A 140,026-nucleotide genomic window follows, 5' to 3' on the forward strand; every position below is an offset into this window, starting at 1 on the left:
ACCAAGAAAATAAGGTTTAAAGTCAAAATTGGCAGGTAATTCACAAAGTGATATCGGACTTTTCCCGAGATTTCGATCCCGGGTTGTTATTATCGAGATTGATGTGGTCACTGATGCGATCGAACGCACAGAACAGTATCCAGTCCCATGGTGAGACAAAAGAAACTTCATTTACCAAAAATACATCGTATAGGATTTATGGTTCTTTTTTGTTTTCCCAACGAGGTTTTGGTGAAACATTATTCATGACCTCACGTTTCCATAAGTTCGTATTAATCAAAGGCCTGAAAATGATCGGAGGCATGTAGCAGATCAGAGGGTGACCGTTATGTCCACCGCTGAAATGGATCTACCAATTCCATTCTTAGTGACAACTGTCCCAAAAGTCCTCGTTTTTTCAAATTGCATGCAGTTTTTTCGCTTTATTTTTTTAACTACCTTAATGTGGTTGTTTCTAATTCGTTAACTTCATCGTTAAGCTTAGTTTACTTGTGAAACCAGATACTCTGCCTCTAATTTCCTTCCATAATTATTTTATGGGTTTTCTAAGTTATTTTAGTCAATTTCAGTTATTTTAATTTCCCAGTACTCGTTTGCTTTTACAGTGGGCACAAGGTTGCTGGAATCAGGTCTTACTCTTCATTCAAGTGCTTTTTCATGTCAGATTTTAGTCGGCCTTTAGCTTTTTCTTGGATTTTTCTCCTTCGTTTTCTCTCGTAAGCCCTTTCCGTTGTGTAGTCACCTTTTTCTTCTCATCCCACTTCTTTCGCCCACTTAGTTTTGATTCATGTTTTGAAAGTTTTTTTTTAAATTTAAGATGTGTTACACGACTATGCGCAATCTTTTCGGCAGAATTCCGCAAATAATAGATCTAGGAACTTCTCAGGATTCACAAAGAATCATTTAGTTAAGTTGGAATATTTGAACAATACAAATAATTTGCGTCAAAAGGTACCAACTTTAAGTTAAAACCCGTTGTAGTTGAAGATGAGATATGCAAACTCTTGGTGCTTTCTGTTTTTTTTTTCTAATATCTTGACTAAAAACTCGTAGCTGTAGAAGACAATAACCGTACTAAAGATTATACAGTGATGGAAATTTTCCTTTTACGTTTATGCTTCGCATGAGGGGAATTTTAATGTTCTGATCCTACCTTGATCGTCCCTCAATTTCCTTCGCTTCTTAACTACGATATATATGACTTTTCCATGAAATGTTTTTCGTTGTTGTTTCTCATCTCCGACCCAATCGCATTTTGTGCTTTTTTACAGAACACGATACAAATACTACCACCAAAGCGTTTAATGATCGACATTCGTCATTCTCGCCGGTCAATGATGAACGGATCGTTCTTGCAGTCTAGTATCCCTTGCTTTTGCAGACAACATCATGGTTTGGTCGTGAGCATTCACCAATTGTGGTCAGAGGGCGTACAAAGATACGAGACACCTGTGGTTGACCCTGTAAAAGTACGTGAAGATCGATTTATCTCTGGAACTGCTCTGAAAAAAAAAGAGAAATCACATCCGTTTCAATTACTATTGCGACAACTAATCTCCAATTATAAAGGATAAAATCACTGACGTATCGATCCACTTGGGATGCGGCACAACGTTCACTTCAATCCAGAATAGTTTGAGGTTTACGAACTTGTAACTGACCTATACAATGACTGGCGGGGGCTAGCCAATGCGTCAAGTCAGTGTTTTTATCCTCCCAGACAAGTCTGGTACGAATTTATTGACCCCGGAGAGATGAAGGGCTTGGTTGGCACTACGACGGTTTTGAACAGTCGATCGTACGGGCTCAGCGGGCCTCTTATCGACTGTGCTACACCCGCCCATTCTTCAGTTATAGCTCTAATAATTTGAAAGTGGTATTTAGATAAATCTCCTTGCACCTTGTTAGTGAATCATTCGCAGTTCATCCTTTTACGCGACCTGGTGCACATTCTTCTTTCTAATTTGACTAAGCCCTCTAAGAAGACTTCCAACAAGCATCAATACAACCTATCTTAGAGTTTAGTTGAGGAACTACGAGTACCGCAGGTATAGTAGGATCAAAACGACACCATGCACCGTGTATTTGCTCAAGCTGCTGCGCTCGAAGCGGTGAGGATCGAAGGAGGAGCCTTGTTAGAATCATTCTTCACGACGGTCCCACCTCGATTCTAACCTCCATCTTCACCGCGTCGCTTCCAACGCAGCCGCTCACTCAACTGCACTGTGCTTCATGTCGTTTTGACCCTACTATATACGAACTGTGCGTGGCTAACCTAAAATTGTATCTTTGGAGGTTCTTAAATCTACTACTCGTGCAGTGGTTCAGCTGTTTTTGGATTCTGATCAATCCGTAGGAGTTATTGTGACAAGGAAGATGTATGCATAAGAGCAACACCGACTCCCATAACATTGTCAAAAAAAAATTAAATTTAAAGGCATCACCGCACGAATCTAACGTAGTATGGAGTTCCGAGGGCCAAAGACTATACGGGGGCGTAGATTGCAAAAACGGGTGGGATCTCGCTCATCTCTCCTTGCATCACTGTAAACAGACGACTTCGTAATGCGGTTCCTTACGAAGTCCTCTATTGCAACGCGCCACCCTTGCCCCCGCCCCCGCCTGGGATTCGTGAAATGAAATGAATTCCCCAATTGGGACGTCCTAATGGATCCGAAATCCGTATCCCAGGCGGGGCGGAGAGCAAAGGTGGTGCGTTGCAGTAGAGTACTTCGTAAGGAACCCCATTCCGAAGCCGTCTGTTCACAGTGATGCAAGGAGAGATGAGCCCACCCGTTTTTGCAATCCTAAACCCCGTATAGTCTTTGGTCCTCGGCACTCCATACCACGTCAGATTCAGGGGGTGATGTCTTTCAGAAGATTTCGCGACCATTCAAAAAGTTTGGTTTCTGTCGTAAGTGTGAACGGTGCCACCACTGAAAAAATGCAAGGAAAGATCTGATCTCAAAATCTTTTATGATTAAATCGTTAGAAATGCTTTCGCAGGACAAAAATCCCCGTTTGGGTGTTGAATCATGTGCAAACTATAGTCGGGTCAAAACAACGCCTCGAACGGACAGCTGCCTAAGCGGCTGCGCTCGACGCGGTGCGGTGGAGACATCGGTTGGAATCGAGGTGGAACCATGGCGAACTGTAGAGATGAGTGGCGGTAGCGATGATCCCTACACGATCCAAAACCGCTACGCTTCTCCGTGCCGCTTTCAGCGCAGTCGCTTAAAGGCATCACCCCACGAATCTGAGGTGGTACGGATTTCAGGTGGAGTATTCGTATACGGGATGGGAGACTATGGAGAGTGGGTGATTCCGTCCATTTCTTCCTAATTGCCGTAAAACGGTCCGGAAGGTGCGCCGCGTGCATAAGGCTGGCGCGCTCCAATCGAACTCGCTGTTGAAGGGTAGCGCGCCGGATCGCTCGAAGCCGCATTATCCGGGCCGTTTTTTACGGCAATTAGGAAGAAATAGACGGAATCACCCTTTTCTCCATAATCTACTATGCCGTATACGAATACTCCACCTGAAATCCGTACCACCTCAGATTGGGGTGATGCCTTTGAGCAACTGTTCTGCTTCATGTCGATTTGACCCAACGATAGACTGTAGGCGCTGGACGAGTTGTACTGCCCTAACGCGTTACGTCCTCGATGAATCCCTTCGATTATTTGATTTTTCTATCAACAGGAAGGAGTTCATCAACGACCCAATAGGTCCTATTGATTGTATGACACTCTCCGTTCACTTCCACCAACACCACTCCTATTAGGGAGCAGCAGAAATGAAGTAGACGACGCAGGTTGCCAGACTCACACCAGACTCACAAGGTTCATACTTATCGTTGAGGCAAAGTTTACTTACACCATTACGGGAGGCTTGCGAACTAACAACTGCCGATGACATAGGAGGAAATGTCTTAGCAGCACTTGTGCGGCAATCCTGAATCAAAAAACAGTTTTCAAGTTTCATTATCATCACATTCCTGGAAAATTTGAAGAGTTGAGAGCATATCGTATTGTTTTTCCCCTAGAAATAAAAATAAAACAGAAAAGTGCCTTGCATTCCGTGCGCTTTGCGATGTCGTTACCAGCTAAAAGTTCCGAGAGTATTTTGACAGCGAAGGCGTCTGTTATGACGAGCACTGTAATGTAGATTGTAAATCAAATGAAAACGAAAAATAAAAAAGAGACTGTTTTGAATGAAGTTAATTGAATAAAATTAGATACGATAGCATTTCATGCAACACTAAAATGCAGTAGGCCTTTTGCACTGTAGCTAAAGAGGAATCAACTTCCAGAAACAGATACGGTAATACTTCATTCCGCATTGTGACCGCCATATGAATTCGAAACTAACTACAGGTTGTAGTACAAATAACACCCACACTTCGAAAAATCACTGTCTGGTCTTTAAAGCAGGTAGAAGATTAAGGTCCTTTCCGTTAGACAAAGTACATAATAACGGTCTCAGTCGTCACCACGCCGTGGTCGAGTGAGAATCGAACTTTGGTGGCTGAAGCATTTTTCAAAATTGGCAAATCTGTAACTGTGACGCAGAGGGCGTTTCGCACGCGGTTCAGTTCACATGCCAGTGAAAAAGTTCCAGACCATATGCTGTGAGTTCAAAGAGTAAGGGCAACAAGATCTGGATCGGAGAGAATACCACACGAACGCCCAAAAATTGTGAAAACATCCGGAAACATCGCGTCTCCGCTTACAGGAGCCACTTCCTTGGCCACCTCCCAAACATTTCGAAAAGATGACTCTGTCCAGCACATTGTCATGCTGTAATGCAACCTTGAGGGGAACATAGGATCCTTGGCAACAAACCAACGTATCGATACGTTGAACTGCGGGTCGCTGTCGAGTGAACTAAGACAAGACGCTCTGCTCATGGTACTGATGCCTGCATACACCCATTAGCTGTACTGCAGGTTACGCGCCCTAGAGATCACCTTATCGCGTGATTAAGCAAATGTTGCATGAGTCGGAAGAAAACTTCCAAAAAGTTTCGTTTCGCAAGCAAGCTGGATTCGCCGCAACAAATAGTTTTATTTTTGTCATTCTGTGCAAGTTTAGAGCTTTGTGATTTGAGATTTTGTCTCTAGAGAGCGTCAAATGGAAGATAACATGCTGTCCACTTATTCGTTACATTCAATTACGACGTTGTCATAATCTCGCCATCTACATCCACTGAATTCTACGGTTGAACATTAGGAGGATAGTGATGTAGTGGCTCCAGAGAAGCCGTAGCTTATTACGGTTAATCTCAATTTCACTATGCATAATATGTTTGAAGAGCTGTTTTGAAAAGACTTTTAAAGGCAGCATACCACAAATCTGACGTAGTGAAGGAATTTGGGGGAAAAACTAAAGATAGGGTTCCAGATTTCATGATCAGGGATTGCTCAAATGCGCTGAATGGAGGCAATTTCGGGGCCAAATCCTGTACGAGGGTGGAGCCTCAAAACAGCAGCCTCAAAACAGGGATTGCTCCGCTCATCTCCCCCTGATCGTCGTAAGAAACGTAAGAAACGACATGGGAATCACTTTGGTTATTACGAGGAACGTTAGAACGCTCATCTACGTATACGTTCTGGTCCGCTCATCCACATGTTCGTAGGTTTCACTTGAAGAGGCTGGTGAGAATGGATCCCTGGACTTCGACCGACCACTTGGACTACGGCGGAGTGCCGTCTTAAAAAAATCGAGAGGAAAAAACGTCCTCCACGCCTTTTTTTTACGACGATCAGGGAAAGATGAGCCGAACCACCTCTGATCCCGCAATCTAGAACCCTAACTCTAGATTTCTCATCGGATTCTTTCACCACGTCTGATCCGTGGTATACTGCCTTTAAGAGTTTGAGAGGAAGGAACCTCATATATTCACAACTTCACTTCCTATCATATGTATCAAGAATACTAAATTTGGTGTCTTTCACCCACCTATGCCGTTCTTTTTTAGCTTTGGCGCAAGCTTCTTCATACCTTCAACAATGTTCTTGAGACTTTTGTCATTACCCTGAAAAAATTAAAAGCACTTCTTTGAGAGAAAAATATCACCTCAGAGCAACTTATTTTGCAAATTTTCCTCAAAGTCATCAGACTGCTAAAGGGATGCGGAATAAGAGTTACTTGTTGAAAATCTGCTACCAGCCATTATCCTGACTGTGGTGACGCGCGTCTCCGGATAATTACAGCTGCAGCTTAAAGGTAACGTATCCCACTCAATTTTCCCTAATCGTGCTGAAAAGCGGCGTTTTGAACGGTGTTTTCTTTCCGTACAAAGTAAGTTAGATCCCACTCCACTCCCCTAGAACGCGCTCCTGCAGCGTGTTCATTCGTTTCACATGAATAGGGTGGTCAGGATCATCGACCGCGCTCGCGCGGATGCTACTCATGCACAAAGACGGGGATTTCCAGGACTACTAGGGAAAATTTAGCCCCATCACGCTCATTCTCGTGATCTACGATCTGAACTCCATATTTTCCATCAAGGTTCTTCACGACGTCAATTTCGTACCTGATGGAAATTTATTTATTTATTTATTTATTCAAACACCTTCAGGTGTGCCATAAAACAGAAAAAAAAGAACAAGATGGAACAGAGTTCACTAGAATTTCGTCTGGATTTTACACAGCAAAAGCAGAAATACGCTTGATAGGCGTTGATGTTGCCTTTAAATCTGTGATCAAGGACTATCAGAATATATAGTTCCGACTATATCTAGACTCACATCACTCTGCTCAGGAGTGTATCCGTCATCTACGTTGCATTTCAGTTGGGCAATCTCCTTGTCATTGAGCCAATGAGCAGCACCATTACGCTCCGTAGCAAGTGCAGCATCAACGCAAATGCGTCCGCAATCCTTTCTACAATGAAAAAAATGCAAAAATTTTAGTTCTCGGAACCTCTTGAAAAACTCACCCAACAAAGTTTTGGATGTCGACAGCCGTTTGTAGGCAGGCTAACGATGGTGCACAGAAGATCGCTTTAGGAATAGCATTACGAGTGACCAGCTCGCGAGCAAATAGTTGCGCCATAATCCGTCCCACCTGAATGTACTTTTAGAGCTTCCCAGGACACTCTACCATCAGATTGCAATTTTGAAGGTTACCAAAAAGATTGTGGATGATTGTGTTGTCTAAGAAAGAAATGCTCTTTGAAGATGCCATACCTCACTGACAGGTGGGTCGCTCTGGTACGCCTGTACCATGTTCATGCGGCGGGGGACTCGTACAGGTACGTTCTGGAATCGAGGAATAGGTCATATGGGAATGGGAAATTGGGATTGTGTTCATGAAAAGAAATAAAATGAAGGAAGGAATGAGATAAATTTTATGAAAGGTATCAGCTATGAATGGTAGTAGCGAATTCCTTGATGAAGCTTCGGATACCGTGCACCGTACTTACAGCTGGGAATATGTATAGTCGGGCCAAAACGACATGGCGCTCCGTGCAGTTGCGTATGCTGCACCTGCGATAGAAACGGCGCGGTGAAGCGTAGCGGTTATGGTCGAGGGGAGCCGTTGCGAGCACCACTCATAGCTGCAGTTTGCGGCGGTCCCACCTTGATCCAAGCGTAGCCGCTTCCTTACTGCACCGAGGTGTCGTTTTGACCTGACTATATAAATTTTTGACGATCACGACACGCGAAGTTCATCACATTTCTAGAACTATCACATAGAACGTGTATGCTGATTCTAGCAAAACTGTATCTTCTATACAGTTGAGGTTCCGGATTACCAGTTTAGGACTAAGACTGATAACTTGCATCCATTTAAATGATGGACGTATTTGAAAGGAAAAGAATAGAAAAAAAAACAAACATAAGAACAAACCAAATCAAACGGCTGATATAATGAAGGATCAAGTCTACATCGTTCAACCCAATCAGGGAAAACCTCCGCTATCGTTTCAGCATGACGTGCCAAGACTATCTCGTCCCCTTGGAAAGGAGTGGCTGGGCGGAGAGTCTGAAATTTTCGCTTTGTTTTATCCTTTTTACATTTACATGAGTATTGTGGGATTAACTCTGTTTCCATTTGTTGTGAAGAGGATCAGCGCTATGCAGGAATGCTATTCAAGCAAACTATGAGAAGATATTCGAAGTTTTAGGTTAGTTCGTTGTGCAATAATCTGTTCCGTTCATTTTAGTTTCCGTTTTGTTAAACAAATCTCATAAATCAAATGAGATCTTCAAGTTCCTTTATGTAAACTTTTTCCAAGCAGTTATAATTTAATTGTTCATAGATGTCAATCAATAAAATAATGACAATCATGATCCATTACGTATGTCCAACATTTCACTAGACTATCAATTCCAGAAGTCTGAATCTCTGGAGTCGACGAAGCGCAAAATCTCACTTTCCTACTCTTTCTGATCATTGAATGTAAATGCAGCTTCAGTGCCCAAAGCAAGTTTTATTCAGACGGGCGAAGTCATAAGAAAAATCAGGGTACGATAGAACTTCCCAAGCAAGTTCAGCAATTTTCTGGTAAGTTTTGCCATGTGAGGTTAGGCATTATCATGAAGTAGAGCAACATTACCAATTTTGTTAAGCTTCAACCGGGCTGTGTCTGCCAATTTCTGTAGTTGAGAGGAGTAGAACTGAGCGGTCACCGTGTACCCAGACGGGGGCAGTTCCTAGTACAGCATTTCCTTGTGATCCCACCAAAAACACAGCAAAATCTTCTTTTTGTGTGATTCTCCTTTCGACTCTTTTGGAGATGGTTTGGCACACGGGAGCCAACTTTTCTGCAGTACTTGCTTAACTTATACAACATCCAACTCTCATCACCTGTAAGGGTCCCGCAGAGAAGGTCCTGCCTGTATGGGCGCACAAGCAAGGACTGGCACACCCTCAGTCTTGTCGTCAGTCAGCGATGCACCCAATTCGTGGGGACCCAAATCGACGTAGTTGACCGCACCCATGTGTCATCGACTGTTCAAATGTAGCGGCATTGGGCTTGTCTCTGAGCTCGTCATGCAATGTTTCTTCGTTCCAGTCAGTCGGGTGACCAGACTGAGGTCGATTTTCAAGGGGAATGTCCGTTGACTCCAATTTCTGGGACAAACGGATGACAGTCCAAAGGACATTGAACTCTGTTGAACGCAGCACTGATATGAGCGGTGGAATCATCTTCGTCGTGGCCTTGCATTAATTCGTAGCAGAAGACGGTTCGAACTTGACTTTGGTTCATCGATGTCATGGTTGAATACCAGTGAAATGCGCGCCCTTATATACCCCTCTGGTGTAAACTTCTAGAACATTCCATCATATTCAATCCCCAGAAAAATCTAATTCAAGACCTCTAAAATTCCGGATCGAAAAATAAATTCTGGTGCAAGACTTTTGGACCAACGTAATAGTCTATCACTGCTATTCGTGTCGAAGAGATAATTTTTTGTAAATGGTTAGCGGAGTCTACGCCACTACCATATTACCGCCATAGCAGAATACTGGTTACATCGAAATCACGATGTTTTCTTTCCTTTCTTATTGAACATAAAAAATGTACGCTCATAAACTGGATATTTTGTGTGAACGTCTGTTGCTCCGTTGATCGATGTAGATGACAGTCGGTGCTGTGCTCCTGAACTGCAGCAGAGTCGTATTTTCTGCATGTAGTCGGGTCAAAGTGCCATGAAGCACGGTGCAGTTGCGTAACCCACTGGGCTTGAAGCTGCGTGGTGGAGAGTCACGGTTAGGATCGTGGGATCACTTCCACGTTGCCGCCATAGGAGAATCATCGCTACATAAAAATACTATCTTTTCTCTTCTTTGTACTTTAACATTTAACAATTTAATGAAAAGTATTGAACTCTTGCTAACACCACCCATCGCTGCAGTTCCCGATGGCCCAAACTCGATACCACCTGCTGTCTCCACCGCCCCGCTTCGAGCGCAGCCGCTTACGCAACGTGCTTCCTGTCGTTTTGACCCTGCTATACAAACAGCAACATTACTGAATGGCGTATACGGTTGGTACGAACAAAAACGTCCGAGATGCTCAACCGTCCACCTCGTGCATTTTTGACAGCACACATCGCGTTGTTCAGCGAAAATAAATTAGCCAAGCTTGGTTGACTAGTGGTTCCACATCTTCCTTATTTTCCTTCAGTCGCTACACTCGACTATCACCCTTTTCCAGACCTCGAAACACTTCTTGCGAGGAGAAACCTTTGTCAACTACGATTGAGTTCCTAATGTTGCAGCCCTACAGTATCTGAACGAAAGGCAGCAAAGAGCCTATCAGATGGAATGGGGTTATAAGTGTAGCGATAATGATTATATGTACTATGAACTGGCGCTAACTCTGAGAAAAATTAATATACTATACTAAGAGAGGATCTCCATAAGAAAAAGAAAATGAGAAAATGTGTAAATTTTCTTGCTACCATATTAGTTCAGTATTAACTCTAATAGATCAAATATATTCTACATGACGAATTTCGCCCACCTTGTAGCGTGCTCTAAGGACGAGACAATTACCGCTTTCACAAGACATCTGAATAACAGAGTTTAGGATATCTGTGAAATATCTGGACAGAGGCTTCAAACATTGAACACTTCACTTTTGCTTTCCTCTTTATTTCTTATATAAAATTGTTTGTATATTCATACGACATTTTTTGGTGTTGTTTAGAGAAATGTTCGGCTTATTCCTTTTAAGACTGCATTGTGTACAAGTTTGATTAGTATCATTGGGACTGCTTTTGTTCTTTCTCTTTTTTTTACTGACTACATAACTGCACGGTTCTGATAAAACCGACGATATCATTCTGATAAGATCAGACATTAGTGAGGCTGAATGAGTGTTAACCGATTGTGATGAGAGAAAGATTTGTCTTCTAAAAACTGTACCTGAATATGGAAATGTTTATGAAGAAAGGATGGTTTACGCTACTAATGCCTCATTTACGTTCAAGAGAGTGGATATATCCAAATGCTCCAGTTATGCATATCTAGATCAGGGAATAAACATGGTGAACGATCTGACTTTCGAACTGTCTGGGAGGAAACGAGTTGCTTGGAGAGCATGCAAGAGCATCGAGGATGTAGCGATGAAGTTGAAAGAGACCTGGTTCCATGCTCACCCCTTTAAAGGCATCACCCCACGGGATGATAGATTAAGGAGAGGGGGGGGGGGGGTGATTTCGTCCATTTCTTAGTGCGCCGGAACGCTCAAAGCCGTATCTTCCGGGCCGTTTTTACGGCAATTAAGAAGAAATGGACGGAATCACCCCCTCTCCATAATCTACTATGCCGTATACGAATAATCCACCTGAAATCCGTACCACCTCAGATTCGTGGAGCGACACCTTTAACAGATCAACCTGGAGGAAAATCCGATCAGCGTCATAGAACGCTGAGTTGAATGGGTGATGCTAGGAGTATCCCGCTTTATGCAAGCGAAAGAAGGAATTCGAAGTTCAGTCCTCCATCAACGATCGAAGATATCACACGCTACAAGGAGAAGTAAAATTAAGTGAACCGGACCGCTGAAGGTTAATAGTTGGACCAGGCCCATGCTATCAAATGCACTACACGAAAACCAGCGACAAATTGCCAGATCCTCTTACAAATTCCTTTCAGAAAGATGTGCTATTTGTATCTTCAGCGAGAAGGAAATCCCAAGGCACCCTTTGTGGAAACCCCTTCGTCGGAACGAATGGAAGTCCTTCTGAAGCCCGTTTCAGCTAATAGTGGTACAACGACAGTTGCAGGCGAAATGTGACATATAATAACTAAATTGTTGTCTTGGGACAATACTACCTGCAGACCTCATACCCTAACATACTAAGTGACTAAGAAGAACATGAAATCTTCTGCGGTCGCTGTCGAGTGAGCTTCAAGAAGACGCCCTGACGCAGACTACTACGATAGCTGTAGGGCGCATGTTTCCTGGAATGTATTGTTTGCTGCATAGCGGAAAACATGCATCAAATGATCCCTAATCATCAACGTCGAAAACTATACCACCTAAGGACTATGTGCTAAGGATCGTCATGACTACACAATACTTCATCATCTATTGCAGTAATGTTGCTGATGAGAGAAAGTAGAGGATTGTACAAATCCCTATAAGAATATAAGATGAAGAATGCCTATAAGAACTTGGCGCAGGAATTTTGCTCAATGCTCATCAAGGTACTGCCTTGTACCGCTACCACCAGGTCTGCAAAAGACTCAAACTCCGACATGTGTACTAATCTTTATCCGTATTGGACTATCTTTTAGACCTACGTGACCTAATCAGCTATTATGCTATTATGCCTGAAGCGGTTGTGCATGTGTCTTTGCCGAGGCCGGTCGTCCTCAAGCACAATCTCTCCTTATTTTCTCAATTCACAGCAAGAACTTGCACAGAATCTATCCATTTGTCCCTACTTCATAGCTTTTGAGACAGCGTCTCGCGTGTACTGCCTATCGAGACAAGGTGGCCCGAGTATCCAAAGACGGCAATGTCCGTCAATTCAACGATGAAACGATGCAAAACGGAATTGATACCGAAAATATCTTTCGCTCTTTCTAGCTATTTGACCTATTTGGGTTGGTTTTCGACAGTGTGCGGGAGAACAACACCTTTGCAATGTCTGAGTATCTTCCACCACATAACTTGCAAGTTATATAGGTCGTACGTGCTCAGAGCGTATACTCAAATGTTTGATTGCGTTTACTATAAACAGGTGCACTGCAAACAACTAACAATGAGACCTCTGTATCATATTATGACAAACAACAACTGAAAAACATGAACGTCTTGCACTGTCACCGAATGTGGGCGCGAGAAAACCGTCTTTGCCGCTCGGTCACATTACGACGAGATCAGCAGACTGCCTTGCTGAATATGATCTGAGTGGTCTCTTGGATCCAAGCTGGAAGAGGCCACCCGGTGTCAGACGGGAGCTCAGGACTGAGGTGGTAAAGGAAGATCTGAGGGCACTTAGCGTTCATAGATACTTAAAGTGGGACGAAATCTTTCACGAATTAAACGGTAGCGACGGTTGGGTAGATTCTATGCGTTCTCTGGTTGAAAATCGAACAGGATAGACTGGCATGTACCGAAGAGGACACACCTCGATGAAGATAGCCCCTTCCACCAAGCGTTTGAGTCAGTTCTGTAGTTTAACTGCTTCTCAGATGGTAGACTGCTTATCATGGTTTTGCGAAAAGAACAGGAGATTTGTTCCAGTTATTGGATTTATAATCTGATCTCATCGTTGGAATCTTCGTAAAGGTATATCGTGCAGAAGTGTTTAATGTACAAGTTTCACTTGAGCGAATATAGAAAACATTGAAGATCCACGTTGAAAATGAAGTTATAAAAAACGTAACTGTTTCAACTGCTCGTAGCAAAAACCACCAAGCCTGTTCGCCGTGAAGATGACAGTGAACCCATCCTAAACAGCCGCTTCCTAAAATCTTCTTTGATAAAGGTGATAGAAGAAGCTAAATGTGTTTGCAGCTTGTTTATGCAAGTCGTAAGAAGTGGGACGATTTATGCTTGAATGAGGATCAATATCATTGTAAATGAGGTAGTTGCTGCAGGTGGTGTCTCCTTCGGAGAGGATTTCTCAACGGAGAACAACGCGAACAACACTTTTTGCGCCGATCCACCTGATCCTGAGGGCTGATTCCACTGTGGGTGCATTTATCCGACTGGATAAACGAGTTTTCGCAGAAAAGTAAGACTGGACTGGGTATACTGTTGTCCAGGAAAGATTCGTTTGCAAATGAATCCATCACATAATGAGAATACATGCCCATTTATTCTACCACTGAAGATGCTTATCCGATGTGCGGCGGGTCAGCGGGCAACAAACCAAGTTTTTTTTGCGCTACCTTTTTTTTACGCCAAGTTTGAGTAAAGAAATCAACCGAGGGATATTTTGTAGCGTGGCTGGAAAAAATGCATTGGTAGTTTCTTGCACCCTTTTAAGGACAGACGTTTATTGAGGTCGCGGAGATTCTGAAAGGGATATTGCAGTTGCGGAGAAGTTCCATGGTGTTCAGCAACCAAGTGGGCTGGTAGAAGCACATTTCTGTTTCGTAGAAACGACGGTGAAAATGATTTTGGTACTAAGCTAAGTTTTCCTACTCTTGTGAAAGAGAGCCTATCCTGGATGGAAAATTGCCACAGGCTTCTCACAGTGAAACGGCACTCGTTCGTTTCGATAATGTTATAGTGACAATCCGAAGGAACTCAGGAGCATTCCTTTCAGACGACTAACAAGACAGTATGGAAGTTATCGAGATGAGGGACACTTAGGGCACTTACCGTCAAAAAGGAGGAGATTAACCCATCGACGTCAATGTTCGCCGATACTGTCGGACACTCTTTTGTCGCTTAGGGACAATGTCCGACGATGTTGGGGGACAGCATCAAAAAATACTTTATGAGGAGTTGTCAGATATTTAGGTATTCGTCATCCGTTTTTTGGGACATTGTCCGTCGATGCAATCGGACATTCGGCGCGCAAAAAAAAATACGCAAAAAAACATGCGGCGGATAAGCAAAACAACTGCGTCGTCAGTGTGTTAATCAAGGTGCTGTTCGATCGAAACACACATGTATACATACTCAGGACTCAGAGACTAGTGAAATCAGTGTCGAAGTGTATTTATCTACCTACTTTTTACCTACGATGATGGTGTAACATGGCAAAAAATGTGTGCAAAACCAAGTACAATGACAATGGCAGAAGGAAGACTGTTACTGTCAAAATTCTGTCATAATTGCACTTACTTTGAACGTTCACTAACTGAATAAAAGTGTTTTTTTCAAAGAATTGCCGGTGGAGAATCAATCTTTCTTATTCTTAGGTATTTATTTAGAAGCATTTCACGAAATGCAAGAGATCTGCAGCTTGAACTCTCCGTAGTAATCTTTCAACAGTTCTGTTCTTTACAGAACAGAGCTGGAATTCTTTAATATTACTGCTTTTTAGGAATTAGATTAGGTTTCATTAGTCAGTTTTTAAGTTTTTCAGGAATACTAATGTTAATGTTTGATGTAAAGTAAGGCTAATCTGAAGGAAAAGTTCACTTATTTGCTTAAATTACTTTAATTTTTTAAAATACTAATAAATATTGGAAATAAATGAAGTATTGATCTGAATCTGTTACAGTTTTATTTATTTAATACTTATCTAATTCATTGATATGCTAGATACGAAAAATAAAAACAAAAATACTTTTAAAAATTATTGAAAAAATAAAAAATAATTTAAAATAGTAAAAAATATTTAAAACATTTACTTCCGTCACCGTTTTGTGAATTCATTTCTGAACACATATGTATTTCTATATAATATTTTAGTTGAAGTTCAATTTCTAGAGTAAAACCAGATGTACATGTCATTGCTGTTAAAAAGTAAAAAATTCTAAGTTTTTCTTGAAATTTTCGTTCCCTTCTATGAATCCTGGACGGTTATTTAACGGTTATTTCCTCAAAGTCCGTTGTAGCCACACGGTCGAGGGTTCGAAACCGCCCTAGCGCAAACCAAGCCTTTCATCCCTCCGGGGTCGATAAATTGGTACCAGACTTGTCTGGAAGGATAAAAGCACTGACTTGACCAGCGGCTGGCACCCAAAAGTCATTGCATAGGCCAACACGCGTTCCAAAACCTCAACGATCACGAATTCCAGTAAAACGCGTTGGCGCATCCCGAGTGGATTGATACGCCAGTGACTTTATCCTTTATCCTTTTATTTCCTCAAAAATGTTTTTAGCACTATGATATTGTACACATTAAAAAATAGTCTTTCATGGATTAATGAAAGATGAGCTCAGCTTCCTTCTTTTTTGTTACAACAGCAGTCGACTTAGTTTTCCAGGACAAAGGTGAACAATGGCGCAGCATTTGGAACGCCGCGTTTCCATAGTAGTTTCAATTGTATTTGTAGCTGTGAAACTTCAATTGTGTATCGATAAGTTTATTGATCATGGTAAGTCTGTCTTAAGTAAAAATGGTTAATACAATGTAAATGATGATGTCTTGGTCCAGCAACAGCAATTTCGAGAAGATAAAAAGTGGGATTTCCTTCTAGAATATCTTAAATGCCCTAGTAAATAAAGTAGTATTGTTCTGAGAATAGAAAAGTTGATTTGATTCTTTTTTTGTAGGTTGATGAAACTCTTCGGAAACCAGAGGACAAAATTCATTTACTCTTTTTTTTAGAACAAAATCACAGAAGAGCAATCTCTGGCACGTTCCTGAATTTAAATCAGAAATCCACAGCATACAGACATAAAATAATCTGTATGCTAGGATAAAATAAATACTAACTGCTAATAAAATAAAATTTTCCCCAGGACTTCTTCTAGTGACCAGGTCAAGGTCTTAACTTCATAGCAAATGGTCTCGTTAGGGACGTTAAGCTGACTATGTTTGTGGATGAACGCAATGGCCATTCCGACTTACAGGCGGAGGGTTCTTTTTCCAAACGAGGAGATGACGACTTAAAGGTAGCATACCACGAATCTGGGATGGTACGGATTTCAGGTGGAGTATCCGTATACGGGGTCGTAGATTATGGAGGCGGGGGTAGTTCCGCTCATCTCTCCCTGCATCACTGCAAACAGCCGCCTCCAGAATGTTTTGTACGACGCCATCTACGGCAATGCTCCGCCCATTGCGCCGCCTCCGCCTGCGATTCGTCGAAAATCAATTCGCACTGCCCCGATAGGCAGTAAGGGACGCTTTGCGTGCAAGGGTGGCGCGCTGCAATAGAAGGCATCGTACAAAACAGCATTCAAGGGCCGGAAAGGAAGTTAGGAAACCTGTGAGAAAAAAAGGAGGAGGGTTAAGATTACGAGCATGTGCCTTGAAGTGATGAGTATCTCCCTTAGCAGACCCTTTAAACACCTATTAGCGCAAAGGTCGAGAATAATTCAAAAAGCAATTTATTTGAATTTTTAAATTTCAAACTCTTGGTTTAAATTATCGTAGTGGTTTAATTAATTTTTAATTTTTTAAAATTTTTAGTCTGATTGAACTTAATTGGCTTGAACAGCTCAAAAAATAGGTATAAGAAGTCCGCTTTAATTTCCTTTTCGGATTCTTAAGAATGGTAACCGAGTTATGCCCTAAAAAATGTATTGTTTTTCAAAGCTCCACTAGTGAAGGAGGTGGTGACTGCAATCTACATTACGCTAAAGTACAAAATATAATTTTTGCCTACATGTTGAATGACGTTTTCCAAAGCGTAGTCAGATAGTTATTTTTATTTATTTATTAAGATTTTATTGCGTGGTGTTGTGCAGCGCTGGACATAGTGAAGTTATCCAAGATGGGTTTGAAGAAGATTAATCCGTTAACGATCTCCTGCTTCGATTCTTTCGTATAGGCGTATGGGACAAGCCAGTCGACTTTTACAAGCTATATTAGTATTAAAAATTAGAAATTAGAATTAAAATTAAAATTAAACATTAGAATTAGAATTAAAATTAAAAATTAGAACTAAAAATTATTGGAAAATAGTGAACCCCGCAAAAAACGCACAAAACCACAATAACAACATAACAAACGACATTAAAAATAACAAAAAAAAACGCAACAATGGGAAGTGAACAACAATAGGAAGTGTAAAATAACAATTGAAAGTATTATTCTACTACCAATGAGCCGCGCTGTCGACAAACCGTTAATCTGTCTTGGTGCTTGAATGTCGATACCTAACTCTTTTTTCTGCGTTGTGGTGTCGTTTCGGTAGAAGCGCGATGAGGAAATTTGGACGTGGATCCTCATCGATGAAGTTCTTTAGTTGTCCTCTGTCTTACTCCGTTTTTTGGGGCGGTTCTCAGGTGGTTATGTCTATGCAGAGTCGTAGATTATGGAGAGGAAGGTGGTTCTGTTCATTTCTTCCTAATTGCCGCAAAAAAAACGGCCTGGACGATATGGCTTCCGGGGCGCAATTTTCCACAACGAGTTCGATTGGAGCGCGCCAGCCTTGTGCACGCGCCGCATTTTCTGGGGCCGTTTTTTTTTAGGGAAATTAGGTAGAAATGAGAACAGAATCACCCTCGCCTCCATAATCTACGACCAGGCCTAGGCATAACCTACCTGAAACTCGCAACACCCTTGATTCGTTGAGTGATGCCTTTAATATTCCCCATCTACTGATTCATTAGGCCTTGTTTGCTCACTAGACTTTAATCATTATAAATTACTAAAATACTAAATTAAATTAAATTACTTCAAGCTATATTTTAAAGAGGGCAAATTAACCTTTATAAATATAAACTTGTCTCCAATTTTACAATTTGTTCAACTATTTTCAAACTTCTTCCTGTTAGCTTGATTTTTTCTTTGTTTCAAGTTATTTTTGCGCAAAAATTCCCTTAATTTAAAGCTCTAAATCCATTCAGTTTTCTCGATCCGTGTGCTTAATAGTGCTTAATGGTCTAAGGGTCACGAAAGTTGCTAAACTACTCTTATTTGAGGTCCCACTAACAGACTCGCTCCGTGTTCTTACAGAGTTAATCTCGCCTTGGGTTGAGTTGTTCATCGAAGGTCCGGTAGAGATTCACTTGAGCGAAGAGTTCTGGATTTGAAGAACAGATCTGTAAAAGTACGTTTTGTGCGAGGCAAAAGATTGATTAATTCGTCGCGAAGGAAGTGCCGAACTGGATTGACTCAGTTTCTCTTGCCAGAAAAAAAAATTAGATGTGAAAGTGTTTATTTGATTTATTGGTAATACAGTTTTTCTACTGTAACACTAGTTTATGTGAATAGATAAGTTAATTATCGTTCCTTTATCGTGATAGAATGAGAACTCAGTAATTATTGAAACCTAACTCTAAGTGCACCGTGCTGAAAAATCGCAAAAGATGACAAAGAAAAACGAAATAGAAAGGTTAAAAAAATGAAAATTAAAAGGAAATAATGACTAAATAAAATAAAAAACAACAAAAAAAACAATAAATAAAAGTTAACAGAATTGATGTTACGTTTCTTTAAAGAGTCTTTTCACGATCATTACTAGTGTTTGCGAAAACGTAAGCTCATCTGGGACTCTGTGGGTGCGCAGAATATAGTAGAAATTCAGGCGTGGATGAAGGATAAGGTACACGGTTCTCATCAGCCCCTATAAGGACCTGTCTGTGTGTCGCAACTTCAATTCGGAATCGCTTGGAGGATTAGGAACGCGAGTGCAGCCCTACAATGACTTGTGGGTGCTAGCCTAGTGTTTCTATCCACCTAGACAAGTTTGGTACCATTTCGGCGATCTCGGAGTAATGATGGGCTTGGTTGGCTCTAGGGCGGTTTTGAACCATCCATCGATCGTTCAGTCACAGTCGAACTTCTTATCGACTGCACTACACCCGCTTGAATTCACGTCGGTCGTAACGTAAAGCACTACAAGTAGTACGGATCATATTTTCAATAATAGCTGAGAGGATACGATGCCGGAAACATTTTCCTACCGTGAAAAATTATGGACTTTCGAAAGGAACTTCTACATCATACTAATCTACTGATACGACTAAAAACTTCCTGGGAAGAAGGTTCAAGGACTACCTTCATCTCCAAATTTTAGCTTTCGGCTTCTATTCACTGCATACGATGCCACAGGTTACGGCATCGTGCGCAGTGAATGGGAAACAATTGGCTTCTCCTAAACCTTGAATCTGGAACCTTTTCAGGAAGTTTTCGTAAAGATTTCCACTACGTAAAATACGTATAGATGTTCAAGTGCAGAGAGAAACACATTCCATGAGAATTACAGCTCTTCACATAAACGAGCTCTGATCGGTTCCTACCTGCACTGCTCCTACACGACAGCAGATATCAATAATTTCAGGTATCGAGCTTAGTTCCTTTTTAGGAGAAAGCTCTTATGTAATTGTGTCGAGGTCAACCTACACTTAATCAGCCAGATTGCTACTATGCAGGCTTTACGTCCTTTCCGAGTAGCCTTAGGATACCTGCGTTACGATTTGACAAGTGTCTATGCGTATATGTTAGTGAAAAAAGTCAAATGATGGAGAAAAAGTTTACCCAGTGATCGCATTTGCTTGATTTAAAGGCATCACCCCACGAGCTCTGATCTGTTCCTACCTGCACTGCCCCTGCACGACAGCAGATATTAATAACTGGTAAGATTAAAAAACGGCCCGGAAGATTGCTATTGTAACTGTGTCAGGATCAAGCCTGGCTTGCGCTCCATTTCGAACCCACGGGAGAGTTTCCGTCCTTGCCGAGTAGCCTTAAAACCCATTCGTGCGTTTACGATTTGACGACATTCTAGGAAGTAAATGGACGGAATCCCCTCTACTCCAAATCGACAATCCATGATGAAGAAACAATTTTGCCCAGTGATAGCTTTGTGGGTTGCCTTTAATTCACTATAATTCATCATCTTGATCACCTTGCCTCTTATTCTTCTTCGAACTGGTCGAGCGGGTGCCAGTAATCCTTCCATTTGTCCCGATCGTATACCAGAGTTGGCCAGTGGTTCCTCCTTTTGCGTGGGACAAATGACGAAGAGTATCGAACTTTTTTGAAGGATTTTGTGAAGAAGTCTGAACCATCGGGTCGGCGGTCTTCCTGTAGTGCACTTAATATCGCGTGGAACGCAGTCGCTCACGGCTTTGGTCCAACGGCTGTCGTTAAAGCGCATCACTATGCCCACCCTATTTTAAATTATATGCAAGTTACACTATTGATTGCATTGGTATTAATATTAATTCATCAATTGGTATTAACTAATTTAATTTCTCCGCTTTTTTTATCTGTACTCGTAAACAAAAGTGTTTTCTTAAAAGCAATAATTTGAAATGAAGTCGAGCAGGCCAACAGTCGAGTCATATCCAGCTTGCTATTAAAGGCAGCATTCCACGAACCGTGGTGTGAGAATCTGCGGAAAAAGCTAGAGATGGAGCTGCAGAGTGTGGGATCAGGGCGGTTCCACTAACCTCTCCGTAATCATCCTAAAAAAAACAGCGTGGGAAACGCCTTAACTCAAACGAGGAACGTTAGAACGGTTCTCTATGTATACGTTCTGGCCCCTCAGCAACCTATTCGTTGTTTTCACTCGAATAGGCGGTTGGAGGGACCAGAACGTCGAGGAGATCTCACTGGCTTTCGACCGCTGTGCACCTGGATGCGACGCGTATTCAAGGGTGGTGCGTTGCAACTGAAATTGTCGTGAAAAACGGAGTCTTCCAGGCCCTTCCTTACGACGACCAGGTAATGATGAGGGAAACCACCCCTAATCCTGCAATCCGGAACCCTATCTCTAGCTTTCCAGCAGTTTCCCTCACTATGTCAGATTCGTGGTACGCTGCCTTTAGTCCTTTGACGACAGCGCGGCTCACCACTGAGCCGCACACCATTTCAACGGTTATTTTTCGCTTTCTTTTTCCCTACTTATTTAGCGTTTTATGTATTTATCGAGTTTTTTTTTTCGTTATTTATTACTATTTCCTTGTTCAATATTATAGCTCGTTAACGTTGAATGGCGTCAGATACGCAAAAAAAAGCGCACCGTCGTCAATGGGTTAAACTTAGCGTTCTGATGGAATACGAATTATTAGGGCACCAAACAACTCATTTCTGTTATATTGGTCTAAAACGTGACAAAATCTGAAGAATTAAATCAGCATGAGAAAATTTAAGAAAGCCATCTATCAGGGAAAGAAATGCTCTTTCAAATAACATGTTAAACATCGCTAAACTCCTTTTATTCTGTGTGCGAGTTTAAATTTTAGAAAAAAACGCCATTACTTATACATCAAACTAATAATTATGCTATTTTTGAGCCGTTTTTTTTTAGGAGTTCCGGATGCTGTAACGATGTTTTAATAATTAAATTTTTATTCGTATTTCGACTTCTTTATACTTTTTTTCCGACAAATGTTTTCAAAAAAAAAGTTTCCGAAAAAGATTAAAGGTAGACCTTGAAGAGATGTGGTGAAACAATGGAAGAGAGAAAAAATTATTCATTGTTATTGTCTTTTGACTCGATTTCACGGGGAGCCGCCAGAGTAATCAAGACCGCAACCAGAAAAACGCTCGGAAATTGTTAGATTGAGTTATAGGTGTGAAATTAACGATTTGCCCACAATTCAGGTGAAAAATTCGCGTCACAAAATGGACCAAGGACTAGATTTTTGTTATTTTCGTGATGTTCTTAGAAAAACGGGGGAAAAATGTAAAGTTGTTCACTTAATGTTATTGTTTACTTAATGTTGTTGTTTATTTAACGTTTAAGTTGTTTTTAATGTTGTTTAGAACACTTTTCATCATGGTTCAAACCATTTAAAAACAGCTTCATCCTGTGTCCTTACGAAGCGTTTTCATTCCAAAAAAAAAAGAAAAAACTGTTCTGATTCCGTTGATGTCCATGGAATGCATTAGAAAACGATCATAATTTGTGACCATTTTTTCTCAGGAAAAAAATCCAAGTTATCTGCTTTGAAAAAAAAAAACACATTCGCTAGACGTTGTTAGGTTGACGTCATTCTTAAGACATAGCGCTTGTTGGCATGGTGTGCGAGTGGCTGCCACCACCACACCTGCTCTCCGCAACTATGCCCGCCTTCCTCTCATAACGTATTTCTTGCCTGCTCCTGCCTTCTTTGGTAATTGAAATCGATTCCAACGGACTGCTTCTTGCTTCTGTATCCCTAGTTTGACAAGTAAACTAAGTAGAATTTAGCTGATTCATTTTATTTTCTCTTCCTTAATTTTTCCTTTCCTTTCTCTTCCTTCCTGTAGGTTCTTCCTTAAACATTGAGCTTGTCCACGGTTCTATTGTTGTATGATCAGTCTGTAGAAAAATGTGTTTTGTATGCTTTCTTCCATGATTACACGAAAGAAATTTCTCGAACTATGAGAATACGCGGGCGTGAGAAAAAGGAAGGAGGAACTACGCCAGTATTATTCGATCAAGCGTTTGTCGTCCAATATACGTTCTTGTGAAAAACTTAAGGATGAACATAGATAAAGTAACATCCATAACATATTAACAACTTGATGAAAATGACTGTACTACAGTAGTATTATACTGTAACAGCTCTGTTCTATGTATGGCTCAAGTTTCATCGAGTTATGTTTCCGGACAGTTACATATCATGCAAAAGTTAAATTCTTTTACTTTTTGCTGCAAAAGTTACTTTATTTTCTTTTTTACTGCGACAGTCATTTTTAAGTTTCCCAAAAAATGCATAAAATTCATATCTTTATATATTCCTATATTAGATATTTATATATTATATACTATTACCCTGTATTATGCAATGAAGCAATATTAATATTAATAAAAGGATATGTATTTATCCATTTATTTCTTCCATGAACCATAAAGTGCACCAGTTCATGTAGAAGAAAAATAATTGGAGACGTATATTTCATGTGTATAAGCACGTATATATGTATGCGCATATGTTCAGTATATACATACGTATGTATCCGTGTATGTCACATATATGTAATGTATTTATGTTCATATTTAACAGTGATCTAAAAATTAACAGGAATTAAATCAAAAAACCAAAAATACACTGTCCTATAGAAAAGGAGATTTTCTTTCGAATAACGTGCTACATAACGTTAAACTCTTTCTTTTCAGTGTGCGACTTAAAATTAAAAAAAAACATTACTTACTTAATCTAGTATTTATCCCAGCGAACAGATCAATTTTGACGAGGCGTTACACACAAACATCTAGGGAATCGGACATTTAGTCTAGACGAAGAAGAAATTCGCTTACAGGTGTTTCTGCGTACCGCTGAATACGAATATAATAATAATATAATAATTGCGTGAGAGTGTCGTTCTTATTGATTTGTATTCCGCAACCTGAAGCTTATTTTTAGCACAATATCTGAAAAAAAAAACCAAATTATTCCTGCTCCTTCGTAATCGAGAAATGCCTCTCTGGAAGATTGGCGCAGCAACAACAGCAAGATTTACAAAATTTTTCCAACACAGAGATATCTACAAGTTTTCAGTGTTCGTTTTTCAGAACGTTCTTCGCACTTTTGGAAAAAGACAAAACCTTGCCCGTGAAGGTTTTCATGCATCTCTCCTTTCTTGCAGTAGATTTCTTCATAAACTGCATCATTCTTCCTTTTTTGTTTGCAGTCCTACTCTCTTCTCCGCTTCTTTTAATTCTATGAGCATCGTTTCTGGTCTATTGCTAGATGACGAAGACGGAGTGATGGATGTCGTATGCGGAGAAAAAGTTTAAGAGGATTTTTTTTCTAAATCAAACCCTGTCATTTTCTTTGAGCAAGTGCTTTCAATATGTACAGTAATGTAGCCGTGAAAAGCTTCGGTAATATATATGGTTAGGTACTTTTTTTCTAGATACGCATATGTTAGCGGCGGGTGCAACGCAGTCGGTAAGAGGTTCCGTTTTCTACGCGATCGTTCGGAGGTTCCAATCCACCCTAGTGCTCACCAAGCCTTTTATCCCTCCGGGGTCGATAAATTGGTACCAGACTTGTCCGGGAGGGAATAAAAACACTGACTTGACACATCGGCTGGCCACGGCAAGTCATTGTGTAGGCCAGTTAGACGTTCGTGAACCTCAAACGATTCTGAATTGAAGTGAACGTGGGGGCGCATTCCAAGCGGATTGATTAACGCCAGAAACTTTATCCTTTCTTTATTCACACACATATCTCTTACAATTTTATAATTTATTGATCTGACATTGATGATCATCCGTCAATGTATTCACCATTGATGTCCACGACATCAGCGTTCCATCTTTCTGGGAGAGGACAATTCTCCGGGACTAGAATACGGAGGTTGGTCCCTTATCCTCCCTATTCCCCACACCTCGCTTCAACAGATTACCACTTGTTTCGAACCCTTAAGCAAAACCCTTTCGACTCTTTAGTGGATAAGGGAATAAAGTCACTAGCGTACCAATCACTTTGGATGTGCCGACGCGTTTTAGCAATTCGTTATAATTGATTTTTTTGGAACGCCTGTGGGACTAAACAATGACTTAGGGGCCCAGCCGATGAACAAGTCAGTGTTTTTGTCCTCCCTGACGAATCCTGTACCAATTTATCGACCACAGAGAGATGAAAGGCTTGATTTGCGGTCTGGAATCATCGACGGTTTGAAGCGGTCTCGACCCATCGACCGTGCAACTACAGCCAACCTCTAACCGACTGCGCCAAACTGGTCTCCAGACTGGTCTTTCCTTGGTTGCTTCCAGAATTTTTCCTAACTGTACTCCTGAACCCATTCTTTCTTGCACCAGTGTTTTCTTGCATTTACTGTTCGCTACCAACTTTCCAGTGTGTGTTGCATTCCTATCTTATTTCAAGTCTCCTATTTTGTTGTGGTTTTCAATACCTGATAAAAAAAAGTGGATGCATTATGCGTAGGGGAAACTCAACGAGGGTTCGTAGTCTTTTGTACCCTTACTTTGCGGTATAGGAGTGTGGCAATTAAAGACACCTCGCAGATGAAGACATCTATTCTGCTAATTTTGCATTAAAGGCATCATGGAGTCGTACGGATTTCCGGTGGAGTATTCGTACCCGGGATCGTAGATTATTGAGAGAAAGGTGATTCTGTCAATTTCTTCCTAATTGCCGTAGAAAACGGCCCGGAAGATACGGCTTTGGGCATTCTGGCCCAATATTTTCCACAAGGAGTTCGACTGGAGCGCGCCAGCCTTGTGCACGCGCCGCATCATCCGGGCTGTTTTTTACGGGAATTAGGAAGAAATGGACGAAATCACCCCCCCCCCCCTCCATAATCTACTGTCCCGTTTCCGAATACTTCACCTGAAATCCGTACCACCTCAGATTCGTGGGGTGATGCCTTTAATAGATGGTATACATGGTATTATTGCCTGACTTGACATGGTTTCCTGCATCTTCGCCGAGGCCTGTCGTCCTTGGACACTGCTCTGCCTGACCTTGATATATCTCAAAAAGTCACATAGAGTCCATCCATTCATCAATTTTTGATACTCTGCGAGACATGGGGTCTCGTGTGAACACACCTTGTCGATGCTGAGTGATCCGAGTACCTCAGGTCGACAATGTCCGCCAACTCAGAGTAACGAAATGGAGAGTTGTTACCAAGGATTCCACGCTTCCTTTAGGTATATGATCCATTCGGGTTGTGCATGGCAGTCTGCAGGACAACAACACCTTTTTGCAATATCTTGGTGTATTCCGCTGTCATGGTATGTAACTGTGCAAGTTATATAGCTCGTACGCTCCCAAGGCGCATACTGAAATGTCTGGTTGTATTCAGTATAACCAGAACCATTGCGAGCGGGTAGCAATCTGAATTGTGCATGCGGCCCCTCTGATAATTGTATACACTGCAGATAACATGTTTAGTACTAATTTTTATAGCCTACTTACACTTTTGCATTTTCCAATGGTCTTAACAGCTACTCCTTTGAGTTTATTCTTTTTTTTAATTACTAAGTCGTCCTTTGCCGTTACCGTTCGCGTGACTAAGCCCTGCTCATTCTCATTCTCTACTATTTTTGTTGTTGGATTTTCTATTGTTTATTTATATTCTTCCTGCCTTTTTTTCTTGGCACGCATTTGAGCGTAATAAATAAATAAATAGATAATCGCTAGGCTACTCGAAAGCTCTGTTTCATATGTTAGAAGCGTTCCTCTCAAATAGTTTTAACAAAAAGGACAATTTTCCAACTGTATCCTATGAAATGGGATGTGGACTATCGAGACAAGAAGAAATAGTGGCTGCACCACAAAAAAATGAAACTGATGCTCCACATCAACCCATTCCGCCCCAGGTTGTCACGACCGCGGTAGGTCAATTATTCTACCGTTATCCTGCTCGTTACAGATATTAAAACTTTCAGGCAGTAGAAAGTAAAGAGGAGAACGGAGTCGTTGCGACAACTATGGACGAGTTGAATGCAAACTACATGATTATACGATTGTTACTTCTAGGTATGTTTCTAAGGCAGTCCACTTAAGAACAGGAACATCTAATGAATCCCATTTTTTTTTCTGGAACAAACCTGATCCGTTTTCTCTACCTTCTTGGTGTTGCGATAAGAGTAAAACTATCACAGATTGAAGTATTTTATGCCTTCGGAAACATCCGAAGATTTGAACCGTGCGTACATTTTCTGTCATTGTTATCATAACAAGTCCAAGAAGTGTAAGAATGCTCCAAAAATTCTCATCCATACCCATTGAGGAAATCCCAGTGGTTTCTATAGGGTTGTACTAGTTTATATGAATAGACACGATGGACGTTGATGTCTTTTTCTCCGTATGCGCGTGTAAAAGGACAGACAGAGATTGTGTAAATACACGGGCATGCAAGAGTGACGGTCTTAGAATTTTTCCTGGGGACATTCATGAGAAAACATTGTAAAAAAAACGGCGTGGAAAACAGCATTAATCCCTACGAATTACTCCAAATCATTGATCACCTTGATCACCTTGACTCCCGTTGATATTCGAACTGGTCGAGTGGGCGCCAGTAATTCTTCCATTAGTCCCGATCGCGTGTCAGAGTGCGTGGGACACGAAGGTATATTTTTTTAAGGTTTTGACGTAAAGAAAACTACCTCGGGGTCGGCGGTCTTCCTGTAGTGCGCTAATTATCGCGGGGAACCCGTGCTCACGGCTCTGGTCCAACGGTTGTTTTAAGCGCATAGTCCGCCTTTTTTTTAAAAAAGCTAATTGCGTCCAAGTCACTTGAAAAAGGAAATCTAAGTCATTAAAAATTAAAATTTAATCATTAATTAATTAATTAATTCCTACGAAATCAGTTGCAGCGCGCCACCCTTGTGCACGCGCCGCGTCCACGAGCAAGCGATCGAAGATTGATGAACTCTCCTTTTCAGCCTGTTCAAATAAAACCCATGAGTAGGCCGCTGAGGGAACCGAAACGTGCACAAGTGTGCGTTCTAACGCACCTAGTAAGAACTAAAACGGTTCCCACGCCGTTTTTAACTGGATTACGGAGGCCCGAACACTACGTTTGCACTGGGCTTTCCTTGCCACGTCTATTTCGTGATATTTGCCTTTACAATAAGTGCACTACATCAACTGTATGTACTCGAACACTGTATCCGAAATACCACGCGGATAAACCTCAAACCTGAGTAACCAATCCAACCTGAGTAATAATATATATATATATATATATATCTTTGAATACCGGAATACGTGATGAGAACGGTAGATAACGAGGATTTGTCGAGTCTTTCCTATAATATTATATTGCCTCAGCACAATATTTCTAAGGTACAATAGAGTTTCATCTTTATACTGTATGTACCTCCTTGTACCGGTACTGTAGATTATCTACACAAGAATACCGCAGTTACACTTCTGAAAACACTTCAACTTCTGTGGAATCATGGGAAATATGAAGCGCCTGAAACCCTGAGTTCACACTATGGATTACAATCCCACATCTGATTTGAACTTATTTCTGATCAATGTTTTCGAAGATCCTGAAATTCATTTGTGAGTACTTTGCTTAAGGAGCTGCTGAATCTGGAAAAACGACACTACTTGAACAGATTCGACTACTATACAAACAAAATTATTCTGAAACTGAGTTTATGCATAGGAAAGCTTTTATATATAATAATATATTAATATCTATACGCAAACTCATTCAACGTATGAAGGACACCGATACAGCATATGAAAATCCTGATACAGCTGTAAGTCTTTTCTTTTTGATTATTTCCCATTGTTAATAGTGATATTTGAAAAATTAAAAAATGTTCAAGGCCACAATGGTGAGTTACTTAGATACTTAGATGACAGGTCTCTCTCGTGACTTCTTTTTTCTACAAGCACCAGTTCCACTGTTCTGGCAAATGCATTATGCATTGGTAACTACAAGTGCTCACATTGCTCCACGTACGACTTTCGATAATCCTCGGCGTGATGATGATTTAGTATTTGCCTTTTTAAGTAGAGCCGGACGCAAGGTTGTTGTAAGCTTTAATTCTTGGCTAAGGCTTTGCAGAGAAGCGATAAAAGAATACCCCAAAGAGAGAAGAGCAGAAGTGCAGGCTGAAGCTGCAGAGGTGGGAAAGGGAATTCGCTACGCGCGTCGGAACTTTGCCAATCCTATACCCCGAATGACTGCTCTCTGCGAGCTCTTCTTCTTCAGAGCCTTAGCATCGAAGGACTTTCTTGCCGGCGTTAGATAGTGGTCCTTGGTAGCCAAAAATAAGGGACTATAATAACCTCTTGTCCGGCTCAACTTAAGAACGCAAATGCTCACATTGCTATTAAAGGCATCATACCACGAATCTGAGGTGGTACGGATTTGAGGTGTAGTATTCGTATACAGAATCGTAGATTATCGAGAGTAGGGTGATTTCGTCCATTTCTTGCTAATTGCTGTAAAAAACGGCCCGGAACATACGGCTTCGAGCGCTCCGGCGCGCTATTTTCCACAACGAGTTCGATTGGAGCGCTCCAGCCTTGTGCGGCGCCGCATCTTCCAGGCTGTTTTTACGGCAATTAGGAAGAAATGGACGGAATCACTCCCCTCTCCATAATCTACTATCCCGCATAAGAATACTCAACTTGAAATCCGAACCGCCTCGGTTTCGTGGGGTGATGGCGTTAAGTGCTGCACGAGAGTGGCTCAAGGAAAATTTCAAACAAAGCGGACATGTTGTATTGATTTTTAGAACGCTGTACACGGGATCGTTAAATAAAGCGAACATGGTTCGAGCGTTAAACTTAATAGGCAAGGGGGATTGTGTATGTATGGCTCAATAGGGAAAGACGTATGTATGCAAATATGTCAAAATATAATTCTATTCATTGTTCATGGTTGGTATCTGTTCATCTATCCTCTGCTCCGGCTACAACATCAACAAAAATTATAATACCACCTTTTGAGCATTAACTTCCTAACGCACTTAGAAAATTGATGTCGCCACAAGGACGTATTTTGTAGTCTGCATCGAATAAATAACTCATTCCGTATGTGAGAGTAAATTCTTCCTGAGATTTGGTTTGCCTCGGTAAAAAAGGAACGACTAAAATCTGAAGATTCGTTGTTTTGCAAAAAATACTCGTTTCAATTCTTCGAGTTCCTCCTTTTTTCTGATAACTCCACCGTACATGGTTGAAGAAACCTATAATTTCATAGTGGAACAGGGAACATAGTGATTGCGCTTCTTCAATTCTTCTCTTTAGTTCCCTTTAGGACATTAGGGCTCTAATCGCATACCTAAGGCTGTTCACCTTTGTTAAAGCAGTGTAAGCAAAGGCTGTGCGGCCATTTCTAGTACGCGTACACATCTATTTCTTTCATTTCTTTCCTATAAAAACTCGACAAAAAAAAAAGTTCCATCGCCGTTTTCTTTTTCTCTTCAGTCCCGATATTTTATCAGTGACGTACTTTAGCGACAACGTGTTTAATTAAGCGTTATGCGGAAAAGATCATGGCAGAAGAGGAAACACAATTTTCGTGTTTCACTATGGATATTGCGGACGCTATCCAACGAGTTTGGAAAGATGGAGCCGTTCAGAAACTCTACGAAAGGAGGAGTGAGATCAATTTGAACGACAGTTCTAAATAGTGAGCTTTTTTTTTAATTCTTACTAACTGAGAATGAGTTATACAGCGTTTAATGATGCTGTTGTCATCAGAAATGTTCTCCTTTAGCAGTGTTGATGTCATAAGAAAGTGCATTAGTTGTAAATAACAAATTAAGGAGGAAAAAACGAGAAAATTCAAAATTTGAAGAAATTTTGAAGCTAATTAGGCCCAATCAGCGAAGCGCTTTTGAAGACTGAAATAAAAAGTATTCAGAAAAGTTCCTTTTCAAAAAAAAAATCCAGCGAGTGAGCTACGGTTACTCTTTCCACGCAGCAAGCTATTGTGACGCTGAACACGATTCTTCTCGAATTTCGTTGCATTCTTGAGGTGTACGTAGCGGGTGACACGAAATTCTTTCGAAAGAAATCAGAGGCCATAACTCTAGGGTCGACGGCGTACGTCTCGGATTTTTCACCTCGCTAAGATCGATAAAATCAAATTTGAGTGTAAGCAAGTGGAATTTCTCCTCGTAGCTCGTAGTTTCTTTTTCTCGTGAAAAGCTAATAAAGGATTTAAAAATCCCCGCATATGCGCCCTTCTCACAATTTTATTCCTCACAAAAATATCGTCTTTTAAATATTCCTTGAGCACAATATGACAAAAAAGCTTGGCCAAAAGATTAAAAAAAGAATTCTGTACTAGATTTGCCGTTTTCAGTTTCTTGGAAAATCTCTCCAGTATTAACCGACTGGATTTCACGCCATGTCCTCGTGACTTGATAATGAGCTACGTGCCAACTGTTGGAGTACAAAATGTGATTTTTTCCGTTGAGAACAGGGTATTTCAGTGAGTTTTTTTACTTCACTTTTATATTTTATATTATATATTTTGCTTTATATAATACATATATGTTACGTATATATTTATACTTTTTTCGCTCTACATTTGTTAGTTATTCAGTTAAAATAACGTCAAAAAAAACCGCAAAAAATTGAAGAAACTTAATTAAAGTATAATTAAAAGATTAACATGCTGTGAGGTCCCAGCAAGTAAAAAAAACTAAGATTTCATGTGTAGTAAGTGGTGAACGGCTCCTTAAAATGAAGTTCGATAGGAATTCTATGAATTCTCTAAATATAGAATTGTATATTTTACTTTATTCTTTACTTTACTTATGGGATAATCGTCCAAATCGTAAATCTTCTAAGAGTTTGCTCTTTTTTTTGTCTTTGAAGTGTTTTTTTTTAACATTGAAATCACATTTTTTTCGGATCTGAACTAACCTTACCTTGTAATGAGAAATTGTACTAGTACAAAAATGGCAGTTAATTCTATAGTCTTAAATATCAATTCTAGTAAGTAATCGTGAAATGAGTAATTAGTAATAAGGTCGTAGTAGAGTACGCTTTTGAAATTGACACGTCATTCGTGCAGTAACGGGAAAAAGCTTAGCAATTTTTTTCCTCTCCCAGTTTTTACTTCAATTTTTCATTTTCTTTTGATTACACCTTCTACGTATAGTCGACGGGTGATGCAAGAAAAGCGATTTCTTTCGAAAAAGGCAAAAACTGCAGAAAAAATATCTGTAACTTCTGATTTATTGAAAATAAGGCAGGCGAAAGTTCACCAACTTTCCGGTATTTGTGCTCTTTATGTTGTTTTTTTATCCTCTTGTTGCCTTTTTTAAAAATCATGTTGTACCTTTTGTCGAGAAAATTCCTTCGTTTTCATAATTGTTATAATAGGAAATTTTTCTAAATATGCTAGAGCTAATTACAAAAACGTTTCTTCGAGAACAAAAAAGAAAAAAATAATAATTCTAGGTTCTAATGTTCATCTAAATACTGTACTTACTCGAATTTGACAACATTTCGAGAATCAAAAAGTTATTGTTATTATTCCTGGAAATGGAAATGGTCGAACAAAGAAAACCATTGAAAGAGTCGTTATCAAGACTTCTCGGTGAAGTTGAGAGCAATCCACGTTTGACCAGTGGATGTTCAGGAAGATTTGGCTGAAATCCTAAAAAAAAATTTCCATATATCGCTATAACCGTCTAACCCCGTTCCTGTGATGGCCGATCTTTTGGTTGAAAAAAAAATCCTGGAGTCTTTGATTGACACACTTGAGATAAGTTTCCAAAAGTCTGGTATGGAACAGGACATGATTCGACGCGAGTGCTGTTCAGTGATTAGTTTGAGTTCGTGTTGTTTCGAAGCGTTGGATAGACTTATACTCGATCAACACTAATAAATAAAATATCAATAAAATAAAACATCCCATCAACACACGATTAAATTTTAAATATCTTGTTTTTCTGTTCTTGCTGCCAATAAATCTTGCCTAATTCGATTCGATGCGAGTGCGATTTTCGCGAATGCTACTCGGAATATCCTCTTCTTTACGGAAGCCAACAGAATCCTTCTACAGAATCCTCTACTGAGCACAGCGCGTGAACGACGTTGGCCGTTTCTGGAAGATGCACAGAAACTTTTTGAAAATCTAGCCAGATCGTTTTGGATATCCGCTGGTTAAACGTGAATAGCATTGAATTTCTAAACGTGGAACAAAATTAAAATCAGAAAAATAAATAAAAAATTAAACATTGGTTGCTATCAACTCCTCTAAGAATCTTGATATCGATTCTTCCAATTCTTCCAATTCGTTCGATCTCTTCTAGGAAGCATCACGATAACTTTCTAATCCACAAAATGTTGCCGATTTCTAGCAAGTACGGTACTTGGATGAACTTTATAACGAAGAACAACTTTTTTTCTTTTTTGTCCTCGAAGAAACGCGTTGGTATAATAATTAGCTCTAGCATATTTTTCTCAATTTATTGTTTTTCTTCTCTTGTTTTGTTTTTCTCTTTCTGTTCTTGTTTTGAACAAATTCGCGTTTTCTACTCGTATCTGTTAGGATGGTTTATTTGGAAATACTTTGTTAGGAATTGTTAGGAAAGTGTAATATATGATGGAAAAAGTGACAGGAAAGGGCAAAAGTAATACAAACAAGTTCACTGCTAATTAAATGGCGAATTAAGCTGGAATTTTCTTTTTTAAATTCAAATTCATCAGATTATTCGATATTGGTGGCCAACGGATAGACAGACGAAAATGGGCAATGATGTACGATGGGATTGATGCAATATTTTTCTGTATTGCTATATCGGAATACAATCAAACAATGATAGAGGATCCTGAGGCGGTATTTCTGATTTGAACTATCCTTTCCTTCCCAATATAACTTTCTTCTTTATGAACTTATAAGAAAATAAGTACAAAAAACATCAGCAGATTATTGGGGGCTACCAGCAGATAGCAGTTAGTACCTAGCAATAACATAAAAGGATTGTGTCGTTGCCAAGGGATTTTATTTTTCATTCAAGAATTTTCTTCCGATAAAAACCTCAGGATTTACGGGCAAATCAATACTTCGGATCACAGGTCCAGGTCTGGCTGCCATACTACATTTCTTAATGTATCATTTCAAAATAAATGAGGGAAAGGGAGAATTTCTAGGTGAAAGACGCTTGTAAAGCTGTCCTTTCCGTGTTTTTCTAATTCTAAATTTTCGAAATTTTAGTCAAATTTTTGAAATTCTTGAAATTTAGGCTTTGGATAATAAAAACAGGACTGTACTTCTAACCAAATCTGTCTCGGTCTTTGTCTCTAGTAGAAAATTTTTCCGCGTGTTGATAGCGAAACTTTAGAATCGACTCGAAGATTCACTCTCGCTGTTGGAAAAGATCAGTCATGAACCGAAATTTGGAAACACACCTCTTCTACTTTTCCTTAACGAAATCGATGTGTTTCGGGAGAAACTACCTCTTATCCCATTAGAAGAATATTTACCGGAATACAAAGGTTTGATTTCCCTTTGTCTGCGGAATTATTCCAAACAACTGCACGGTTCACAGGTAGCAACGCGGACGATGGATTAGACTTTATCGAAGGGTTGGCAAAAAAAGCAATGGCAGGACGTGATGAATCGTTGATGCGAATCTATCGAACTTGCGCTATCGATACGGATGAAATGAGTAAAATTCTTGAGAATGTCTTTAGAACGGTCCTGAAAGTTATATGATGGCGGAAGGGAATCGAAAACGTTTGCTCTTCTTTGCTCACCCTCTTCGAATGTTTTTAAGTGGTAACAGATTTTATGTTACATTTAGAATCGGGTAATGTCATTGGAGTTCCTTGAATTTTGCTCTTTCGTTTTAATGAATTTTGCTGTGGTATAAAGAGAATCACAATTTATATAGAGATTTGTATTATACTAATGAGCTGAAATAAGAAGGATCTATATATCTTTAATGTTAAAGTTAAAGTTTCCGTTAAAGCATCTCGAAAGCATAAAGACAGAAGTAAGAGAGCATATGTCAAACAAAACATAAAATTAACTATGGCAAAAAAAAGAAAAGATAGCAATGGAAACCAAAAACAAATTATTGACAGGAAATGTGGTCGTTAGGATGGCGTAATATTTATTGATCTAAAAATTAAATCAATATAAAAACTAAATCATCATCCTCCAGTGAAAGAAATGCTCTTTCAAATGACATGCTGGAAAACGCTAAAGTCTTTTTTCTGTGGGTTTAAAATTTTTAGTTTTTTAAAACTTTGAAATGTTCAAATTTAAGAAAATAGACTACTTATGCATCATCCTAATAATCACAATAATCACAATAATCACAAATCACATTCATCAATCAATAATCACATTCACACACTGAGCATCAACAAAATAAAGAAGAAAGAAGAGTGTACGAAGGAATCCAGAGAGTACAAAGAGGACCTTCTTACAGTCTAGAAAAATCACCCATGTGTAATCCGAAAATTTTTTTGCGGTTTGTGATTGTTCCGACAATTCGGATGTCTATTTCTTCAGAGCAGCCTCGAATATGATCGAAATTAGACGCCTTGAATAATTAAAAGGCTGAAGAAACAAGGAGAAGTTGCAATGAACTCTTGGGTCCTGGTAGAGTCAGCTGGATATGCGTTCGGAGATTTTTTAAAATAGCTCTAACATGATCTTCAAAGCCTGATGAAAGTGCCAGAGTGTCATGATACACAGACATACACAAGTCATGAGTCGATTTCAGGCAAACTACGGAACATCACCTATGCAATGTGCATACATGGAGTCTAAATATCAACTCAAACTGCTACCTTGTGTGGAGAACATCTTCTGTGCTTAATCCCTGTGTGGGTGTACAGGAATTGATAAGAAATCCGATTTTACTGCACGATCGATGGTTTCAGATCGCTCAAGTGACCTTTGAGGCCTTTCATCCCTCGATAGGGTCGACAAATTCGTACCAAACGTTTCTGTGAGGATAAAAACACTGACTCGATACATCGGTTGGGCCATCAGCCATCAATCATTGTATAGGCTAACACGCGTATTGCAGTAAAACGTATTGGAGCATCCTAAGCAGGTTGATATACCAGAGACTAGACTTTTACGTTCAACACCTAATCAATAGTAGATCGGCCAGAACGAATGTGGGCCTGCTGGGTGTCCGTTATTTCTCTGCGATGTTTGGAATACCAATACCACGTACATAATGCACAACAATCACGAATCTCAGATGTAGGAAGAGATTTCAGCATTCCTGTGCTAATTCCATCGTCTCCACCAGATTCTCCATTCTTCTTCATTAGGGTATAGGCGGAAATCTCGGACTCAGACAGTGGTTCGTCGCTGAGTACAGTTGTTGGATATGTTCGAGTTCAGCAGCAGATCCCGCTTGCTGGTCAGGTAGACAGGTCTGCGCCAAATCCGTTAGTAGTGTTACTGTTACTGAACATCTTGTCATTTTGCTGCTACTTTAGCTTAGTAACGCTTCCTTAGGAGAAAAGGATTTGTTAAGCATGAATACCAAGAAATACAGAAAATACATAGTGGAAAGCAGTAAGCAGAATACAATGAGTAGGAATTAGTCCCGTGCTACGATTCTGGCACAAAGACGATTCAGTACTCAAACGTATGAAAAATCCCAGTAAGTTAGGTATTAAGAGCTCAGGAGTTATTAAAGTGAATTCAGGCTATAGATTTTGGTGGCATCCAGTCACATCAGTCAGCAAAATGTCCTCCTAATGGAAGTTATAGGTGCAGCACAGGCGTTTGGCAAACGGGTATACTGGCTCACACCGCTCAACCGATGTAGATGGAGGCACTAGTATTATAGAGTTGATAAACAAGTAGCAGGGAAATACCAATAATTCCGCACCGAAAATTCATGCGTCACGCTTAGGAAATATCGTACTTGTCTGATCCGTGGTAATATGGTAGATAGTGGATAGTGTGATTCAAATATATTTGTAAAACATAAATGCAACATTGCTGTTAATGAAATAACTAATGAAATAAGGACAAAACAAATAACGAAACAGAAAAAAAAAACGAATCAAAGCATGAAAAGGTAGTAACATGAGGACAAATATGGAGGAAGCGTTCAAGTTGTCAAAGTAGGGGGGAGGAGGGTTGAACGTAGGGTTGGATTGCACATAATGTGTGTGTGTTTTTGAGGTGGAGGAATTGTCTATTGGAAAGGCCCAAAATAAGGAGAATACGCTCGCGAAAATTCAAGGATAAAAAGTCGATGTAGATCAACTTCAGTTAGCGCCTGCGTTTGAAAATTTTGCTGTTTTAGCCCATCAGCATAGGCATAGGAAGGATGCGAAACCATTTAGAACCTTTATTCAAAGAAAAATGAGAAAACCGTTATTTGTTCACGACTTTTGGCGAATTCTAGAACATTCCATGAGATCACCCTGAGTTTCGGAGGTTCTAAAGAGATCGCTATGACGATCGTTAAGGCAGGAATCTCCTATTACAGTGCAACAATCGATACTGCGTGTAACTGCAATCACTCTGAAACACTCATGCCTTTTCAAACTCTTTCGCTATTGATATACTTTCATCTTCAAGTTCTTTTTGCTGCTGAGGACGCAACTTTCTTCTTGGATATTTTTTCCAGTTGAAATCACTTGTACTGTGTGTGTCACACAGAGAAGTATACGGGAATTTTCTCTCCAGAGAACCAAAAGTGAACTTCTTCCTCGTTACTAGAATCTGGAATGTCCTTTTTGCTTCGTACTGGATGCACTTTGCCTTTTTCGTCCTTCATATCGACTCCAAAGCTTTCCACCTATTCATTAAATTTCCATTTGCAACTTCGAAAATAGAGGATTTCGAAGATGTTTCTTTTTTCCCCGCCTCGTATTCCATTTCAACGGTCTGAGAGAACAAGAATCGACAAAATTAGAACATCAGAAAACGAATGTTTTGCAGAGCGAAAAATTCTCTATCAAACGATGTGTAATATTCCAGCGATATCTTTTTTTTCGACGTGCATTTTTAAGTATGAAAAAGATCCACCATGAATTATTTCTCAATCGAACACATTAATTAATTTGCAGAGTTTTTTTTTTTTTTTGACGGAACTTCTTGTTGAACAGACTGGCACTCTTGGCTAGACGAAAAACTTTGTGTGTTAATGTGCTTTTAATTTATTGAATGGATAGAACTATGATCTTTTGCATTTTTTTTTACATCTATAAGGTGTTGTAAATTTCAAAGTGTGTGTCATTGCTGCTCAAAGATAAATAGAAATTTTGAAGAATATTCCGAGTGTTCAACATTCGTATTTATTTCAATTTGTATTTTTTTATTTTCTGAAGAAATATATTCGTACGCTCAAGTAACGCTTTCGTCATAGTTACTAAGTAGAATTTTTTGATAGAAAATAAGATTGATAAGTAGAATTCCATAGTAAATGTTTCAACAATTCTCATTGAACATTCGGTCGAAATAGAATCTCTCCATTTCTCCAATTGAATAAAAACGAGGTCACCACACTGTGAAAATTGTTCCGAATGTTCCTCAAAGATATACAAAGTTCACTCATGTACACAAGCCTTCTTACAGATGGGCGTGACTTATTTGACTCGAAGACAAAATAGAAATTGGTTTTATTATGCCAAAATACAACATCTTATTCTGAGAAAGCGGGTAGATGTTCATATCATTCACCAGTTATAGAGTCCGAAGCACGAATAGGGCATGGGCAGTACTCCGCATCCCTTCCTTTTCTACCTTCGGGGCCCTCTTCTCCTGGTGGTCCTTCGGGACCTTGAGGACCAGGTTTTCCAATTGCGCCAGGTAACCCAATTGGTCCAGGCTCTCCAGGAGGTCCATTGAGCCCGTTGGAACCTGGTGGACCTTGAAGGCCGCTATCTCCACACGGACCTTTTGGTCCTGGCCGACCAACCGGGTGTTCTGCATCACGACCTTTCTCTCCTGGAGGGCCAGGTTCACCTATCTTTCCAGTCGGTCCAGCAGGTCCCTGTTCTCCTGGATTTCCAGGTATTCCGTCACGTCCCGAGTTTCCGTCGCGACCTTTTGGACCCGGTAATCCTCGAGGTCCAGGACGTCCTAATGCTCCTGGTGCTCCTGGAGGTCCCAATGGGCAATAAAAGCATCCGATTGTATCACGTTGAGGAGCTATGTCTTCAGAATCGACACCTGGTTTTCCATTTTCTCCAGGGTATCCTTCTGGGCCAGGCGCTCCTGGAACGCCTTTCGGTCCAGGTGGTCCAGGTGGACATTTGCTATCAGCATTACACATACATTCCTGCTCTCCATTTAACCTTTGTGCAAACGCAGGAGGTGTAGAGGGAGGGCTTCCATGAATTGTTGAGGGTGAGCCTTCGGCAAGAGATTTGTTCACATCATTTTCGTTTTGACGTCGAACTCTCTTTGCTGAAGCTATGTCCATGATGTCGTTCCATAGATCGTCAGTTGTTCGCTGAATTAAAATATTTTGTTTTGATTCCTCGAAAAAAGTGTTGCTGAATTTAATAATTTCAATCTAGCTCAAGAAGAACGTCTTACCCGAAAGTTGCTGAGTTCTTGCTCAAGCTCGATCCAGAATCCTGCCACATCCGAGTAAATATAGAACATCGCCATTAAGCATGCTGCTAATGTGACAGCAGAAATCGAAGAAGCGAACAAAGTCGCTGTTTGCACTTTCATTTCAATGGTTGGGCTCGAACACTGGCAAGCACTGGGTGGAAAATGGAAGAGACATGTAGAACAGGAAGACGTCTCTTTTTATAACGAACAATTAGGTCATTCTCTGACAATGACCAGTCGTTTTTTGTGACGACAGCGACTCATTTAAAATGATTGAGAAATTGAAGAGGTCATAGAGGAAGTACTCGATTTTCTAAAGATGAAACTGGTCACACAAAACTGAATTGTTTCGTAGTGCCCATGTTCGACTCTTTTCGAATCTTGGCATGTTGAATTCGTATTTTTGATTGATTTGCTTCGGCTGTAGCCAAGATTGGTATAGATCTTCATTAACAACAAACATTTCGACGTTATCGCCTTCGTCAGATCCTGCAAAAATCAAAGCCATTGGCAACTTATTCTTTCAAAAGCAATTCAGAAAGCAATTCTGAATTGTGCGATAGCCAAACTCAAAGAACCTCACCACGACTACCAGTGCTTACCTCATTTAAGCTTAGTTTTATAACGTAACTAAGACCACCTAGACTCTTTACAACTATGAGTCACGAAGGATTTTTATTGGGACCTGACGGCTTGTCCCGTAGATCAAAACCCGCACAGATCTTAATACAGGGCCAATTTGTTTGTGATCGTAATTAACCTATATAATCGTCACCACTCTATCTGCACGTGATACGATAAACCGCTCCTCATACTCCTCATCCTCCTCCTCATACATTCGAAGATCTCCCTCTTACATACATTGTGCTACTGCTACAGTGAGAACAAGGAAACAAATATCATAATATAAGAAAGCAAGTCGATCAATAATCTGATTTCTATACAATATTTTCACTGAAATGATGTCCTTCGAACTCAAAATGAAGTGTTTTTTTTCTACCTAAAGGGGAAAAATTCCATTTATTACGTCATTTCTTCATAGAACGGAAGATGAAAAGAAAAATACACAGACACGATAACCAACAACTGGTACTAAAGACTGCAAAACTTCATCTCCATTATCGAAATTTTTTAAAGAGAAAATCTGCCGAAATATCGAGATCTTTGCATCATTGCAAAAAAATAAATTGGACTGTAGACTGTAGACTGTAGACTAGATTCAAACGATATATGCTTCAAAAAAAAATTGAAGAAATACATCTGGGCATAAAATTGTTAATAAGCAATGACTTTCAGTGTTTTCCGATCGTTGTCGTCCTGGAACTTAACGGAAAATCCACAGTGACGGCAGTAGAGAATCCACAACCTAACATGAGCTGAGATCCTCCATGAACACCTTGCTTGAATCATTAAAGTTATTAATGATCTTGGTTGCATCATTAAAAATTTTCATTTGGGCGAATTCAATCGTATCTACCACTTCTGATCCTAACACAGTATTCCTGAAATACTACTGATTTTTCTACTAATTCACTCATATGACACTTCCGAACGAATTCCAGCACAGAGCCAAGAATAACACCATAATAAAACTCCCTAGGTGTTCCGTATTTGTTTTTTTGCGGAAATCAAATCCTGAACAACTGTTCGCCGATGTGATTGACCGTGATCGATCTATAGATATCGGTTCTCCATCTGCCTTAGGTCAGCTGAGAATGTGTTTTCTTTCAAAGATCCGAAACTTAATGTATCATCGAGCGGAAATGCGAATAAAAAACAAAAACAGGCGTCGAAGAAAAAAACACCAAAGCAGATTGAGCTGAAATTTCGAAAAAAAAATGGTAAGGAAAAATGAAATTTATGTGCCACATCTTTTACACAGAGATTGAATGCGAGGTGAATTCAACCAAATCCCAAGGTGAATATTTAAATGTATAAAAAAATAACAGCCTAAACTCTAATTAAAAATTAATTTAACCTAGTAAAACCTAATTAAATCTTAACTAAACCCTAGTTCTTAGTTATTTCACCATAATAACCATGAAGCTCTGCTACGCTTCTTTTTTGTCGGTTTCTTATAACACCTGAATGTCACCAAATTCCTTGAAATTCCACCACATACTAAATTTTTCTTAATCTCACGATTTTAACTTTAAGAGACAGATTTTGAGATTTTTAAGAGACAGATTTTTCTTCGTATGGAATAGTTTTTTTTTTTTGAATTGTTCTGTTTTTCTGGATGTTCTACTCAAACAAAACCTATGCAAAGCAGAAGTGAAAAATTGTGATCAGAGCTCGACGGATGAGATCTTGATCATTCCCTAGGTTTTCTAAAGAGAAACACTTTGTGATTGATCTGACAAGAAGCGAGGATATGATTGATCAGTTCCACATTGGAGCGCACATCAGGCATGTGGTGAGAAAAAACTAAAATGATAAAGCATCAGGAATCTCGTCCGATGTTCTAACGAATTTTATGACTGCACGATAGTCTCTGAAAATTCTTTGAAAAATTTAAGATTCGTTAATTGCCTATTGAAAACTGTCACTGGGAACCTAAATCGGTGTTTTTTATTACTTCTGAAAGTAACTGAAATGCTCAAGAAATGTTGAAGAGTTACGGGTTTAACAGTTTTTAACAATTCAACAGCCTTAACAAAGTCTTAACGATTTAATATTCTTTATGAAAATCAGTTACTGACAAAACCATCATTTTATAATTTAAAATATCCGTTCCAGAAAAAAAAAACCAAAACAATTTCTAATCTGAAATCGTGCGAATGTTTCTGTATATGAGATTCACAAAAGAAACACAGTATTTTATTCATTAGCGAACAGTTATTTTTACTTATTTTGTAAAAGTGCTCGTTGAAAAAAATGTTGACTTGACATATGTACATTTTTCAAAAATTTTTCAAATTTTTTTTCATTTCTTTCCAACATTTCCGTAGGCAGAGAGAATAGCATTTCCGATCTGTTTCCGAGAATAACTAAAAAAAAAGTACACCTTTATGTTGATTTTGGCATGGCACTTAAATATTTTTCCGAAATTTTTTCTTTCTTTTTTTTTACACTTTCTTTCTTTCATCTTTTTTTTTCTTAAAGTGTAAAGCAACCGTCGAGTATGGTTGATTCGGCGCAACTGGGATAAAACGCTTACCACCGCGACTCAATAACAGCCTAATTTTTTCTATTTTCTTTTTTTTATAAAGGGTTTCTACTCTTCACCCTTTGAGTATGCAAAAAAGAGGGTTTCATCTATGTGAGGATGAATTTTCGGATTTTGCAGCAGTCGCAGTTATCATCCTTCTTGAAAATTTCAACAACAATCGAGAATTTTCGTTCGTTGGTTTGTTCAGTTTTAAAGGTAACCTGATAGTCTACATCATAGTTTACAACATAAATTCAGAAAAAAAAATCATGATTAATTTTTAATTAAATCCTATTGATACCGTTCACTATAATATAACCGATATTAACCGAATAAATAATACTACTAATATTAATTCGTCATCCTTTTCGTTGTTCTTTATCAAAATACGCCTGAAAACACTACCAACAACAGATAACACAACAACAACAACATAAACTGGAGAAATAAAAAGAGGATAGCGAACAAAATCAACATTGCTGAGGACCAACAAGATAATCACAAATTTCTCGCAATTTACTTCTGTGTATATTTACTCGCAGTTCACTATTTACTCGCAATCTGTATTTACCACATTTGTAAAAGATTTTATTCGAATAACCCTCCCCCACGAACAATGATGATACATAAAAACAACTATTGTTTTTATAACCTAATATTTTCTTTGAAGAGTCCCGAGATGCAGTTACAGAAAATAATTTAACTGCTGGAGTTCAGAGATCACTATGTAAACCATTTATTATATACTGTACCTGTAAACAAAAAAAACCATAAGAGAATAAGTATTGATCCAGCCCTAGAGTTTCATATTCCAGAAGAAGATCACTTGAGCTACTGTGAACAGGTGTTACATGCCATGCTACCCAGGACAAAAGAAATCGAAATCATCGTGGACTTCTTTGCCATCCAATATCATTTGGTAATTTTCCTGACGCAAACTCGGTGCAACGACATTTCGCTGCAGGACCTAGTCGTTTGTGGGAGAAACATTTCCAGAGTTTAAACGAGTAGAAACGTATTTCCTTTGTATGATGCATTTGTGAGCAAATTTTGAGTGGATAACAATATATCGTGAGCAGTGTAGCGCAGTCGGTAAGGGGTTCTGCTATAGCTGCAATATGATAGATCGGAGGTTCGAATCCGCCCCAGTGCCCACCAAACCTTTCATCCCTCCGGGGTCGATAAATTGGTACCAGACTTTTCTGGAAGGATAAAAACAGTGGATTGACACATCGGCTAGCCCCCACAAGTCATTCTATAAGCCAGTTACACGTTCGTAGATCTCAAACGATTCTGAATCGAAGTGAACGTGGGGGCGCATCCCAAGCGGATTGATTAACGCCAGATACTTTACCCTTTAATCTTTAGCAGTGTATCAATCTAAGTGACATTTTCTCGCTGGGGCGTGTTTATCCCACTGGTAAATTTTATTGGACACAGGCTCTGAAGTTGGGGGTCACTAGGCGCTTCTTGGATCAACGATGCACTACGAATTCAAAAAAGAGCTCCCTTATCCAGTTTATACTCCTGACAATCAGAACGCAGATATAACGAGTTCCTGCTGATTCTTGCTGCCAATGTTTGAAAATTGGGATTCAGGCCTTACACTATGTACCTGGATCCTCGAAATAATCTAGTCTGATTGCGTTGTTATGGTTACCTTTGCACTTTGATTGCCGAGTCTTTTTCAAGAAAAAGAAAACAGATCGGTTGATAAAAATGTTTGCTTGGTCGCTTCGCTGGAGAGTTAAAGAGTTTTTTTTTTCTCAGAAAAATAGATATTACAAATGGTTTGAGATGAGATTCAAAAAAATTTGTTATTGGTGGGAACAACATCCACAAAATGTCCCAAATAATAGAAAAATAGCAAATAAAAATCTTTTTTTATTACAGGAATGCAATAATTTCAAACGATATTAACTAAAAAAAAGTTAAATAGTATAAATACTAACAAAATAGTATAAAATAACGATAAAGTTTATAGAAGTTATAAAAATACGACACACTGTTCAATCAGCTGGTGACAGAAGAACTTTTCAAAGAGAATTTTCTGTGTAGAATTAATTTTAGATGTGTTTTTTCTCACGTATAATGATGTTCTGTTATACTTTACTGGTCAGTAGCAAATCCAATAACAACCTGTAAGTTATAAATGTGGAATTATTATATGCACATGTGTTATGTGAACTTTTTTTTGGGGCATGGGAAAACTAAGAATAATGGCATCACACATCGCTACATTGTGTATGATGTTTTTTGTACGGTAGGCATGGCAGGACCATCATAAAATCATGCAAATTTAAGCAGTAACAAGAACAATCACACGAACATTTCTCTCCGTGAGTCACAAAAGCATTCGTGGATATTGCGCTCGATTTCCGTTCACCTAGATTTCTATCATGATCTCTACCATTATTTCTATTTTTGTCATTGTCATTTAAAAAATTTTTGTTGTAATTTCTATTGTTAGATTCATTATTATTTCTGTTAATGTTATTATAAATTTCCAGACTTTTCCAATGTCATATTCTTGCTAATACTTCTGTATGAACGGGAATCATTGTTTTCTTGTTATTACAGAAATAATAACAGAAATCATAAAGGATAAAGTTCCTGGCGTTAATCAATCCGCTTGGGATGCGCCCCCACATTCACTTCAATTCAGAATCGTTTGAGGTTTACGAACGTGTATCTGGCCTATACAATGACTTGCGGTGGCTAGCCGATGTGTCAAGTCAGTGTTTTTATCCTCCCAGACAAGTCTGGTACCAATTTATCGACCTCGGAGGGATGAAAGGCTTGGTGAGCACTAGGGCGGATTCGAACCTCCGATCGATCGTGCAGGAAGCGGAACCTCTAACCGCTACACTACACCACCCTCACAGGAATCATATTATTATGAAATGTGATAACAAATAACATCATAATATCATTTTTTTTTTCAAAGTATTTCTTGAGGCAGGCACTGTGGCCACACCGTCGGTTCCGTCGCACCCCTTCATCTCTCCGGCGTCGACAAATTGGTACCAGACTTGTCTGGGAGGATAAAAATGGGTGATTTCGTCCATTTCTTCCTAATTGCCGTAAAAAACAGCCCGAACGATAAAAAACGGCTTCGAGCGATCCGGAGCGCTATTTTCTACAACGAGTTCAATTGGAGCGCGCCAGCGCTGTGCACGCGCTGCATCTTCTGGGCCGTTTTTTACGGCAGTTAGGAAGAAATGGACGGGATCACCCTTCTCTCCATAATCTACTATCCCGTATGCGAACACTCCACCTGAAACCCGTACCATATCAGATTCGTGGGGTGATACCTTTGACGATTGCTGTAGAACGCGTTGGTGCATCCCAAGTGGATTGATGCGCCAGTGACTTTATCGTTTCTACCATTTCTATAATTGTTATTATTTTATCTAAATTTTTTATCGTAATTTCTATTATTATTTCAACGATTATCTTTGTTATTATTATGCTCTTTTTTATTGGTATTATTGTTATTTTCTAGATTTCCATTATGATTTCTGCTATTACTTCTATTATTATTATTGTTTTTGTTATTTTTAGTTCTATTATGGCTGTAATAATTACTATTATATTCATTATTGTTATTGTTATTACTTTTATTATTATCATTACTGCTATTAATATTATTATATACAAAATTTCTACTATGATTTCTCTTATCATTTCTATGTTTTTGTTATTTCTATTATTTTCAAGATCTCTATTATGATTTCTGCTATTACTTCTACTATTACTACTACTATTACTATTTTCTATTCTTATTATTTCTCATTACTAATCTTATTTATTTTTTTATTATTCCTGTCAAAGTTTCTTACAATACAAAGCAAAACAAGACAAACAAAGGTGGAAAAATCACTTGTCAGGACTTAGAGCTCATTAAAATCTTGGAATACATATTCTGGATTATGCTAATCTCCACTTTCAAAAACTGTCACTACAAAAAAAAAACAAAAACTCCACTTGTCAATGTTATTGAGTTCCGTTCGCTGTGTCGTAACCATCTCTCTTCGCAAGTTTTATTATAGCTACCAGATTTCCAGATGTTCGGATGTGGAAAAAAAAACAAAAGATTCGGTGTTCTAGATAAAACAAGTGCAATATCTGAAGTGTAATGTCTCTGTTGAACACAGCTCCAGAGACGTCGAAGATTTGCAGGATTTCAGGAACAGTTTCCTTGAAAATCAATGACATGATTAGATTAATTCATCACAGAATTTAAGGTGTTCTTACAAGAAAAATTTACGGTTCTATTTCCTTATTTAACAAAAAAAAATTTATTGTTTTCCTTGTGCAGTATTTATGAAGTTTAATATTTTATGATTATAAGGTTTGAAGCAGTTAACAAAACTCATTCAAGTAAGTGTAGAGCCGTTCGAAAAGTTAACGAGTGTTTTGTTTAAAGCTTGTTTAAAGCTTAAGGGTGTAGTTTTATGCGTACTTTGAAAACATATGCTTCAACATTCTGGCTATCCTAAATTTCTTTAGAAAATTTCCACAGTAGAACTTACAAATCACCAGTTTTTTTTTGTTCCATCTACATATTACGGTAGCAATAAGCAACTGCCTTATCTCCACATCTGGTACTTTGCATTAGCCTGAATCCAGAATGATAAATGCCTCACATAGCGAGCCGGCAAGCTGTGACTTATTGAAACAGCGAGTAGCGAATCCTTCTTCGAAGCTGATGATTATGCGATTTTTCTTGAATGGTTATTTTTTTTTATTTTCTCTTTCTTTGCATCACCAATTGACATATCTCATATTTCATGCCTCTGACATTATTTACACTGTTTAAAATGAACTATGATGAATTGGTGTCGGGTAACCTTACTAGAACGTTCTGGAACGAATTAAATCTGGAGAAATGAATTTGAAATTGGAAAAAATTCAACTTTTCGACTATTTGATTTTGTTTTAAAAAAAGAAATAAAAAACTTTAGTACCCATTCAGCTTTCGTCCCATGTCACAGCTCTTTTCTTGGTGAATTGAAGTTCCTGGTAATTAAAAATACTCGAAAGAAAATTAGGAAATACTCATTTAAATGCTTATTTTAATGGGATTCCCCTTTTCCATCAGAACCACAAAGATATTTGAACTTATTGCTTGAATGTCAACCAAAAACCACTCTAAAAACAATAATATGAATCTGAATTCAACGAAAAAAAAACAACTTTTTTTCGAAAATCAAGACTAAGCTGACTGCATTTTCTTTAACAAATCGAATAATTTTTTCAGAAGTTCTCTCATTATTTTTACCTGCACTTTAGTATATGTTGAGTTAATTAAATTGAGTTAAATTACGTTTAGGCTTTAGGCTTTAACAAGAACTGCTGAACTTGATAAGGTTCACCTTTTCACAACTATCCACATAAGCATGAACTAAGATGGTTCCGGAACTATGTGGTCGGTCAGGAGCATCGCTTTTAACCTACTATAGAATGTCTTATTAGTTAATTACCTACATTCGATAAGGATTACCTTTGTACCATACGAAATAGAGTCTTAGGAAATTCTTGCCTTCATCAGGAGAAGTTTTTGCCCGAACGAAATCGGATTTTTCCTGTTACCCTGATGTCGTGACATTTGAGAGGATTTTCTCGTATATTCTGGATTCCTAAAGACTACGATTTAGACTAGACGTCTCGGGAAAGCAATTCGGAAAAATCACTGGATTTAGATCTACTGCAGAAATTTTTTCACATTGATATGGTAAGTGTGAGATGGAAGTTTTGATAAATTTCCGAGATCATTGAAAAAAAAGACTTAGTGATGGAATTTGATGGAAAAATTGATGGAAAAAGCTACGGGGTTATTATTCTCTCCAGAAAAAAGAGTCAAGTCAACCTCACCTTTCATGATCCAGGGCACAATAAGATGCGTGCAATTCTTGAACGAAATAAATTTTCTGCAGCAAAAAAAAAAGAATGAAATTATTCATTATGTTTAATTGCAAGTTCATTCTAATTCGTCACATTCCATGACATGCCACCAGGTGTTGGTGGCAGCTGAAGGATAATTGATTGCCTGGACTCATTCTATTATCTGAGTGATGCTCCACATTCACATAATGTCTAAAATGTGCAAATTCTTCCGTGCTTGAATCCTCGGCGGATCGGCCATATCCGAAATCCGAAATATTACTGGTTTCAATTGCTCCTACTATTTTGGACTAAACGTCTCAAATGGTAATGGTGAAATATAAGTAAACATAGTAATTTATTTATATTTATATTATTATTTATTCTATTTATTTATTTATATTTCATTTTTTCATGCTTGTTTTTATTTACATATATTATCGTTTTTTTTCCTTATGCAAATGATCTACCTTATATTATTTATATTTGAAGCTTAATTTGAATATTTTTCTCAATTACTCTATCTTCTGACAGTTTTTTAAAATCTCAAATTCAAATTTCTGCAAACAGAAAAATCACGGAAATCTCGCGTAAAATTTTAGCTAAAAATTGAATTGAATTTTTCTTCAAATTTATTTCTAAGTTCTGTTTACGATTTATGTAACTGGAGAAAATGGAAATAAAATGAAATAAGTAGAATAATAAAATAAATAATAAAATATTAAAATAAAATTGAATTAATGAAATAAGAATTATGGAAATTGCTACCATCGTTGAAAATTCAGATCATGAGTATTTTTTCTAGTTTACTTTCTCGGCAGAAGCTTCTGAATAACAACTTTTTACATGCTGTGAGTGTATCAAAAGTTTTTTTTTTCTTCCAACAGCTGCTGTGTTCTGATTCACGGAATGTTCTGATTCCTGAAATATTCGCTACGCTTATTTCTTGGAATAAAACACGCTTTTCTGAGATTTTTTCCACATATTTTTAAAACTCGAGTGTTACGCAATTTTAATGAAAGGTTTCCGTACCTGCCATCTAATGCCTGTTTTCATTGTTCTTAGTGTTCCTAGGAATGAAAGGATCCTTTAATTTATTCGATCGATAATTGTACATAACATCAACTCTTTGAAATTAATCTGGAACGTATCCGTGGTTCGATAACTAGGATTTCTTTCGAGTTTTGTGATGGGGTGATTTTTTTTTACGAATTTTCAGTTGGCCTCAATTGTGCTGTTGTCACGTACAGAATACAGGAATAAAAACCCTGATTTCATTATTTTTATTCTTTTTAGACTCTGATATAAATTTATTCACAGTCTTTATGATATAAAATTCTGCACATGCTCTTGTTTCCATTATTTTCATTTTTAGAATCCGATATAATTTTTTGCATACACCGTATGATACAAAGTTTCTTACATTTCTCTGTTTTTATTTTTTAAATTTTTTTTTAGCTCTTTAGATAAATTATTCACAAATTTTCTTAGAAATATTCGCTACGCTTATTTCTTGCAAAAAAAAAACGCTTTTCTGAGATTTTTTCCCATATTTTTAAAACCCGAATGTTTCGTAGCTGTTATTTTTCAGCTAAAACGTTCACCATGAAGAGAGCAATCGTTGGATCCGGTTATCTCGTACTTAGTAAGAATTCATATTTTTTTATTTTTTTTTCGAATTTCTTTTCTAAATTTAAATTTTCAGTTAGGTTAGATCGGGTAGGTCATTATGTCGTAATGATGACCTACCCGATCTAACCTAACTGAAATTTAATGATTTGATTTGGCTTGATTCAGGTTTGCTAGGGACATGCTTTAATCTGTCTACGCTCAGCGTGTTGCCCGAATGTGAGCGATCACTCACTCGACCGTTACTAATATTCTTTTCAATTCAATTATTTATTGGTATTGGGACCTTACTTACCGTTGCAATTCCAGTCCCATACATGATCGGTAAGCAATAGAAATCACAGAAAAGAAGTTTTTTTTTTCTCAAACAATGTCTAACCATTCTTTATTTTCAGCCACTGACAGATCGTATTTTGTGAATCCGTTATTGATTGGTGCACCAGGAGTACTAATTTGTCTCACACTCCTAAGTTCATATCTAATTCAATTTTGTATTTGCATTTATCGCAATATACGGGTTGTTTTTAACAAATTCTCGTAAGTTTAAAGAAGTGAAGAGTAATTCAACAATGAATTACCGGATGTACAGTAATTTCTCTTCAGTGAAACGCTATTCACCGATATTGTTGTGAAATTACTTATTGTATTCGCTTCACTGCTAGCCGTTCACATTTCTGTGATCATTACACGAACGACAACGTAAGTTCGAATGCACTTTCTCCCTCTCTCTCTCTCTCTCGGAAGAAAAAAAAATGAGTGTACGAGATCTTGAGATCAATGTCCACATACAGTGTATGCGCTTATTCCTGAGGAGATTTATATGGATATACGGAAACATTTAGAAAGAAAGAAATGCGTAGATATACGGAAACATTAAGAAACCATTCCTAACCATTTAATTTATTTTAAAACTATTCAAAAAAAATCAACACGTCATCTTACTATCTCGACGTTCATTCAAAGCGAAAATTCTCAATTTATTTGAAAACTACTTTAGGTGTGGCATAAAACAGAAAAAGAATGAACAGAGTTGACTAGAATTTCTTTCGCGTTTTATAATCATATAGGACAATTTTTAGCGAACATGATGGATGAGATATCGTTCCCCATTCAAACTCCTCTAGATTGCATAAGTTTTTTACGTTTTGGTAGCGAAACAGTGCTCTGATAGAAGAATACCTCTCATTATAGAACCAGAAATGCTCTTTTTTCCGACGCTGACTTAAGCCACAGATTTATTCACTGTAAAATTTCAACATATTTATTACTTTATTTATTTATTCACTTGAAACACCCATAGGTGTGACAAAAAACAAACAAGCAAGAAGAAGCAAAGCTCACTAGAAATTCGCCGATGTTTTATACAGTATAGCAAGATTGCCCCTTTTTAGCACATTGCATGCAGGCGGGGAGTTGATAGGTAATTCTCCTGCTATAGAAGTTGAGAAATCCTGAAGTGGAGTGGGATAAACAAGGTGGAAATAAAATCCACCTCAATTCTCACTTCCAATTATGGTAGTGATTCTTTTCCCGAGAACCTTAGTTCAATTTTCGTGCTACTGTGTATTATCAGTTTATCTCCGCTCTCCTAGATTTTATCGCTTCATTATCCTGTTGAGGGCTAGAGAAGAAATATCCAGATGTTTCCGTACAGTTTCTGAAACTTTGAAACTATAAGAAACAGCAATAGGTATAGGATTTACGCTCTCTTTTTTCTTCTCAACGAAATTGTGGTGAAATTTTATTTGTGGCTTGACATTTCGACAGCTTTGTTTTTCTCAAAGCCCTGCGGTATCGAAGACCTGCTCGAGATTTTTGATGCTATACGTATCTCTTCAACGTTCTCTTTTCTCTTTACCGTGCCTCGATAACCTCTATATCGTTTTAAGCACATTACGCTAGGAATAAAAAACTGACAAGTCTCATCGACAAGTGGAAGTGGTGAACCACCGGGCTCATATAGATTGTCACGCAATTGCTGGATTCCTGGACATCAATTAAATAGTTCTTCCACAATATCTATAGATATGCACTGTTGACCTCTAAAAGCTATCACTAAAGCATTCGATAATTAATAACTCGAAGCTAGGGAACAGAGACTCAACTTATGGTACACTGTAACGATCTAGTACACAGGCTTATCGAGGAATCCCCGCTACGAATAAAAAAATATGTACATCGGTAGACACATTCAGCAGTGAAGAAATTAGACATATTTATCCACAGCGTGACATACTTTTCCTAGAGTAAATTTTACTCAATAGCATTAGTTCAAAGCCATAAACCAAGAAGATATAGGAAAAGTAGCGATTACTACGAAGAGTAGAGGAGAATAAAACCATGCATGTGCTCATCTCGTTTGAATATAATTTTAAAATGGCGTGGTTACCAGAAAGGCAAAAGTGATTGTACTTTCTAGGAAAATTTTGAAAAATTCGAAAAAAAAATAAGCCTGCAATGGAAATCCCTTACACTTCACCGCTAAATATTATACTTCCAGACGAAGCTTCACAAAAAAAAAACACTAAAATAAAATTTGAATATCAAGGACTTGTAATTAAGCCCTCGTAGGCGTCAGAATGCTTTTAGAACGCCTGATGAATGGATGATTCTGGGTATGAGTACAGAAGGATCATAGTTCTCATCGCTATACACTTTTACGTTTTTGGATTGGATGCAACTTTTGATATTTTTATTTTTATATTATTATTTATATTATTATTATTATTAATATTATTAATATTAATAATATTAATAATATATTTAATTATTTATATTATTATTATTTATTATTATTATTATTATTATTTATATTTATATTTATATTATTTATTATTTTTCATATTTTTCTTTTTCAACTTTTTTTCAAGCAATTGTTTCACACTATGCGGCCGACTAGCATCAGAAGGAAGCCCTCAAATAGTTTCCAGTTTTAAGTGCTTACGTGTCTTCTTGTTTTAAGGCAGCGTATCACGAAATCGACATAGTACCCCAGAAAACCCGCAGAGAAAGACCATCTCAGTTGCGACGCCCCTCCTTTGCGCACGCGCCGCATCCAGATGCGATCGGTCAAAGATCAGTGATGTCTTCCCATTAGCCTATCCAGATAAAACGGCCGGACTCCGTTAAAGATTGTCGTGTCTCCGGGTGCTAGTTTCCCAGGTCCCATTTCGGAGTCTCATTAACGTGTGGGTCGCGTAAGGAACTGGCACTGGGACCCTAGCATCCCGGGAAAAGCGGTAGGCTGCTGGGGAACCAGAACGTGTGCATAGAGGAGCATTCTAACTTATTTCGTAATGTTGTTCCTACCCCGTTGTTTACGATGATCAGGGAACGAACTGATCCTGCAATCTACGACTCCATCTCTTGCTTTTCCCGCGGATTTCCTTACGACGATGCCAGATCCCTGATATGCTGCGTTAAAGATTGTCGTGTTTCCGGTTGCTAGTTTCCCAGTTTTTGTCCCGTTCCGGAAGCTCATTGACTCATTGAAAGCGGTAGGTGCGCACCGTCCGGCGTAGAGCTGATGCGCACGAGGTATGGCACCCATCCAGGCTTGCGTCGGGATGGATGGTTCATCCCAACCTCGCGGGAACATTTGCTTGGAGGCCCTAAGGCTACCGCTATACCCTACTGTATTCTACCCTTACTCTGTGCTCATGCCGGCTCGTACATTGTGTTCTGACACTCGTGAGAATTCCCTGGCCACCCCGCCCTTCCGGGGGCTTGCGGCCGGACTCTACGAGGCTTTTAGCAATACAGATGTATACATATAACATATACATACTGATTGCCTCGCCATTATTTTGTGGCTTTGTGTACCCAACTGCGTACAGTACCCACGAGTACTTACGTAGCATTCATCCCAAACTACATGTATTCACAACAATATAGTGTGAAAAGGGCGGGGCGTAACTAGCCACTCATTACGGGCCTAGGAAGTACAAACCCCCGGACGTATGAGCAAACCCTGAGCGGGAGAGCATATGCTCACTCCACCAGACAGCCTCAGGGACGCCGGTTACCTTCAACTTGCTGCAGCTCTTTCTCCGCCTTTTAGCTGATGCTATTCCTCGAAAGTTGCGTTGTTGTTCATGATCGATAGCATCCGCTGTTGAGTCTGTTCCGGTTATCACTTGCCAGTTGACACGTTGATAGAATGAATTCCGAAACACGTAATGGTTTCTTTTGTGGAAGCAAAATTGGGCGGAGCGTAAAGCGCGCGAAACAGTGGAGAGCTGTGGGATCTTGTCGCATCAGCGTCCTTCAGATGTTGTGAAAAGGAGTCGCGTGGAATCCGCGACAAAGATGGCTTTTGAGAAAATTCGTATTACATTATTTATTTGCCTTTCAGTATCAGACGATTTTCACTACATCTGTTGGCTTGGGAGCAGACCGATGCTGAATACATTACTATGCTATCGGTTGTCGTTTATTCTTCGATGGTTGGAGCCATGTTCTACGCGTTTTCCATTTTCGATTTACTCTACCAGTACGTAAGAGTTTACTTCTACAACGTTTGCAACTTTACAAATTAGCAAAAGTTTACAAATTTAGCAAGAGCTATGAGGCAAGTTCTGCTTCAAAACAACATCATTTCCAACGACATTATGACTTTTGCTCATTTTTCCCACATTATCCGAAAAGAATCGTCATCACACCTTTGCAACAGTTGAAAGCAGCACCAATTTGAAATTGAGGGTGGTAGGACATGGGCGTTTTTCACGAGTATGACCGCTCGATCCCCACAATAATTCAGATAAACGACGAGACAGACGGTCTCGTCTCACCGAAATACCTCAGGGTAAGGTACCAAACAGGGGGACAATCAGTGGATAGCTGACACTGTCTCTCCCGTTCGCTCACAGTGGTGGCGCGCCTCCCTGCTCCCGCAGAAATGGCACATGGTCGTTTGGTGCTTCCAAGAAGTATTTGGAGGGGGTCGACAAGGCTGTCCATTTCTCATGTTGATTGAAGATTTGTACTTGATTGCTCGCTTCCGTATATTCCTTCTATCTCGTAACTCACTTATTAGCGACTAGAGGGAATAGAGTAGAGTCACGCTCTTATTCGTAATCTACACCCTGAACTCTATATTTTCCACTGGGTTTCACAACTACGCCAATGTCGTGTCGTAGCTTCGTAGCAATGACGAAAAAAATTTATGGAGAAACCTAATACCTCGTGGTGAAGATTATATACGTCATAAATCCTATTACAGGCATATATACGATCAAGAGAAGCACGAAACCATTGAAACAACGCCAAAAACATTGCTGTTTTACCAAATCCTACACCTTATCTGCGATGCCATCTTTTGCCTACTAATTGTGCTGCCGAGGTTCGAATACTTCTCGAAGAGGCCGAACCTAATTATTGCCCACTCGTTTCTCAACATATTTGGATCAGCCATTTGGCCCGCCATATCACTCATTGTTTACTCAGAGAAGGTCCGAAATGTAAGCAACATAAGTTTCAAGTGTTATCTAGCACTATTCATATCTAAGCGCTCTATCTTCAGGAATTATGCTTCCGAACTATTTTAATGCTCAAGATGTGTTCGTCACCGGACAATATTCAAGATCGCACACGTTGTAATCGTATGAGATCTGCTTAGGTGAATTGTTATCTTACAGAACTAAAAACATATTTTCTATCCTCAGATAGCGTCAACAATGTCCTCACCTTATGCAACATACGATCTCTCTGTTTGTTTTCTTTTTCAGCATTTGATTTGGCTCTTCTTTTCTGAGTACCTTGGATGCCCGAATTATACCCTTTTTGAAAAATGTGCAGAATATTTCAGATTACTATTAATTTCGCTGGAAAGAATTTGCTCATGTTGTTAATTGTTAATATTTCGAGATGTGCATTAAGATAATATGCGTTACGTGTGTCCTCTGAAATCCCCATTTGTTAATGTAAAGGATGAAGTTTAAAAAAAGATGATAGTAAAGTGCAAAGCACTGATCGATCAATATAGGAATGCACCCACGCGTTCGACATCAACTTGTAGTAGAGACAAAACGACGTGAAGCACGGTGCAGTTGCGTAAGCGGCTGCGATCGAAGCGGCGCGGTAAAACAGTGGTTGAGCCTTAAGCGTTTGAATGCACCTTAAAGCAAAGAAATGAGGACTCATTACTTCTCGGAGTATTAATGTACTTCTTGAACTAGTTTTAGTTCTTAGTGGTCAGATCTACCTTTCAGACTCATGCGAGTCCCTTGCGTGTTTACACGCCAGTTATATCGCAACTGTCTGCCATTTTGTCTGATATTTCATTGTTTTATAATGTTTTATTATTGACAAATTTTGCTGTCTTATAACCCAAAAACTCTCCTTAGTGCCAGTTTCATGGGCGAATATTTCGCACCTGCTCTGCCTATTTGTTGTGTTATTGTTAATTGCCTTTATTAACTTCATGTATGACAACAAATTGCATTAAATGACAAGAGCTCGAGGGTGACGTGAACCTTCTTTGGACAGGTAGTGTAAAATAAATAATCCACAAATTGTATCTACAGAACTTACAATTTGAAGTAAGCAAAACAGTCATGAGAAGAATTCCTCACCAACAATATCAACTCAACAACCGAACAAAAAAAGACGCTTAGAATACATACACAATAAAGTTGATGAAAGTGAAAGGATCTTACAGGATTTCTGGAAATTCATTTTTTAAAAGAAATATTGTAACTAGATGGTTACCTTAACTTGACATACAGGTGCCACAGTCACGATGCCTGCATACGATCAATAGTGGACCGGTAGAACAAATCATTGCGTATTTCCTTCACATTTCCTCCATTTCCGCTAATATTTCCGACAACAATTCCTGTACGCTGTTCTTAGGTACGTTAATGAGATACAGCAAATTCTCGCGCAGTGCTGCATAAATCTGAAACACAACAATTGAACAAATCGTAATAAATACGGAAGTAATTTCTTTAACGTACAGCTTCAATCCGTTGGAGTTGGGAAAGGTGTCTGTTTTCATCAAGTATGCTGCTTTCATCCTGTTCTATGGTGCCTTCTTCAACATAAAATCAGGTGGCCGCAGGCGTGGCTGCTGAGCCGTATAACATGGAAAGGTGCTCCAAAGCGGGAGGTGAGGCCTCCCTTATATTACATAATTTTCCTTCCGGAACAGTGACGCTGGAATTTAAAATGTGGTACTTGTGAGGCCCACACTGTGTTACATAACTTTTTTTCTACAGAGGTTGTTTGACTGTGGATTTCTTCTCTTGGAATTTTAGCCCATAACGCTAGCTAAGGTTTTTAATTCGCATCACAAATACAGATCGCTCCCTCAGCGAGGTAATCCCCACTGTTTTCTTTAACTTTTCTTCACTGTACCTTTATAATTGCTGTGGAATACTTTTTGGGAGAAGTGACGTCAACAAAGTACGCTGAGATTCCTAATGACTTAACGCACCAAAAAAAAACATTAAAAAACAGGACACTCCTGAATTGCCACAACTTCGAGGGACAGCGTTTCTCGAATTTGTGGCAACCCTTATGAGGCACGCCTCTTCTAGGTTCTCCTTCTCCTTTGATCGAAATAAAAAAAAGCTCAAAAAGTTGCTCAATAAATCTACCCAAACTGAACGGAGAATAAAATTGTTAAAAGTATGTTAATATGAAATGGAATACCTTGAACGAAGTCTCGTCGGCGATTCTGGGTTCAACAGTGTACGTAGACGGTCTATCCTCATCAATATCATCAACATGTTTCGCGGGCTCTCCGTGGTCCTGGGAAGAAGTTAGATCTTTTTTTGTAAAGTCAACAAGTCAAATAAGTGTAAAGAGAACACATGAGCATACATATTTCCCCTCATTGTTTTCTTCCACAGCCTGGGCATATCCTTTGCATTCCTAATTGTCATTATGAGGTTTTACAATATTAGAGCATTGTGAGCGAAGGAGAAGAGCCCGCTCAAATTGTTTAACAGAAGTTAATATTTTAAAAATATTGTGAAGAATCACTTCATGCACACAAAATAAACGAGAACGGCACAGCAACCCCATGGATGCCTCATACACGCCTGATATTGGCAGTTACACCCCCTCAGGGTAAACTTGGGTCAAAATGACATGAATTATGTACGTAATTGCGTACGCGGCTTCTCTTGAGGCGCCTCGGTGGAGCGTAGCGGCTAGGAGTATGGTGCAATCCTTGCTGGGACCACCCATCGCTCAAGTTTGCGACGGCCTCGACCTGGTCCCAACTGCTGCTTCTACCGCGCTGTTCCGAGCGCGTACGCAAATGTACCACAACTATAATCGTGGTTCATGTCGTTTTGACCCGACTATAGGTCATTCTCGCCCAGTTGAGTGTCTTCGCGCAACCCACATCCTAGACATTCTAATCGACGCCTATATTCAACATGAAGACGTCTTTGAGTAGTCTTTTTTTGTAGATTATATGGTCGACAGTCTATCATTTATTTTCGACTTTTTTGCCGAACGTCACATTGCACTGAAGGAGGAGTGGCTCGTCGACGTCACCACTTTCTTGTTGTCCACCTTCGAAGCCGAACAAGTAAGTGCAGAGTCCTCAGCGAAATCTCATCTTTGGACCAGTGCACGTCTTTCATAGATTTTTCTCAATTATACTCACGGAAATACTTCTTTATTAGAGTCTACCTCGTATTGCTGGTTTGGTATTCGAGCAGTGGAAATATTCGGATTTGAAAGAGTCCTCCTATCCTACTTTTAGTCAACTTAACCTTGACAGTGCAGATGTCAAATTCTCTTTCAATCATCCTCTTGTACTGCAGGTTGGTTGATTACTTTTTGCACTTTCTTACATTTTCTATGGATAAATTCTTGTGGATGCTTCGAGTAGAAAAGAGCCAATATTCCATTTTCGGATACTTTCCTAAGCTTCCTTAGTAATCTAAGATTAAGATTCGTCTTCGATCCTTTTTGTCTTACAAAGTCATTTCGTAAAGCTGTGGTCTACAAAATTGGATGAATGGTAGTAGGTTAGTAACTTTTATTATATAACTGCAAAACTTCATATCCAGCAGGCTGTTCAGGAAACTGTGTGTTATCCAGATTTCTAAAAAAAAACACCAGAAGGTAGTAAAGGAAAATTTAACCACTTTATAGAGCAAGTACTTCTCTACGAGTTTTCTTCAGAGTTTTTCTTTATGTGCTCTTCTTTCGAATTTATTAACTAAAACATAACAGCATTACGCATTCTGAACGCTTTTGCAACTTGTTCCTTCTGGGAATTGAACCTACGAGGTCCTATAGCTGCCCCTGTTCGACTTGTGCGCCTTCCTTGTAATTTGGAAAGCATTTTATGTAGCCATGTTTTGCTCTTTCAGATCAATTCCATTGTGGATATCGGAGCACCATTTCATTTCCAGTTCACCGCTTTAGTTTCTGAGTTTATTGATGATACTGGATTCGATCCCTTACCTGAGATGGAGCAAGAGCGTTATTCGAATGTTTTGGCGGCAGTAAGAGCTATCTGTTTTCTATTATAATACTTCTATTAAAATAGACTACTTTTGGATTTTTCTAGAGTCAGCGTCGCATGCTTTTGCTAACACTAAGTGATGGTGAAAGTGACTTCAGAGCCATAGAGTACAAGTCGATAAAGCAACTTTCGCTACTTCTTAAGCCAGGATGTAAGGTGCTATTTTATTTATCTATTCGCTTTTTTTCGTGTTCATTAGGTCTATTTACCATGATTACGTGTCTAATTTGTTCGCCGTGATAGCGTTCAGGACGTGGTGGTTAGTTTAAGGTTCTTCTCATTCCTCCCGTTCGGTGCAGGAAAGGAATACTTTTTCTCAAACCTGAAAACATTCAGATTATAGGTGAGCAGTTTTGAGTATCTTTGTTTTGCTTAATTCTCGTAGTCTTAGCGGCAAATAAAGCTATAAATCCATTTTTGAAAGAATAATGAACTCTGAGTTCTAATTGTGGTCGCTGTTAGTTTTTTTCTTGACGTTGGACATCTTGCAGGTGGTGACGTCGAGTCATTATTTGAAACGGGCCGACCACTTCAGATCATTACAAAGAAGATGAACGAGATCAGCCCTGATTTCGAGTTAGTTTCTGCTTTAAAGTCAGTGTCATTTAGTGCTCATCGGCTTACCAGACTTACCTCTGTTGCAAATTTCCATGTTGGTCTTTACATTTCCTTTGCATTTTTTTAAATATATAAATTCAACACGTGTTATGGTTTTTATCTTACCAATTACTATCACCTCGCTTGAAACTCTACCTTCTTCGGAACAGTTTCTCCTCTTCTTCCAGCTCGTGGGTTTAACGATTTCCTGATGAGTGTCTGTATCTTTTATAACGCAATACCGAAAGATAACATTGCAAACTCACCGAGATTATCGTAGACCAGATATAATGACAGTTTTTAGCCTCTTGCCTTATCCTGTTTCAAATATTTGTCATTGTAAACGAACCCTATAGTCTTTCGCTCACTTCATAAAAGGAATTGGCATGAGTTATGGAATTTGGAGTCAAAATTTCTTAGGTTACGAAATTCGAAGGTCAATGGTTAGCTTTTCAACGATCGTTGTCTTATAAAAATTGCGTTCTGCTTGATAGCAATACTTGATATAAACGGTCTGATGCCATGTTTATTTAGAGTCAAAAAGAAGAAGCAGACTAAGCCACACATCCATTCGTCAAATTCTGCTCAACGCGATTCGAACTCGAGTTCAGGTAACACATGATTCCTTTCAGAAAAGTTTCTTAAAATTAGAGTGGACTGCATCCGAACTCCCAACGTACGTTTTTTAGCGTTAGTTATTTGGTCACCATTACCATCGCACACATGCACTGCATTCGAGTCCTTTATTACAATCGCCAAGGCCTCGTCCTGGTCGCGTGATCGGTTGCGTTCGAAGCGGCGCAGTTGAGCCAAAGACCTCACTCAAACTGGAATCATAGCTCGACTCTGATGACAGAGCTGGCGAATATCCAACCTTGATCGCAAACGCTAACTCCACCGCACCGCTTTGAGTGCAAACGGTTGCTTATGCAACTGTATCACATAGCGTGCAGCTCCTCACCTACTGCACTAGACATCAGGTCGTTTTGACTCCACTATATTTGGAGTGAAACTCACACTCACGTTGCTGCAAAAAGCTTGATGAACTTTCCTCTCTGCAGTGTTTGGAAGAAAACTTCTCTGCTGCGAATGTGACGGAGGTATTCCTTGATTCTGACAGCCTATCGCGATGGAGTTGAGTCTTGAGAACATTTTCTTCTGAGAGCAAGCATATCCGGGAGAAAGTTTGTACTCTGCATGGAGCAAAACAACTGCGAATCAGTAAATTCGACGTGATAAATGGACTGATGGACATTCTGAAAGCCTACGGTCTGCATCCGTCTGAAGTGTCTGTGGACGGGGAAAATGTAAACGGATTTGAGTTATGGAGTGAACAGAAAAATGCAGACAAACAGAACCTTATCATTTTCAAGGATAAAGTGTCTGACGCCAATCAATCCACTTGGGATGCACCATAGCGTTCATTTCAGTTCAGAATCGTTTGAGGTTTACCGAGCGCGTGTCTAGCCTATACAATGACTTGCAGGGGCTAGCCAATGTACCAAGTCAGTGTGGTTATCCTCGCAGGGAAGTCTGGTACTAATTTATCGACCCCGTAAAGATGAAAGGCTTGATGGGCACTAGGGCGGATTCGAGCCTCTGGTCGCTCACGCTGCAGGCACAGCCTTGGCGATTAAGTGTGCATAAATTCATTGCATACATTTAATTGCTTACACCTCGTCTTTTCTTTACTGAAAAGTCCTTTTTTCTAAACTTTTTTTTTACAGAGAAGCCTTGTGGTGGTGCCAACATGCCTAAAGTGAGTTCAAAAGAAGCTTCAAACTTGTTGGAGGGAACCATGGCTCTTGACGTCGCAGATAACAGGTTTTTCACTATTCCAGCTTGTTGCATATCGTATTTGACAAATTCGTATTGGTTGTTTGTTTTGATACTCATTCGGGCTAACTTTTCACGATATCAATGCAGCTCTCAGCTTCTCAGATTTGCTTGTTAGGATTAAAAAGGGGAAAAAAGCTTGGTTGATACCTTGGCATTATGTGATTCAAGAAGTTTAGAAAAGAGTATCTATCGTCTTCAAAGGTGCCGTATAAGGCCATACTTCAATGGATATTATTTTTACGTCACCTCCCACTTTTATTATCGAATTGTATTTGTTCCGATCTTTCAGGAGTTCAGAAACAAAAACAGAAAAAAAAAGAAAGTTTTTTTTTGTCTGCAATCTATGCAACTAAACCGTACTAATGAATCAAATAAACGATAACAGACAAATTACTATCATGGCTATAGTAGTTAAATATCAAAAGTGGGAAATTAAGGGACTATGAAGCTTAGAGTTCGATATTAATTTTAGTAGTTGGAGGTTCGGGTGACGTCTACATTGTACGAGAAGATATACAATTTGGACCTCAATTCAGCTGATTGCTTACGATAGCTATTATGTCTATTTACAGATTATTTCTCAGTGACACCATGCATAACGAGCATCAATGTACTCGACCGAAACCGGTCGCTCAGGTGCTGATATCTCTTCGCGAGCTGGATGCTTTTAAGTGTGAGAACGCTGTTCAGGTTTCCCCAATGTATCCGACCTCTCGTCGTGCTTCGCTGGAATCAAAAAAGTCCTTTTCTGATTCTGATGATAAACATCCAACGAAAGCGAGGTACATTACTGTTCATTTTCAGACTTTTATATACAGTGATGGATCGAGAATAAGCTAGAACTTTAAAACTAAGATTCTCAGGAAATTCTAGTGTGGTGGGTTGGTTCAAAGTAACTGAACCATCGGTTCCGCCCGCAAATTTGTTGCTTTAGCCAGTAGAGTCATGAGTTCGCACGAGATTCGACACCGGAACAACGCATAACTACAAAATGTTCGAGGGTGAACATAAAATGAAATGAAATTCTACAGTATGCCCCTGTTTATCGGTTCTTATCAAAGTTTCATTTGGTTTGACACCATCAAACATCCAAAATTTTAATTTTAAAAGATAATTATGCGCTTTTCCTTGGAGGACTGTACCGGTATCGTGAAAATGCATGATGCTATATTCCAATCTTATGCATACTAAAGCCCAACTTCCTCGGCTTTTCCTTAATTCAAGTAGTTTGAAAACTTCGATTGATTCCTGGTCCACCTTCTTTCAAGATTTTCTAGGTCTGGTGCTGGAAATAAGTCGACTTCTGCAATTGAAATCAAGGTTTTCACGCACTTCGGCTCTACTCCTTGCTCACGAACAACCCTTACATTAAGGATACGAAGACGACCGCTGTCTCTCCAGCACCATCTGTTTGTAATCCTGATTCTCTCATCTCTGTGAAGGGATCCTCCGCCATTACCGAACGGAGCAGTGGTTAGTTGTTTTGAGGTGCCGGTCGTTAATTTTTTATTGATTATTAATTGATCAATTTTATTTTTTTTATTACTGATCGACGTAGTTATTGAAAGTGTGGGAAAAAGTCGTCCATCATGTCCTATTTGCATTTAGGTTTAGCCATAGGGAGCTCTTTGTGTGTGTTTTAGACATTGCTGTGGGCATAGGTGTGATAGGGAGGAGCCGTGCAGCTCATGTGATGAGGATCCCTTCGCCAACCGTCCAAAAGTGAAAGCGATCCTTTCGCGAAACGTCCAAAAATGGAGGGGTCTTTTCGCCAACCAAAAATACAGAAGTGAATGGGTCGGAGCATCGGTTCTAACCATCGCACCTATGGCTGTGGGATAATCAGCCTGGACAAAAACAGAAAATCTTATTCGCCTTGGTGACAATCTTTAAGAACGCGGTGATTTACCAACCCCGCTAGTCAGTGAAACTGGTCAGTTGTTTTCTTTTTGAAGGTCTTGCTTGGTGTACTTGGAACAATATCGAGGCTTGGCTAGGAGAGAGGAGGAGTTTGATGGGATATATATGGTATCAAAGACGTCGAACCATTTTTAGGCCTTTGAAAAAGACGAGTTTGTCGAAACGTCAGGCCAATAAAAAGGTTTCACCTAAACCTCGTTGACATAACAAGAAAACATAAAAGACAGAAAAATTAATTCCTGCCATAATTGATTTTCTTATGGATGATTATTAGCAGTCATTTAGTTATTATTTGCATCTGCACGAACTGACCAGTTATTATGATGGTCTATCGTTTCCGCATTTCTTTTGACTTTTTGAAGGAGATCGAGATTATCTTCAAACGCAATCCTCATCGGCGATGAAGCGAAGCAAGGAAAACAAATTGAAGAGTTTGTTGACGAAGGTATTATTTGTAGTTGTTCAAATGCTTTCTGTGCGAATCCTTAACGTGTTCTAACTGTTCCCATTTACCAGAAGTTTACCCCTGAAATCGTCAAATTGGAAGACAGTGATAGTGAATGTCAAGTCGTCGGCACTTCATCTCCCGTGACTACACCACCAGCATACGCAACTCAGATATTACCACAAACATCTCAGGTTGGCGATGATTTCGAATACTAGCGTATGTCATATCTGGGCATGGAAACTTTTTTTGCAATCTTTAATCATTAATCTTGGGAATGTTTCTGGAACTTTTTTAAAAGGTGATATTTCAAGGTGACATGATTGCGCATTGAAAATTGTCTCTGTTCAATGTATCGTCAAGGTTATCATGAGATTGAGGAATGTTTTCAGATAAATTTTATTTTAGGCTGCTGAGGATGCTTTGATTGCTAAATTCCGTGCGTTGAACGTTGTACGACTTGCAGAAGCTTGCAGGCTTATGCGTTTTACAGTTGGTTCATGTCGCAAAATTGTTCAGGTTTCTTGTTGGTTTCGTCAATTTCATTGTCACAGTCCTTTTCCCCCATTTTTACTGTCTTGTTTAGGGAATAGTTGTGGATATTGTAGGCTCTTTACGGATAGTTGATGGAATGTGGACTATGAAGGTATGCATGTTTTCTGTATCTGTTTTAAAAAGGAAGCGATGGAAAATATGATTTTCACGAACGTAGTTGCATTGATCCAGCTTTTCTACGATGGTGATATCATCGTTATCGCTCAAAATTTGAAGCAGGGGACCATTGAAGTAAATAAACCAAATACAAGAGTGGGGAGAGATTAAATGTAGATAGAATGGGAACCGATGTAAACAAGGGGGACAGCATTGGGAATAGAACTAGCTTTTCTGTAGAATGAATGGTACATGAGGGATAGTGCTGCTCGCTGTCAGTTTGCAGCTACAGTTGTTTTTGTTTGTGTTTTTCTTTCTCATACTTAAGATATTAGTGTTTTTATTGACGACGGATAGAAGTATTGTCTACAAAAAAAGAAATGATGGATTTTTTCTTCTTAAATCGACCTAAAGCTCGAAATTTATGTTTGTGTGACGAAAAAAGTGCTCCATATCGCTTCAATCTGCAATTTTGAAAAGAAAAATATCTGAATGCACTCAATCCTCATTTTCTGAACAGTAAGAGAAAAGAAACAAAATTCGCAGATTTCCACTGTGAGTTCGCCACTAGATCCACACTGAAGAAAAAAGAAACGAAATTATCTGGGCTTACATATGCTGAAAGAAAAGGGAGAGGGTACCTTACAAAGCAATTCTCTGAGGATTCCTTCCGAAAAAGAAAATGTTCTGAGATTCCAAGTCTTTTTGGCTCCTTTTACTAGGATCGTGATAGCTGATTAGAGTGTCCTTTAGATTTTTCTTGTGATTCCTATTCTTGCTCCTTTTTCCTTCTCTGGTAAAATTTCTTCTGAAATAGAAGGTATTGAAACTGTGCTGGGTACTGGAACATCCATCAATATTCGAAACGCTTTGTTAGTCTCTGCCTTTTCAGAGGTTCAAAAAAAAAAAGAATATATTGACCAGTTTGCCATTTTGAGACCTACGTATTAGTCAACGTCTTAATAAGGGAAGTCTAGATCTATTTGTCACGTCCGTATCGTGTCCTATGCGTGTCATATTCTGGAAAAGAGTTACTATCACAGTTTCAATTGAATTGTACCTTAATTTCCAAAAGTTGAATTTATTTTTGTCACCCGCGGATGCATTTGTTCATCTCGTAACAGTTGAGATTTTATGTTTTTGCTTTCATTTTTCCATTTAATTGTCAATAGTCCGTAGGATTCTCATTAAGGTTACTGTGCAAGACGAATCGATTGATAAACTGATGTGCCTTGTTGATAATCGATTGCTCACATCGCTTATCGGTTTAACACCTAAAGAAGCAATGGTACGTCCTACCAACTGCAATGAATCTTTTCTGTTCAAGGTTTAGTTTCTCCTTTCTATTTGATCATTTTTTTTCGTGTATTTTGTAGGAAATTCGTTCATCTAGCGACATTGGCCGACGACAAGATGGTCAGCGTAGGCTCGCTGCTGTGGAAGCACAATTGAAACGACTGGATCTACTGTTGGAGCTGGAATTATTCAGCAGTGGCCGGGCAGATCCTATAATACGCAGTATTCAGACACTTGTACAAGCTCTTGATGTACTGTAGTACAATAGTGGATCTCGTGTCGCCTATGATACTTTTCAGTCATTTCTTAGCTCATAGTTTGCATACTGTAGACAGTTTGTACCGGTAATATTTTGGAGCGATATATCACAGTCTTTTTCAAGAATGTTTTTTTTTTACCTAATATGATGATAGGCACTTCCACGGCGTCTGGCCGGCTTATAGTTCAAATCTACCCTGGAACAATTTCGTCTGGGAGGGAACTGCTCTGATTTCACATGTCAGTTGGTCAGTCCGAGTCATTGTATAGGTTGCATGTGTGTTCATGAACTTTTAAACTTTTTTAGCATGCGATTGAGCGTAATAAATAAACAACGTAATAACATCTTTATGAACGAGTCTGAATTGAAGAAATTTTTTCCAATCAGGCATCGTAGTGGAGTCTTTAAAGGCTATGGCTTAGAAGATTTCCATTCAACATATTAGCAATTAGGTTCATACAACTTTGATTCTTCCGTTTGTGAAGGAAGAAGAACGACACTTTTCCTTCCTTCTTCCAGGTCCGCTTGATATCCACGGGAAGTCATCAGCCAACGTCAACTGAAGTCTCCTTTCATTTGCAGAACAATTATAGTTGTCATCACCACCACTACTATTATCCCGAATGTCCATGCACATATCGTATGTTTTCGCTTTTTGACGAAATCCACTAGGGAGAATTGCTTCTTTTGCTTGTTGTGGACTGAAATCAGAGAAATTTTTGAGGAAAAAGAATAAAATTTAAAAGAAATTTTTGCCGAATTTCTAGAACTGAAGGATGAAGAACTCACAAAATGTGTGCGGACGCTCTCGATACACATACATTTTTGGTGGCTCATGGAATATCTCTGAGGTGGACAGGCCACGTAGTCTAAACAAGACAGATTCTTCAATTGACTTCACACAATTCCTTTGTGAGGATAATTTGAAGCTTATAAAGAAGGTTCTGGATTTTTTTTCTTTGATTCCTTATACATGAACCGACTCCATGGCCGATGCTATTTGATGATGGGAGGCATTTTATTAAGAAATTATCTAGGCAGCTTGAAGCTTTGGAGCATAAAACTAAAGTTTAAACGAGTGGGCAACGCTGTTCCCATGTCGTTTTCCAGGACGATTCGGAGAAACGGTTGCATGGAGTCACGCTGTGCTTTCAATCCACACTCTGAGCCCAATATTTGTCTACAGAGACTCCAACATCGTCAATTTTGAATGTGTGGCCTTTAAACACTTTTCAGGAGTGTCTCGATGGATTCGGAAGTGACTGGAATGCTAGAAAAGAGTATTTCCACCAGAACGCAGTAGATGTTCTTGTGAAAAGAAAATGTGCACCGCAGAAAAAAAAATTCCCATGCCTACCCTAGAAATATCAAGCGTTCTCAAGGAACTGATAGTCATTGTTTTCAATATGTTGAAAGCAAATTCCACTTTCTGGTGATAATTCTTTCTTTTCATTGTTTTTAAAGAGAAGTAGCAGTGGATCGTATTTTTCAAGAGCGTTTCCTGTCTTGCAGTTTTGTGTCTAGGACGTAATTTGGATTGATGGAAAAAAATATTTATGCATGAGAGAACTTGATTTTGTCACTGCACTTTACGAAACTTTACTCGGACGATCAAAAGAAAAAAGATTACGGTCAAAACGTAATTTAGAGTAAAAAAAGGAAAAGAACTCCAATTTAGCTTCGAAATCAGTGTTTCTATCCATCCACAGACACCTCTGGTATCAATTCATGGCCAGCATAGGAGTCGAAGGACTGGTTGGTTCTAGTGTGATGTTAAACTATCGATCGTGTAGACATAGCTCTGAACCTCTTACCGACTGCGCTATACATATACTTCAAAAAGTTTTTTTTTTTCAAAAAGCAATGTTCAACGTTTAGCAGACAGCATGAAGGCTGTCATGAGTCAAGGTTTCATCCACTATCACCTGTTCTAATTGTTATTTTCTGCCAAAAATATCAAAGGTGGTCAATAACGTACAATAACGCTCATCCAATCCTTAGAAACTACTCACCGAACATTCTGAAATTCCTGCAGATTAAGTGGCTGCGAGTTTCTTTCTACGATAAAGCGAGATTTCCCAACACTTCTGTGAATTGTTGCCGGACCGGGGAACTCGTTCGACACACTGGGAATTTCAGGTCTCATCGGAATCATTGAAACACAGACACTTGCAGATTTCCGTCTAGGAGGATGCTGAAAAAAGTTCAAGTAGATGAGGAATAAGATGCGATGAGGACAACAACTTCATAATTCTGGAGATTTTTATGTTCAAAACGACTTGAAGCTCTGTACAGTTGCGTAGGCGGCCGTGGTCGAAGCGGCACGATGGTTCGTAATGGCTGGGATTGAGGAGAACCCGCTTACACTACTCATTGCTGCAATCCGAGTGAAAGTAACGAGGGTCCCATCTCGGTCCCAATTGCTAGCTCCAGCAGGTCACTTCGAGCGCAACCCCCTACGCAACTGCGCCAAGGTTCAGTTCGTTTTGACTCAACTATAATATCTTACCACCCTCTGCTTCTCATCACAAGCAGTGGCGCCTATATTCTGAGGTGGTTCAAGCATTTGTCGATTTCGTTGCTCTTGGACAAACGATGATCTGCGTTTATAGTGCGTCCGTTCGATGAGATCCGAAGAAACTGGCATGCTAAAAACTAAATCGTATAGGAGTAACTATCATCCGATGTTTTAGCACAAGATAACTTTAGGGTTTAAAATCTGGAGAGTTATAAGTAATCGCCACATGTGCTGTTCTGGAAGAGCTTAACGTTCATTAATCGACAGATGACTAGAACGACTTGAAGATATCAGAGTTTCCAATGGATAATGCGACATAATATTTTTCCTTGTATTACTAACTCGACTAGAGACTAGGCCCAATAGAGTGGATTCCCCTTAACCTCGCACCTTTTGGATGGGTCCCAGGTGGTTCGTAACTTTATTTCATCTCAAAGCTATTCTAAACCTATCCTAGTAAGAATCAAATTTTGCCTTCTTTTCATTCGTGGAGATTTGACTCATTTTTCTCGCGGTCAACCTAACGAAATAGTATATTTCAAATTATATTGCTTTTTTTTTTAAAATAAGAATAATGAGAATAATAGATAAGTCAGTGTTTTTATCCTCTCAGACAAGTCTGGCACCAGTTTATCGATCCCCGGCAAATGGAAAGCTTAGTGAGCACTAGGGCGGATTCGAACCTTCGATCGATCGTGCAGACGTGGAACCTCTAACCGACTGCGCTACACCTGCCCTGAACACTTTTACCTGAAGATCATCTAGCTCACATACGCGAATTACTCGGACCAATTCCTTCGTCTGTATATATAAAGGGACAAGAACACTAAAATGTTGAATATCTGCGTTGAACAGGTTCAAATTATCTTCAGAAAAAAATCTTCAGCCTGGTCCCAGCTGCGTATTTGTGATTTGGACAATTTTGCACTTTCTACGCTGCTGCAATAGAATGCATTAAGTGTCGATCATTGTTGTGAGGACACTAGGACATAACGTGTCAAGCCGACGCACACGCCTACTATAAACACAGTCTCCATACGCTGATTAATTAAGGAATAAGGAGAAGGCTCGGGTAATTTAGAGTAATAATTGTACATTTAAAAGAGGAAAGTCATCCGTTTTTTTAGTGCAATAAATAAATAAACGCAATAATAAGAAATAATAATAAATAAATAAGAATCAGTGAAAAGCGATTTCCTTCCACATTTATTGGGCAACTTTTAATAATTTTGACAATTTTTAACAGTGGTAATTTTTGTTGTGTGCATTTTTGTTATCTATTCCAAGTATACTTCGTTCATACGCACATGTATAACCATGTAATGAATAAATAAGTAAATAAATAAATAAATAATCCAGATCTGGAAGGCGCGTATCTGATTCGTTTAAATTATTTATCCAGTCTGCTGCTCATGCTATTACTGATAAATATATGAAGAATAAAGTATATTTAGTAAATTTATGAATCAATAACGTGAAGGATAAAAACCCAAGTGGTGGATTGTTTAGACTTAAAAAGACACTTATGTAATTAACTATTTTGTCATATTCCCTTCAAGTTTTTGGAAGAAAAAAAGAGTAATTCTTTTAAGGTAGCAAAAAAAGAGAGGAGAAACTGTGCGTAGAAGATGTAAACGCAAGAAAATCAACTGACTGAAGTCGTTAAGGTCTATAGATAGGCGCCGGTGATGCTGTTTTACGGCTACCAGTGATAAGATGAGAAAAAAGTAATTGTTTTATTAATAACCGCTAAGATCGAATGAGCTCACGTAATCACGTGGATGAACGTGCGGTGAACAGTGCGGGATATGGATAAGATGTAGCTGCAGTTCATTTAACATATTTAATTATTTATTTGATATCATACTCAATCATTTACATTAATATCAATATATTATGTTTAATAACATATTTAGTTGTTTATTTAAGCATTTATTTATTTATTTTAATAATTTATAAATAATCTTTTACTAGCTTAAACTGCTCATTATAAACGCGATCCAATCATGGAGGATAAATAGAGGTAGAAGGGGGTAGAAGCACGGAATAGTGCAGGAAGAGGCTTATGTAAGTAGAGTTTATAGATATGTAGAACTCAATCGAGTAAGATGTGAAATTTCTCAGATTCTCAGTCTCTTTTCCCTTTGTCTTTTATAATTTTGACAATTTTTAGCATTAGTAGTTTTCGTAGTGCGTATTCGATTTATTTGTCCGTTGTATACTCCATTCATACAGACGAGGACAACCATATAATGAATAAATGAGTAAATAAATCAATAAATAATTGAACGCTTTTTTCTTGAACACGTTCTGCACGTTTTCTTACTTTAGTACTACTGCCAAATCAAAGTGAAAAACACAGTCAAATTTACGATCAACCACCATCATATATAGATACTGTCGATATTTCTGCGCATCTTCTTCGTCGAGCCGTCGTAGTCGGAGATCGCCGGAGGTCACACTTCCCTTCGTATCTCATCATAAATTACATAGGGCAGAACCAATTGGTGAAAGGGTTTTTAAGAAAATTACTCGTAATCCCAACTCTTCTGTACTTCCCAGAAATGTTAGATAGTTCTGCGGGAATGACGAACATGGAAAACTTCATATAGACCGGAAAAAGATGCAAAAGTGATGGGATGACTACTTCTAGAGCACCTCCACAAAATCTTCCTCCATCCCTTAGCACCTCTTTCATATGGTTTAGTTCAGGAAGTCTTCATTAGCAAAGCTGACGAGGCTTAGAAGCGAATCCAGACGTTGAAGGCGACATGTCAGCCATCTAGAGGCAGAACTGTGGCAGTGAAGGGGCGGGAATCCTCTACACTGTTTAAAACAATTTGTGAACGGAGTCGTTGCAGCAATGGAGACGATAACGGACCAACAACGACGCATGACAACACCCACGAGGAAGAAGAAGGGTAATCCAGCCGAGTGTTCAGATTAAAGGCCGATTTAATTGCTGTATTACATTTGGAAGATCTTTGAACACATCATCGATGACAGAATTCCATACGTTGTCTACTCGCCCGCTAATCAGTGAGGGTTTGCCACCAGTTGCGTCAAGACTGATACCATTCTTGTTGCATGATTGGGAAATGTGTGAAATAAAAACTGCATCTCATATTTTTTGACCTGGAAAAAGCATTAGACTGCATTCTGCCTGAAGGCATACGCTTTACCACGAACATCCCTTCTCAGAGCAGCTAAAGAGCAATTAATTAGGCAGGTTTTAAATGTCTACGCTGATCCACGACGCGTTCCCAGGCATTCTCGATCTCTGGCATCATGTATCAGGGCTCAGTTCTCACTCCGTTACTCTTTATAGTCGCCATGGATACCACAAGTGGAGACTTTCTGACACCTGCACTATGGACTCGATGACATTACTCTGGTGTCTTAAGATAGAGAACACCAAACTTAAGTATTGCGTGACATGACAACTGATCCAAGAAATAAAAGATAAATAAGGGCAAAGTATCTGGCGTTTATCAATTTGTTTGGGATGCGCCACCGCGTTCACTTCAATTCAGAATCGTTTGAGGTTTACAGACGAATAACTGGCATAAACAATGATGTGTCAAGTCTGTGTTTTAATCCTCCTAGACACGTCTGGTACCAATTTATCGACCCCGGGTGGAGGAAAGGTTTCGTGAGCGCTAGGGCGGATTCGAAACTCCGATCAATCGTGCAAGAAGCGGAACCTCTAACCGATACACTACACCCACCCAAATTACGTCAAAAAATCCTTTTTTTTGATTAGGAATCATCAGTAGCTTACAACATTATTAAATATAAGAGAGTGATTCATATGCTATTTACAGTTATTAATTAACTAATTAACCCAAATAAATAATAAATAATTGACCCGGAGGGATGAATGGCTTGGTGAGCATTAGGGCGTATTCGAACCTCCGATCGATCCTATTGCAGCCACAGCGGAATCTTTCACCGACTGCGCTACACCCGCCTCATGCAAGAGACATGCAAGGGAATAAAGGCACTTATCAGGATCAAGCTGATGGCATGGATCTTAGGAATAGACGCTTTCAAACATCATGTTCGATGACCGTAATGCAGCGCTGGATGTGAGATGACCGCTTATGTAAGCTCTCTAGGGTTAAATTGACGCTCAGCAACAAAGAACAAAAGTGGTCCGGAAATAAGGATGCTACGACGCACGATCGGAGTAACTCATCCTGACGACATATGTGGTTTTCTGTGACAAAAGAATCCTTGACCGTCTGAAGTTCACGTCCCACACCACGTCGAAGAAATCACGCAAAAACTGGCCATTTTTCCGAGCCGAGAAGATGCGTGAAACTCGTCTCCGATGGTACGGTCACGTCCTACGGGGTGACAACTACGATTTCCGTAAGATCGGCGTAAATCTGAAAGTTGGCGGTAGGCGACCAAAGGGGCGACTGAATTTACGCTAGATTGAAGGACACACTCTGACGTGATGCTGATGGGGATCCACCTTGATTCAGGATAAGAATGACTGACGGGAACAGTCGCTGAAGAACACAAAAGATCGTTTGCTCTTTTATAAGTATCGAGGAAGGATTTTCTCGCATTTCCTACATACAGACATATCCAATCTTGCTGGGAGGTTCAGATCTTACAATGCTCCAACTTTTCCCAACACTTCTTTTTGTTAGTTTATTTTGTTACATCCTTTAGTTGATCTTTACGCTTCCATAAAAATAGAGGAGTGTTTTTTATGCTGCCCAGACTATCAATTCTTCCAGAGAAAGCAACTGTGTCACTTTTTTTTTCTGCAACTCGAACAAGTTTTCGTGATTTTTTTTATGGATAGGACCTATCCGTTACCGAGAATTCTGCGGGGAAGTGCGCCTTTTCAATGTTGAAGAATTCCACATTGAACCAGAAAACATTCTCCACACGATGTAAATTCAGAATGTTTAGCATCTCATCAATTTCCAGCAACATCAGCATTCCATAAGCGTTGTTGGCCTTGCATCGACCAACAAATGTTGCTCACAGTAGAAAAGATCAATGCAAAGCCCAAGAGAGTTTCTAATGAGGTTCTGGTCAATTTGGCCAATTCCGATTCCCATTCCAGTAAAAATAATGCATAGGAGAGATCCTCTATTTGGTGTTGGTGGGAATTCTGGTAGTGATTATAAAAAGAGGGTTTTTTCTTTCATTTTTTTTGATTTTTGAATTTAATTTGATGATTTTTTCTTCATATCGACTTCCCATGTTTGAATTTCAGTCCTGGATGGTCTTTCTGAGAGTACAGAGTAAAGATTTCACGGCAGATGCAATCCATAAACTTTTTTCACTTGAATAGGAGTTCAACAGCGGGTAAACTGTCCTTCTGTGTGATGTGATGTTTGCACAGTAGGACCAGAACGACATGAAGCTCTGCGCAGTTACATAAGCGGCTGCGCTCAAAACGATGCGTTGGAGCGTAACGGTTCAGTATGAGGAGGGACCCTTGCTAGCACCACTCATCGTTGCAGTTTGCGATGGTCCCACCAGGATCCGATCCGCTTATGCAACTGCAGAGGTTTCGTGCCGTTTTGATCGACTATATAGAAGAGTATTTGTATGGTGATACGATAGGCTACAGTAATTATACACGTTACTAAGTATAAATAATACAATACATAAACAGAAACTGATAAAGGGCTTAAAATTTCAAATGAGAAATAAATACTTACGCTTGCATTTAATTAAAATAGGTGGAGTTCCGTAGGCGGCTGAGCTCGAAGCGGTGCGGCGTAGCGTAGCGGTTACAGTCTAAAGGGGACCTTTGCTGACACCATTCTTCGCTGTTCTCCACGATGGTCCCATCTCGATTTCTACCGCTATCTCCACCGCGCCGCTTCTGACGCTGCACCGTGTTTCATGTCGTTTTGACCCTACTATATGTTTGTACTTTTGATAAAAGTGCAGTTCTTTGCGCACGAAGCGAGAATAAAGAAGACACCAACGAATCTATTTGATGAAGGTTAGCAGAGTCAGCGATCATTAGCGAAATTTCTTACTGACTAGACAAAATTGGACTTATAAGAGGGACAGTGACAAATTAGCTTCACTTTTAACTTTTTCAAAAAAAAAAGCTAAGTCGACATTAAAATCATGTACTCTTTAAATGTTCTCTTTTTTTCTGCTAAATTCTCAGATTACAAAACAAATAAACTTAAGATGTGGAAAATTAATTTTAAAAAATTTGAGATGTAAAAAACGACTGAAAATTTTTACAGAAGAAAAAAAGAACAACAGAGGCTTAGAATTTGATATAATAATATTAAAATTATTCTCATTGGAATATCATTAAATAATATCGTAAAAAATAAAAATGAATGAAAATATAAGCAATATAAATAGTAACAATGTTAGTAAATGAATAAAAATATAAAATATATCTGATTGGTAAGATGATGTACAGGTAGAGGCTCTAGTTCTCAATATCATCAATAGTATCAGGGTGGGTGTAGCGCAGTCGGTTAGAGCTCCGTTGTAGCCACATGCTCTATGGTTCGAAGCCGTCGTAATGCCAACCAAGAGTTCCACAAATCAGATCGGTAAATTGAAACCAGACTTGTCTGAGAAGGAGAAAAAAAAACACTGACTTGATACATCTGCTCGCCACCGTAGTTCATTCTGAGGCTGTACACGAACTTCCATGAAGCTCGTGAAAAATTCTGGATTGGAGTCAAGCAGCATGGGCGTATCCCTGAAGGGATTATCAACGACGTGCACTTTATCCTCTATCATTTACGGGCTCAGACGCACAGCTTGAGAGTTCGCATATATTCACTCACTGTAAATAATGCATCAGGAACACATTTGCTTTTCAGGAGTACTGTACTTTTCTGGTTCAACGGAAACAAATCTTTGGACTTCTTTTATCGAAAATATGTCGTACGTCATGTTTTGCTACAGCATAAGTTCCGCTCCCCTGAGGTGTTTTTGCTTCTGGTATTAGGAGCAGAGTTTCCTGAGAGGAAATTTCCCCTGGTTTTGGATCTGGGAGGAAGCACTGACCTATGTAGGGAGAACCATGATGTACTCTTGAGTACTTTGGCAGAAACGTAATAACAACGCGTCAGAGCAACGCTAAATGAAAACGTAAAGGATAAAGGACAAAGTGCACAGCATTCAACAATCCTTAAGGAGGTACGCCAATACTTTTGACTTCAATTCAGAATCGTTTGAGGTTTATGAACAACTTTAATGACTTACGGGATCCTAAGAGATTGAATTGGTTTGGTGCTGGTGCCAGAAAGTAGCAAACGATGCCTAGGCGGGACGGGTCCCACGTAGTTGAATTAGTACGTAGGTGTCGCAGAACGATGAAATGACCTGAGACAGGTCCAAGGTGTTGGGCGAATACGAAATGTGCCAACGCAGTGTTTTTTTATCCTCCCAGACACGTCTGATACCAATTTATCGACCTTCGAGGGTTGGAAACGTTTGGTTGACACCAGAGCGGCATCGAACCATCGATCGTAAATCCATAGCCAAGCCTGTTACCGACTGCGCTACGCCCGCCCAATTTAAAATTTGGGAGTTGCGAGCGTGCCGTTTGACAAATAAGCGAATGAACACTCCTATTTGAGGAAAAAGCACACACACACATCAAGTATATGGATTCCTTCTAATTTTCCTTTTTAATCTTGGATTAGAACGGAGGAGTATAGTTTCACGTCTAATAAATCGATAAATAAAGAATTCTTCTCAAATATTCCTACTTTAGTAAGTTAAAAACGCCACTAATCAAAAGAAAGTGCAAGAAACTTGGCTTCCGAGAAGATTGTTTTCAGAGTACTGCATTGATTCGAATTAATAAACAGACATTTCAGGAAAATTTTAAATGTCTGAAGCTTTTTTTTGTTGATTTTAGGAATAAACATCTTTCCTGAAGGAATTACGCAATTAGTTAAAAGTGACAGACTTCAACAATCTTCACGGCGTCAGCATTGAAGATGACCATTGAATATTAAAAAATGCAACTTTGAAAATTTTCAACATTTTCAAAATTTCTCAAATTCAGCCTTGAACATGCGATCGTCTAAATTCACTAAGTGATTATGATCTGTAGTTATTTTAATAGCCAGTAGTGAAACGTCAGGAAGAAGAAGAAGGAAAATAAAGCTGCTATCGTTTCTCACTCAACGAAAGAGTAAGTAGTGCTTTCGAAAGGTTTTCGAATTTTTTTTCAACGCGAAGAAACTTTTCAGTAAGATGCCAAGAAGAAAAAAAATTTCTCCTGCCCTCAGAAATTAATTCTATTAGTTTTGTTCTTACTGCTATTTTTATTTCTACTCCCTTTAAGTAACAAAAAATACCTCCCTAAAATAAATATGCAAGATTTTAAAGGTGGAAAAATGTTATATTTCTATCTCAAAGGGATTTAAAATTAACAAATTTCACAGATTTTTTTCTATCAATCGTCTCAAAAAAATCTCCAAAAATTATAGCACTTTCTAAAACATTTTTGTTGTAAGAATGCTTTTGAACTTGACCGAAAATTGTTGAATTTTTCTTTGAAAAAAAGTGAATAAGCTTCTAATTATGCTCGTTGACTGCTAATTGTATGATGTTTATTGCGATGATAAAGTTAGAAAGTAACACATAGCTTCACTAAAAATGACTAAACAAAAACATCGCTCAGTATCCCATTTCGGAGCACAACCACCAACAAAATCCGATGTAAAATATCACTGGAGCTGAAAAACTGGTTCATGTACCGGATTATTTATCGTTATTATTTTGTCACTATATTTACTATTTTTTGTTATATTATTTTTTGTTACTTCATTTATTTATTTGTTTATTTATTGGAGTACCACAAATGTTACCTTTTTCTAAAGGTGCTCGTTAATTTTTTTTAAATTTATTAATTCAGCTAGTGTTCACTATTTCTTCCCCTTATTGCAATACCCGGTATGAAACATCCTTGGAGGTAAAAAAACCACTCATTTATCGCACTATTTATCATTATTAATTTTTAATTATATTTGTTATTTACTACTGTATTATTGCTACTTTTCTATTTATTTATTTATCTATCGGTGTTCGAGAAGTGTTTCTTCTTTTAAAGGTGCTTCTTGATTTTTTTTTAGATTTTGTTTACTTTAGCTAATGCTAAAGTAAAAAATGCTAATGCTATGTTTTCGTATTATTGCTGTATTCAATCGGAATTATCTTTGTAACTGAAAAATCCATTCAAATTTCGGATTATTTATCGTTATTATTCTATTACTCCACTTTTTATTTATTATATGTTATCTTTGTTGTTTTCTTTCTCATATTATACTCTATTATATTATTATATTACTATTACACTATACTATATTATTTACACTATACTATTGGTATTATTCCATTTATTTATTTATTTATCGGAGTTCTACTAAAGTTTCTTTTTTTTTCTGGAGATGCTGCTTAATTTTGTTTTGCCTTTTCTTTAACTCCAGCTAGTGCTGACTATGTTTTTGTGCAATATTCAACACAAAATATCCTTAAAACTAAAAAATCCATCTATATACCGGATTATTTGTCGTTATTATTCTATTGCTCTTATTCATTATTTATTATAATATAATTTTTTTAGTATTCTTCTTTCTTATTTTTTCTTTTTTATAGTATAATAAAATATAAATCTCTATATTAGTCCCTATATCTCTCCATAGTATAGTAGCAATATAATAATATAATAAAGTGTAATATAAAAAGGAAAATAGCAAAAATAGCACTTAAATAAATAATAAGCAGAGCAATAGGATAATTTTCAAAGTTGTGAAGTTTTTTTTTTCAAAGTTCCTGCGTAAATTACCAGAACAGAATAATAACGATAAATAAAAATAAGATAACGATAAATAATCTGGTATTATTGTTTATTTATAGATCAAGGATGTATATATCTAATAGCGTTTTTTTTTTTTGGAGATGCTGCTTGATTTTTTCTCACCTCAGCTAGTGTTGACCATGTTTTCGTGCTGTTCCAACAATCGTTTCCTGCGAAAAACGTGCCATAAATAACAAATCGTGCGCACCTTCACGAACGTATGTTTCCGACGTGGAATCTCGTTACTTTTATCACTCCTTCCCTGATCAATAGACATATCATTAGCAGCTTTTCACTGCGCGGCCGTGTCAGCTGTGTTATCAGAGCGTTGGGAGCGAGTGAGCGCGGCGGCCTCATTGCTGCCATCGTTGCGCAGCAGCAGCAGCAGCGCCACCATCGGCAGTCCCCCTTCACCCCTCTTCTCCCCCCTTTCCCAGGACTTTTTTCATTTTCTCGCTCATTCAAAGAACATTCTACGTCTCTTCTCCCTGAACTTTCCAGAAATTCTGGAATCTTCTCGGATACAGTAACATTAGATTAGACAGTGTGGTTCGACTATTAATAAGTACTGCCGCAATCCTGATTTATAATGAGATTTCTTGGCGGGAAATCCGCTCTTTTCTTTTTTTTTAAGGAACGCTCGAGAATCCAGCGACGCGTCTCAGGTTAGTTTCACAAGAATTTCAGCGAAGTACACGCCCTAAAACTCGGAAAATTTATATTAATTTATTATTATTTTAACTCATATTAAATCACTATTCATCTTTTGCTCGAAAATTTCTCAAAGATATTTCTCGGAAATCCGCTTTTTTTCTCCTAAAAATCCCAGGAATCCTACTTCTTCAAAGAATTTCAGCAACTCACATACATCACAGAACTGAGAGTTTTCTCCTCGTTCACCTCTTATGTTCTTATGCGATGATCGAGCAAAGATCTTATGGATTTCTGATTCTAGATGTCATCGAGATTATGTTCGCTATGAATTCACCTCATAGTTCTAACCTTCTGACGACTCGATGCAGTTCGGAAGGGTAACGCAGGAGGCGATCGGTCTAATACGCATCCGTCAGCGTTTTCAAAGCTCTCAACGTTTCCCTTAAGCGTTTTGTCAGTTTAGGAAGAATTTATTGAGTTCGCTTAGGACCGTTGCTTCTGGAGCACCTTTCTCTCCAAGAGGAACTAACCTATCATGCCCATAAAAACTGAAGTGGCAGGAATAAAACAGAACAAACAATGAAAAGAGCTAGGATCACTGGTCGATGGACCATATGCTCTGTATGTCCCGTATATATGTATATATGGAGGTAAACAAATAAATAAATATTATGTCCAATCTTTGTATCAATACGTTTTGGTGTCGTTCAGTGCCCTACTCACCCATACTTCCATAATTTAAGTAAGGTTCTCTGGATTAGTGAAACGATTCGTGATTTCCTCGTGAACTTATGTGAACAACTTTACATTACGCGCTCGCTACCCGTATGTTAGGGATGTTGGCGCAGAGATGTCTTCGAGACCCCTTCGTGCCGGACTCCGATGGTGATAAACAATGATAAGGTAGGTGCTGGCTCCTCTCGGCGACCGGGCATGTAGAAAACAACGCCACGCGCACGGGATTCTTCACGCGCGGCGCCGAAACGCCAGCTGTGCTGCTGTGGCTGTGGCTGTGGCGACTGTGGCTGCAAAGATGGAACTCGATCCGTCGACTGAGCGTGTACTGCTCAGTCGGAGTCTCAGCCGCCGCCGGTGCCTGCGCCACACGGTGATGACGTCGTCTGGCCGTCGCGCGGCCACAATGTAAATGGAGTCGGGGCTTATCGCGCGCATGCATGCGCCGGCTGCCTACGCTATGCCACCACCATCATACACAATTTGTATAGCACGGCCATATACACACCTGGCGCGGCGGTGCCCTTCTTTCATATCATCCCTCTGTGTTGATAGCGGTGATGTTCTTCAGTTCTCGTTACACGATTTTTGTCACTTCGTGATCTCATCTCCACGAACACCATCTGAAGGGAAGGTGCGTTTCGACATCGGGGCCCGGGTCTCCTTCGATGGCTGATAGCATCACATTTGAGCAGTGCTGATAAGCCGCGTGTGTCTGTCGTCCCACGTTCTCCTCCAACTCGCTTCAACGTTTCTATCAGCGCTGATACTCACCCTCTCGCTCCAGCTTTCATTGAAGCCACGCCCGCACGTGGCTGATAAGTCCTGCGCTAATTGAGGGTGCGCGGACATAGCTCAGCCATCGATCCCCTCTACATGGCCGTCGAACCGCCGCCATCACCGTCATCACAACATTCAGAGTTGTTCTGCTGTCGGATTCCAGCAGTACTAATCCTAATAGCTTTCTGTCTTTCTACTCTTCTCCACTCCGGACCACGCTAATTGCGCCCGCGTAGGACGATTTCTCGGGATTCTGACTTTCTCCCAAAAAGTGGCAATGACTGGCGCTCGGCCAACGGTAACGGAAATTCTATTTCGATTCGTCGATAGGCAGTACCAGTGCGTTGACGTCCGTCGAGTGCGCGAAACTACGCGAAGAGGACGGGAGCCAAACCGGGGCGGATCGATGCCGCGCGAATTCTAAGTCATTAGCTCCGCGAGCCGCGCGGCACCACAAACAGTCACGGCACGATTCCCCCCATCCCCTCTCCAGACCTTGTTCACATGCCAAGGTATTTCATCCGAAAAGGTGTACTTATGTGGTTCAGGAGTTCAGGATTGACCGTGGACGGTTTCGTATCGTCTTTTTTTTATGTGAACGTCATTCGAACTTTTGTTTGTTAAATTGTCCTTTTTTCAAAATTAACCGGATCCTTCCTCATTCTACCTTTCCGTTTATCCTCGCCATAACAACTACTATAGTAATTAGTGATTAATTAATTAATTAATTAATTAGCGTCGTTTCTCTGGATCCATGTGCAGATTTGTACACTAAAACCATTGAACTTTCATTAATCTAACATCCTCTTCAGCGGCGGCAGACATCGAGGACACCTTTAGAATCTTTCTTTTACGCGGTTCTTCGAATTGTTGGACTTCTTTTTTTGTTATTTTATGGTTCTTTCTGGAAGCAAAAACTCTGTTTTATAGCATTTAGTAACTTTTTAGAATTACTTCTGTTCAATTTACTATCTTTTTCAAACTTTTCTAGAAAAAATGCGTTGGTAGAGCGGTGCTCGTCCAGAGGTTAGTCGCTGAAATCCCACACATCATCAGCATTTCCAGTTTCCAAACCGAGCGTATTTGTTCGTTTTTTTCTTCTGAACTTATTTATAGTAAATCTATAGCAGTACATACTGATTATTTAAAAATACGATGTAAAAATAAGTTATAAAATGTCTCATTCTCATTGAATCGATGCCAATTTCCCAGAGACAGTAGTTCTTTCGTAGTTTATACTCCTCGGCATAGATGAGAAATAATCAGTCACTTAATCCAATTCTTCTTTTTTTTTCTTAAATAATCTTAAATAAGCCACCTTTACTGCATAAAACTACATAAGAACTTCAATCTCTTCACTCATCTCTCGGACAGAAGACTCTTGGACTTCAATCGTTGTGAAATGATCTAACTAGTCATTTTCTAAAGCAATTAATATTTATTTACTTATTTATTTATTTGGTGACGCCATCGCTCTAATTTTCTCCGTTTTACATTCACGTTCAGTTATTGGAACTTCGGAATACATATTGTGAAGAATAGATGAAAGGTCTCCCGTTTTTCTTCTGAATAATTTAATTTAAGGATTTAATTTTTAGTTAATGAAGACAATTTTTGAGTAGGTCACTCTGATTGGGTCAATTGAAGATTATAACATTGTTTTGTGCGGATATAATTATAATAAAGCCTAATTTTACACTAGATTACGGTGATCGGTGGCTTCATTTCGGGATTCCGTTATCCTCCGCTCTCGGAGCATCTCGTGATCCTATGAAGGTAACGGTAGGATACTGGCTGGTCGACGCCGCCGCCGCCGCCGCCGCTGCGTCATCGGCCCATTTATTGGGATTGGCAAACATGGGAATGATTGCGCGGAACCTCCTCTCCATATTGGTGATAGGGAATAGATAGCATTGATTCATTGGGCAAAAATCGTAACGTTTATGCGCTTCACGTCGTTTCTGATGCGCTGATCTCAACTCTTCCTGAACTACACGCTAAGCTGAGCAGCTTGCAGCTTTTCCGCCGCAGTTTCTCTGCTGCTGACCGACCGAGCGAATCGAGCGCCAGTCCAGAAAAGAAAGCGGATTGATCAATGGTTGTTGATGATGTTGATGACCGTTATTGTAGTACTGATTGCATGTGGATGATCGTGTCGACATCTATGTGTACGTATATTTATCGATTGAACGTCGTCCGTCGTCTGGTGCGCATCAAACCACCACCACCACCACCGCCATCACGACCACCACCGCTAGGAGCGGTGTGTTCGTTGTGTGGGCCCCACCATTCATCGATTTCAAACTTCGCGCATGAACGCCGCAACCACGCACACCACGATGACGTCGGCCATCGCACAGCAAATGATGTCGTTCATAGAACATGTGTTCATGGAGCATCGAAGGATTGCAGACTTCCCCCAGGGGCTTGCTGCGGTCGGACGTGATTGTGTGAATTTCTGGAGGAGAAAAAAATCCTATTCGTTTTTTTTTCTGCTTCGCCAATGCCATTCTGGATCACTTCGCACTCAATCTTTGGAATTCCACATCTTCACAACTACGGTCCACGTCCAATACATCTGGACATATTTGTCCATCTGGGCAAATATAGGGATATGCGGGTATTTCTCGGTTGTTTGGCTCCGCTTGGTTGTCCAATGGAGATTTCCATATAACTTCTGGAAAAACGCTCCGATCACTGGACATTTACGATGTAGAATCCTGCCCAATTCCTTCTATTCTTTACAACTATGGTGCGCATCCGGTGCAATTTATCCATATGGATAAATGGGACCTGGATAGATATAGGACAGGTATCGCTTGGATGTATGATTCTCCACCAAGAACTTGGAGATGATTTCCAGAAAAATTCTTGAAGACTTCCAGGATGAGAGGTGTGATGGCATCGGCAGTAGATATATTTATCCAACAAGTAACTAGGTCCCATGAAGAACTCTTTTTGCACGGAGTTTGCGCCCATATATTGATGAAATCGCCCATTGGATTGCACTGTTATGGTGGTATGGATGCGCGTGCGGTCCCATACCCATAAATATTTATAATCTAGATCTATTGGATATTAATTATTATTGTCAATATAAATAATAAACAGAATATACTAATTATTATTAATAAAATATATTGGGTCTTGTAAAAAATTTCTAAGATGTACTGAAAATGGCGATTCATTTCATTATTATTTGTAGTCATTTATAAACGAACACTTGGAACGTCAGATTTTTTAAATTGTATTATATTTATTTATATTTTTTTCATTTGCTTGTGCACTTTTCAAAGGCCCCTTTCTACTTGAGATTGTTAACTTAGTCCATGATATTTGATCTACTGGAAACCATATCCTGCAATTAATCTTGGAAAAACCTTCTTTCTCAATCCCTTTTCCTAAATCTTGTTGGATGGAGTTTTTGGTAAATAATGCATTGATCATACACCTCGCTAGCCTATTACTCTTGCCTCATTTCAAAACGTCCCGCTCAATTCCACCTAATCGCTCTGGAAAACGGCGTGGGAAACGGTATTTGTTCCTACGAAGTACGTTCGTACGCGCCACATTGTGAAGCCGAGGTTTCCGCAGCGACCTATTCATCGGTTTTACTTGAATAAACTACCGAAGTGACGCCATCGATTCCCGACCGCTCGCTCGCGGATGCGGCGCGTGCACAAGACCGGCGCGTACTAACGTTCCTCGTAGGAACTAAAGCGGTTCCCACGCCGTTTTTTAAGGCGATTTCGGAGAATTGGGTGTGGTCACGCTCATACTCGTAATCTGCATCCCAAACTCGATATTTGCCCACAGAGACTCCATCATCATCGGTTTCGTGATACGCTGCCTTTAAGCTCTTGGTTATGCGTGCCTGCCAATCCTTTGACAGCAAGAACCATCGGAGAAATTCCGTTGAAGAATTTAGCGATGCCATAGCTTTCTTAAAGAATAGTTTGTCTTCAGTGAATGATCAGCTGTCAATGAGAATAAGTCGCACTTTGCAGTCAATCAACCAATCAATCAATACATATGTTATACATTATAATAATGCCTCCTTGCTATGATAAAGAGAAATACGTAACTAGAAGTCACCATTCCGATGATTTTTGTTATTTTGCTTGTTTTTTTTTACTGATGGGTGGTTAGAGATTTCTCGAACTTGAAGGGGACCATCCATAGTTGATATAACTATCCAGTTAAAAAAAAAACAAAAACAGAATTCTCAACCTCAAGTGAAATGAAATTAGAGAGGTAGAAAAAAAACTCGTTTGATTCAACTTCAACTTATTGTTTATTTAAAATTTTGGTTTAAATTTTCTGAATTACGCAGAAAAAATCCGTTTTTTGCTTAGAAATCATCGGTAGCTTACAACATTACTTAATATAAGAGAGCCTTTTACAATTATTATTATTTATCTATATATTATTTATTTATTTCAATTTATTATTTATTTATTTATATCCTGTGCTTATTTTCACATAATCCTCATTTTCGGAATTCTATGGGATTTCTACAAATACATTCTAAAAAATAGCCGCCTGTTAGATTTTTATTTATTTTTTCTCAACTCTTGTCACCGTACGGTTAGATGCGATCTACGATCAGCTAAAATAAATAAAAATAATAATAAAATCAGCTGGAGATATTATTTGACAAACTGTAGAGAGCCTAACAGTGTATAGAATCCATAGCGGTTCTGTTCAGGACCGGCGGCACTGCTCTCTTCCGTGAAACAGAACGGGGTTATGCCAGGAAACCTCCCTGGGACCTAACGCTTTGCGCGAAGAACTTCGAGCATCTATGAGGGACCCTTTCCTGGTGCCAGAGAGATTACGATCACTCTAGTGACTATTATGCGGGAATTATTTACTAATGTCTGAGTTAATTTAGTAACTAAAAATATATTTAGTCTTTTAGTTTTGATAATTTACTAATAATAATAGTAATACAGGAAATACAACAGCCAGATAATACTTATCAATTTCCCACCACAGTTCCATTTCCCAAATTCGACCAATTTTATCGCAAAATGAAAGAAGACTGAAATATTAAAATGAACAAATAGATAAATATAGGATAATAGATGGTGTCCCTACCACTTCTGGGATAAATTCCATGCCATGAAACGGACCGAACGTGATGGATTTCCTTTCAAACGAGTCACTCATAATTATTCCCGAATTCAGATTAATACACATGTTGCAAAACTTCAAAATTTCCCCCAACTTCTTTCAATTTCGTAGTAGAGATACGTCTCGAAAACAAATTTCTTTTTTTTTTAACTACATTCAGATCTTCCATCTGTAGCTGTAGCTGCCACCTCACAATTATCATACATTAATAGATCGGGGATTTTTTGTTTTTTTTTAATCTTGTTTTTGTTGAATTACGCCATCTCCAGAATTAAAGGCATCACCCCACGAATCTGAGGTGGTGCAGATTTCAGGTGGAGTATTCGTATACGGGATGGGAGACTACGGAGAGGGGGGTAATTCCGTCCATTTCTTCCTAATTGCCGTAAAAAACGGCCCGGAAGATACGGCTTCATTCGTTTTGGCGCACCATTTTGTACAAGAGGTTCGATTGGAGCGCGCCAGCCTTGTGCGGCGCCTCATCTTCCGGGCCGTTTTTTACGGCAATTAGGAAGAAATGGACGGAATCACCCCCATCTCCGTAGTCTCCCATCCCGTATACGAATACTCCACCTAAAATCTGCACCACCTCAGATTCGTGGGGTGATGCCTTTAAGAGATGTTGTCGTGGGGAGATCTATTCATTTGTGGCATGTAAATAAGGAGAAAGTAGACTAAAACACCCCCATCCAACATATGTTTTGAATTTAAAAAAAAATCGACTCGTTCAAAAATTAACATCGTTTATTCATACTAGCAAAGTTGGGTTTTTGTTTTTGTTTCCCCTATTAGAGGATAAATGTCATTGATCAATGTCCGGATGTCATTAATCACATCAACTCGTCTTAGGTCATGATTTAGACGATTTATACAGATATATTTTAAGTGTCAAGTGACAATTTGTTCGGAGATTTTAAGTACTTTCGATGTTTTTTTCATCCAACTCGCAATATTTTCCCTGTGTCGCCACATTCAAAAAGTGGAAAAAAATTAGTTTTGAAGGTGAAATATCACCGACCGACTTAGGATGACATGTTTTTGTTGATAAAATCATTTTTGTAATTTGTTACTCAGGTTGTTTTTTTAGATTTCTCGGTGTTACTGGTGTTATTGGACACCAATAACATTTGTGGACATTTGTTGAAATTTCACTATCGTTTCATGCACTACATATTTATATTACATAAACATCTCACATTCTTATTTAATGAATTTTTTAAAATTTATTTCATGAATTAAAAAAAAAGAATTTCACTCTCTATCGGTACATTAGTGCCGAAATATCAGCGAATGACAAAGAATGATGTATTTTTGAAAAGAAAAAAAAAACACTTGTAGCTCTGCCAGTTCATTTATTGATTAGTTTCTTTTTAGATTTTTCGCTATTATTTGACACTACAGGTAATGTTCGGTGAAATTCCCTTATTACTATTTACTTATTATACATATTTATATTTATTATATAAATCATATTATGTTAATGTTGTTAGTTAATTGAATTGTTAATTTAATTGTTTCAATGTTATTGTTGATTTAATTTAATTGTTAATTTTATTTTTAATTTTATTTTGTTTATTTTTAAAATTCACTCTGTGTCGGTACATTAGTGCCGAAATATTACCGAATGACTAAAAATGATATAGTTTCGAAAAAAAAAATCACTAAAACTCACTAAAAAAAAATCATTAAATCACTTGTAACCGAGCAAATTAATTCGTTTATTATTTTCTTCCAGGATTTTTCCGTTGTTATTTGGAAATTCGGTGTTAATCATTGTGATTTATCTTAAGTACTGGATCACTGCAGCAGCAGTAGCAGCAGCAGCAGCAGCAGCAGAATTAACAACAGCAGGCTCGTGTGTGTATCACATGAGGGTGCGCGAGAAAGCGTTCGTTGTAAACTGGCGGCGAGAGGAGGACGGCGCGAGATCCCAGACCCTGCGCACTCGATCCCCCCCTCGGAACAACGCCTGTTCGTTCCTCGAGGCGCACAGCGTCCATGTTCTGGTCCCCCGTATCATAATATCACTTCGTTTTCGGCCATGCTTCCCGTCTTTTCACCAGTTCCATCCCAATTCCATAACTTTTGAAACTGAAAATCCGCGCATCTGTCGGAATGAGGTAGGCGAGAACGCGTGTGTCGCCGCTGTGTGCGTAGCTCGTTTCATCTTTCATCGTCTTTTGCCATCAGTAATAGAACTTTGATCCTGAGCAAAGCTCAAAGTTTATTTTTCTTTCCATTTGTTTCCTCATTCTCTTCCGAGAATCATTTCTGGATTTGTGTTAATTTGAACCGGACATGAAGTTGTCATAGTCCTTTATTCCTCGCTAACATTTTGGAGAGTTTGTCTTCTCCTAAAAAGAAGAAGCTGGAAAAGTGGGATTTATGCAATCAAGCGCTCCATCCGACTCGAGGAAGAAAATCCTAAGTCTATTGTCTATTGCTGGATCTTATAACTACAGGGGTTACGGTAAATCGTACCGAAGGACTTTACTACCGCTGCTAGATGGATTAGAAGTCGTGAATAGAGATTTATTTGTGTTTATCCAAAGATTTGTGGATTGAATTATCTAAATAAGTCAACATTTCTTCGTTTTTTCATGTTTCACCACCACTTTCTTTCACGTGCCAAGAACGTATGATGATTCAGAGGTTTACTATCTATAAAATTGTGCACAATTGTGTGAAAAAATCACAAAAGCTGAGAAAATTAATGTTATGTTATTGGAGAGCAACAAGGTTTAAAAAAATAGCAGTAACTTCTGAGAATTTCCAAAAAATTTGAGCACCCGCGAAAATACACAAGAAATTTTCCATTTTCCATTTTTTTCTCATTTTTTGTTCTATTTTCTTTCGTTGAGGTACAATCATTTTGAAAACTGTACATGAAAAAATTCTGACTGTTCTTGATATGTCTGTTTCCCTATTTTATTATTAATTATTTTTTCATTATTTTATTTCTATTTTTATTTTTATTTTCTAGATTCAAGTCGAATCTGAGGTAGAGGGTGCAAGTTGGCATGTAATATGCTTGATAGATCTCGCGGTTTTAAAATATTTTTACTCAGAAATCCCTATTTTTTCCTCTTTTATAATTTTCTTGTGACACAGAAACATTATTTACTCTATTAGGTGGTTGCTAGAAATGCCTCGATAGAAGCAGTACATAATTGTGTCGAAAAATATGTAATAGTATTTTTTTCTGAACTATTTTGTGGTCTTTTTGATTTGATGCCTTCTGGTTTAATCGGTATTTTTCCTGCCTAATTTCGTTGTTTGCGTTCACTTTCTGATGCTTTTGCTTGTACTGGGAAACATCAAAACATCATTATTTGGGTTTTTTTTTTGTTATTTAGCAAATACTATCGAAGGATAGAAAAGTATATTTAGTAAATATTTTCGAAGAGTATTGAATAGAGTTGTGAAAAAACTTTAAAATTTACCTACACACCAATTACCGATGTTGTCACCTGGGTGACCATTCCATCTACCGTTTCGTGCCCTAGCGAATCCTATCATTCATGGAAGTAGAGGTCACAATCAGAGCTAATCGATAAATCATACTTAAACGACGGTGAAGGTTGTGTTGTGAATGCTTGCGCGGCGTGGTACGAAGCAATATTTTGACAACTACTAAGCATTCTGACATAACATTAATAGGGCGCTGCCCTTTGGTGGTAATTATTTACAGTATTCCCCTGACAAAACTGCAACTACTGACTTTGATGGTAATAAATCATGTGCTTGAAGACAGCGTATCACAAAACTGACGATGTTCGGGTCTCCGTGGGCAAATGTAGAGTTCGGGATGTAGATTACGTATATGAGTCTGGCCCCGGTCAATTTCTTCTAAACGTCCTAGAAAACGACCGTGGGAGTCGACTTTTGTTCCTACGAGGCGCGTAAGAACGCACCTGCCTGTACACGTTCCAGTTCCCTCAGTAGCCTATTCATTGGTTTTACTTGAGTGGACTCGTGAAGATACCCCATTGTGCTTTGCCCGCTTGCTGGTGGATGCGGTGTGTACACAAGGGTGGGGCGTTCTAACGTAACTCGTAGGAACAAGCGCTACTTCCCACGCTATTTTTCAGGATGATCAGAAGGAATATGAGCGAGACAATGCACATATTTGTAATCTACGCACCGAACTCAATGTTTTCCATCAGATTTCCACAATCCGTTTATTAATAGCTGCCCTTAATAGTTATAAAGATTTTCTCAATAGTTGATTTTCTCCATATTTTCTCCAACACATTCATCGTAGCCGATGAAGGCCGAATGCTGTCATTGACGAAATGTGGTCAAATTTGCTAGCTTCTCCACTTTGCTGAATTTTCTCCACGGTTTTCAATGCTATTTTTGTTGATGCACCTGAAAACCTAATAAAAGTGAATTTTCTATTAAAAGAACGTTTTTCGCATTGTCATCGAATGTTTTCTGTTGTTTTGGGTTCGCCGGAAAATAAATTTCAGTTCCAAATAATTCAGATACGAATGGCTGGAGGTGCAACTCGTAGTGCAAGAAAGTCTAGAAAGCGAAAGAATTCTGAGGACAGCACATCGGCGGCACCATCCAGAACTCTAAAGGTCCTTACAGACTACATAGCAGTCACGGTCACCACTCCAAAAAAAAAACTATGCGCCGATACTTTCCTGAATCGATATTTTCAGCAGTATTCTGTCGACGAAAAGCTCGAGATTATTGAATTTGCTAAAGGAAATGGGAACAGGGCGGCAGGACGAGAGTACAACGTTGCTGAGAGCTCAATTCGAGAATGGCGGAAAAATGAGGAAAAATTGCGGTGAATCGGATTATCCTGCTATTCATTTTTTCTTAGTAGGTGGTGTTACAGTAAGGGCGGAAATGTACGCATATGAGGAGACACTGGGAGTAAAAATATAGTGCACTGAGTCGAATAAAGATAGAAATAATCAGTAATTGGATTAAAAACTTACAATTTATGTATGTTTAAAGGTGCATTTTATTATTGTATGCAATTTATTTATGTTTAAAGAATACAATTTTTGTAATACTTCGCCCTTAAAAGGAATAATAATAATATCGCAAAAAAAAAATCCTTACTTAAAGGCGCCACCCCACGAGTCTGAGGTGGTACGGATTTCAGGTGGAGTATTCGTATACGGGATCGTAGATTAAGGAGAAGGAGGTGATTCCGTCCATTTCTTCCTAATTGCCGTAAAAAGATACAGCTTCGAGCGTTCAGGGGCGCTATTTTCCACAAGGAGTTCGATTGGAGCGCGCCAGCCCTGCGCACACGCCGCACCCTTCGGGTCGTTTTTTTTACGCCAATTAGCAAGAAATGTACGGAATCACCTATCTCTCCATAATCTACGATCCCTTTTAAGAATACTCCACCTGAAATCTGCACCACCTCAGATTCGTGGAGTGATGCTTTTAAGCTTAGCTTTAGTTCAAATTTCAGTATGTTAGCATAGAAACGTTTTCTCTTGCAGTACCAAACTAGCTAAGGAAAATTTCTTGAGGATTCAGTGAAATGGGTTTCACTTACATCACCTTTTCTTGAAAGTTCGTGAAGTTAAGCAGAGAATCCTCATATGTTTGTTTGTTCCCGAATTTTATGACTTCGGGTCTCTTTTTTCTCATTTTCATGAGGCGAAATTCTCCAACCATCGTCCTTTCGATGTAGCGCCAGGCAAGACTTTACTTTTTTCAAATTAATAATTTTATTTCACTATAATTTGATCTACTTCTATTTTCACCTATTTACTTTTGCTTTAGGAAAACTTTTGCTCGGTTCATGAAGTAGAGTAGTCAACGTGAGAGAAAAATAGATGGATGTAAGAAAATCTGCGTGGATAAGTGCTCTTTATCCTTTCTACAACATTTTCAGTGCATTTGTTCCTCTTCTCCTCCCACCACCTGGTTTTCTTAACTTGAATGAAATTTGCTAACTTAACCAAAAGCTTTGAATTTAAAATTGGAAAACAAATAGAAAACTTTGAAGCGCGTAGCTATCTGTAGCAGATGAGATAATTCTGAATGCTGAGCTTTCCGACCGCAGTCTTAGTGTTGTAGGATTTGAAGCGATGTGAGAAAATTTCAACTTTCTGCTCTTGAAATTCATTACGTCAGCTCGTTTAATTTTAAATTCCATTGAAAGTTTAATTCTGCTCTTCTTCTGTGACATAAGCATTCCCCATTAAGGTCCGTAAATTCCGGTGATTCTGATCGACCACGACAAACGGAAATGATACGTAAGGTTTCCATTGGACCAATGCAAAATGCTACTAATGGGAAGGTGAGTACTTGATGAGAATTTGAGCATAATGAATTTGAATTTGAATTTAATAGGAAAACAAATTGATAGATATTGATGTTTAAAGATATTGTCAACGAGACTAAGGACCACCTGTTTTCCATTTAAGGTAGCGAAGTGAAGTATTTAGCACTATTACTACTAAGTACTTAGTGCATAGTGCTAGTGTTTCCTGGTAGAAGCAGAATATAGTAAAAGTAGAGGCAGAAGAAGAAAAAGAAAGTCAAAGTGGACGTGGTAGAAGTGAAATTTGGTACACAACAAATAATTTGTCGCTTAAATTTGGAACGTTCCCACTTCCTCTGTAGTAACTTATTCTTGGGAACTATTAGATGATCGCTTAAATTCGTGTCTGATCCAAGGAAAAATCCCAACAAGTGATATTTAAAAGAGTTTTATTACTTAAGAATACAGTTTTTATTGTTATTCACAATTGTTGACCTCTTAGCAATATCTTCAACTGTAATCCTTGGGTTTTCTTCCACTAAGGTGCTCACAATATCGTCATCAATGTCACTGGGCGGTCCAGGGCGAGGTTGACCTTCCAAGGTGAATTCTTCAAATCCTAAAAAGTCACTTTTTAGCTGTCCAAAGGGCAGGAGCACGATCCAAGTAAACGTCCGGAATTTTTTTTTGTGCAGTTCCAACTTTTTTGAATTCCCGAAATTCATACAGTGTATTGCATGCCGTAAATGCATTTCTTCGTCTTTCCTTTGGAAAAAGTTCCCTAATGCACAGATCGACTTATTTGAACTTTGATGCTTGGCAATAAAGCAGGAGAAGATACTGTAACTTTTCCAGAACATGTTAAAAAAGTAAACACAAATACGGGAGTTCAACCGCGCAACACATTTTAAAGGCAGCATACCAAGAATCTGAGGTGGTCCGGATTTCAGGTGGAGAATCCGTACATGGGGTCGTAGATTATGGAGACGGGGGTAGTTCCCTCATCTCTCCCTGAATCACTGCAAGCAGCCGGCCCTAAATGCTTTTTTGTACGATGCCTTCTATTGCAGCGCGCCACCCTTGCACGCGTAGCGTCCCTTACTGCCTATCGGGGCAGTCCGAATTGATTTTCGACGAATCACAGGGCGGAGGCGGCGCAAGGGGTGGAGCGTTGCAATAGGTGGCGTCGTACAAAACAGCATTCTGGAAGAGGCTGTTTGCGGTGATACAGAGAAAGATGAGCGAGACTACCCTCGTGTGTATAATCTACGACCCCGTATTCGGATACTTCACCCGAAATCCGCCTCCGACACATCAGATTCGTGGTATGCTACCTTTAAAAAATCATTCCTCTATGAATTTTCTGTTATCTTATCTTCATATATTGAGATTAGATTTTAATTTTTGATTATATTCATGTATTGACATCAGATTTTCAGCGTTTTTTTTACTCTCCATTATGTATTTTTTTTCCACATCTAAAAAATTCCTATGTCTTTCAGGGCCCAGAATTCGTCCAAGTTTCATTGAGCACATCGCTTGTGAGCGGATTACCGAAAAATAACGAGACAATGGCCGTATCGGATCGAAAAGATGTTGTATCAACAGCATCAACATCAAGTTCACATTCAAATTCACCTCTTTACACTACCGGCTCATCATCGTCTCGAAGAAAAGCGAAAGCACCACGAAAAATGGTTGTAGAGTAAGAACTCGGTTCATCCGCCTGTACACTGTCTCGGTGATTCGCATATTTCCTCATTCGCTTGTTTTTTTTTCTCATATGCATAGGATACTTTCCATTTTTTTCTTCCCAGTTTCTCCCATTACTTTTGTAGCTTTCGCTCGCTCAATCCCACAAACCCTACATTGTTTTTTTTTCTCGCCCTTCGTGAACACATCCGTTGAGGGACAACGATCCCATATCATTTCAGTGTTAAGAGAGTGATCGTTCATATTCTATTTATTGATTGATTTCAATATTCATTATTATCAATTGTCGAGCAAAATGTTCTTCTCTTCTTGCCGTACTAATTTATATGCACGCAATTTCATGCAAATCCCACCGAACTCTTCGTTAATTTTGTTCCGCGTTTTGCCTCGTCTCCTTGCCATTCGTCCCTGATTCTTTCCTGCACCAAAGACGCCTCTGTTTTCAGTTGTTTTCCTCCTTTTCGTGCAGTTTTCAGTTCATGTGATCTCTTTCTGTGCCTACATTTTCAAGCCCAGGCTATACACTTTTTTCTTTATATGGGCATCAACGAATTCTATCCGCATCATTTACACCCAGCACGTTAGTAAATAATTTTTGTCAATTTCTTCATCAGTTGAATTCCGTGTACCTCGATGGTTGTGGCTGAGACTAACCATTGTAGGGAAATGTTGAGAAAGAATCAGTAATTACAGCGGCGTCTTCATTAAAAACGACCATAACGTCAAAGAAAAATGAAACTTTTAAAATTTCTGAGGTTATGGATGGTTAGGAGAAGAAATTTCTTTTATCACCTACTTTCAATTGCTACGAAATTTTTTTTAGGTGATGAACATGAAAATGAGAGCTCTTTTAATGTCTTCCTTCTCTAGCTGTGGTTGTTTGTCACACATCAGAAAGAAAAATATATCCTAGGGGATGATGACTTGTTCTGAATGAGGCATTTGAGAGGATATATTGCAAATGTTCTTACTTTCCAGGCTCTGACGAAGGCGACAACGCCGAAACGTTAGCCGTAATAAATTTTGTCAACAATCTTGGCTGTTGCTCAAATTCGACTATCAACAAGTTGCAATTTCTATGCCAAGATTCAAGGAAAGTCGAACTTCGCACTTCTGGAAGAAAAAAAAATTTATTTCAAATAATCTATAACTTATAAATTCCATCTTTTTCCGGAATTTAATTTAAAGTTGTTAAAAATTGTATAAGGAATCTTTTCGAATTGAGGAGTACATCCGATCGATTATTCTTTGGCAGCAGTGAAAAGTTCATTTCACATTTCTGCTCGCATTTCTACGAAAATGGCTGGCAACCGTATGATGCATGTGTGAATATGGAGACTAGAGCAAAACATTCTTTTATTACCTTCTATTATGATTATGATCGTCAAAATATTCAAGGTCATTCCCTAGAATGAAATACGACGCGATGATTGGATTGGGATGACATGGAAGTGAACGCAGTCTCCGTAACTACATCAACTTTATTTTGCTGATGACTTCGTTCTTATAATCCTAAATAAGTTCCTATTGACAGGCGGATGTAGCGTAGTCGGTAAGTGGTTCCGCAGCGACTGCACGATCGATTGATGGCTCGAAATCGCCCTATCGCCAACTAAGCCTTTCACCTCTCCGATGTCGATAAATTGACTAATGGTATCAGACTTGTCTGGGAGGATAAAAACACTGAATTGACACATCGGCTAGCTACTAAAAGTCGTTTATGTAGCTTGGGCATTCGCCCCCAACTCCAAACGATTCTGAATTGATGTGAACGTGGTGGCACATCCTAAGCGGATTGATTAACGCTAGACACTTTATTCTTTACTTTTGAGCCTCTATTTCTTGTTCTTAGGGATTCATTCTTCTGGATTTTAGGTAAACATTGTCAGAAAATTACGTGTATAGGCTTACTATCAGAATCAGAGCAATGTCATAAGTATTGCGCACAAGCGGGAGGGGATGGGAATGTTGTCTATGGAAAAACGTTGATTTATCTAAACACCTTGTTTACTACCCAAACCTAAGGTGATTGGTCGTTCACTTACTGTTTCGCTCATATTTCCCAAGTTTCGCTTAATTACACATCTTTTGTCTCGGGATTACGCTGTTATACGGAATAGAGCTCCTGGTCATCAAAAAAAAAAACTTGTTCAATCCTCGAAACTTGATGAAGACGACCGAAGCCCTTCCAATTGTGCGTATGAAGTGGAGTTGAACTAATGCAGAAATTACTATCTTACATGACAGTGTGATCAAATTTGTAGTAAGCAAATGTAACTCAGTAATATCGTATAAATATTATATATATTAGGTGAATTAAAAAGTTCTGAGCGTAATTTCGCTTTAATCCGACGACGAAATTAACATGGTAAGGACTAACCGATTTTGATCAAATATGCAGCGTTTTGTTCGATAATTTTTGTCCATTTTGATGAAAATTTCATAATTGCGCAAGTGAAGAGGACATCGTCCTTATTGGCAAAAAATTTGACCACATCATTTTCACAAGACTCTCCTGAGGCCAGTTTTGTACCATCAGGAAAATTTCGCAAACGCTTGAAAAGGTGGCAGTCGCTTGGTGCCAGGTCTGGACTATACGGCGGGTGCGGTAGAACCACCCATTCAAGCACTAAGAGCTTCTGACACGTCGTTAAAGATGAGTGCGGCCTGGCGTTATCTTGATAGAACACAATCCCTATCCTGTTGGCGAGTTTTGCCCGCTTCTGGTGAATCTCACTCGCTTCAACCTGGTCAGTTCTTGATAGTGGAGGTTCGAGTTGAGTCTTTGGCCCGATGAAAGGAGCTCATAGTGGATGATTCCCTTCCCAACGCCCAAAACACACAACACAACCTTCTTGGTCGTTTGTTAGGGCTTAACGGTCATTTGGCCGGGATCACCGCGATTGGACCGCGATCTTTTCTGGTTTTTGTCCTCGCAATGTCATCTTGAAATCGATGTATAGTATGACACGATGTAATGTTAATATCGTCAGATATAGCTCACTAAAGGCATTTAAGGAAAACGCTCAGAACTTTCTACTTCACCTAATGTACAGAATGTACAGAATTAAAAGATTCAAAGGAACTTCGTTCTCGATATTGTCGGCTACTCCAACAGAAGGTAAACAAAAAAATGTGGCTGAAAGAAGCGTGTCGCTGACCAAGAAACTTCTTCGTTCAGATATGTGTGACCGCTGAGAATGCTTCAAAAGGGACCCGGCTACAAGAGCTCATTACACCACAAACTTCTGTAAAGACCTAGAGGTCCAAGGAAGCGACAAAAGAATAGTCGAGTCAATGAGGTTCAAAAAAATCAAAGATCCAAAAAAAGAGATCCAAAAAGTTGAAATCTAAGAGATCGAGATCCAAAAAGTCGAAAGCAAGGACTTGAAAACCAATAGTAATTCGGCTATGCAAGAAAGATCAGGAAAAACATCCGTGTCCAACTACTTCACGGGAATACAAAATGTATTGAGACAAACGAGGAAGATTCGTCAGGGTCTCACCATGTAATTGATTTATTCCCAGTATGCGACAAAAATTCTAAAATAATTTTCCATGAATGTTCCCTCATCAGCTGATTTCTTGGAATATGTTCAAATCTATCAAACTATCTCCATATTTCAATCAGATCTTTGAATTTGTCATAATGGCTGTTAGCAGACATGAAGTCATTATAAAGCAGTTTTCTTGATCTCTCTGTCAAGGTCCCACTGTCAATGGGATTTGCTTTACTGCCTGTTCCTCGATTTGTTATTGGTTAATAAGAGGTGACCAGTAAGTTTGCGCGCCTCGACGACTCTGCCGCTCATTCCCAACCGAGTCATTCATTTTTACGTGGTCGATAACTTGGTTCGAGAACTCTGCTGCAGAATAACAACACTGAATTTTTCGAAAAGCTAGCCGCAAAGTAATTGTAAAGGCCTTCGCCGCATGTTATTGTAAAGGCCGCGCGTTCATAAATCTAATGTCGAACGCGCCGACACATCCTAAATTCATTGATCAACGCCGAACGCATTACCCTCTACCTTTCAGCACGAATCCACAAAGTGAGTTCTATTTCAGCTCTGTCGGGAAAATCCTAGTAAATCTTGTGTTAGTGTACCTACTAAAATAAAGAAAGCTGCTGAAAAAATTCTATGGCATTATTTGATCTGTCATGAGAACGGGAACAATGAATCACCAACGCTTGGAGAAGTGACTGGAAGTAGAACGACTCGTGAATGTGTTTATTTCAGTATCAATGAAAAACAGCAGGCAAGTTTTCGTAAGCTTTAATGGGTATGAAAATGGCTCATTCAGAAGAGAAAGGGGTACGACGGGAAGGAAGGGGTGTGCTTCTTTCTCAAGGAAGTTTTGACGTACTAGGAACATAAACCCACACCACATTTACCTTGAAATTCTTTATGGCAAACTGTGGAAATAAAAAGTGGCAGAATGACTGGCTGAGCAGCTTCCTCTCCATGCAATCGAACTTCTTCATTGCATCATGCTGCGTCGGTGCTGCCCAAGTCTCCCATTCATACATCATCACAGAGCCAGTAACGAGCAGGTAGACTTCCAGTTTGACTTCTTTACAGATGGCTGATCGACCACGCAGCACTCCTCGGAGGACCTGGATGTCGAATTGGCATCAGCACCTCATTTGCCAAACATCTCTTTCATAGCGGCAGCCATTTTTCCGGTCATAAGGCGTGCTCGAGTTCAATGACCGACATTTCAGCGAGGGGTTGAAGTAATCACTCCAAATTAGTAGGAGTTTTGCACAGACAGCTACTACGTTGGCAGTGTTGGAAAAGGTAAACACGTCTTCCCTCTATTCTGCATTACTGTAGCAATGACTTTTCTCACCTACTTGTTTTCTCACACCTTTTCAAACTCCTTCACTTCTGACGTCCATTCCCTCTCGTGATTACGATTCAGCTGACCACACAGGCTACTTTTTAGACGCTTTTCTTTCTTGAAATAAACACTAGTATGGAGACGTGTGCAGAATTGCAGAAAGAGCTTCACAGATCCAAAGGCAAACTTCTTCGGCGTTGGAACGGAGAGCATTTTCAGTATTTGTTCTAAATTTGAGCCCGACGCGAGGTTTCTACGATGCTTTATTACTGGCTAATGCATCGGCAAAATCGCCTTCTTCAGAGCCGGAAAGGATCAAATTGAACGTGACTATTCGATCAAACGCCCTATCCGTCCAACAAAGAAAATTCTAAGTCTACTGTTTAGTCTCATAATAAAAGTGGAAGTGTAAGGCTTACCTTAGTGTCGGAGGATTTCTCGCATAAGCTAGAAACCCGTCGTGAGATGACTACCGCACTCAAAATAGCAAGCTTATATGTAGGGAGCGACTTCCCGCATTTTGAAGAGACATTTCTCTTTGTGATTCACATACGGGGTCTTGGAATGGATCCAAAACGCTTTCAGTGCCTTTTGTGCGGAAGACTAGGCTTGCGCGCCAATATGAGAGCAGGGTCTTAGCAGAGTCCTGGATATATTTTTTGAAAGAGTCGCCGTTATCGCGTCTTCTCCTGGTCCCTCCCTACTAATCGACACTTTTGGCGAGATTTCTTCCTGAATTCCTAAACCTTCATGACTCCGCCTGGTCGAGGTTGAACTTCTTGACTTCTACGTATCCTCTCTGTAATACTATTTCGATCAGAACAGCTGGAGTGTGGTCATAGTCGAATGCGACATCCCAGTCAACTCTGGACTTTTGGTCGTCCGACAAAGAAGTGTTCCTTCCCAGAACGTAGTCGGCGTCTCTGTGATAGCCTCAGGCTGTTTTCGTAGTTGCGTGGGCACATTCAATTTTCAGTTTAATTCCTCTGCTACCCCGCAGTCGTACAAAGGCGCATCTTGACGACGCTCACCACCAGATTGTTGTGGTCATCCCATGCTTCTGCTTCTTGCCCTCTGTTCATTAGCACCATCGCAGTAGATGGCGTAGTTTTTGCAGTGATAAAGATTTGGTCTTAGATGCATGTTTTCCGCAATGTAGCCAACGGTGCACACAGATGTGCGAACAGAAAAGCTGGCGTTCACTGGACAGCGAACGACAGCGAAGAGTTGTACGTTGCGGAACGGATGTTACTTGTCGGAGATTCCATAGTACTTCTAGCATTTGACATATAAGCTTGTTGACTGTGCCATTGTACAGAGAAGAAGGACTATACTGCAATGTTTGGGAAATTTGCGCCGTATAAAAATCAAATTCTAATTTGTACTCTCCACTGGAGTAGAAAGAGATGCTTCATTGAGTTCCGTGGAAACAGGGCTGCCACGTACATGTATAAATCAGAATATGTGTGCGTCCCTGGTTACAACGTTATTGTCAGTTCTGTTTTTTTTAACAAAACAATTATCATTTTGTATTGGGAGAGGACGAGGTCCCAATGAAGTTGTTGCGCGATGCTAAAATTTCATTTTGCATGTTTCTGTTGAATTTAGGTTAATGAGTATAACGTCCGGCTAAAGCCGGACTTCAGCCTTTTTGTAGTGTTCGCTTCGCTCGCCTACGTCGACCAATAAGAAATAACAGTAGTGACTTTTTTGTAAAATTATAATTGTTCTTTTTATCAACCCTTTCTTCAATTTTTTTTCCTCAAAAATTTAGGCATGGATGAGAGATTTCATGATTTTCTTTCTAAACGCATCAGTAGTATATTTGGAAAACAATCAAACTTGATTTTACATCTATGTTTTTCTGAAAAGTCCACAATTTGGAAAAATTACTCGAAGTATGAGTTTCCTCCGCTCCAACTATTAGCACAGAATGATGTGCTAGCATGAAATGAGGTGAATATCATCATCGTAGTGATGAAGATAAAACTCACCACCACGTAAACGCGTGTTGGCTAGTATTGCATCTAAGCAGCCGTTTGTATGTGTGTTCCCACTTTTTGGAGAAGGGATTTTAGCAGCATCAGGGAAATATCCTTGAAAACAAATACACGAATGAGTCATAGAAATCCATTCTACCGTTGGGGCTCTCGCGCACCAATCCGAGACAGTGGGATCCATCCCACCCAACTCTATGATTTTGTGGCTCCGGGACACGAATTCGACGCCGTAGGACCAGTCTCACTCAATTTTACCGCGTTGGGGCTCCAGCGCAGCAGACCGACGCCATGGTATCCGTCTCTCTCTTTTTTGGATTTCTTGACTGAGACACACACATACATAGACGCACACACGTGACAGAATAAGCTTGATATAATATAGCATGATAGTTTGCGAATTTGTATGTGTACATTCACATAGAAGTTTATTTACCCTCACTAACATATGATACAAGTTTGGCTTGTCAAAGCCAACATAGATAGAAGACATCTCTGGACAGTGGTGGAAAGGTACAGTGCTCCTCTATAAGGCGCATGGCGACGGTTCGGCACTCCAGAGTTTTGCACCATTATGGAGTATTTTCGTGACACACATACACACACACACACACACACACACACACACACACACACAAATCCACGGATTAAGCGCGTTATTATGTAGCGTGATCCTTAGCTCAAGCAATACAATTACAGCTGAGTCGCTAGCGAATATTGACACTTATCACTGCCAGGATTTTTTCCTGCATTGGGTCGTCATTCTGGGTATCTCTGCTACGGTTGCAACCTGTGAATAATAATGGAACGTTTTTTGGAATGTTTTGTTCAATCAGAGCTTCCAGAATTAAAAAAAGAAGGATACTTTTTGACACCGTAGAATTGAGCAGATTAGCAACCTTAACAGAAAATCTACGAGAACTCCGAGATCACGAAACATCATGATTCCTACTTCGCTAAGACAAGTGAATAGTGACCCTCAGAACAATTATTTCGAACGATCGAAAGTCAGAGATTGTACCTTCGAGGCGCGACGCTTGCGCGCAGGATGTTATGTTATCATGTTATATGTATGTACGTCAATATGAGTATGTATTTATGTATACTATGTTGAACATTCGAATGATATGATATCGTATGACGTTCAAATAATATGTAGGAACTGGCGTCTAAAACCATTCCACCATCCTGTGCTGTTAAAAAAGCTTTGCCGACGACGTTAATGGACTGCTTCGCTGGAGTGACGCATTTGGGCGGATGCGCCTATACGTTCACAGTTCAATACAGCATTTTTCGTGGTTTATAATAGCGGTATGCCGCACTAGAATGACTTGCAAGGGCGAACCAATGTGCTACGTCAGTGTTTTTATCATTTCAGATAAGTCCGGCACTAATTTATCGACCACCACGGATGTGAAAGGCTTGATTTGCACGGGGGCGGCTTCAAAACATCGATCGTGCAGCCATAGCCGAATTTCTTTCACATTGCGCTAGTGCTGCACCGACACCACAAATTAAATTATTTGTAAAATCTCAGCAACAGATTATTAGAGGGAAGCATAGCGGTTTGCTGAAAAAAAAAACAGTACTTTTGTAGTAAAGATTTATATATAGTCAGTTTATCGAATAAACTCTACGTATCGATCTGGATAAAATACTAACTGACATACATTAGCAGAGATCATTACCAAAACATTACGCTATAAAGTAGTAGCAAAATGATGCCAAGAATAGAGAATAGGCAAGAGATCAACGCACTCGAAAACACTGAGAAGGGGCAAATAGGGAAATGGAATAAACACAGCAATTAGCTTAGAACAAATATAGGTTTTTTTTTGGTCTTAATAGTGATTTTTTTATCACTGAGGTGCTGGTGCTGCAGGATCGGTTGTTGGTTGCGCCGGAGCACCGGTAGCTGCCTGAAATGATACATTCGTAAGTCTTTTCTGCAAAAATTTCCTTAAATGAACTGTTTTACTAAAGTGTTGCATTTAGATGAGATATAGCAGCCATTACCGTACTAAATGTCAATTTTAAGTGTCTTAATGTGGAGTAAAATGTAGTTTGGCCGGAGGGCACTCAGTGGCGCCCTTATTTCTGGAGGGGAGGTAAATCACTAAATCAATCGGGACCCTAAGACCTATGCATTAATCTTAGAGGGTCTATGTAAGCTAAAGTAACTAGGAGAAAAAAAAAGTTAGACAGAGCTTCAAGAAATAAGGATGCAACTGAGTTGCCCCTTCCCCTCTCCCATCCTTCCCCCAACTACATTTTCCCCACCAGGGTTATTGGATCAACAAAAAAAACTATCAAAAAAGAATCGATCAGCAGATTTTTTTTGCTATGTTGTTGTTATTTTTGCTGATCTACACACTCAAAACTGAGAGAAGATTGTGACACTGTGCAAATACGTACCGGATCATGATCCTGACTAGCTCCGGGAATGATCTTTCCTATCGCTTGCTGAGCCTGCGATGCATATCCTTTAGTAGTCTCTGCTGTAACAGGAAAAGCATCAAGCAATGAATGAAATGCATGGGAACGTAATTTGGAAAAAAAAACAAGAAAAAAAAAACAAAGAGAAATATACCTGCAGTGGACAGCACGTCCTTCGTCTTGTCAAAAATCGTGTTCAAAGCATTTTTCTGCAACGAATCGATTTCTATGGATGTTAATCAATATAGAAAATGATGTAAAATTTTTGAGTGGGCTCTGTCTTTGTCATTCGGGAACCTTTAGCGCTGGTGACCTGCTCAACGCATGATAATGCGAATTTTTTTCTGTAGAATAGAATTGTAAGAGCATAGGAGTTAGAGTTCTATTAGACCTTTGTTTTCCCAAAACCCTTAGTCCCCTCTGAGTTTTCTAATCCAGAAGCTGGAGCAATCACTGATTCTTTAGGCTTCTGCACAAGTTGTACATCTTAGCACTCATTCTCTGAACAGTAGCAGGAACATCTTCACTTTGAAAAGTACGGTAAAATTACAGTTACTAAGTTACAGGGTAAAAATTACTGTTACTAGTTACTGAGTAAAATTGCAGAAAGTTTAGCTAATTACGATATTTTGCTAACTCCCAATGTAATAAAGGATGAATGGATGGATCAAGGATAAAAAATGATGTTAGCGACGTGTTCAAAATTCCAGATCCCTAAAAGCACAGTTAATAAATTTTTCCCAGTAAAGTTTCGCAAATATGTTACCTACATCAAAACAGCATGTTATACCTTTTTTTACCGCTCTCCTTTCTTAGAAATTCATCACGCTATCAATTTGCATGGATATAGCTCTACCTAAGAAACTTCAGCCGTAAATGAATTGCCAAGAGGATTCCGACCCTAGTGACCCAACATCCACCTTCAACGGTGATTCTGATTATAAAGGATAAAGGATAAAGTGTACGGCGTTGATCAATCCCTATACGGATCCACCTACACCTTCGACCTCAATTCAGACTTCGTTCGAAGTTCATAAAAGCGTGTGCACCTTTACAATGACTTTTCGGGGTTACCCGTTGTGCCAAGTCAGTGTTTTTATCCTCCCAGATAAGTCTGGTACCATTTTAAGAAAATCAATTAAAAACTACGTTTCAACATGCCGAAATTCAAAGACAGTCGAACATGGGCAAAGTTTAGTACCAATTTATCGTCCCCAGAGTGATGAAGGGCTTAGTTGGCACTAGCGCTGATTCGTACATCCGATCAATCGTACAGCCACAGCGGAACCTCTGACGGACTTCACTACACCCTCTCCCTCTCTTATTTCGACTATAGGGGAACATTTTCTCGTTTCTTGAGTCTTTATTGCGTTAGAGCTCATATAGCCCCTCAAAAGTCTAATGTAACTCTAAAGAAATCTAAATCTATGCACTAGCAGTAATTACACCTTTATTACAAAAAACCAGATACGGCGCAAAGATCACAAAACGATCATCATCAACTGCAACGTTATCAACAACAATGCAACATTAAACCAGCTGAAGTTTGAGAAGATACCGTAGTAGACAAGATCGATGAAGAATAAGATTGGCTTATCAAACATCTTCCCGACTGTACAAGAGTATTGAATGTATGGAAACCATCAAGAAACATCTGTTTCTATAAAATCCCTCCGAAAACGTTCGAGGTGGTTCAACGGAGTGAAGCAAAACGAGCCCCCGACAATCATAAGTTTGTTTTCGAACTCGCTAAAATTTGCACGGATGCCACGAGAAACATCTAATAGGAGAAATTCACCACGGCTGTTGGGACTTTTACATAAAAAGAAGATGACCATTCTCTGGCAAATACGTTCGCCATTTGACATGTCATCCCAGAGGTCCCACTTCTTCAAGTTCGGCAAGTCATGCGTCGGTTATTTATCGTATGCTAGCTGTTTCTGTGGAAACAAAACCGAACAAAGTCTGAAACACCCATCACAAGTCCTCCTAAACACCGTAGCAAGGCTCTCAAAACGTTACTTATCGGGGTGCAAAGGCACTAATGAAGACCGTCCAGGTGGTGTTACTGTATAAGAGGTGGATGACATAATAACATCGGTAACTACTAGTGGACCGGTTGAGATAGGACCCCGTCTTTAGTAGCATTAACGGTTACCCCGTTACTGCGGTGAAATGTTCGCTGCAACGATGGACTAGCCGAGAGCTCAGCTGGATACGGCTCAAGGAGCTCCTCTGCGTCGCTCATGAAACTTGAGAACATCTTGGATAACAGCGGCTAGGGAACGAAACGAGTGGAAAAGATGCTGGGGCCAGCACGTTCAGTGAAGATGGCCCATCTAAGTATCTAAGTAATAAGTGACCTATGGTACAATGTCATCTACCCTGTTATACAGTGCCCTAGCATCCTGCTGTATCACAGCTTGGTCGGCGATATGAGTCGAATGCGACATCATAGACAGCTTTAGGTTATTGATGGGCCGACAAATGTGTGCTTCTCCTCTTCTTCTCTTTCTCCTTATACAATCGAACTGAGGCTTAAGGGTTGTCATTATTTGGTTGAAGACGCATCAAATGAACGAGTTCTGCCCAAACGAGCATAATTTATAAAAGGAATTAGCGTGTTTGACCACACATGTGTTTGTTCGGAACTAATCGGAAAAAAGAACACAGTCCAAATATTCGACGCCATTCCCTGGAATGAGATTGGATTGAGATGACATGGAAGTGAACGCAGTGTCGGTAATTACATCAATCCATTTCGCGTCAATTCAATTCGTTTTGCTGATGACGTCGTTCTTATAATCCTAAGTAAGTTCTTATTCACAGTCGCGGGTGTAGCGCAGTCGGTAAGAGCTCCCATTGCGACTGCACGATCGATCGATGGTTCAAAACCGTCCTAGACCTAGCCAGGTCTTTCATTCCTCCGGGGTCGATAAATTGGTACCAGACTTGTCTGGGAAGATAAAAACACTGACTTGACACATCGACTGGCCCCCGCAAGTCACTGTATGGGCAGGTTACACGTTCGTAAACCCCAAACGATTCTAATTTAAAGTGAACGTGCTGGTGCATCCCAAGCGCATGGATTAACGCCAGACACTTTATCCTTTATCCTTTAAGTTCTTATTATCTCCAGTCAACCAGACGTAACGAATGATCAATTTCAAGAGCACTTAGCCACTGAATTCTACGCGTGACGACAACGACGTAAAACCTGAAATCCCATAGCCAGACTGATGCCCAAAGTTCTCCAAAGAAAATCAGATACTCTTCGTGTTTCTTGAGAGAGAAGAAGCCGCTGAGAAACTTTTGCACGCGATGCCGAATAGAAGAAGAATTGCAGCTGCTCAAGAAAATCGAATACCACAGACGGCAAAAACGAAATCCTTCCAGGTTTTACCTCCTCGGGTGCAGTGTTAATTAAAAAATATCGACTTCCACTCCATAATAGCACGTTAATATACAATTTGACGGGCTTCGCACAGGCGTTGTGCAACGCTTGCTGCTCTCATTTCCCCAACAAAAAATAACGTAACAACGTCTCTGGCAAACATTGCTTTATCATATATTTTTTGATTCTTATCGACATCATTTATAAATTGTTTGTTACGGTTATGGGTGGAAATATGAAAAATTTTCTACAGAGGTCCCAACAGCGCAAATTGAAAAATTGTTCGCCAACCTATTCCCGAAAAATCCTACAAGATCTAAGAACAATTCATTACTTGCCTCATTGATAACAGGAATAAGCAGAGAAAGGAGCGTCGTAAAAATCGAACAAAGGATTTGCATCGTTGATTGCTGCGAAGAATTGTTCAAGCACGAATTTATCAATGATGTCACGCCCCCAATAAAACAATATTCGTTAAGCCTTATCGATCGAGTTTTTCCAATCTTACAGCTTTTAATTTCACTGAAAATTTACTTTGCAAGATTTGGTTGTATTGAATTTTGTAAGCAATTAAAATTTCATCGAGGACAGATGATTTTGTGGAACATAAGAGCGATAGTTAAGCTAGATCTAGGAAGTGGGCCAGGACAATAATAATGGTCAAAACGACATGAAGTACGATACAGCTGCGCAAGCGGTTGTACCGCTCGAAGAGGCGCGGCGGAGACAGCGGTTGAAATCGAGGTGGGACCAACGCGCAACGCAGATATGAATGGTGGTAGCAGGGGTCCTCATTCGATCCTAACCGCACCACTTCGGGCGCAACCGCTTACGGAACTGGACCATGACCACCTACTTCGTGTAGTTTTGACTCTACTATATTATGTAAGGAGCGGTCTAGATCCGATCGATAGAGGCCACAGATCAAGAGAAATGTTTGTAATGTTGTATTATATAATTCTAGACCTTCCTGCCAATATATTTCTGTCAAGACCTCCTGAGACTCAGTCCAGTTACGTAAGCAGCTGCGTTCGAAGCGATGCGGTGAAGCTTAGCGTTGGGATCGAGGTGGGACCCTTTATAGCACCACTCAGCGCTACAGTTCATGTCCCACATCGATCCCAACGTTCCATGGTGTAAGGACACGAAGCTCGAGCTACGGGAATAAAAAGCGCCTTGAGGCAGATTTCCGAAGTCATTCCGTCAAGCTGCCGAAATCAATAAGCAGCACGCTTGAAGCTGACGTCAGTGCAGGTCGAAAAAGATGCTCGAAAGCAAAAGGTTGAACGAACAAACGCGAAGGACAAGGACCCAGTCACCTCAAAACGATGTCATTCACCAACGATGAGAAGTCACAACCTCTGACATTTCGGAAAATGAGTTTCGTCTCGCATCACACAGCTGGAAACCCCCTTCATTTCCACTATCTAATGTATGAAAGATTAAAAAGGTGTATTTACATAGTTGGAGGAACTCTTATTTCTTTTATCTCCGTTATAATACAGATAATATATTTAATTTTATGGAAACTTCCAGAGCATTTTGGTTATCTTATGAAAAATAAGTTTTGCCAACTGAGTGAACAAAAGCCTAAGGGATAATTTTGCAGAAGAGGGAATTGTGAGTTTATCGATGAGGTGGAAGAGTATAACAGAAAAAAGAGGGTAGATTTTGCGCTAAAGAAAGATTGTTCTTCAAAATTATTATTATTATTGAAATGATTAATTAATTATTATTGAAATATTGCATTATTTTCATGTTGTTCCTATATAGTTAAATTTGCATACTTGAACTCTTAAAACCTTTCCGCCAAGTTTTTTTTTTCTCCACACACAAAAAAAAGAAAGAAAATCGCTTTATCGCAGATTTTCAGGAACTGAATACAATGATGTGAAGAAAGCTGTCATTCTTGGGTTTAAATATGGGACGATGAGCTATGACTGCATTCTGCGTTCTCATGGAATGAGCGCCTACAGTAACCACCTACAGTACCTTGTAGTTAGAAGGGAAGTTAATTGCTATTTATCGTAAAATACGCAAAATCCTCTTCAAACTACACTCACACATCCTTAAACCTACACATGTCTTCTTAGCTTGTATTGTGTTTAAGTGCTACTTTTTTTGTGGTGTCTGTTTTTGTTATTTGACCCTTCTTTACACCGTTCGTTCACGCATGGATAACCATGTAATAAATAAATAAATAAATAAATAAATAAATAAATAAAAAGTGAAAAGGTGTACAAATAAATAAATGTCTACTTGGTTTTAATCGACAGAGATTCACATTGATGCTCACAAACGTCAGCAAATTTTTAGCAAAATTCTGTTCCCGTTGTCCCAGCTCTCGATCCAAGTGCCACTTAGGGCAAGCAAATTAGACACCAGCGTTTACGCGGAGCATTACGTCTAGTTAAGCCTTCCGACGCCCCAGCAATGTCGTTATCCTCGTTAAAGCTTGACTCCTCGGGCAAAATAGGTCATAATTCAAGCTGTTTTTAACTTCCATCCCTTTAACTCACCGTTCTTTCAAAAATTTCAAAAATAATATTCAATGTAGCCAGAAGCGCAACTTATTAAAATTAATTATTAATCTTATTAATCTTATTGAATTAAACTTATTAAAATAATACTCAGTGCTCCGCAAATTTATGATAATTTCGAGGCCGCGCATACAAATCTGATTACTACCTGCTCGCCGTGGCCCCGCTTGTACGAAATTGAATCAGACGTCTGAGTAAAGGTTCTGAGCACGTACGAACTGCATAACTTGAACAGTAACATGGCGAAAACTATGTAGATGTTGGAAAAAGATGCTGTTCTCCAGCACATCGCCAAAACCAGCTCAAGTAGATCAAATACATAGCGTGGAATCTTAAGTTCTCGGACATTGTCGACCTGAAGGCATTCTGGTCGCTCGGTCCTGATAGGTGGTTCACACGAGACACAAACTCTCTGAAACCTATGGAATAATGACGAATATGTGGATTCGGTGCGAGATGTAGTTCAAGGAGATTGGCTAGAGGTATATTCAAGGATATCACGCTTCGATGAAGAACACTGGTAATCGCGTCAGACGATAGCGCTAGCTCTCCGACTAAGTCAAGTAAGTCAAAACATGATAGCTCCAGCTTGGCCAGATCCGATTACAGTATCATTCATTATTCCACGTGCGATTCCGAAACGATTTCGGATGTTTTCTTTTTTGTCAAAACTATCTTCTATATAGTCATCACACTCAAAATGTGTTCGAAAATGGGCCTCCCTCCTCTTTTAACGAGATGACGACCGCGAATTGCCGGGGGGCTTCTGATGAAAACAACTTTTTTATGTCTATCGCTCTCTAAACTGACACTCTCATCCCAGCATGGAACCTGTGGCGCGGAACCAACACTTTTTAACTGACCATGACTCGCTTACTTTGCTGCATAAGAAGTTAACTTCATCGTAGTCACGATAAAAATTTAATAAAGAGTTTAGAAATGTGTAAGTACTTCAGACCTACTTTCAAAGTGTTTAAAGTATTTGCAATGAGTAGCTTTTGATTACAAAATAAGTCATTAAAAACTAATTTTAACAACAGTTCTTCAGTTCTTAACAACAACAACAAAAACTAATTTTAACAACACGAAGTCAGTTCCAATTCTTCCTCATTCTCATCACTTATTTTTATTTATTTATATTTTATTGTACATTTTATGTTATTTACATATTTCTTCTTATAATTATTTTTCATATTTATCATTTATTATTATTTATAAATCTATATTTTCTTACTCTAACTTAGTTGAATCTTTCTCACTCTTGTTGCTTACTTTTATCTATTTAAATCATATTATGTACATTTTATATTATTTGTTATATATTATATATTTCTTATAATTATATTATTATTTATTATATATTATATTTTGTATTTTATATTATTTCTCTCATAATTCATTTTATTTCTGTTTACTGCGAACCTTCGTATATAACTGATGAACATGAAACACTGGCCTTTTTTTTCTGGATTTTATATAAATCTGAAAATTCAGGAAACTACATAACTAAAGTATGTCAACTCCAGTACAATCATTAAGACTTCATTAAAAACAAAATGAGTCTAAGTAAATTCGTGTGAAATCACATCATTATGTGGCTGATTCTCACATCTAACGGGAAATGTTAAGGCTAAGAAATGTTGAACGGTTTTTTTTTCCTACATTAGAACTCATTACATTGGAGCTAAATTATGTATTACTTTCAAACAGTGTGTATTTATTAAAAGTAGATAATTAAACAACAAAAATTTTTTGAGTAAATCTAGGACTGTTGCTGTGAGTGGAGCCCGATTGAAGAGTAAAGGCCACAGTTGAAACTTCCCGAAAAAAAATGTGGTGTGTTCGTGACTCAACAGAAGACCAATAATTAACAACCAATCTATCTATATGCGTTTATACTTCCTTTTTAGCAACTTATGGTAATTTGTGTACATCATCTTATATAAACGTTAACGCGAATAACGCGACGTACATCAGACGTGACAACGACAGAAAGAAAGACACGAAACAAAGTAATTTGAACCTCAGAGGATATCTATAGCCGAGAAATCATTAGACTTTTAACGGATAACGTAAAAGCTCCTCCGAATTTTTCTTTTTTTATCCATTTCAGATTTCATGTTACGTTTTCTATTCTACACCTTCACGCTAAATACAGAACTACACATTCACAGCTGAACGAACATAGCACTCACCGCAGCATCGGCAGTTCCAGCCATATTCGTCGAGAGCTTGCCGGACGAGTGTCTGCCTCATCGATTCCTCGAAGAGCCACACCCTCTTTGCCTCTCTGGGACTCTCAAATAATACAATTACACCGACCGCGGGAGTGTAGAAGAGAAACGGGGCATTGGCGTAGCTGGAATAGAATGAATAGTCTCTCCCTCTGAAAGCATATTAAAGGACCCGTTTCCAAATTAGTTAACTCGACGCCAACGCTGTGCATTGGAGAAGTATTGGAGAAAATTTCACGCTAACGGATGGTGCGGCGGCACAATTGCACTTTTTCTGAGCAACAAAACATATAGAAACAAATTTTCTTTGTCGAATATTTCAATAAATCTTAATAACACAAATGCGAACTAGTTGCGAACACAAAAAGACTCATTTTCTCGAATATTACTCCAGTAAGGTAGCGATTAGTATTTTGTAACCATTGGGTCCTGAATCAAGTCCTGAAATTGTCCTGAAACACGTCATTAGCACCGCCGGTACTACGGCACAAACTTCTTCTACCTGAGTCTGTAAGTATTCTGTTGTTGCTGGGTGAGACTTAAGAATCCTGATGTTCGGAGCGAGGGCATGAGGAGAAGAAACCGTGTAGATGGAATTTGCGATGTGTACCTACGAAACTTCCGCTATTTTCTAAATACATTCTTGTAGTGGAACCACTCTCCTAACCACTCATTCGCTATACGGTTACACACTTCAAAATGTGTAGAACTTCTTGGTCACTACCTGTTTCCCAACTACAGACGTCCCTGTTAGAGAAACTTTTTTTAAAACCCGGTATTTCAGGCAACTTGATATTTTCTCTGTCGGTTCTTTCCGCATATCAGCGTTGAAAATAACCAACTTACCACCCAAGGTCAGAGAAACGGTTTTCAAATTTAGAACTTTCGAAGCTCAGAGATGTTTCCTCTCTCTTATTCTTTCCGACAACATGTGAATATTTCATTGGAAGCCCTATTCATGGTGTTTTCTTAGAGTGTTAACACAATCCAAATAGAATAAAGGCCTTATCAACAAATAGTAGAAGGCATACTTTACTTCTCAGCTTTTTGAAAGATTTTTTTTTCTTAGTTTTGAAAAGTATGTGTACTTAGAGATTCTAAACGATAAAATTGCTAGAAATAGATTGCCGAAAAAAATTATGTGAATGTTGTGTTCGTTTCAAACCAGGTATATGCAGTGGATTCGATCAACTACCTCTCATTGCTGCTCGGAACGAGGCCTCTCTCTCTCTCTAGTACGAGAGGCACTCAATGAGTTCCAGCTACGTTGCTATACGTTTCTTGCACTCCTCGTCATCATCATCGCTCGAAATCATCGACGTGCGGTTTAAATGGAACGAAATAAAACGGGAAGCTGAAAGTGGTTTCTGCTTTGTGTGGAGCAAATTCTACGAAAATAGTTTTGCTTCAAAAAAAAACGCATAAGCTTCTGTTTCCTTCATACATTTCTTTCCACCACCTATTTTCATAGCTCATATTCTTCTTTGTACTACTTATTATATCTTGAAATATTTGATGTATTACAGAAGTGTGAGAGTTTATCTTTCCTCGAATCTTGGCATAATGACTGTAACTTGTCGGTTATGAATGTGAAGGAGTAGCCAAGATTTTCAAAACTCTTTATTGTGGCTAACGTTTTGGCATTGCCTCCTTCTGGAAGTCTGGAAAGTCAGAAGATTTGCAAAACACCCTTTCAAACTCCTCATTCGAAAAGTTTTATCGTTCCATAAAATATCACATACGAAACCAAGAACCAAAAGAGCCCTAACAGTTGTTCTTGCTGAAGTAGCGGAGTTGCCGCGACCATCCTATAATAGAAAAGCTCTGATGATACCAGTTCTGGTGCAGACCGCACATGATCCCGTAGATCAAAACCCGCAAAGGTCTCACCGCGTATTGCTTTCCACGTATTTTTGCTGCGAATTTATCCAACACTTAACATGCTTCTTGAGCAACTTCGAAGAGCGCGCTTAGAAAGAGAATGTGTCATTGAATTCTTCGATGTCAATTCACTTCATAACAACGTCTTTAACAGCCATGCAAGCTGTGTTCCGTCTACACGTAGAACACCGAGAGGCACTCTAAACTTGTCCACTCACGCCTGTCTACGCAGGTTTTCGTTAAGGCAAATTATGACACTCCTGGACAAATGCTTGAAGTATTCCATTTTTTTATTGGTTCGGGATCCCACATATCACAGAAAGGTAAGAGATTTTTCCATGAAGCAAAGACTGGCTTCCACACTAGCCATTACATTCATGTCCAAAATAGAACAATTGATCCTGTAAAGAAAAACTTCCCCATAGTGCCGTTACATTGATAACTGTTCCATTACATGTCTTAATACGAGATGAAAAGTGGAGCAAATGGTTTAGAAGCTCGAGAGAAACGAAACTCTGGGCTCAGCTTCTAAAACTTCTAAGCCAACAGTTCGCCTACAAACGGTTCACACGGGAGAAACGTTTAGAAAATTTGCTGTCCTTTCATATCGTAGCAGCACATTGGTCCATCGGTAAATGGAAGACAATTTGCTTTCGAAAACTTACTAGAAAGGATATATTAGTCCATTGTCTTCCCTAACCTTTGAAAAGCCAAATCAGTCATTGGAAACATGTTTAGGACAGCCTCAACGATGAAATCATATGGAATGCACAGGAGTGAATCAATGCGCTTAACTTAGCGTAACGGACGTAACAAATTCGAATGATTACATTGTTAATGTGTTAGGCCAGTTCTTGTTGCGCAGCAAGAATATGCCGCAGTGGATGACTCGAAGAAGACTGTAAGTGACTGGCTCCTCATGCTTCCTGATCGATACCGTAATGTTCGTTTCAGGGCTGAGCTCTCTCAGCTCTATACGCCCACACTTAGAGCTTGCGGGGAGAACCCTACCCGCTCGACACCGCTCGCCCAAGGAAGGATAATACAACACCTCCAGCACCTGGACGGCGACGCTGTGCCTGAGCTCAGTACGGAGGTGAGGGGCGTCGACTAGACTATGGAAAGCGCTTGCTTTCCTTTTATTACCGACCACTTGAGTAAAGCAATAAGTGCTAGTTCGGTAAAGTGCGGTCTCAAGGACCAAGTGAGAATTGAGAAGTACGTTCCACAAATCTCAAGAAGCAGTTGATTCAAAATTGAAAGTATATTCGCTTCTGCCTAAGTCCAAGCTGTGTAACGCGCACATTTGGCAAAAGAGGCGAATTCATCGTCGTAGCCTATCTAATTTCACGCAAAACATGTGGAGAACAATACATTGACAAAGCCGGGCGACCACTTTGTGTTCGTATGAAAGATCATCTAAGTGGGATGAAATTCTCGAATGCAGCTACCTCTCCCTTAGTTCATCGCAGACAATGTCATGAAAATGCTCCTTTCTGTATAGTTGCCACGATCATATCGCACGAACCTAAAATTGCGGTTACCAGAATTTAGAAGGTGCCTCGAATAAACGCTGAAGGTCCAAAAATGACTAAGAAGAAAGGTTGTTTAGGCGCGGCCAATGAGTTGGTTCTGTATCAAGCCTCTGCGGGTTTTGTTCTACGGAATCATGTGCTGTTCGCATCCAAATTGGTGTCAGCGGTTCTATCGTGCGGCAGTCCGCTAACATCACGGCAACGCAGCTACTTAGGTGAGCGACCACGACTGTGTGCTCTTTTGGTGAGCACTGTTTGTACGCTTTGGTTTTTGGTTTCTATGTAATTCTTTATAGAATGATAACTTGTTCCAGATGAGGGATTTGGAAGGTTATTTTGCAAATCCTCTGACTTTTCAGGCTCCAAGAAATTCTTCCTTGAAATCTCGCAAACACACTGCCGGAAAGAGTAAAAGTAAGAGACGCATTTGGGTGTGTAATCTGTCCCTATTTATGTCATCCATTAATCTAGAATCAGTGCGTTTTAACAAGCTCTCTGATGTACTCGAAGCAAAACCAACTCAGAAGTCTTCAGATGTCTCGTTTGTAGAGTGACTTTTGAATTTGATGAGAGTGAGAACCAAAAGTGCGAGCTAAACCAAAAAGCACAAAACCGACAACAGCCGCCAAATTTCAAAAGTAGGGAACTCCTGCCTGAAGTGTGAAGAAAAATAGGAGTGTTGTGTGTGGAATTCTGAATCTAGCAAAAAAAATAGAGTGTCACGTAACAGAGAAGTAGTATTAAATCGTAATGTGCTCATTTCACGACCGGTATTTCCAAGAGGCACCCGACCGACAACCAGAAGATTAAGCATTAAAAACTTTAAAAATGAGTTCCATCCTCCCTGAGAGAAGTAAGAAGTGTGTTATACTCTTAACCTCTATTCATGTGTTTGAAATCGTATAGATTTATCGACTTTATCGCAGAATTATTTCAGTCATATTTTATCTTAATTGAACTGCTATGGCAGTTCTTGTCTTAACACTAGCTAGTATGAAAAAAAAACCATTTGACTTTTTCTTCACTCTGCTTCTTCTCCTTTTATTTTTTCTTGGGATCGTCTTCTGTTTTCGATTTTTGCGTGTTCTTCAATTCTAGTTTTTCTTCTGCCTGCTTTTCAGCAGACGCCTGCGTCTGTGAAACTTTCATCTCTGGCTTCTTATCATTTTCCTTCTTTTCTTCACCTTCCTTATTCCCAGAGTCTTGCTGGGTTGGATGCTGAATTTTCCTTACTATTTACAAATGCTTGGATGAGATAAAGTAGTTCAGAAACAAACCAGAACAGCTTCCTTAGGTTCCTCCACCTTTTGTTCCTCCTGAAATACGCGTTGCCTTCATATTTGTTACTAGCTATCTGTTACCAGCGCATACTTACTAACGGTTAATATCTGAGTGCGGCTAAAGTACGCTGTGTCATGATGAAGCTACCAAAAAGGAGATTAGACGCGACGAAATGTATGTATGTATGTATGTATGTATATACGTATGTATGTATTTACGTATGTATATATCTGTGTATTTATGTATATGCATATGTATATTTATTTATGCATGAATGTATGCATTATAATTTGTGCTTAGGAAGGTCGTGGTTACCATAAATTTATCAAAGAGTTATGTTTAGTCATTTTGCCACTGCACAGTCCAGCAGCAGTTGGAAAGGAAGCAGCATATGTATGTGATTGTCGTTGGTGCTCAAAGACACCATACCACGAATCTGACGCGGTGATCCGTGGGAAAAGCTAGATATGGGGTTGTAGGTTGCAGGATACAGGCTAGTTCCGCTCACCCCTCCCTAATCGTCTTAAAAAAACAGCATGGGAAGCACTTTAGTTCCTACGAGGAAAGTTAGAACGCCCCTCCATGTGTACGTTCTGGTCCTCTCAGCAACCTATTCATTGGTTTCGCTTGATTAAGCAGTCAAGGAGAACTCATTCGCTTTCGACCGCTGCGCAGCTGGATGCGGCGCGTGCACAAAGGTGGGGCGTTGCAACTGAAATCATCGTGAGAGGCGTCGTCTTCCACGGCATCTTCCACGACGATAAGGGAGAGATGGACGTAAACACCTATGTTCCCGCTATCTACAACCCCATCACCAGCTTTTCCCACGGATTCCCTAATCAGGTCAAACTTTACGAGAGTATCCTGCCTTTAAGAATCCAACGGGTCTCCGAACTAAGTCAAGGGTCTGCCGTAATGGTCTGTAGCATGCGTATCATCTTTTCGTTCGTGTGCCTACTCAAGAAGTACTGCGAAGTACTCTGTAACTGGGGAGCTTCTCATCAAAGATCATTAGGGATTTTCATTGATGGTGAAGGCGGAAGAAAACTGAGTTAATGCACATAATGACAACCAAAAATTCAAAATTCCTAATCCTAAAATTCAAATAGTATCGTTAAAACCTTAAAAACGCATTTCCCCGCCCTTAATCTGCAGTAGGCTGCTACTCTTTTACTACTCACATGTTTCTAAGCACGAACAATATCTTTCCGCTTATACCGACACCTGCTTGAATTATTTTCGAAGCTCACCTTCTTCTCGGCACCTTCCGGTTTACTCCCTTTAGCTTGATCAGTTTTCTTCGGATCTTCTTTGGGCTAAAATACGTTTTTAGAAAAATACAAGTGCTTTAATGCTGAAATTCAGAAAAAAAATCCGAATATTAGCACTAATGAGTCTTTTTCACACCTTTGCTTTCTTCTTACCACACCATGTCAAAGTAAAAGGAAGTAATACGGCAAGAAGGGCGGCGATTAAATCAGGGATCATCTGCAGTTAGTAATTTGGTCAGAGACACAAATGTACAAGGTGAGGTGAACTCAGTAAGAAAGGAAGGAAAAACCTACCATCAGCTACTTATAATCTCTAATGAACTAGTCAGCTCGAACTGCTGAACGATAACGAGTTGTGTCAACAAACACAAACGCTACCATTTCCCAGGAAATCAACCCAGCTTCCAACGAATTCCTTTTAGTAAATATGTTTTAGCTACAACGGCATCGGCAAGACTCAAATATTAGGTCGTAGTGTTCGCTTCTATTAAAAGCAATGTATTCAAAATATAAAAAAGAACTACCTGCTAGGACTTTGTTTTAAAGGAGCAAAACAATTATTATTGACAACCTAACACCACTTCTTCAAAAATATCCATATTTTGATGTCTACAAGTCTCTCAACTAGAACTAGAGTACTCTACTATCAACACAATTAAAAATATCACAAGCAGATTTCCCACAATCCTCAACTGTTGTTGTAAGCTTTGGGCAACGTTTTTTCTTCATCTTTTCGACATCAGTTGATTAAAGGACACGAATCTGACGTAGTTAAGGAAACCTCTGGAGAAGCTAGAGATGGGGTTGTAGATTGCTGGATCAGTGGTGGTTCCGCTCATCTCTCCCTAATCGTTGTAGAAAAAAACCGTGTGAAAAAAGTCCGTTTCCCGCGACGATTTCAGTTGCAACGCTCCACTCTCGTACACGCGCCGCATCCAGCTGCGTAGCGGTCGAAAAGCAGTGGGTTCTCCTCAACTATCCAAGTGAAACCTATTAATAGGTTGCCGAGGGGACCAGAACATAGATACATAGAGGAGCGTTATAACGTTCCTCGTAGGAAATAAAGCGCTTCCCACATCGTTTTTTTTGAACCATTAGGGAGGGGTGAGCCGAACCACTCCTGATCCCGCAATCCACAACCCCATCTCTAGATTTCCCCTCACCACGTCCGATTTGTGGTATCCTGCTTTTAAATTGTAAATGCAGATAAAGATATGACGGTCTGTGAGCAGTTCGCCTGGCAATTTGACAAATTTTGCCGAATGACGTCATCCGGACCGGTACAGGCCACGATTTTTCGTTTGTTTTCATTCTTTTTGCTTTTTTTTCTCACCTTTTTATCTTTTGTGTTTCTTTCTTCGTTTTTTTTTTTGGTATGTTTGCAGTATTTGCTTTTGTTATAGAGTTTTGTTTCTCTTTTCTTTCTTTTTCTTTTTCGGGTTTTGTTTTTCCATAGTGGGGTCAAAACGACATAAGGTGTTGTCACGGGTGTAGTTGCGGTGCATTTGCGTACGTGATCGGAACGGTGCAGTGGAGGCAACAGGTGGAACCGAGTTGGGATTCTCGCAAACTGCAGCGATGGGTAGTGCCATCAGGGGTTTCACCACGCTCCTAGCCGCTACGCTCCATCGAAGCGCCTCGAGAGAAGCCGCGAAGCGCGTACGCAATTGCGTACAGTACATGGAAAATAAATGAGACCGGAAAGTTTATTCGCTATTTTTACAAGTTTTTTTCTTCTTTTTTTAGAAATTTTACGGCTGTACAATAAATTCACAATTACAACATATACAGAATGCATTTTGCATGAAAGTCCAGGTATTTCTACTTGATTCATCTTGGCAGTTTGTATAGAACATGATCCAAAGACTATGTACAGTAATAGTACTATCAAACATTTCTTTCCATAATTCTAATGATCTTCTCCACAGAAAAACACAGCGATTCGACCAAATCGTTGAAATTAGATCTGAAAGGGAAAGTGTACGGTAGCATTCACGTGGTAAGTGTATACATGTGCATATGGATATGTTTAGTAGATAAAAACGACAAGAAACACGGTACAGCTGCGTAAACGGCTGCTCTCGAAAAGGTGGAGCGTGGCGGTTAGGACCGAGGTTAGGATAGAACCCTTGATAGCAGCATTCTTCGCTGCAGCTGGCGAGATCTGGTCCTACCCCGACTCCAGCCATTTTCTGCACAGCGTGACTTCGAGCGCAGCCGCTTACGTAACTACACCGTGCTTCATGTCGTTATGACCGTACTATACAGTCGGTGTCAGAAGTGCTGTGTCGTCGTGACATCTTACGTCCCCTATGAGGGCCCGTTGAGAAATACGGACCTCTGGTAATCGACTATGGTGATCAGTTCTTCGTAACGACGAAAAATGTCGGATAGGATCCTCTTGATGAGTGTGCGATCACTGAGACTCTTATCCATGTGAGCCCATGCCATGCCATATTCAATAAGGTACAAAAGCTGCAAATAAAATATACGTTGTTTTATCAAACAAACGCCATGTTCTCGCACTTTTCATTCGATTCACTCGCCTTAAAAGGTAGCATCTCACGTAATTAACGGCTTTGGGATCTCTCCGTGAAGAGATATAGTCGGGACAAAACGACATGAAGCATGGTACATTTGCGTATGCGCTTGAAACGGAGCGGTGAAGGCAACCATCGCAAACTGCAGCAATGGTTGGTGTCAGCAAGTGTTCCGGAACGCTCCTAACCGCTACGTTACACTACCGCCCCGAGAGAAGCCGCGTACGCAAATGCACCATGCTTCATGTCGTTTTAACCCTACTGTACAGTTAGAGGTACAGTACGGGCGCGATCACGCTCAATTCTCCTTAGTTCCCCTGAAAAGTTACGAGAAAACAACCTCGCCTATTGAATTGTTCCTTGAGGTATCTCGTACTCGTGATCTACGCCCCCAACTTTATCTTTTCGTGACGGGAACCCAACATCGTCAACTTCATGATATGCTGCTTCTAGGCGATGAAAAGAGGTTTTAAAACCATGGTTTTAAGATCATGGAACACATTCCCAAATTTTCGTCAGAGTATCGAAGCAGATATTGCTCAAAAATATTATATCTCTCCCAGATGTGATGCGCTTCAACGACAACCGTTGGACCAGAGCCGTGAATGACTGGGTTGCGACTGGAATGTTAAGCGCACTACAGGAAGACCGCCAACCCGATGGTCAGATTTCTTCACGAAATCCTTGAAAGGAAAATTCGATGCTCTTCGTGTCCCACGCGAAAGAAGGAACCACTGGGCGACTCTGGCACGCGATCGGCGCAAATGGACGGATTACTGGCACCCGCTCGATCAGTTCGAAGAACAACGGGAGTCAAGGTGGTCAGTATGATTTCTCCCCACCGTTTGTCTGAGGTTCCTCAACTTTTCCAGCTCAGGAGTGACGTCTTTTACTCTTCTGGCCGTGTACAGCTCATTCAACTTGGTTATGTCGAAGCGATATGAACGTGCCTTCTGACAAATCTGAAACAGCACCAATACCACAACAAAGTAAATACTTTATAAAAATAAGTAAATAATAATAAATAATAGTAAATAAGTACTCTTTCTTGAAAGCAAATACTAAGATCAACTTGGAAATTAAACCAATGACTTACTTCAAAAACTTCTTTCTTAATGGGAGCAACATAATCGTTCGGAGGAGTCTTCCCATCTGAGGTAGGCACCTGAAAACTTTGAATAAAAGGTCAGAAAATTTCCAAATGTTTTCAATGCCAGAATAACTAACATTCTCGGTTTTCCAGCACGAACGCCCATTTTTAGTAGGAACGAAAATGTTCTGCTGATTTGAATCAATCTCGCACTGTTTGCACTCGGCAAACTGCTCCGCTTCTCCCACCTATAAATGAAGATATGAAAGAATTTTCTGGAAAACCTTCACCTTATGAAGGATAAACCTACACAACCATACGATCTGCTTTTGAGAAAGATTATCTCCTTACAAATTAGAATTTTTTTATTTATTATTTAATTATTTATTTATTCCGAGGTTCAACGCTGGAGACGAAAGAAGAACTTGAGGAGATAAAAGATAAAGGGTTAAGTTTCAAGCATTATTCAATCCGCTTGGGACCTGAGCCACAACATTCACTTCAAGTCGTCGAGTCAATGTTTTTATCCTCCCAGACAAGTCTCGTACCAATTTATCGACCCCGGAGGGATAAAAAGCTTGGTTGTCCCTAGATACGTTTCGAACCATCGATTTATCGTGTAGTCACACCCTCTTATCCTCTTACAAACCTCTTACCAACTGCGCCACACCCACCACCTTGAGTTATAAGTCAGTGAGTTGCCAATCAATTTCAATCAATTTGATTTTGCCTCCGGTAAGCTTAGCAGTACTAAGCGCTTGTACACTCTCCAACAAGTATTAGATCGAAAAATCTTGCACCAAAAAGAAATTTCTAGATTTTTTTTCCAATAAGTTTATTTGAAACAACTAAGATTCAACAAGATATTCACGACCAGACATCAGACATCCATAGAGGCAATTAGTATTTTATGCAATTTTTTTTACAAAAATTTATCAAGATCTCGTGTCTTCTTCCACGTAAATATTAAATTGCATAAATTCTCTTCTTCTTACCTGAATAGAAGGATCAGAGCAGCTGCACGTGGTTTTCCTTAGACGCTGAGACCGCTCAACGCCTTCGATATCTGGAAAGCAAAACAAATTCTTCTACGAATGTTTCAGGGAATTTTTAAAAGTAATTTTAGCCGAAAATTCATTGAATATTTGCAGTATGGATGAGTTAACGGTTGTTTGATTTTTGATGGTTGATTTGAGACTCGGAACTGATGATATCCAGACACCTTCTTCTTTTTCTAGTTTACTGTGTGTTGTTTGTGCAAAAACCATGCAACGCTAAAGAAGTATATTTTTTTTAAAAACCGCCAACTACATAGAACGGCAAAATTAATAAAAGTATTATTAAAAAGTTTCCCAAGTTCTAGAAAATTAAGGATTAGAAAATGGAAATCCTGAGACAAAAATCGCAAATGGACGGACATGTCAAATCATTGATTTTTCCAACTCAATCCCGAAATATCGAAAGATCTGCTGTAGAACACACTTTATCTCATTTTTTTCTGAAAAATTCACAGGTGACGTCTATAAAAAAAGAATATTATGTTTGAAAAAATGTAGTTATATCCCAGAGTTTTCTTAGAAGATTACAAATAACCATACCGATGGTTTTTTGTTAGAAAATTTAGGAACTGCAAAAGGAAAACAGTAGAATAAACATAAAAATAAACAAATAATACTAAATTAAAATAACCTAAAGTGTAGAAAAATGTAAATGGATCAATATCATTCATAGCGTAAACCCTGCTCTGAATTCAGAAAATCCTTAAAAACTTACTGTGGTGCTGCCATCGTTTTCTCCAATCAGCTGCCACCTTACAGGACATTGGCCAATGCGGCTCCTTTCGACATTTTGAGCACCACACAATTCCACATTCGCAGTGAATGCAGTTATACTCTGTAAAAAAAACGCAGTTATACTTTGTAAAAGTCAATTTTAATAGATAATAAGAAAGAAAGCAAAAAAAAACCGTTTAAATTCGCGATGTCGACAACTTGGTTGCATCCAGGACACTCGCCGAGATCAATTACGTCGTTTATAGGTGATAGTTTTATCAACTCGATGGCTGCGAGCTGCAAGGAATTTTTTTTCCAAAAGTAGCGCCCCACCCCCCAAAAAAAGAGCCACAACAGGGAAAATTACCTTAGTGTAGAAATTGAAAAGAGGCAGTGGAAGGATAGACGCCAGGATATCATAGGAAGTAGACTCAGTCGGTACCACCAACTAAACAGCGCACATGAGGGCACAATTTAAAGTCTGGACGATGTGCGTTATTCATTCTGACTGTTTTTTTTTCATTCAGTTTCTTCCACTAATATTACCATGGATGAGTGTGTATTCTACAGTAAGAAAATTTTTTTTTAAATTTTGGAAGAAAAATCGTAGATGTGATAGTTGGTGCCGGTGCTCCGATACACTTCACTTTTGGACGGTTGACGAAGGGACCTTCACCACTTTTGGACGGTTCTCGAAGGGATTCTCATCATTTGAGCTGCATCCCATAATCTAGACCCCCTTCACCTGATGAAGGAGGGTCCCGCTTCTCCCTATACCACCTATGAGAAATACTGAGCAGACGTTATGTAGGAAGGTGGAAGGTGGGATGGGAGACGGTGGAGGAAAGAGAAATCTCTTTTCGATAATGGACAGATCATCGCAGAATCGTGCACACTTGCCGATTCCCATATCATCTTTTCAGGATCTTCCAAGTGTTAGTAGGTAGAAAAACACATAGATTAAAAGGTACACCCTCTTATGAACAAAAAGTGGCTCTATGTACTTCATCTAAGCAAATTTTGAACGGAAAAAATACAAAAACCAAATTTGAATCGTACCGAATACCGAAAAAAACAGGCACGTACAGCAAAATTATGTTTTTATAGAAACTCACCGCTAGACGAATGGGAAGAGATTTCGTGCGAATTTGGTTGAGAGCAATTTGTTTCAGGCACGCCCTACACATCCAGCAATCATCCATCTCAAACAGATCCTCGGAGCTATTAGTCGCACAATTCTTACATTTCTGGAAAAATTTTGCATTTGATGTGTTTATTAAAAAGAACATGTCTTATAGATAAGAGAAATAAAAAGTGCACCAACTATTCCTGTAGGAAGTGGTGGTAAATCGTCCGATTGTGAATTTTCACTCCACTCTTCATCATCATCGTCTAAATCCTTCCGGTCCACTCTCACAAACGAGTCCGACGCCAAATGTTCACATCCGGCTCTTAGAAGTGTGGCCATACGTTCAACGGTTATTCTCCGGCCCTAAATTCGATGCAAACTCGGATGAGTTCTCAGTGAAGAGGGAAGAGGGATTCATTAATTAATGTAAACAAACCGGTTTAGAGAATTCGGCAGCGTTAAATATAGGAAGATACTCCTTCTTTTCGTTGAGTTTCACTGTATCTTCAGAAGCAGCAGCACCAGCAGTTGGATTACTGTAAATGATTTACTGTAGCCTTTTCCCTCACAAAAGCCGTATTTCAATACAGCACTAACATTTTCATACTTCTTTAAAAAGCCATGAACATTCAAGATGAGGGAAGGGCAAGAAAAGAAGAATGGTCAGATTAGCGGACTAGTGGGCAATAATTATACCCACAGGCTTTTTTTTACAAAAAAACGACTTGGACTAAATTTTTATATACATATATTTGAAAAGGACATAAAAAAGATATAGAGCTTTCCGGCAATATATAATATTTTATATGAGAGTATTACTTTATTAGTATTAAATATTGTTAAAAGTCATGGAATCATCAATCAACCAAAATAAAAAAAAACTGATTTTTTACGTCATCCTAATAGTACCACCTAGAACTATCTGATTCGAGGTAGTACTGGTACTTGTGACTCTTAACTCACTCCATAAGCCAGCTTAATGGAAGTCCAACAGTCGCGTCCACAAGGCTACAAATGTCGCTGACATTGTTGCCTCTCAAATGTCCCTTGAATAGTTTCCAATCGAATTGTATCGATGGAACAATCGTGGTGTTGAGAAGGACTCTGGAAGGATCCAAGATAACTTTAATATTCTGGTCGTTTCATCGTTGTGACCTCTGATTTCAATGTGAATTCAATGTGAACTGCAGAACTGGAGAAAAACTACAGAAAACCAAGCTTTTACCATTAAATCCTCAGCAAACAATTCCTATTAAATTGAGTCATGAATAAATTCCGTTTTGTTCTTGTTTGACTGTAGAACAGTAGACTGTGACGCATTGAGTTCCTATCTTTCTCGTTGCTTGCCGTGAATTTTATCCAGAATTGACCTCAAAATATTGTCTCAAGGACCTTTTCCCCTGCTCCTAGTTCCTTTTGAAGGTCACATCTCCAGAGGGAAATTTGACAAACCAATTTCTAACCGCCCGACCGATTATCACTTCCTCACCAAACACACTGGATATTTTTAAAGTCGTGGTTGCAGCACTATTAGCTTGGATAAATTCCTGAAGGATCACATGGCGCAATTGAATTTTTCGATTCTCTATTTTCAAGGTGAACAAAAAAATTAGACGCAAAAAATTAGAAAAAACACTAGGGTGCTCTCTAAACGCTACATAACTGAAGTTGTACCTGCGTAACGAGAACAAAAATCCCTAGTTTGGGTTTATGTAAACAATGTATGTGTAAAAAATAACAATAGGTACCATTTACCGGGGCGGAAGTTATTTATGACTCAATGGCTCAATTTTTCCTAAAATCCCATAGCTTAGTACGCTTTAATTTTTTTTTTGGAGGACGCATGCTTTTTTTGTTACCCCCGGCTTTTTTTCTTTGACAATGGTTTTCTAACGTGTTTTTTTTAATTTTAAACAACAAAAAATTATAACCAAAACAACTAAATTAAACAATTTACTGATAGCGATGGTGATACTGATAGCGCTACGTCAAGCCCACTTATGAATGAGATATTTAGGGTAGTAAAATAATTCTTCAAACCTGAGATAATGCCGCTTCTTATTCTGACACCTTTCAATTGTTAGCATAGCAATTGGTGAGCCCTCATGTTCCCGGCCAGAAGCGACAGCCACGGTACCGTCTATTAGCACCCGTTGATAGTTCATATCTAGCCAACGAACCGTGTACTTATCTCGCAGAGACTCCACCTTAAATACTCAGCTATTCATGAAGATATGGTAGCAAGCAAACGATGAAAATAGGGAATACCTGCTCCAGGAACTTAAAATTTTTCCAGTTATCCGTGTAGACATGAGCGAACTCAAATGTGGAATGTGTACGGAGCACTGATGAGATATCCATAAGATCGAACGGCTTCAGCTTTGGTTCCGATACGTCCTACAGTAGTGACTCTTTAGTTTGGGATAACATCAGCCGGCTATCCATGATTCTTCCGATAAAAAAATTATGAGTGCTCTCCACCTCTCACTGCTCTCTGGGTTCTACTCTAACTAAAGTTAATCATTTTAGTATAATACAAGATTGACACAATAGTATTATAGAGCTCCCTGAATCAGGATGAACCTGCATGTCGTTTAGGATATTTTCTGGCAGTTTAGTCTCCATACATTTCCACATCAAAGAAAAATTCTCAGTATTGGGTTTTCGCTAATAATAGACACCAGTTTCTATCGAATAACAACAAAAATGCAACGCACCGCCGCAAAGGTAGGATTTAGGGTGCTCAGGAACATAAAATTAAATACATTATTAAAAATGTATTAGATTAGAACGGAACTGAAGGGAAGATGTCCATATTTAAGCGGTAGCTGTCAAGGACTATTCAAAGACGAACAGAAAAACGAAGACAGAAATTCTGTATCAACCCCGTGGAAACCGCAATAAATCAAAATTTCGAATCCAGACTACATATTGGCACTTGCACACCTATTTTTTTCAACTTTTTCTCCAATATTCGCTGCTTTTTTTGGAAAAATCATTCATACTATGACAGCGAAGTTGTTCGTTAAACTATATTATGGAAAAATTATTGAATCAAAATTTGGAAAACAGAAAACGCTCACTATTTCTCCTAAATCCAGAGACGGTGTTGAACTATCGAAACGTTCTCTTTCCACATTCGCAATACCGTGTGCCTCCTTACCGGTTATGTAATCACCGAGACAGAACCTGAAAGCAACCAAGTTCAGAGCAAGAACTATCTACGAAGTGCTTGAATTATTTTTTTCTTGCTCAAAAATTCTTCATTCTCGAATTTTGCTTGCCGCATTCACGACAAAAAATAATAATTCTCTGGTTCACGCGCAATTTTATTCTGGTCCCAGGTCGAATGAAATTAAACTATAGAAAAAAAGTCGCAATGAGATTCACGGCTTCTCAACTACTGGACTTTCAAGGAATTCCTTTTTCATTTTCTTTTTCTTCTTATTTTTTTGACTTTTCTTTTCTTTTTTTTTTCTTTTTTTTCATTCCTATTCACTTTACTCATTTACGCCTTATCGACAAAAACCACCCACCTCAGCGTAAAGGCTGCGTTTATGCTAGGCGCGCGGGCTGAAAGTACGAAAAATTTGGTCGAAACTAATACGGTTTCGAACCATTAGTTTAGTACAGTTGCAAAAGATCCTCTTAACGACTGCGCCAAATCTGTCCTTGGAAAAAAAAGATAAAATGAAAAAGAATTGTGAAGAAAATAAACATGAAAGTTGTCGTTAATTGTATCAATTATCAGTTTATTTCAATCCAATGCCTAATTTTCTGAGCATTGGATTGAAATAAACTGATAAATTTTTTTTACCCTTTCTTTTCTTTTCTTTTCCTTTCTTTTTTGACTCTAGTACTAAAATTTGAAACTGCAAAAGAAACTGATGTTAGGAGCACAATCCACAATTTAATCTAATGGCGTTCTTGGTAATTATAGCACGGTACGATTATAGACGATAGAAACTAACGCTTTTCTCGAGTTTGAGTGCTGCCTACAAAAAAAAAGCTTACTTCAAATCACGGCTAGGTTTATACCCATCCTCCTCAACATCAATGCTCTCCTCCATTTCACTGTGTTCGTAATCGCTTAGATCAACATGTTTCACACGAGCACGTCGTGATTTCGGCAGATCTCCTTGTAGTTCTGCGAATTCTAAAATTGTAAACGGTTTCTCATATGAATCCCGGAGAAAAAAATTCCTAAATATGCTCTGGCCCTTCAAACAAGCAATTTACCACGTTTTTCTTCGACAACTGAAGGAACACAGAAACAGGTGTGGTGTTAGCGCCTCCCCATCCGAAAAAGAATTAAATAAATAAACAAATGTCCCTCTGTGACGTTTCCACACAATTTCCGTGAACGAGCTGCCTTGAAATTTCCTCCGAAAATCAATTTGTGTAATTAATATAAAAACGTTTAAATTTTATTCTCCATACCAAATTCTTACCAAAATTTTGAGTCATTTTCACCTACTTCCAAAGCGGCTACAAGTCCTTTACCTATAATTGTCCTATTCTTACCTATCCTAGAAACTCCAGTCAACCACGATCTACCATATCTTCAAGCACCTGGACAATTTCTTAAGAGATAAATGCTTCAAGGACGAAGGTGACATCGAAACAATCTTCAGAGAATTTTTAGCGTCTAGAACTCCAGATTTTTGTGATGTTGGTATAAATAAGCTTGTACCTCGTTGGATAAAAATGTGTTGATTGTAATGGTTCTTACTTTAACTAATAATAACTACTAATTGGCTAATAAAGTTTAGTTTGAGCTAAGATGTTTCTGTTTGAATTTTTCGTGTCAAAACGGAGATTACTTTCCGAACACCCAAATAGAAACTCTGGCCAAGACACACTTTAAAAAGAAGATAAAATATAAAAAGGATGAAAATATAAGCACTAAAAAAGGATAAAAGGAAGAAGAAAATCCACAGTTCAACCACTGTTGTACAACACGCGAAATCCTTTGAATGAAACTGGTTGTGCTGAGTGTATAGTTTTGTAAATTTTTCAGGAATTTCAGGGATACCTAACAATTTATGAGATTGAGATGAGAGAAAAGATTGGTTGGATCGAACTGTTGGACCTTTAAAATGGCAGCTCTATTCATTTCCTGAAAAATAACGCAGAACTCTTACTGTATTGCTCCATACTGACCTCTCACAACCCTACCCTATGAGACATCCAGTGATGTTGTGAGAATGACCACGTTTCGGAGGGAAATAAAATTTTAACAAAACAATAAAGATAGTAATGATATAAATATTAATTACAATAAAATTTCAACTGGTTTTTTTTCAAAAAATATTTTTTCGTAAATTAACTGAATATAAACATTTTTCCTGACGTACTACCATTTGTTTACTTCTAGTATCCAGAAAACTCACTTCTTCTCGTAGAGCGACCGTTATAAGTTGGACGATTGTGAATCAAAGTGAAGCGTAGTTTTGCTTTCTCCGGTTCCTCCATCACCACGGAGCCATGTTCTTCCTCTTTTGCAATTAGCCGAGCTGCGATTTCACGTCGTGCTCGGCAGCCACGTTGCTTCTCTTTTTCGGGCGTCGAAATGGAGGAAAGCTGAAGAGAATTGTAATTGTAAGGCTGTAGACTTCCCACAGTGTATACGTCTTAAAAATTACTATTAGCCTCTCTGGGAAAAAATAAATCTTTGAAAAAAAAAACTCCTGAAAATGTCCGCTTACGCTGGCTCCTTGGCCTTTGATGATTTTCGAAGTCACTTCTCCGCTATCATTTATTTCGTGAAGAGCAGACACTTTACCGTTTCTTGATCGACATACTAAAAAAATAAATAGTAAAAATAAAAGTGAACTGAAAATCGGATGTACTGTCTCTCTTGATTCTGTGATGGTGCGCGTGTAGCGCAATCGGTAAAAGGTTCCGCTGTGCCTGCACGATCAATCAGAGTTTCAAATGCGCCCCAGTGCCAACCAAGCCCCTCCTATCTCCGTGGTCGATAAATTGGTACCAGACGTGTCTGGAAGGATAAAAATATGGGGTACAGTTACACCTTCGCAGCCCTCAAACGATTTTGAATTGAAGTGAAAGTGGTAGCGCATCTCAAGCGGATTGAGCAACGCAAGGCACCTTATTCTTTCAAAAAAAAATAATAAATAAAGGACATGGAGAGAATAAGGTGCACTGGGTTGATCAATCCCTATAAAGATTGCGCCTATTCGCTTTCAACTTCAATTCACCTTGGTTTTGAGGTTAATGAACGTGTGCGCGCGCAACCTCGTAAACCTCGAACTATTCGTGAAGTGAACGCGTTGACGTATCCCAAGCGGATCGATTAAGGGCATCACCCCACGAACCTGAGGTGGTACGGATTTCAGGTGGATAACTCGTATGCGGTGTTGTAGATTATGGAAAGAAGGACGATTCCGTCCATTTCTTCCTAATCGCCGTGAAAAACGGCATGGAAGACACGGGTTCGAGCGATCTGGGGCGCTGTTTTCTACAACGAGTTCGATTGGGGCGCGCCAGCCTTGTGCACGCGCCGGATCTTCCGGGCCTTTTTTACGGTAATTAGGAAGAAATGGACGAAATCACCCTCCTTCCCCCCCCCTCTTTCCATAATCTACTATCCCTTATACGAATACTCCACCTGAAATCCCTACCACCTCAGATTCGTGGGGGTGATGCCTTTAAAGCAGGACACATTATTCCTTATAAATAAATATTAAATAAACATATTCTAAAAAAAATAAAACTATCTTCTTCCTCGAAAAGTAGCAAAAAAATTATCCGGGGGATGACCGAATACATGCTTTATATTACATTATTATAAGAATTTTATATTATTTTATTATAAGAGTTGATAGCAACTTAGAGAAACATGGATTAAGGATGTGCTTAAGTAATAGATGTGCAACAGATAACATTTCGAGAAAAAAGATACCCGCCTGGTCCAGATGTTTGAAGTTCAAGCACCTGAACACCACATTCTTCGTCACCATCCAAGGTGTTCAGGAGCGTGGCAGCGTTCACCTGAAGCACAACACTTCCTATGATGTTCCACTCAATGAAACGAGGTTGTTAAAATCCACACCTCAGACCATCTATTCTTTTTGTCCATAGAATAGAAAAGTCCTGGTGTATAGGTGCTGTAACATCCTTGAAGAATACGATCCTTGCGTCTCTGAAACGTTAACAAAGCAATAGCATTCAGGATAATTTCCAGAAAAAATCTTTCGAGATGGAAATATTGTAGGTACATATTTGTTACTGCTAAATAAATCTTAGAATAATGTTGATCACCTTTCCAAGCACTCTCGCCGGATCATCGAACGATTTCACGATGAAGGATGGAGGTGCGCCAGAATTCAAGGAAGAATCATATCGTCTGCTTTTCGTCCGCTTTCCTTCTCTGCTCGGCTTCGACGATAGGTATGGGAAGTCGATCTCGCTAAATCTCGTAGGATAAGTTACTCAATGGTTCCAACAATTGAACTACACCCCACAGATGCGTGGACGCGGCGCGTGGTGGGGTGTTTTCAGTTGCCTCGTAAGAACAAAAGCAATTTCCCGCGACGTTTCTTAGAACGGCTGGGATAAATTGAGCGAGCCCGCATTCACGCTCGTACTCTACGCCCCAAACTACATATTTTCCCACAATTTTCCAACTACGCCAGTTTCTTTACACCACTGTCTTCAACTCAAATCAATATATTAATGTGTTATCAATTTTTATTAAATGGTAAGGTACAATTTAGGGTCGGTACAACATGAAACCTCACTCTAAAAGCAAGAGAAAAAAATGGAGACAAAAAATCCTTGCAAATCCATGCTCCAATTGTGGTGCATTTGTTTTTTTTTTTCTTTTCATACAGAGAAAGAACTCTTTGGATTCGTACTGGTATTATTTCCACTCCACTTAAGCAGGAATAAATTACAACATTTCTTACAAAATACTCGTTTGAATATTTCTTTTGTATATTTGACTGAAAAATCTGAACAGGTATAGTAGGTTCAAAACTACATAAGCCATGGTGTAGTTCCGTAAGCGGTTGCGCTCGAAGCGATGCCTTGGAGCGTAGCGCTCAGGATCGAGGTAGAATCCTTGCTGGCACCACTCTTCGCTGCAGTTCGCGATGGTCCCAACTCGATTCCAATCGTTCTCTCCACCGCGCTGCGTCGAGCGCAGCTGCTTACGCAATTGCACCGTGCTTCATTTCGTTTTGACTATACTTACTATACGTCCTCAAATTTTTCAGACATACATATCCAGGACGAATACTGGAAAGATTTTATTTTTTACAAAAAATGATCTAATGTTTTTCAGGTTAAGAGCAGAAACAATGCTAGTAAAAATGTAGAGGACATCTTCTAAATGAACAAACATAAATACATCACAATTAGAGTTAGAAACATGGTTCTAGAAGAAAAATTCAAAAAATTTCCTGGAGCAACGCTTCTGTTAGGAATTCCAAGTGGTTTAAAAACAACAAAAATAAAATAAAATGTATATCATCACTTCAAACGATACCGTCAACAATCATAGTTTGTAAAAACTAGTATAACAGTATAAAGGATCGTAAATCATTGCCGTTGTTTTGTGCTGGGGAAACAAAAGTTGTTGTTAAAACCGGGAAGAACTGGTCTCGTACGTTCAATGCCACTCAAAACCTGAACTTGTTACGGTAGACAACGATCGAAGATAGATAGCTAACTGATTTCATCTGAATAGCTGCAGCTGTGCGAGCCTCATTGAATTTCTCGTCCGCTCGTTGGCAAAAGTGCATATTTATGGTGGCGCGTTATAAGGTGTCTCGTAGGATAATTCGCTCGCAGAGTCAATACCTGCTGGTGCGAATGTAGTTGATCGGAATTCAATTGATATTAACAGCGTTTCCCCACACGTTTTTCAGGAAAATTAGGGGGAAATGACAGCGCTTATACGATCCACATCTCGACCACTAACACCATTCTTTCGTGAAGAGATTCCAATTCATTTATTTATTTATTTATTTATTTATTAAAAACACCTGCAGGTGTGTCATAAAACAAAAAAAAAACAAGATGGAAGACAGCTCTCTAGGATTTCGCCTGAATTTTACACAACAAGACTGGCCCTTCAAAGCATGACGGTGGGTGGGTTGGCAGGTCATTCTCCTACTACAGAAGGTGAGAAATCCTCACGCGAGATTCTTTTCCCAGACCCAGAACGCTACGGTAGATAAACGGATACCAGTGTTTGGGTTGGAAATAATAAATAAAGAGTAATAAATAAATAAAGGGTTAGATATGAAAAATCCAGGATTTGTTCCTAACACTAAGTATATGTACAGTTTAATGGATGAGTTGATAGCTCGTTTTTTCATCTGAGGTATTTATTTTGCGTGATATGTAGGAACTCTTATAGGAGGACATGGGGACCTCGTATGTCCAAATAATGCTAGTTCATTTCTTTGAGGATTTCTAAAAAATTTTAGCACTCCTGAATGAACTATTGGTCCAGCAAGTTGCGTTCAAGAGCGTAATGAGGAATAGGTGAGATTTTACTTTGAAAAACAAAAACTCTAGAATAATAGAAGAACCTACTTGAGGTTATTGAGATATTCCTGCGAGTCGGTGATCGGCATTAGAAAAGCAGACGTTCTGGACAAAAATCAAGAAACAACTCTGAAAATCATGTGATTCATCATGTGAACGAGGAGAGTCAGGTTTAACGCAGTTCTAACAAAAGAGAAAAAAAAATATTTCTTGAACACACGACATCTGTTTGGGAATTGCACCTATTCTTTGTGTGTTTAGGGAACATATCATTTCATCTAATAAAAAAGAAGGAAAACAGACCAAAGGATGTGAAAAAAGCAGATAATCCTCAAAACAACCAGTTTAGGTCCAAGATGGGGAAACACAGTGGGAAATAAATCAGTCCAAAAAAAGTCATTAATGAAAAAAATCCAAACAATTATATAAGATTATAATTATAACTGTATAGGCCATTTACACGTTTCTATCTCTGGCTCTTCTGCATTTAACCGAGAAAAATAATTATAAATAAAAAAAAACAAAAAAAAACTAAAAAAAAAACCAAATAAAACAATAACTAAGCAAAAGAATTGTTGATGATAAGAAGGTTATAGGGTCACCGAAATCTTATACAAATATGGTAAAGTATATAGTAAATATACAAGCATAATATATTACGCTAGGGTGGTGTAGCGTGGTTGGTTAGAGGTTCCGCTGTGGCTGCAGCATGATCGATCACGGGGTTCGATTTCGTCCTAGCGTGCCAACAAAGCCTTTAATCCCTCCGTGGTCGATTAATTGGTCCCAGACTTGTCTGAGAGGATAAAAACACTGACTTGATATATCGGCTAGCCACCGCAAGTCACTGTGTAGGCCAGTTACACGTTCGTAAACTTCAAACAATCCATTGTTGAAGTCGAACGCGTGGGTGGGATCCCAAGCGGATTGGTTAACGCCAGACACTTTATCCTTTTATACTTTGTACGCTTGATTACCATACCTACTTCCTTTGTATGTCTATGTCTAGGAGCGACTCAACTCAATTGTCCTGCATCCGAGAAGTTAGTGCCTACTAGTTAGTATACGCATGCTTCATCGGCTGCTCCCCGCATGTCATTTTATAGGCCAACACGCATTTCGAAACTTCAACGATTACGAATTGCAGTAAAACGCGTTGGTGGATCCGAAGTGGATTGATACGCCACTGACTTTAATATGTATATACTTAGTCTTAGCAACACTGTACCAACGACCTTGAGAACTGCGGCAAATAGCAACTTCTACAGCAAATAATCAGACCGGGCTAGGATGAACAAACCTTGAACGCGTATTACTCAAAGCAACACTAAACGCAACTGTAAACTGTACTGTACTGTAACGCAAAAGTTTCATGTTTACCTAACTTTTCGTTTGAAATTTGTATGTAAGGACGTTTCGATTACGTACTATACATATTACTCAAACAGCATTGGGTTTTAACTCAATTACTTTTACAGTATAATTTTACGAGATTATGAAAGCTAAACTATCCTGGAACAAGAGAAACACTTTTTCAAATCTAATTTTAATTTTTTAATTAATTTAAAATTTAATTATTTTTTTTAATCACGAATGTTCACAGTAGTAAGAAAAAGAGCGCAGAAACTACCTACAAGATTTAGACTTCAGTAAATTCTGTGAAGCATGGAAATAATATTATAATAATATTACAGTTACTACTTTATTGTTTTATTTTTATTTTATTTTTTATTTAAATTTTTATTTTATCTTTTTCATAACCATTGAAGTAAATTACTAGATATTACGGCTATAAGTTGGCGCAGTCAACTGCAACGTAACTGAAGTTGATTAGCATTAGTACGAATTATTGATTTGATTGTTGATTCATTGATTTATTCGAATCACGTCAATGTGTTATCGTAATCGAAACGTCCTTACTTACATATTTCAAACAAAAAGTTAGATAAACATGATGCATCCGCGTTACAGTTGCGTTACAGTACAGTTTACAGTTTACAGTTGCGTTTGCCGTTGTAAGATAAGCACATCAATCAAATTCACCTATTACAAAGCATATGATATATGGTTTTTAAAAAATTTTCTAAATTTTGCAAGATATAAATTTTGCTACTCATGGTGTTTCCAATAAAGCAGAAACAGCTGCATGACACGATGAGCGTTTTTCAAAAAAAAAAAAAAAGATTGAGAAAAACAAGGTTGACATCGAATTCGATAACACACGGAGTATTCCAGTTTGTTTTTCGATACATTCTGCTGGAATTAGGGAACAAAGAAGGAATATTTATTTGTCTATTTATTCGTCTATTTATTTATTTATTCATCACGCTAAATACCGTGAAAACAAGGATAAGAAAACAAGGAAAACAAGGACAATGACAAATACACAAAAAAAATAAACGAGCAGGAATCAGTTCCGTGTGTTTGATTCCCGGCCTAGATAATTTAGAATAGCCTTTGGAAAAAAGTCTAAAACTACTCAAATATTTCAATAATTAAACTATAAGCCTAAAATTCAGCAATAAATCAACATAGAACCTTAAATCATCGAATGAAGAAAAATAAATTCGGTACCTGGTTCGACTCGACGGTGTTTCGAACTCTCGTGCGGCGTTCAACAATGTTTTGAATTAGTGACTAGCGACTCACAACTGCTTGTTATTACATAGCAAGTATCACGTGCAGTGATTCTGTTGTTGAAAAACTTATAGAAAAAATTCTTTTAAAATTTATGGCAAAAAAAAATTCTATGAAATAAAACACCCAAAGGACAAAAAACAAGCAAATATGGTAACCAATATTATTTTAATAGACATGCTCGTTTGTTTGTTTTTTTGGTTCAAAATCCAAGAAACCTCTGCAACAACTTAATGTTCGGTGAAAAAATCGACCAAGACTTAGAATTAGTCGTCCTTAAAGGCAAGGGAGTGACTCCGTCCATTTCTTCCTAATTGCCGTTAAAAAAACGGTCCGGAAGATGCGGCGCGTGCACAAGGCAGGCGCGCTCCAATCGAACTCGTTGTAGAAAATAGCGCACCAGAGCGCTCGATGCCGTATCTTCCGGGCCGTTTTTTACGGGAATTAGGAAGAAATGAACGGAATCTCCTCTCCTTAGTCTACGATCCCGTATACGAATACTCCATCTGAAAACCGTACCACCTCAGATTCGTGCTATACTGCTTTTAAACGTGAAATTTCATCTTCAAACACTGTGTCAAGCTCCAACGCCTCCGCTGGTGAACTGCCTAATCAAAATCGAAATCAAAATCGAATCATCAGAAGAAGAAGGATTGGAATCAATAGCACGAAATCTGGCACAGTATCCAAATCTATGCAATATCAGGTGGATATTTTCGAGTTAACGGCCGGCCAATCTCTTCATATATTATGAATTAACATCACACATGGTCCGATATCTTCAGAAGGAAAATTCGAAATAGGTGAGAAACCTCGCGAAGTGTTCTTTTGATGGGAAGAGACTGAGCGGATCCACGAAACTACATAATCAATATATTTACTGCATGTTTTGCTGTTTACAAAGATCATATCTCTGCTGAATGAAACGAGAACACTGAATGAATCCAAATACGAGAACAAGCAGGATTCTGTCGAAGTTCCAGTTTCGTATATCCAATTTATTCAGACAACTTCCTTCTGGAACACAATAAAAACCCTAAATAGTGGATCTGTTAATAAGGCCACATCGGCCGCATTCGTTCCGTAGCGAAAAGGATAAGGGTAAAGAATAAAGTGTCTGACATTACTCAATCCGCTTGGGATGCGCCCCCCACGTTCACTTCAATTCAGAATCGTTTTGAGGTTTACGAACGTGTAATTGGCCTATACAATGACTTCCGTGGGCTAGCCAATGTGTCAAGTCAGTGTTTTTATCCTCCCAGCAAGTTTGGCACCAATTTATCGACTCCAGAGGGATGAAGGGGTTGGTTGGCACTGCGTAGGTATCGAACCATCGAGAGATCGTGCAGTTACGTAGCGGAACCTCTTATCCGACTGCACTATAGCGGCCGGTGAAGTGAAAGGATCGGGTGAGAGTGGTGACAAATTCAGATCAGAATGAATGTCGAATAGGGATTAAAGGCATCACCCCACGAATCTGAGCTGGTACGGATTTTAGGTGGAGTATTCGTATACGCGATAGTAGATTATGGAGGGAATTAGGAAGAAATGGACGGAATCATCCCCATCTCCATAATCTACTATCCCGTATACGAATACTCCACCTAAAATCCGTACCAGCTCAGATTCATGGAGTGATGCCTTTAAGCTTAATTTTCAATTTTCAAGCAGAGTAGCAGCAGCCCCACTATAACGTAATAAATTGTTATGCCGAAATAAAAATCACAAAACGTAGGCATTGAAGTCTGCACACAACCATTCATTGAAATCACAGCGGGGAATTTTTCCAGCTGTGATAATGGTGTACACTTCAAGGTTCCCAATAAGTCTATCACACTCACAAAACTATCACGGACTTGACAAAATTGTTTAAAACAGCTAAAATGACAATAAATCGCACTAAATCATGTACATATAAAGGAAATATCAAAAGTCTTGTAGTTGGCGCAACAACACAATGATTCTTTCACCAGCCGACTATTAACTAGTTCTGCGTTGCAGCTGCCAGTTCTCATCGGCTGACATTCAACACTATGAACGTCCACAGAATCTCATACGACGACAACAACAACAACAATAATGACGATGATCAAACATTGATAGGAGGGGAGGAAACATCGGAGGAATGATAAGAAATGATTAACCTCACCCATAGATGAGAAAATATTAACCACTCAGGGCAAATGGGCAAAAATGTAATGAAACATTTTTGATAAACTACCTGGTAAAGTCTTTATTACTGCTTAGCTCTCTATGCAAAACTTTCAAACATTTATTGAAATTTATACTATATAATTCCATTCATTTATTTATTCCATGTTTTCTTCTATTTATGTTTAATATTATTTATTTATTCTGCGTAAAACTTTCAAAAAGACTTATTCTATAGAGGTTTATTCTATGTAGTTATAATTGTTTACTTATTTATTTATTTATTCTATGTTTTCTTTTATTCATGTTTCATATTATTTATTCGTTATACGTAAAACTGTCAAAGAGATTTATTCTATGTAATTATATTTATATAATTAATTATTTATTTATCTATTTATTTCATGTTTTCTTTCCTTTCCGTTTAACACTATTTATTTATCCTATTTATCTAACTTTATTTACCCTAACTTTTAAAGATTTCTTAAAATTTATTCTGCGTAACAATATTTCTACAATATTTAGCTATTTATTTATTCATTCATTCTATGTTTCATTTTATTGATGTTTAATATTATTTATTTATTTTATGTAGAACTTTCGGAGATTTATTAATTGATTTAGTAAAATAAATCACGCTAAACATATACACCTATAACAGCTAAATAAAACCAAATATTGACAAATATTAGAGACGAATCTGCTGAAAATAAAGGTTGCATTACGAAAACAGTCTGTGCCCCTATTTTCAAGGTTTTTTTTTTGCTTTGCGCAGCAAAAACGAGGACATTTAAAGGTGAAAAGATAAGAATATCACAGCAAAATTGTAAAAAACTCTTGGGTGAAAGACGAAATCGTAAAGAAGAAAAGGGAAGAAGTGGAAATGGAAGGTTACGTATTGAGAAATATTTAAGTTTTTAAATTGAGAAGTATTTAAAATTGAGAAATACTCGAAAGAATTTTTGTCATAACTGGAAATTGCAATTGAGTACATCGAAGGTGTCCCTTGGTAAACCGAGGACTACACCGGCCGGAAAAAAAGCAGAATGTACGAGATAAGGTGAAATTTAACAGAATACGAAGGATTTAATGGGTGGGAGATAAATACTTTGTTAAAATCATGTGTAAGTAGGGAATAATGCATGTTTTCATGCACGGCGCTCCATAGATTCACGAAAAGTATTCTTCCGTTATGCTACAGCAGTAAAAACACGAGTTGAAGAGGAATCAATAAGTATGCAGCTGGCTGTGTGGTTGAACTCGAATCACACACGCGTCACTCATTTCCTTAGTGATGAAGCCTAAGGAAAAACGCGAAAGCTCTAGGGAGGTCTTCTCCACGTCTTCCTGGCTACGCAACCTAACCGCTCGTCCTGCTCGCTGATCACTACAAGTTCGCCTCAGGGCAAAACTCGGGGAAATCTCCGATTCTGAACTTTTCCAAGTAGTAAGAAAGGTTTGGGATGGAGCTCGCAAGTGAAGAAAAATCCTACAAATCAAAAAAAAAAATCAGACGAATCAGGAATAGTGGTAGACGGTTCAGTTTACCCAACGATAAAATCCATT

General features: G+C 39.1%; 14 protein-coding genes across 22 annotated transcripts; 4 read left to right on the forward strand and 10 right to left on the reverse strand.

Moving 5' to 3' along the window:
- Positions 1–1,359: 1,359 nt before the first annotated feature.
- On the reverse strand, positions 1,360–17,770 carry RB195_012914 (uncharacterized protein; the record flags this gene model as incomplete). 2 transcript variants are annotated; one of them, XM_064202511.1, is made up of 11 exons in its annotated part: positions 1,360–1,461; positions 3,874–3,951; positions 4,068–4,153; positions 5,958–6,033; positions 6,749–6,884; positions 6,940–7,067; positions 7,190–7,261; positions 7,854–7,988; positions 10,477–10,524; positions 13,356–13,435; positions 17,665–17,770. In XM_064202511.1, 11 exons carry the CDS (start codon positions 17,768–17,770, stop codon positions 1,360–1,362), a joined length of 1,047 nt encoding a protein of 348 aa, XP_064058391.1. The 2 variants fall into 2 exon arrangements, with proteins under 2 accessions (XP_064058391.1, XP_064058392.1); XM_064202510.1 differs by lacking the exons at positions 13,356–13,435; positions 17,665–17,770.
- Positions 17,771–20,150: 2,380 nt separating this feature from the next.
- Positions 20,151–20,645, reverse strand: RB195_012915 (uncharacterized protein; the record flags this gene model as incomplete). Its single annotated transcript, XM_064202512.1, has 1 exon — positions 20,151–20,645. The coding sequence occupies one exon, from the start codon at positions 20,643–20,645 to the stop codon at positions 20,151–20,153; it is 495 nt and encodes a 164-aa protein (XP_064058393.1).
- A 5,973-nt stretch (positions 20,646–26,618) lies between these two features.
- RB195_012916 (uncharacterized protein) lies at positions 26,619–34,606 on the forward strand (the record flags this gene model as incomplete). Of its 2 annotated transcripts, none has more annotated exons than XM_064202513.1 (8): positions 26,619–26,789; positions 26,844–26,934; positions 28,489–28,673; positions 30,405–30,559; positions 31,238–31,366; positions 33,598–33,727; positions 34,233–34,386; positions 34,440–34,606. In XM_064202513.1, the coding sequence occupies 8 exons, from the start codon at positions 26,619–26,621 to the stop codon at positions 34,604–34,606; spliced, it is 1,182 nt and encodes a 393-aa protein (XP_064058394.1). The 2 variants fall into 2 exon arrangements, with proteins under 2 accessions (XP_064058394.1, XP_013304552.2); XM_013449098.2 differs by having other exon boundaries at positions 26,685–26,789.
- A 3,946-nt stretch (positions 34,607–38,552) lies between these two features.
- Positions 38,553–39,562, reverse strand: RB195_012917 (uncharacterized protein; the record flags this gene model as incomplete). The annotated part of the gene is made up of 2 exons (XM_013449099.2): positions 38,553–39,335; positions 39,422–39,562. The coding sequence occupies 2 exons, from the start codon at positions 39,560–39,562 to the stop codon at positions 38,553–38,555; spliced, it is 924 nt and encodes a 307-aa protein (XP_013304553.1).
- Positions 39,563–50,084: 10,522 nt separating this feature from the next.
- RB195_012918 (uncharacterized protein) lies at positions 50,085–55,725 on the forward strand (the record flags this gene model as incomplete). The annotated part of the gene is made up of 7 exons (XM_064202514.1): positions 50,085–50,124; positions 50,277–50,432; positions 50,504–50,645; positions 50,712–50,807; positions 54,463–54,600; positions 55,330–55,567; positions 55,630–55,725. 7 exons carry the CDS (start codon positions 50,085–50,087, stop codon positions 55,723–55,725), a joined length of 906 nt encoding a protein of 301 aa, XP_064058395.1.
- A 1,429-nt stretch (positions 55,726–57,154) lies between these two features.
- Positions 57,155–57,994, reverse strand: RB195_012919 (uncharacterized protein; the record flags this gene model as incomplete). The annotated part of the gene is made up of 3 exons (XM_064202515.1): positions 57,155–57,263; positions 57,762–57,860; positions 57,933–57,994. The coding sequence occupies 3 exons, from the start codon at positions 57,992–57,994 to the stop codon at positions 57,155–57,157; spliced, it is 270 nt and encodes an 89-aa protein (XP_064058396.1).
- A 278-nt stretch (positions 57,995–58,272) lies between these two features.
- RB195_012920 (uncharacterized protein) lies at positions 58,273–66,935 on the forward strand (the record flags this gene model as incomplete). Of its 2 annotated transcripts, XM_064202517.1 has the most annotated exons (22): positions 58,273–58,423; positions 58,529–58,650; positions 58,748–58,888; positions 59,444–59,578; positions 59,644–59,754; positions 59,869–59,941; positions 60,090–60,174; positions 60,730–60,806; positions 61,923–62,019; positions 62,607–62,670; positions 62,725–62,816; positions 63,312–63,354; positions 63,408–63,507; positions 64,317–64,399; positions 64,471–64,593; positions 64,808–64,918; positions 64,986–65,045; positions 66,243–66,338; positions 66,427–66,518; positions 66,577–66,690; positions 66,760–66,844; positions 66,912–66,935. In XM_064202517.1, 22 exons carry the CDS (start codon positions 58,273–58,275, stop codon positions 66,933–66,935), a joined length of 2,079 nt encoding a protein of 692 aa, XP_064058397.1. The 2 variants fall into 2 exon arrangements, with proteins under 2 accessions (XP_064058397.1, XP_064058398.1); XM_064202516.1 differs by lacking the exons at positions 66,760–66,844; positions 66,912–66,935 and having other exon boundaries at positions 66,427–66,606.
- A 124-nt stretch (positions 66,936–67,059) lies between these two features.
- RB195_012921 (uncharacterized protein) lies at positions 67,060–69,252 on the reverse strand (the record flags this gene model as incomplete). 3 transcript variants are annotated; one of them, XM_064202519.1, is made up of 5 exons in its annotated part: positions 67,060–67,164; positions 67,218–67,306; positions 67,395–67,474; positions 68,618–68,799; positions 69,115–69,252. In XM_064202519.1, 5 exons carry the CDS (start codon positions 69,250–69,252, stop codon positions 67,060–67,062), a joined length of 594 nt encoding a protein of 197 aa, XP_064058399.1. The 3 variants fall into 3 exon arrangements, with proteins under 3 accessions (XP_064058399.1, XP_064058400.1, XP_064058401.1); XM_064202520.1 differs by having other exon boundaries at positions 67,212–67,306; XM_064202518.1 differs by having other exon boundaries at positions 67,161–67,306.
- Positions 69,253–82,839: 13,587 nt separating this feature from the next.
- Positions 82,840–83,280, reverse strand: RB195_012922 (uncharacterized protein; the record flags this gene model as incomplete). The annotated part of the gene is made up of 2 exons (XM_064202521.1): positions 82,840–83,103; positions 83,170–83,280. The coding sequence occupies 2 exons, from the start codon at positions 83,278–83,280 to the stop codon at positions 82,840–82,842; spliced, it is 375 nt and encodes a 124-aa protein (XP_064058402.1).
- On the forward strand, positions 83,265–94,207 carry RB195_012923 (uncharacterized protein; the record flags this gene model as incomplete). Of its 2 annotated transcripts, XM_064202522.1 has the most annotated exons (5): positions 83,265–83,381; positions 90,742–90,840; positions 90,925–91,055; positions 92,441–92,534; positions 94,001–94,207. In XM_064202522.1, the coding sequence occupies 5 exons, from the start codon at positions 83,265–83,267 to the stop codon at positions 94,205–94,207; spliced, it is 648 nt and encodes a 215-aa protein (XP_064058403.1). The 2 variants fall into 2 exon arrangements, with proteins under 2 accessions (XP_064058403.1, XP_013304557.1); XM_013449103.2 differs by lacking the exon at positions 83,265–83,381 and having other exon boundaries at positions 90,748–90,840.
- Positions 94,208–99,801: 5,594 nt separating this feature from the next.
- RB195_012924 (uncharacterized protein) lies at positions 99,802–100,144 on the reverse strand (the record flags this gene model as incomplete). Its single annotated transcript, XM_064202523.1, has 2 exons — positions 99,802–99,976; positions 100,047–100,144. 2 exons carry the CDS (start codon positions 100,142–100,144, stop codon positions 99,802–99,804), a joined length of 273 nt encoding a protein of 90 aa, XP_064058404.1.
- A 2,765-nt stretch (positions 100,145–102,909) lies between these two features.
- On the reverse strand, positions 102,910–111,639 carry RB195_012925 (uncharacterized protein; the record flags this gene model as incomplete). Of its 2 annotated transcripts, none has more annotated exons than XM_064202525.1 (4): positions 102,910–102,969; positions 103,466–103,548; positions 103,641–103,695; positions 111,616–111,639. In XM_064202525.1, 4 exons carry the CDS (start codon positions 111,637–111,639, stop codon positions 102,910–102,912), a joined length of 222 nt encoding a protein of 73 aa, XP_064058405.1. The 2 variants fall into 2 exon arrangements, with proteins under 2 accessions (XP_064058405.1, XP_064058406.1); XM_064202524.1 differs by lacking the exon at positions 111,616–111,639 and adding an exon at positions 105,645–105,734.
- A 4,472-nt stretch (positions 111,640–116,111) lies between these two features.
- Positions 116,112–117,919, reverse strand: RB195_012926 (uncharacterized protein; the record flags this gene model as incomplete). Of its 2 annotated transcripts, XM_064202527.1 has the most annotated exons (5): positions 116,112–116,288; positions 116,348–116,386; positions 117,602–117,667; positions 117,759–117,839; positions 117,917–117,919. In XM_064202527.1, 5 exons carry the CDS (start codon positions 117,917–117,919, stop codon positions 116,112–116,114), a joined length of 366 nt encoding a protein of 121 aa, XP_064058407.1. The 2 variants fall into 2 exon arrangements, with proteins under 2 accessions (XP_064058407.1, XP_064058408.1); XM_064202526.1 differs by lacking the exon at positions 117,917–117,919.
- Positions 117,920–119,509: 1,590 nt separating this feature from the next.
- RB195_012927 (uncharacterized protein) lies at positions 119,510–133,761 on the reverse strand (the record flags this gene model as incomplete). Its single annotated transcript, XM_064202528.1, has 23 exons — positions 119,510–119,588; positions 119,961–120,097; positions 121,005–121,124; positions 121,259–121,327; positions 121,390–121,500; positions 122,248–122,318; positions 123,026–123,145; positions 123,219–123,321; positions 123,392–123,472; positions 124,140–124,271; positions 124,349–124,516; positions 124,590–124,689; positions 125,117–125,257; positions 126,194–126,360; positions 126,422–126,550; positions 127,237–127,342; positions 128,168–128,309; positions 129,547–129,736; positions 129,862–129,956; positions 131,083–131,167; positions 131,229–131,318; positions 131,438–131,585; positions 133,721–133,761. 23 exons carry the CDS (start codon positions 133,759–133,761, stop codon positions 119,510–119,512), a joined length of 2,625 nt encoding a protein of 874 aa, XP_064058409.1.
- Positions 133,762–140,026: the final 6,265 nt, after the last annotated feature.

Source organism: Necator americanus, chromosome V (assembly GCF_031761385.1).
Source record: "Necator americanus strain Aroian chromosome V, whole genome shotgun sequence".
Lineage (NCBI taxonomy): Eukaryota > Metazoa > Nematoda > Chromadorea > Rhabditida > Ancylostomatidae > Necator > Necator americanus.